This window comes from Hyla sarda, chromosome 4 (genome assembly GCF_029499605.1).
Source record: "Hyla sarda isolate aHylSar1 chromosome 4, aHylSar1.hap1, whole genome shotgun sequence".
Taxonomy (NCBI): Eukaryota; Metazoa; Chordata; class Amphibia; order Anura; family Hylidae; genus Hyla; species Hyla sarda.
The window spans coordinates 386,413,725-386,557,903 of NC_079192.1; the positions used below are offsets into that span (position 1 = coordinate 386,413,725).

Genomic DNA, 144,179 nt, shown 5'->3' on the forward strand with positions numbered 1-144,179 from the left:
ATAGCCCAGTAGATCCAAAACACAACTAATAAGTCCCCATAGCACCACTTCTCATTTAAATAAAGACTATTATTATTAGTAATATAATTATTATTTTTATTATTGTAATACTAGTGGTTTCTATTTTGTACATGGGGAAAGAAAGCCTATTTTTGCATACGATAATTATGCCTTTTGTTGAATTAATCAGACAGTAGTTTGTTGCTATAATTATTATGTACCCTCCGATGACAGCCGGTCAAGAACTCTTTTATGTTTTCTCTACATCTAATTAAAAATGTGAAAGAATTTCCATTTAACAAATATGTAAAATGTTTGAAATGTTCTCCTTTAAATAAGGACACATACATAGGCAGATATAGAGAGCTTTACTTTTCCGCTTTAGAAACGTCCCAGTAAGTTTGACCATATTAGTTCACGGACTGGGTAGAAAGTTTGATGGTTAAAGTATACTAAGAAAATAATACAATATAGATACTTTATTATACAAATAAAAGTTTGCAGCAGCACTTTTGGTTAAAAAAAACTGAGGCTCTGTGCATACCTTTTGATCAAAATGTGTCCACCATCCACCAGGTGGAGGTGGCCTCTCTTCTGATGGGATCCTAACATGTTCACTTTACTCACCTCTGCTGGGCATATAGCTTGAGTGAGCTTATAAGGGTACCATTCGAAATAAGTCCACCTCCGACTTGTAGACGGGGGACAAGTTTTGATAAAAAGTGCGCTAAGAGCCTACATTTTTTGACCAATAGTGCTACTGCAACCTTCTATTGGTAGACATTGTATTTGACACAGCGGCATTCACCCACGTATTAGATGCTTTATTAGATTTTTGTACATACAATCTATAAAAACAATCCCAAAAGGGGAAAATGATTCCACTCAGGAGAAGTGAAAAAAGGTGTATAAACGATGTAAGTGGCACTCACCCTGAAGAGTTCATCTTTATTGTTTATTGTTCATGACGGCAAAACAAAGCAGGAGATGGTACAGATGGCAGGGGTGTGGGACAGCCGTTTCCTGCATGATGACACACTTGCTATCTGTACCATTCCCTGCTTTGTCTTGTTGTTCTGCACCATTTATGAACAATAAAGATGAACTTGCTGTGACTGCAAGTTGAGCACCACCATAGCTGGCTTGTCGGTGCAGGTAAAATGCTGATCTCACCACCGGACCCAGTGTGAACTTGCTACTCTCACGCAGAGCCGGATTTCTTGCATGGTTTAGCATTAGTGAAAAAAAGAAGTGACATCCTGTGTCCTATTGTATAGAACCTAATACAATTATATACACCAAAGAGGAACAGTGCCAAAGAACATGCAGATTATTTACATATATATGGTACAAGAGTACAAATATTGAATAGAAACAATTAATGGCATATTTGTAATCACAACTATGGGACATGGAAGGGGCAGCAACATAAAGAGGTGTTTCAGCGCAGACCTTTGTTGATACCCCTGGTGACACCATGGCTACCTGGGCCTTTTAAATGATAAAAAAAGGGGGGTATGTACCCTGGGCAATACAACATACACTGTAACATACGTACATTTCCGGGTCCCAGCCCTACATCTGGTCCCTCCTTTGTGTGGTCGGCGGTATCTCTCATTGTCCTGACAATAGCATTGCATGTCACAGTGCTGATTGTCACTGTATGAGGGTTCGCTGCAGTCTATCAGGAGTTAGGAGTGATGGGCCAATCAGTCTGTGCTTACACCTCTTGGTGGTGGGAGGTACAATTGGGTGGCTCACTAGCTGAATTACCAGTGATTGTGAATACTTCTGTTCACTAATGTTCCTGTTCCCTGTGCTTACTGTGACTGACCTGACCTCTGCTTGTGATTTTACCTTGACTTTGGCTGCTGACTTTGTCTTATGCTGCAATCTAGGTTGGATTCTTGCTTGTCCTGCCACTGATTCTGATTTTGTACTAATCCCCCTCTAGGTTTTGACTCTCTGGCTTGTCCTTGGTCAACCTTTTGTCTGCTGATTTTGTGCTGCTGACCTGGCCTTTCTAACTTTCTTAGACTGCCTGTGAACTTAGTCCAGTGTAGGGACAGTCACCCAGTTGCCGGCCACCTTTAGGGCTGATCATCCATGTAGATAGAGACAGTGGTTTGGGATGAGATCTGCACTGCTCCCTACCCCAATGTGATATACATATAAACTATTAACATGACATAGGGGAAAAACCTGAGTTGCAAAATGTTTCTTCTCATTAAAAATAGTTGCACCCTACACCATGGACGCACCATAGAGGCAATCTCTGAGGTTGCTATGCTACTCTAGGGGAACCAGTGCTGCTTGGTTTTATCCCTATTTTGATAAGTAGTGAAAGCCTACACAGAGATATGTTTTCTTCAGTTGCTACAGTGTTGACAAAGAAGGAAAAGGAACTGAAAAATGAGTGTCAAGACCACCTATCATGGTGTCTGACATGATGGTGATGTCAAGCAATGGTCGGGAAGAAATATTTTTGCTCTTGTATGGGGCAATTGGTATCAGCCTCATAGGGGGGTTTTGCCTTCCTCTGGATCAACACAGTAGGATTTTAGGTAGAACTTTGACTCTTTTTTTTAACCTTATAAACTATGTAACTATGTAACCTAGACTGATATGTTGTTTCTTCGCATGCTACAGTATTTATAAAGGGAGTAAGAGAAAAAAAAGTCCTCAAAAATATGGGTCATGACCTCTTATCATAGTGTCTAATAGTATGGTAGGCTAAGCAACAGATAAAAGCGGCCTGAATTGTTTCTTTGCTATATGGTCCCTCCTCTGTGTACACCACTGTCCAAGACACTTGTGGTATAAACATCTTTATGTTTCATCATGTGTGTAGGTATATTATTTTATTGCAAATGTGGAAGCCTGGGGGTGTAGGGTATTTGGGGCGTAGCTGTGCGGTAACTAAAGGGTGCTTGTTTAACGCTTATCACTCATGATGCCAGGGTGGGGGCTCCTCTGTATATGCTTGTCCTATTGCCACTCGGCCCAAGAACGATAGGGCGGTATAATAAATGATTGTCCACAACCGGAGGTTTCAGAAAACTGTCGGAACTTTTACTGCAGGTTTTATGCAGAAACAAACAGGTACAGTCTTTGTACAAGCAGAGTCTATGAGGATCCTGACAGTTGGTTGGGACCTTGTGAGTTTTAAGCTAAGGAGAATTTTATGCGCTGTTCCGCTGGATTTAGGGGATTGAGTTTAGGTCCAGCAGTCACGCGGACTTTAGCGGGGAGTTGTATTATAACTCACGGCTTGGTATTATCAGGCTTTGGCCTGGTCTTGTCTTTGAAAGTTGCACGGATCTCTACTCTCTGCTAGTCTGGAACCCAAGAGAGCGAGGACTGGCTGGCAGCTCCCTTATATGGGCAGGGGCTGACCTTGAGCTCATTGGTCCATACCATCTGTCATTCACTTTACAAGGAATTATGTGACCACACACGTGACCTCGGAAGGTCCTTCAACATACTCTAATGGAATTAACTCAGGTCACATGACCTAAGGTCCTGCAACACTATATATACAATTAAATATGCAATTAAATATACATATAAACATCACAAAATTGAAGAATGAAGAGGTGACTAGGGGCTATCCCATCAGGGGATGCTACTGGAACGAAGTAACTCTGACTTTGGGGACCACCATACCAGGTACGGTATACCATACGGTAGCGGGACACCACACAAATATACACATTTCTTTCTCATATATTTTCCAGGGCCTTTTAGCATTGTCTAAGGAGTGAAAGCACTTCTGAATAATTGCATACTGTTTGTTTAAAGCTTTTCTGAGCAAGCACAGCAGGTTAAAAGCAAAATGCTTACAGACGTTGGGACATTTGCTATGTAGTCAATTTATCTGGGCCCCAAATATTAACTTTATTTACACCACACCCGGTACTGTGTTCAAACACATAGGAAAGCTTTAAACAAAACTAAGAAAAGGGTTAAGTTGAGTAGCTACTTAGCGCTAATAATTGTTTCCAAAGGGAGTTTGAAAAATGCAACTGGCAGCAGGAATCTTGTCCACAGAATATGGGAAAGCCATATTAAAGTGGGACTCTAGGGAGAGGACAATCAATAAAATGTCAGGATCTCACTTATTTTTGCTAGGAGCCTATGCATGAAACTGAAGTGATGGATGATGCCTTGACTTTAGTCTTGCACTATAACATATACTTGCACTATCCCCATATTATGGCATATCATAGTTCCGACCTTCAACTTTTACTCTACTGAGCTTTATTTCTAGTGATCTGCATTCAAGTAAATGGTGTGAACGCATTGCTGTGGAGGAAAACAGTGTGAACAAGTCATAGTACATAACTAGCACTGTAGCCTCTTCGTTCTAAGAATCACATGATAACATGTGATATGTTATCATTTACTATAGTGGAAAATCATCATAAAACAGAAACTGTCACATTGAAAATACATCCAAGTCTACCTGTTATAGAGCAGGAGGAGCTGAACAGACTGGTATATAGTTTTATAGGAAAATTCCATAGTAGCTTTTCATTTATTAATGTAAATCTCTGCTCATTCTGGACTAGGTAGTCATGTGGGTGGTCCTAATCAGTGATTGACAGCTATCTATGTACACACTCTAAGTGCCATTATCCAGGTGATGAACCATATGGTTTAAAGTGAGTAGTAGACAAATTCACCTTGTTGAGTTGTGCTGTGGGCATAATACTAAAATATACCATACACCAGCCAATGACAAGTCTACATCTAACCGCATCTCAAGAAACATGTTGTCAAAACCAATAAAGTTTTGTGATTTTGTCCCTGTCCATAACTTTGGATTTTGACATAGATTTTCCTTTACAGTCAGCGCCATCCCTGGACGTCCATCTATTCTTCAAGGCTCCTGAGCAGGGACATGCACATATGGGGTCAATAGGGGGGCTTCAGCCCCGGCCCATTTAATGCACCGGCCTTCTGATGCCCTCACAACTTGTCAAGCACCTGCCTGAGCTCAGCGATTCTCCTCCTCTTCCTCTACTGGGCTTTCTTCTCCTCCTGACACACAGGAGCTGAAGGCCACCACAGCAGGGAATGGGTTGTACCTTATTGCTGAGGCTGCAGGTGATGAGTACATACTACAGTACAGCACCTTAGTAAGTTTGCTGTTTAAAGGATCTGGAGGAAGGTAGGAGGGTGCACTTTAAAACCTCCATGTCCTTACCACTCCCAATAGCCTCTGTGTCCTCCCTTCTCAGCCTCCATGTCCTCCATGCCAGTGTTTCCTAACCAGGGAACCTTTACCCTCCTCAGCTTCCATGCCCTCACCCCATTGGCTTCCATATCCTATCCATATCCATATACTATTCATATAAGTAACAATTCTGCACATATTTTTAATGGCACATATCTGTTTAGTTTGCAAGGGCCCTTAGAATGAAGGGACTAAAGAACTGATTAACAGCTGTGCTCCTTTAAAGCGTTCCTGTCAAATCACAGAAAAGAATAATGCTTCTATATGTTACTCAGTAAGTCATGGAGATGCTTTACATTTTTTCATTTGTCTAACCCATGTATTCGGCTCTCAAATCCCTCTGTTCTGTTGCTCACTCATTCTGACATCCACAGCTCAGGAAGGGGCTTGTCCTAAAAAAGCACCAAGCTCACATCACTCACTATGCATTCACTTCCTCCCTGAGTTTGCTGTGCTGTGCTGGATCTCACACTCTCTCCTTCCTTTCTATTTTCATGCTATAGTCTGATGGGACATGAGTAAGCACAGACCCCCCCCCCCCCCCCCTCACTTCCTGAACTTTGACCCTGCCTGTGCTCTTCTGACAGTGCCCATTTAAGGTATTTCCTTTGTAACAAGCCAGGGATCCTGCAGGTAGTAATAGTTGTCTTCTCTAGATAACCACCTTCTATTTGGGTATATGAATGTTGCCATTGATTTCAATGGGCCAAGTGTAGTGCCTATAAGAGAAATGTGTAAAAGCATCCTATAGGCAGTGCAGTTCGTGTTGGGGGCCTTTGAAGTAGATAAGAGACAACTTATTTAAAGGGTTTGTCCAAGAGTATAAAACCAGACATCTTTTTTCCCAAAATAGTGCCACCCCTGTCCTCAGGTTGTGTGTGGTATTACAACTTTTCTCCGTTTACTTCAATGGAACTGAGCTGCGATACAACACAGAACCTGAGGACAGGGATGGCTCTGTTTTTGGAAGACATTAAAGAGTACCTCTCATGATCTTGTTAAATTGTATAATTCTCGCAGTTTACTGCCCCCATAATTTTAGTGTTTTACCTTGATATTGCTTTGTATTTTCTGTTCAGTCTCAGTCAGATTCACAGACTTTGAAGGAACTTCCTCCCTCACTCTGCTACACACAGCCCAAAGTAGTTCAGTGTGAGAGGAGCTATGATTGGCTAAGGCTGCACACACTCCCCTCAGCACTCCAGACTGTATTTCCTGATTTTGGACTTCTGCCAGGCCAACAGGAGACAAAGTCTGTGCAAGATTATTTTCTTTTTGAATTTCCTTTCTGTCTGACCACAGTGCTCTCTGCTGACACATCTGTCCCTGTCAGGAACTGTCTGGAGCAGGAGAGGTTTTCTATGAGGATTTGCTCCTACTCTGGACAGTTCCTGACATGAACAGAGGTGTCAGCAGAGAGCACTGTGGTCAGCCAGAAATTAAATTGAAAAAGAAAAGAACTTCCTGTGGAGCATACAGCAGCTGATAAATACTGGAAGGATTGGGATTTTGTAACGGAAGTAATTTACAAATCTGTATAACTTTATGGCACCAGTTGATGTAAAAGAAAACGTTTCCAGTGGAGTACCCCTTTAAACACAAAGAAAACATAGAAAACTATTTTCTTTTTTAAACAAAGCACATTAGAAAGATTTTTATTTACCATAAGGAGTGCAATAGCAAAAATTAATTTTAATGAGAGTGACCATTTAACTCTGTTCCTGGTAACCCCTTTAAGCTAATGCTTGCCAGGGTAGAGAGTCGCCATAGTGTTTTCTCCATACCATAGGCCCATTCCATAGAACTTTTATCTTGCTATATAAATCTTCAGCTGTCAGGCCATCAGAACTACAGATTGAGGCCAGTGGTCTTCAAAGTGTGGCCCTCCAGATGTTGCAGAACTGCAACTCCCAGCATGCCCGGACAGCCGCTGGCATGCTGAGAGTTGTAGTTTTGCAACATCTGGAGGGGCAGAGTTTGGAGATCACTACCTTAGGCAATCACTAAAAAAGGCTAATTCAGCAGTAGGGACCCCAACACAGAGTACCCCAGATGTCAGCATCATGGAGACAGTGGGATATTGCATTTACCCGCAGTCAAAGGCTTTAGCACAATCCGGCAACCAACACACAGACAGGATAATAAGGCTTGTGTTTTATTAGCGAGATGATTTAATAGAACTTGGTGCAGCTGCGAGACTCTGCCGTCCTATAAATTTTTCGGAGATGTGTTTTTTTCGTGTCATCTCACTTCTGCTTATAATGAAGGGGATTTAAATAGGCTGGTTAGAGCGAATGATTCTTGCAGTTTAGCAGTACGGCCGGCCTACGGAGCGCCCTCTATTAAAAGCCCCATCACAGGGCGATGCAAATGATTTGTCAAGTCGGAGATTTGCAACAAATCAGATTTAATTCAGTTTTTAAAGATTTGCACATCTCTAATTAGAATGGTCGTAAAAGGTGTCCCCGCCCCCTTGTAAATTTTCATGCTTTACGGGGTCGCAGCATCGAATCACCGGGGATGAATTATGTTTCATGTGACAGGGTCGGTTACAGGAGAAGGCTCGGATACACTACTGAGACGTGCATCCGTGTCAGCTTTAATTTTTAGCCTCTGGTCGGAAGTATGACTGTTTCCATTCACTGACTGCAAGCAGAGATTTTGAAAATGGTGAGGGAGGGAAAAATAAAGGAAAGTTGCAGAACATTTCATTACACAGTAAATATATTTATCTCAATATATTTTTGCAATCAAATGTCTATGCATCTATATATTCATTTATCAATTTTGCTGTCTAATATATATCTATCTATCTCATATCTATCTATAAAATATTTATTTATTCTTTCTATTGATTGACTATCTATGAATTCATTAAAGGGGTATCCGAAGGATAGGGGATAAGATGTCTGATCACAGGGGTCCCGCCGCTGGGGACCCCCACGATCTCCCTGCTGCACCCGGCGTTCCTTTAGAGCGCCGGGTGCATCGCCGGAGGCTTGTGACATCACGTCCGCGCCCCACTCGTGATGTCACGGCCACACCCCCATAATGCAAGTCTATGGGAGGGGGGCATGATGGCCGTCACGAACCCTCCCATAGATGTGCATTAAGGAGGCATGGCCGTGACATCACGAACCTCCACTCCGCATCGCCAGTCATCCGGCACAGAGCTAAGTTCGCTCGGTGGATGTCTGGGGTGCAACAGCCGAGATCGCAGGGGTCCCCAGAGGTGGGACCCCCGCGATCACACATCTTATCCCCTATCCTTTGGATAGGGGATAAGATTTCTACAAGTGGAGTGCCCCTTTAAACTCCTTTGCTATTCTATCATCTATCTCTCTATATATCATCTATCTCATATCTATCTATCTGTCTAACAATTATCCATCTACCCATCCATTTATTGAATATCTGTCTACTTATTTATTAAATATATATCTACAATATCTATCTATTTTTCTAATACTGTATATCTATCTAGCTAAAGCAAATATCTATTTTTGCAATCAAAATTCTATTCATTTTTTTCTCTCTATCTATCTATGTATCTCATATCTATCTATCTATCTATCTATCTATCTCATATCTATCTATCTATCTATCTCATATCTATCTATCTATCTCATATCTATCTTTCTCATATCTATCTATAGATCTATCTATCTCATACCTATCTATATCTATCGATCTATCTATCTCATATATATCTATATCTATCTATCTATCTATCTACAGTATCTCATATCTATCTATCTATCTCATATCTATCTCATATCTATCTATATATCTATCTACACATCCAGGAATTTATCTATCTATCTATCTATCTCATATCTATCTATCTTTCTCATATCTATCTATATCTATCTATAGATCTATCTATCTCATACCTATCTATATTTATCGATCTATCTATCTCATATCTATCTATATCTATCTATCTACAGTATCTCATATCTATCTATCTATCTATCTATCTCATATCTATCTATATATCTATCTCATATCTATCTATTTCATATCTATCTATCTATCTCATATCTATCTATCTATCTATCTCATATCTATCTATCTCATATCTATCTATCTCTATCATATCTATCTATCTCATATCTATATATCTCATATCTATCTATCTATCTCATATCTATCTATCTATCTATCTCATATCTATCTATCTATCTATCTATCTATCTCATATCTATCTATCTATCTCATATCTATCTATCTCATATTTATCTATCTGTCTATCTCATATCTATCTATCTATCTATCTCATATCTATCTATCTATCTATCTCATATCTATCTAGCTATCTATCTATCTCATATCTATCTATCTCATATCTTTCTATCTCTCTATCTCATATCTATCTATCTATCTCATATCTATCTATCTATATATCTATCTATCTCATATCTTTCTATCTCTCTATCTCATATCTATCTATCTATCTATATATCTCATATCTATCTATCTATCTATCTATCTATCTATCTATCTATCTCATATCTATCTTTCTATCTATCTATCTATCTCATATCTATCTATCTCATATCTATCTATCTATCTCATATCTATCTATCTATCTATCTCATATCTTTCTATCTCTCTATCTCATATCTATTTATCTATCTCATATCTATCTCATATCTATCTATCTATCTATCTCATATCTTTCTATCTCTCTATCTCATATCTATCTATCTCATATCTATCTATCTATCTCATATCTTTCTATCTCTCTATCTCATATCTATTTATCTATCTCATATCTATCTATCTATCTATCTATCTATCTATCTCATATCTTTCTATCTCTCTATCTCATATCTATCTATCTCATATCTATCTATCTATCTCATATCTTTATATCTCTCTATCTCATATCTATTTATCTATCTCATATCTATCTCATATCTATCTATCTATCTATCTATCTATCTCATATCTTTCTATCTCTCTATCTCATATCTATCTATCTCATATCTATCTATCTATCTCATATCTATCTTTCTATCTTTCTATCTATCATCTAATATTTTTTGGATGTCCTAAACTGTACAGATCCGCATAGTGATGGATGTCCTTACATGGTAAAATGATGTCTCTCCCCCGGGTGTAGCCTCATGTATCACTATGTGCTGTATTTCCCCATATTTGTGGTATTCGTGTTGCCGGCCCCAGTCTCTCTTTACAGCTGTGTGATGCTTCTGTACCTCTCAGTCTTGCTGAGCACAATAAATTGTCATTTTCTGGATTATGAGAGTAACAGTGTGACACTATGATGTCTTTTTCTCCAATTCTTCTCTTCCTGCCGACTTCATAAGTACTTCATAATACAGAACAACTCCGGCACATGCATATCATTTATCCCCATTTGCATATCATTTGTAATAATGGGTGCGACGACAAAAATTCTACGCTCTTAATGGGCGTACATCCTGGTTAACACCGCATTAATTGACGTAAGGAATACTCCATCATCATTAATGGAATATTGTTACCATCACGTTTATTAAGCAGATAGCTCAGCTAATGTTATGATGCACAAGATTTAAAGGGAGAGTACATGAAGTGCTAATTCTGCCCTAATCAGTCGTGTATATTAATGGCTTGTCATCTATTAACATGTTAATAATCTGCATAGGAACAAGGACTAAAATAGGAGAATCTATGCAGTTAGGCTGCAGGGAACATGGAGGATACTTGACATATGAACTTTATGTAAAGCTTCAATATAAAGAAGAAAATAATCTTGAAATATAAATTGCTGAAACTTCCAGCCATTTCTGGGTTACTTGGGTCTCCAAGTTGTATTACAATAGGGGGTGCAGAAGCTGCTTTAACACCTGGGCTCTCAGGGGGCACAAAAGACCTTAGGTCCCATATTAGAAGACCAATATTATAATAGCTATGTGATGGTTGGGAACAAGCAATAGCAGAAAACGGAATCTTGCAATAGATAAATTAGCTAGGTAGTTAAAGGGGTACTCCGCCCCTAGACATCTTATCCCCTATCCAAAGGATAGGGGATAAGATGTCAGATCGCCGCGGTCCCGCTGCTGGGTAGCCCTGGGATTGCCGCTGCGGCACCCCACTGTCATTACTGCACAGAGCGAGTTCGCTCTGCTCGTAATGACGGGCAATGCAGGGGCCGGAGCATCGATACGTCACGGCCCCGCCCCTCGTGACGGCCGCCCCCCTCAATACGAGTCTATGGGAGGGGGAGTGGCGGTCGTTACGCCCCTGCCATAGACTTGTATTAGGGGGCAGGCCGCGATGTCACTTGAGGCGGAGCCATGACGTCACATTGCTCCGTCCCCTGTATCGCCCGTCATTACGCACAGAGCGAACTCGCTCTGTGCAGTAATGACAGCGGGGTGCCGCAGCGGCAATCCCGGGGCTCCCCAGCAGCGGGACCGTGGCAATCTGACATCTTATCTAGGAGTGGAGTACCCCTTTAAGTAACAGGGTATGTAGGTAGATAGCTATGTAGTTAGGTAGCCAGGTATAAGGTAAGTTGTTAGGAATCCAGGTAGTTAGTTAGGTAGCTAGATGGATAGTTGTGTAAGCAGATAGGTAGGTAGTTTATTTTTATTTTTTTATTATTTAGAACAAATCTGATTATTTTCCCATCAATTCACTCATCACTATGAATGACCCTTAGAATGTGGTAGTGGGACAGGACATCTTCATGGCACCATAAAACTAGCATGGTGGCACCAGAATATCTATGGGTGTAATACAGACCTGTGGCCACTTTTTGTATCAAATAGGCACCATATTTTCTCTTACTAGCGTAAGACCTTTGATGGAACATGCTGCCTTTTTTTCAAAAAACTCTCTATCTATATATATATATATATATATATATACGGGATATGAGGTCGAGATAGGAGGTCGAGATAGGAGGACAGGATAGGAGGATGGGATAGGAGGACGGAATAGGAGGACGGGATAGGAGGTCGGGATAGGAGGTCGGGATAGGAGGACGGGATAGGGGGTTGGGATATGACAACAATATATGAGGACGGGATATGAAGTCAAAAGCTTCCTCCTTTGTTTATTTTCCTTCCCAACAAGGATTAGGAAGGAAAAACCGGGCAACGCTGGGTACTCAGCTAGTATTCTATATAGTTTTAGGAGTACTGCATGGGACCATAGCATTCTTTGGGCAACTTATCACAGATCCTTATAACATGGATTTCTAACATCGACATGTACCCTAAGGACTCATACACATGACACATTTTTTAATTAGTGTTACTTAAAGGGGTTGGTTATCCTGAAGAGAAAAACATAGCTGCATTCTTCCAGGAACAGTGCCGCTCTTGTCCTTAGTTTATGTATTTTATTACCGCTCAGATCCATTGAAGTGAATGGAACAGATGTAATACCAGACACAACCTGAGGACAGGTGTGGTAGTGTTGTTAAAAGAAAGCTGACATGTTTTTCTAATTATGGATACTCAATACCCCATCAAATGCTGCTTTGCACAGGTATTCTTCCAGCATACAGAGTGGCTATGAGCCTGTAATGTACACATAGGGACTCTCTATGCAGTGGCAGCGCACCCATACTCAATGCTAAGAAGTCGATACAATTGTATCCATTCTAGGCAACGCTTTGTGAGCTAAATACAGATCTCACTAGCAGTTTGCTGCAATATATCAGCCTGGAGTCCATACTGCTTAGCTGGCAGAGCATTGCCAGGATTGGTAACATAGTATTCATTTGTTAGCTAGGAACATGACTAGGTATATACAGGTTTGCTGCTTCTGAATGTAAACTATAGCATTCTCGTTCACTAACAGTAAATAAATATTATGAAAGCAGCGAGCAAGTGAACCCCCTCGATGATCAGAACAAGCAGAGGGAAGTGTGCACTTGAAGAGTACCTGTCATATCACAGAAACAAAAAAAAGGCTTCTATATGTTACTTTCTAGGTCATGCAGTTTCTTTACATGTCTTTTTTTATGTGTTTAGCTTCTGTATTTAGCTCACAAATCCCGATGTTCTGCTGCTCACTCATTCTGACATCTACTGCTCAGGAAGAAGCGTGTCCAATGCAGGCACTGAGCCCACCCTCACTCACCATACATTCACTTCCCTCCTTGAGTCTGCTGTGCTGAGTCTCTTTATTCAATCACTGCAGGCTGCTCTGTAAACCTCTTCCTTTCTGTCTTCACACAGTAGTCTGATAGACAGGACATGAGTGAGTGTTAAGGGCAGCACTCCGCCCATTCATTCTGGCCATGAGCGCTCTCTCTTCCTCGGCGTGTGCAACCCTTTGACTCGCGGTGCGGGATGCTCCTGAACATGTGTCCCAGACATTGCTATTGGTAACGCTCCGACCGTTCAGTCAGGCCAAGAGTGCAGCCCTTTGCCTACAAGCGGTGGCTCCGGGACTCGCTGTGTGGGACAGGCCCGCATATGAGTCCCGGGCATCTCCTTACCCCTTTCTTTCCCCGGTCCTCCTCCTTCGGCTCATTGTCATTGTGCGCATCCCCTCTCCTTAGGGCGTTCGCACAGCGACACTACTAGATTTAAAGCGACTGTACGCCCATAATTGTTCTACTGCTGGGCGGACCTTATATTATTCAGGCACCTCCCTATTATGGTGCTGGATCTTCATGTTTTGCGTTTCTTTGTGTGTGCCTTATTAGTATTCCTGACCTCCTGCTTGTGACCTGACCTTGCTGCTTGCCACCAGCCTCCTGACCTTGTGCCTGTGACATGACTACGCTTCTTGCTGCCTGCCTCCTGACCCTGTCCTGTGACCTGACTACACTTCTTTGCTGCCTGCCTCCTGACCCGTGCTTCGTCTGACTACGCCTTCATCTGTACCAAATTTCATCTGGGAAACTTGTGTGAATGGATTGTGCCAGGTTTAGCGACCTGGGTGCCGCCTGCCGCAGCAAGTCCATACTGCTTTCCGGCGGACTCTGGTCAAAACCAGCGGCACCTTAGACTCCGCTCCCTGGTACGGTTATTGTTCACACAGGACAGCGGATCCACTACTCAGTCATTACGGTAGGCTGTTACAGTGAGCACAGATGAGGGCTAGTCCCACCCTCACTTCTTGGACTTTGTCCCTGCCTGTATTTCAGCTGGGACAAAGATGATGCTGCAGCAAGGCAGGATTATGTTCTGGGTGGTATGGGGACCCCTACTGGTCTTTTTCCTAAGGCGTGATTTCTATAAAGAGGTATATTAGGATGGTTAATGTTTTGCCAAGATCTACAACATATAAAAAAAATCTCACAGTGCTCATTTAAGCACTTCACTCCCCAGCTTGTAGTGATCTCCATCGAGTTGCATTGAGGCTCCATTATAGTGGGGAATTTACTATTGGTCAGAGTTGAGCTCTCTGGTGAGGGCAGGAAGTGGGCGGCCCCAGCAGGCACAACGTCATCAGATCCCTGGCCAGGCTCGCTTCCGCTCGTCTCCTCTCTCTCCTGCAGCTCGCGCACTGCAATGAATGAGGAGAGGGAGATGTAGGGGGCGGGGATATTAAAATTTTGCGCGTCGCGTGCACGAACCCTGTATAGGAAACAGGCAAAGAGCGAGCACAGCGCTTGTGCGCGTGCGGCGCACAAAATTTTAATATCCCCGCCCGCCTGCATCTCCCTCTCCTCATTCATGTGAACGCGCATTCCAGACCACGCTGTGACATGCTGCCCAGCCAGCGTTGGTCCGAACGTGATCAACGTTAGGGGGGGAAAGTAATCCTGAGCCATATAGGGTGACACCTAGTGGCCAAGTTTTCAGGTGTAAAAAAAACACATGTAACTTGATTTTTTTAAATAAAATATATCAGAAACAATTCTGTTTTTACATAATCTATTTAATATATATATATATATATTTTTTTTTTTTATTTTTTTTTTAAATGAGAGTACCCATTTAAGGGGTTAAGTATATTAGGAGGTGTGCTGCCTTTTAAAAAATTTTTGCGAATTGCTCCAGTGATCCTCTGTTTTAGATTTTTGTACAACTTGCCATTCCTTATAATTATCCCCATAGTAAATTATAACTTTGTATATTTTTTTTTATTTATTTAGTTACTTATTTATGTTTATTTATTTACATAAAACTATAAAACTCCTCATAAACCAGAGAATAAAGCCATAACCTGTTGCCATGTGCCATATTATGGCGGTATTCTCACCGTGGTAACATAGTTCTTCTCGTTCCTTTCTGAAATAGAACAGCAATGTGCATGAGGCCTAAGCGTGCCGCGCTGAAAGTTGCATTCTTCTAAAAGTTCTTTGGCAAGTCAGGACACCGAAGCAGTAAAATCTGAAAATTAGGATTCAAAATGAAAAGACGGCACACTCGGCAGGAGACATGTATCAAGCCGACTCAATTAAAATCATAGGGAACGCTCCCACTGCGGTTTATCAAGTCTGCTGCGTTTGACATGAGTTTCTCATTCAGCCTGCGATTCCTGCAGCTCCGGCATGCTGGATTAATTGATGCATAAAACCTCCTGAAAAACTATGGCGGGTAATTTAGAAATCAATACAGGCTTTAATCGTCAATGTGTTAAACAACTTCTCACATGAAAAGGCACAGCAGTGCTAAAATAGCATCGAACAAACAGGTGCGCTCCGTCTGTGCATTGCAGCTATAGGCACTGCGCATTACTCAGGTCTATGTTTATTTTACACTAAATCTTCATTTAACAAAAAAAAAAGGGTTTAGTGCATTATGACTAATGGTGATGGGATTTGTACAGATTCATGAAAGGGCTATCGAAGTTTCAGCAAAAAGAACACATGTATGGCAGAATTCTTTTTTTACCAATTATGCTTTGCAATGTTCAAAATCCCTGCTTCCTGTCATGCATATTGGGGGAGATTTATTAAAGCCTGTGCAGAGGAAAAGTTGCCCAGTTGCCCATAGCAACCAATCAGATCGCTGCTTTCATTTTTAACAAGGCCTCTGCAAAACGAAAGAACGATCTGATTGGTTGCTATGGACAACTTGGCAACTTTTCCTTTGCACTGGTTTTAATAGATCTCCCCCATTATGTTAGTTTTTTTGGCAATATTTTATGTCTATAGTTTAGAACCAAAAAAAATATATTTTTTTTCCTGCTTTTGGAGGTTTTCTTTGCGCCATAGAGTACACCCATTTTTTGGAATGAAATTTAAGCCTTATTTTTTGGGCTGTAGCAAAAGTTAAAGCCCCCAAAAATCCAACAATCTTTAGTAAGGACATACAGGGGGAAATTTATCAAAACAAGTGCAAAGGAACAGTTGCCAAGTTGCCCATAGCAACCAATCAGATCACTACTTTCATTTTGTAGAGGCCTTGTTAAAAGTGAAAGAAGCAATCTGATTGGTTGCTATAGGCAACTGGGCAACTTCTTCTGGACAGGTTTTAATAAATCTCCCCCACTTTTTTTACATCCCAAAATACATCCATATTTTGTGTTAACAATAATGCTGAAACATGGCTGTGGGCAAAATAAAACACTCATTTACCATTGAGTGATTTTTTTTTCCATGACTAGAAAAACAGAGCCATTTTTTTTCCCAAAAAACCGCACCATCCCTGATCTCAGGTTGTGTGTGATATTGCAGCTCAGTTCTGTTTAAAGGGATTGTGCGCTGCCATGCCTTTCGGAGCTCTGCTCGCAGAGTCCGGAAGTTTATTACTCCAAACGCTGTGTGCGGGCTTCCGTGTTCACAGCCGCCCCCTCGTGACGTCACGCCCGGCCCCTTGTGACGTCACGCCCGCCCCCTCAACGAAAGTCTATGGGAAGGGGGCGCGACTTTGGTTGAGGGGGTGGGCATGACGTCACGAGGGGGCGGCCACGAACACGGAAGCCCGCTGCGAGCGGAGCTCCGAAAGGCAGGGCAGCGCACAAACCCTTTAAATGATTGAGGCCAAGTTGTAATACCACACACAACCTGAGGACATTTCTAGCGCTGTTTTTGAAAGAAATTTGCTCTGTTTTTCTATTCCTGAATAATCCCTTCTTGTAGGCCTTATTTACACTGTGGCGTTTCTGTGCAGAATTTCCAAGAGGAAAGTTCATGCAAAATCCGCTTGCAGATGCCTCGTGTAGATCTCAATAGGAATTCCGCTGCCTAGTTCACACATTGTAAGTTCTGTAGCGTAAATTCCGACCATGGCGCTTACGTCCATGGCAGATAAAGAAGCCTCAATTTTCCTGGATACAGGTGTCCAAAACTGCGGCCAGATCTGAAGTATTGCTAAAAATCTGTGCCAATAATCAAAGGCGTACCTGATGGATAAATCTGTCATGTGAATATACCCTTAAGCTACAGTGAGGCTCAGTAGTCCATGAAAAAAATGCAGTATTTCAAGCATTGGTTTTAATGCAGAATTTTTTTTTTTTTTTTATTTCTCAAATAAAATTAATTTGAACAATTAGGACTTTTCGGAAAGACTCCCTTAATAGCAAAGGCATTTTGTAGTTATTTTGGTTCTTTCAACTGATTTTTCATTCATTCTTTCTTTTTTTTTTTTTTTTTTTACAGCCCTACATGGATAAACGTTAAAGAGTTAAGCAGTCTGATGTTTTGCATTAAATTGGATTTTCTCTTGAAAGTCACAATTGTTGCTGTTATATTGGCCCGTGACCTCCCTATGGATGTCAGCCCTGAGCTACTGCCTCAATTGTATCCTTTCTAACCTCTCTCGGACATGGACAGCTCTACCTTATTGATGTCACTGCTTGCTGCGCCACTATGTGCGGCCGACTGTGACTCCGTAATAATCTTTATTCGAGACAGCTGTGTCATAAGCTATTCCTGGCAACCAGTAAAGCAGGAAATAGGGTAAGCCTGTCGCTCCTATCCTTGGTACATATGGTTCTAAACATCAAGACGTTTATCAATACTTCCAGCCCCTATGGGCAGATGCCGGCCTTGCCTTTCTGTATTCCGTTCTGGCGCGATATCCAAAGCTTATTAGGAAATATCATTGTAAATTCGTAGCATTCTTCTCATGCAAGTGTCAAGACTCTACATTCTACCTACGGAAAGAACGCCATAGCCATTAGATAGAACCATGAAACCACGGTTATAAAATCACAATGATGACCATTTTTATAAGCCCCTCAAAAAAAAAAAAAAAAGTTTCACATCAATATCTCTCCAAAATAAGAAAATAACTGGAGGATTTTACAATGTAGAATGTGCTCAGAATGAGGAGTTCAGGGTAGAGCTGCACTGAATAGAAGATTGGAAGCTTCTCAGAGGTTCAGACTGCACATTCCATCCCTCTATTGGATCTCAGTGTCTTAAAGGGGTAATGTGGTTTCAGAAATGTATTGAAATAATACTACTATCCCAAGATATATTGTTTACTAATATAGTTCTATCACAAATCATATTAGCTTCAGCAAAAATTTGTGAGTGATTCACCCCTGACCGGAAGTTGTGTAGTTCTTTCATTGTCAGTGTGGTGTTGGCTCCAGCTCCCCAGCACCGCTTCCTCTTAGGGTGTGGCTGGATCTTGTGTCTGAGCTCTAGCCCTGCCCTCTGAGTGATTTTGTCACCATGGACCAGACCAGTCCTGATAGCCTACAACACCATCTTCCTGTAACACATACACAGACGCATACAAACACACACACACATATATTTATTAATTTTTTTGGAGACCTTTAAAAAAAGAAGTGTGTTTTTAGCATGCTGCCTTGTGCTGAACAATGCCATAGGCAGAGGAGCAGATAGGCAATGAGTACAGCAGGTGCTGTAGCCTTACTGATTGTGTGATACTGTAGTCTGCTGTGAAATTAGATGTTCTGCAACAGCTATTGGTGGGAAAACTGGCAGTGCTGTAGGAGTAGCATAGGGAGGGAGGATTGTGATGGAAAGCTCAGGGAAAGCAATGCATTTTGAGAATTGTAGTTCTGAGCCACTGCTCAATCAGAAAGTACTGGTCTAAGATGTACAAAACAAATTGATTTTTGGTTCTTAGCTAGGGAAGACAGGTAAACACCGCTATATGCTTCTGCAGCATTTTTTTTTTTTTTTTTTACCTGATGTTTTAATACCCAATTTATATGCCCATACCCACAATAGACAAAAGGGTGATTTCAACCATAACAAACATTAGGCGGTGACGGTGAACAGGTTGAGCACAACAAGAAAAGGGAATTGCTGTATAAAGTGCACACCCAAAAGAGAATAATTAAACAGTATATCTTTAATTTAGAAAACACACACAATATATATAATAAAAAAAAAATATATATATATATATGTATATATATATATATATATATATATATATATATATATATTAACAAGGACATCTAAAAACAATTTAAAAAAAGGCTCAAAAATGAGCAAAGCACAACATGGGGAGGGGCCATGAACCTCCTGACCCCAAATCTTGTCCTACAATATAATAATAATAATGATATAGCTGCTACTCCAAAGTACACAGTGTAAGCAATACGTAGAAAGGCAATACAATAATACCCAAAGTGTATAGACGTTCCGTCACTCTTAGGTGACTTCCTCAGGGGTGTTGTCACCTCAGAGTGACGGAACGCATGGGGTCCTGGCTGTCCTGTCCTGCACACTTTATTCAGCTGCTCCTCCGTCTGTGGTTTGCCATCTTTATATTTTATTACTGTTTGATTATTATTCTCTATGCACTTTGGGTATTACTGTATTGCCTTTCTACGTATTGCTTACACTGTGCACTTTGGAGTAGCAGCCATATAATTATTATTATATTGTAGGACAGGATTTGGGGTCAGGGGTTCATGGCCCCTCCCCATGTTGTGCTTTGCTAATTTTTGAGCCTTTTTAATTGTTTTTAGATATCCTTGTTGTCTCATATTGATATATATATATATATATATATATATATATATATACACACACATATATATATATATATATATATATATATATATATATGTGTGTTTTCTAAATTAAAGATATACTGTTTAATTACTCTCTTTTGGGTGTGCACTTTATACAGTGATTCCCTTTTCTTGTTGTGCTATATTACGTATTTTTGTCAGTAGCACCCCTCGCACAATTATTAATAAGTCTAGCCCCCTCTTTTTCTGTGTAGTTGAACAGGTTGACTGATCCCAAAGTTTTAGTTGAGCGCATTTCCTAAAAAGAAGCCGATTGTGTAGTTGGATAAATGATATTTTGCTGTCAACAATCTTTCCATGGTGCCTACCAACTCCATTGATAGATGATATTAGTGAAGAGTCGGCCGTGTTGAATTTTTTTCTGCCCGACCCTATTGTTCAGAAAGCGATAAGTATGTGGCTTACCCTTCCCTTCCAATAGACAACACACGAGTGTTTGACGTGCCAAATGTCCATGTGCATAAGAAAGTCAGGAGTTATTAAAGATGTTATTGAAGATGTATGGTCCCTATTCAAAAAAAGATTCATTCATAGCCCAGTGCCTTTGATGAAGTAGAACAACTGTAACACCCATTATGGACTAAACTGTGTTATGGCTGCATTTGCGAAACGATCCTTCACCAAACCCTGATTTCATAAAAGATTGTTCAATCAAAACCTTCTTCTATCCTATGTGTTTGACCTTCTTCTAATGTGTATGGGTAGTATTTTAGGCAATGGAGATGTCATTACACTTTGGTGGCATATATGGGACATTGAACTGTGCTTATGTCTATGTGCACTTTATATATCCTGCTATAGGCTTAGGGACTGTGCAATATGTATAAGGTTGTTTGCCCTCTTTGGTAATAGACACCAAGAAGGAATTTATCAAATAGCTATGCTTGTTTCTAGGCTAGAAAAGTCCCAAATCTTTGTGTGGTGGTGACACGGGGTGGTGTTGGTGGAAATACCTGATCACTTTGTGACGCCAGGGCACCGTTATCCTATACACATTCTGAGGTTGGAGACAGCTTCTCCTGGGCCAGACACGGGGAGTAAGTGAACACACTGACGTCAGGTTGTGGATAACTGTCTTTACTGAGCTGGTGCAGATGGTAATAAACAAACAGCTGGCCTTGGTGTGAGAGTGTAGCGTAAACCCCTTGGGAGTCCTGTTGCCTTGCTAAGACTTGTGGTGCGTTCACTGGACATAATTATACTGACTTGAAACTGAAGATTAAATCCTGGTTACTAGGGTCCTGCCAAGATACTGAAGAAGGTTCCACAGAGGCAGGAATTTCCTCCTTGCAAGTTCTACTTGCAGGATGACCAGTTGAGAGATTAGATTTTAAATAGACCTCTCCCCAGAGCACACGACACACACCCCATCTGAACTAAGCTGTTGCTCAGGAGCCTCACTGGGGTGAACTAAACAATGGACTGACTAAATCCTCCCCTGCACCTCACTATGAAGAGGAGACTTTAGGGGTCTCTTTGGCCGGCAGGGTCACATGGGGTTCACCGCTCACAATTAAAGGCACAGTAATAGGAAAACATATGTACATTCAAGAATAATAAAATGAATTTAGAAAAATATATTATCTGTCATTCACATTCTCACATAATTAATACAACTGTAACATTCTAGTGGACCCAACACGTTGTGCTGCCAAGCTGCCCGAGACAGTCCAAAAACACAGGACAGCTACTGGTGCTGGGACACCACATTTGTGTAAGCCCTCAGTTTGGGCAAAGATGTGCAACATGTTGCCCTTTTGCCCCCGTTGTGGCTTTCTTTTGTCTCAAACTGACAAAGTTTATTGAGAGTGATAAAAATAACAGTGAAGGGAACCATGATGTGCCCTCCACATACAGATAGCATTCAAACAGTAAAGCCCAAAAGCAAATGAACAGGAAAACTGGTGCATATCTCACTGAAGCACAGAGGTTAAATCACAATAGTCGGGTACAAATGCAAGATAGGACTGTTACAAATTTTTATTTGAAGAGGCAACTCATGAGTGAAAGGACGAAAAAGTGACATACTTAAAAACAAATGAAAGAAAAAAGCACCTTTATTACAAATGAATTATAGTCCTATATAGGAGGTCATATCTGGAGCATAGACCAACTCCAGCCAGTGAGTCCAGATTGTGTTGCGTCTTTATGTTAAAGGGGGCCTAACCTCATGCCTAATTTATTACTCTACTAGCTGAATACCCGGCGTTGCCCGATTTTTCCTTCCTAATCCTTGTTGGGGAGGAAAATCAACAAAGGAGGAAGCTTTTGACTTCATATCCCGTCCTCATATATTGTTGTCATATCCCAACCCCATATCCCGTCCTCATACCCCGACCTCCTATCCCGACCTGCTATCCAGTCCTCCTATCCCCTCCTCCAATCCTGACCGCCTATCCCGACCTCCTATCCCGACCTCCTATCCCGACCTCCGATCCCGTCCTCCTATCCCCTCCTCCTATACCGTCCTCCTATCCCGTCCTCCTTTTTGGACCTCATATCCCATCCTCCTATCTCGACCTCCTATCGCTTCCTCCTATCCTGTCCTCCTATCTCGACCTCCTATCCTGATCTCCTATCCCGTCCTCCTATCTTGACCTCTTATCTCAATCTCCTATCCCGACCTCCCATCCCGTCCTCATATCCCGACCTGTAATATGTGTACCAGGTATTGAAATATCTCCAGCCGTACAGAAGTTATGTGGGGACATACATTTCCCATTGATTTGCATGGGACATTAAACAAAAACCCCAAGCCTCACAAATGGGGGTAGTTAAGGGTTAAATTAACTATCCTATATTTTAAGTGGACATATAAGTCACATACATGTGACCAAGTATTATTGATATATCTCCAGCTGTTTGGAAGTTATGCAGTAATATATATTTCCCATAGACTTGTATGGGACTTTAAAAAAAAAAAAAAAAAAAAAAAACGACCCTGGCAAAAGGGGGTGAGTAAGGGTTAAATCACCTATCCTATGTTTGTTGTTGACATATAAGTAACATGTGTGCCAAGTTTCATATTAATATCTTTAGCCGTTTGGAAGTTTTTGTGGAACATACATACATACTTACATACATACATACATATACACACACACACACACACGTTGAGTTTTATATATAGATATATGCCAGTATATTATAGCTGCAATCCATATTAGCTTTTGCACCATTTGTTTGTATATCGTTGGTACTGTTTTTTTTTGTGGGAGTGCTGTCCTGTATTTTGCAAGGGTAGTAAGAAAAAGGAAGTGCAGGTGTGAGTACTACTGGCAAAATGCCCAACTCTGGCCCCAATCCCTTAAATAGAGAGAATAGAAAAAAGCTGTGCAACATGGAGGGGATTCTCAGGGGCTTAAAAACATTTATGAGAGCACTATATCACCTTGTCCACACTTTAGAGGGTTAATATAACAAAATCATGAGGTTTTCTTTTAACAATGTTTAAAAGTATGTATATGCTTTAAGCATTGCACGGTGCCTACTGAATTCAATAGCCTTAATGCACAGATGTACAGGGTCCTTCACAGCTGGAGACTCTCTTTGTATCTTCTTTCCTTTTTCAGGGAGGTATGCTTTACTAGGGTACCAAGGTTGAAAAAAAGAGGTTCTAAAGCGTTCTAAAAAAGGAAAGGAAAATGTTATACTTGCGCCTAAAATGCCAGAAAACACAGTAGAATGAGAATTATTTTTAGGAGATAAGATTCTCTTTTCCTACTTTGTCTCATATAATGGTGTCCTCCACCGCAGAACAGGAGGTAAAGAAAAAAATACAAAAAAAATATAATAAAAAGAGGAGGAAGGACTGCACACTGCATGAGGACTGTAAAGATACAAAACATAACAGTTTGAAGCTCGGCGTCTATGACCCACAAGCTGTACGGCTGAGAAGAGAGACGGGCAGATAAAGGAAAGCAATCTGACAGATCCGGGCCTGGATGCATAGATCGAGGCACAACGGCAGCATCCGATGAGATGAAATGGCATCTTGAGATAAAAACAACAGGGGGGTCGGGAAATAATGATGGACGGATATGGGAGATAGGAGACATATATCGTGTAACCCTATATCCTACTTCTCATCAGTGTTTATTTGGCTGCTATTCATTTCCCTTTGTGTTAAGGAGCCATCTGTCTGCAGTTATATATGAAGGCTTCTCTTTACTTGATACATCTATTTTATTTATATTCTCTTTAACCTTTCTGTACATATCACCTTGTGTTTATAGTTGAATTCCACATGTATCAAGCTCAGCTTGTAACATTCCTATTTAGTTCTCCTGATATTGTACAAAAACTGTTCATATCTCTGTCAAAAATTAAGGTATCCCCTTTCCACAGAATTCCATCTTTGTATGTTCCTTCCATTAAAGGAGTACTCTGGCAAAAATTAACTTTTTTCCTAGGTCTGACCACTGGGGCCCCCCACGATCACCGGGAGGGGACCTGGCGCTCAGTGGGGAGCATGTGCTGCAGTTGGCATTAGTGTTGAGCGGCATAGGCCATATTCGAATTCGCGAATATTCGCGAATATATGGACGAATATTCGTCATATATTCGCGAATATTCGCATATTCGTTATATTCTCGTTTTATTTTCGCATATGCGAAACATTCGCATATGCGAAAATTAACATATGTGCATATTGGCATATTCAAAATTAGCATATGCGAAAATTCGCATATACGAAAATTAGCATATGCTTATTTTCGCATATGCGAATTTTCGCGCGCCAGTCTCACACAGTAGTATTACAGCCTTCTTTACACCACACAAGCTGGAAGCAAAGAGGGGTGATCACTGTGATGTGTACTGTGAAGAAAAAAAAAACAAAAAAAAAAAAAAACGAATATTCGTAATTACGAATATATAGCGCTATATTCGCGAAATTCGCGAATTCGCGAATATGCGATATTCGCGAATAATATTCGAATTGCGAATATTCGCGAGCAACACTAGTTGGCATGTGCTCCATTTATTTCTATGGGAGCACCAAAAAGACCTGTAGAGTTCTCGGGCATCATCGGTGCTTCCATAGAAATAAATTGAGCGTGCGCCGCCTAGCGAGAATGGAGGGGTCCCATCCTGGAGACCCCCGTGATCAGCTACTTACAATGCAATTTGAAGTGATTGCTTCATTCTTTGAGTTGCAAGAGGGCAGACATTTCGCACATTTAAATGTTCCGATGGGCGCTAGAGCCACTCAGAAATGTACAGTATCATTTCAAGGGCAATGCATTTCCAAGGTGAATTTGCAGAAGGAATATACAGTGGTCCCTCAACATATGATATTAATTGGTTCCAGGAGAACCATCACATGTTGAAACCATCATATGTCGAGTACATATGTCTATGTAAAAATGGTAATTGGTTCTGGGGCCTCGGAACCATTGTATGTTGAATACATATCTCTATGGGAAACTGCTAATTGGTTCTGGGATGACCATTGTATGTGGAGTGTATGGGGAGTGTTTAACAAACCAGGGTGCCTCCAGCTGTTGCACAACTACAACACCCAGCATGCATGTACAGCCATTGACTGTCTGGGCATGCTGGGAGTTATAGTTTTGCAACAGCTGGAGGCACACTGATAGGGAACATTGATGTATGGGGTGTATAGTGTGTATATGTATTGTATGTGATGTGTGACATTGTATACAGTACTGTACAGTTCTTTAAATACCTTCAGGGGGGACAGAATGTCCTCCATTACCATCCTGCCGACTACAGCTCTATAGGAAAGGAAGGGAAGGGCAGCCAGCAGCTCATTGGATGCCTGCAGCAAGATGCTGCAGGCTATTGGCTATGGCTGCACTGGGGGGCAGGGCTTACACGGAGCTCACAGTGGAAGCCTGTATGAGATAGCAGGACAGCATGTGAGTAACAGGAGGCAGAACGGGGCACACGGGGCACATTAAACAACTATCTGTCAGTTGCTGAAGTTGTCAGCGCTGTCAGATAGCTGTTTGTATGATGGCCCCGACACACAGCAGCATCATATGTCGATGCTGCCTTCAACATACGATGGGCTCTGAGAGGCCATCATATGTTGAAATGATCATATGTCGGGGCCATCATAAGTCGAGGGGTCACTGTACAAGTGTAATCATTCTACGGACCCGGGATCAGTATTTCCACGGCAGAAACATCTGCCTCAAAAATTCTGCCATGTCCACAGTGCAACAGAATCCTATTGAAATCAACGGGACTTTCCCCAAGCGGTTGGTAACAAACACTGAATTGATGCTTCAATAATTTGATATGGGATATCTATGTTTTAATGTATATTATACTCTTATGATGTACTGTAACTTTAGTTTAACGTTCTTTGTTGATAGCAGAGAAATATGCATATTTTGAATATGTCTGATGCTGTCTCTTCAAATGTATGTTTGTATGGTTTATTCTTAAAATGAAAATGAAGACTTGATAAAAAAAAAATATCAATGAGACTCTGCTGCAGTGAACTTTCCCAACTGAATATTTCTGCAGAATTTAGCTCTAAAATTACGCTGTTTGAACATAGCCTAAGGCTATTTTTGCACAGCAGAATGTCGGTGTTGAATTCTGCTTGAACATTTCGCACACACATTCTGCAGCAGCAGAGTTCCATTGATTTCAATAGGATTCTGCTGCACTGTTCACATGACAGAATTAATCCCACAGCAACATCTGTCGCGGAAATCCTGATTCTGGCATCTGCACAAACTGAAACCTGGATGGGCATGGCCTCTCTTCGGCAGCTTCATAGAGAATGAATTGAGCGACGGTGTTGATGCTATATTCAAAACAAAGTAGTTGGGGCCCTATTCTGGAAATCATAGTGGGTTCTAGTGGTTGGACCCTCAGCAATATGACACTTATCACTTATCCTGTGGAAGGCTATAAGTTAAATGGGCACTGTCATTAAAACTAGTTTTTGCTATTGCACTCTTTATGGAAAATAAATCTTTCTAACATACTTTGTTTAAAAAAAGTTTTCAATGTTTTATTTGTGTTTAATCCCTAAAGGACCCATGACGTACCGGTGAGTCCGCTCCCGTTCTATAACGCAGCCTCTAACAACGGCCGGGACCCGTGGCTAATAGCGAGCGGCACTGATGGCGGTGCCGCACGCTATTAACCCTGATCACACTGTGGAGTGTGCTCACTAGCTTTAGTATTGATGTCCATCCATGATTGGAGTGGGGTGTCCAGTGTGTCTCTTGTTTTGAGTCCATTGTGAACAGTGCTCTTGATTTCCTGACCCATTTTGTGTTCTGACATTCAGTTAACCTTGTTACGCCGAGCGCTCCGGGTCCCCGCTCCTCCCCGGAGCGCTCACGGTTTTTCTCTCCCTGCAGCGCCCCGGTCAGACCCGCTGACCGGGAGCGCTGCATTGACATTGCCGGCGGGGATGCGATTCGCATAGCGGGACGCGCCTGCTCGCGAATCGCATCCCAAGTCACTTACCCGTCCTGGTCCCCGGCTGTCATGTGCTGGCGCGCGCGGCTCCGCTCTCTAGGGCGCGCGCGCGCCAACTCTCTGAGATTTAAAGGGCCAGTGCACCAATGATTGGTGCCTGGCCCAATTAGCCTGATTAGCTTCCACCTGCTCCCTGGCTATATCACATCACTTCCCCTGCACTCCCTTGCCGGATCTTGTTGCCATTGTGCCAGTGAAAGCGTTTAGTGTTGTCCAAGCCTGTGTTACCTGATTGACTACGAACCTTGCCGCCTGCCCCGACCTTCTGCTACGTCTGACCTTGCATCTGCCTAGTCCTTCTGTCCCATGCCTTCTCAGCAGTCAGCTAGGTTGAGCCGTTGCTAGTGGATACGACCTGGTTGCTACCGCCGCAGCAAGACCATCCCGCTTTGCGGCGGGCTCTGGTGAACACCAGTAGCCACTTAGAACTGGTCCACCGGCACGGTCCACGCCAATCCCTCGCTGACACTGTGGATCCACAACCTGTAAGCCGAATCGTGACAAACCTGCTCATCCCCTGCATCTCATGTTTTTTTTTTTTTGCTGTAAACTTATCCTCATATCTAGTCTTGTTCATATTATCATATCTGCCGTTAATCTTTATCCTGGTCATTGAACTGTTTGTTAGTATGCTATATCCTGCCTGGTTTATTGTAGTATTCCCATTATGTTCCTGACTTGTTTTCCCAACATCTACAGTTTTTGTTTGAATCTTTCACCCATGCACTTTAGCGCAGTATAGGGTCCTTCCTTGTGGTTGTCGATCCATCGTTTAAGGAGATGTACAATAGGAAAGGACAGCAATTGTAGGGACAGTTAGGGCTCACTACTCACTCCTGCCCCCCCTTTCATGACAGTACCCTTCCCTTATGAGGAAGGAGTGTTAACCCCGAAACGTGTCATTGTTGAACTGAAAAAAAGCCTGTTCACCTTTACATCTTCATGGTTCCTGATTAATTTATTTGGAGACCCTAAACGCCTAAATATGAGGTAATTTTCTCAGCCATTATCCAACCACATACAGTGGCTCACTTGTACATATGACTGCACCTGGTATTCCAACTTAGCTCCATTTAACACCTCTTTAGTTTCTTATTTTGTAGAATTTTTTTTGCTTTTATGTAGAATTTTTATCATTCTCTCCAGCCTATAAAAACCACCAATAACAGTTTTTCAAAGCTCCCCTTTCACTATATAAAACCTATAACACTCTGTGAAGTTCCTTTGTGAGCCTTTTTATTTCCTCCGTTGGAGTTTTCTGAATAAAGTGTATTTTACCTCATGACCTAGTGTTCTCTCTCTAAAGAAAAAAAAAATCTTCTTGGTATACTTAAGTTCTACCGAGATCTTTGTTATAACATGATTTTGTAAAGAAACAGTGCCAACTGCACCTGTATGCTTTATATGCCCCCCTTCCCAGGTATGGCTTGGCACTTCACTCAGTTCCCATGTTACCATGCCATGGGTGTCTAGGGTGCTTCCAATTGTTAAGTATTTGCTCAGTGAGCTTGAAAACGGTTGTATGTGTCTGTGGCTCAGTAGGAGCTTCGTCCTGTCACATCCTTTCAGGATTGCTCTCCGGCTCACTTATACAGCGCTTTTGATGTGGTCTGGGCTGCGTTAATCCAAAACGACAAGAGATGGGGGTCAGATGTTATTTCTACTTTGAGAAACAAACTGGCAGAGGGCTTAGGACTTTCACTTCAGCCTTGTGGAGTCCAATGCCTAAATGGTAGTGACACTATTTGTTTATGGACATTATAGGGGTGAAAAGTATATACTGTGAAAAAATGATCTCCCATGTCGTCTTCTAACAAGGGCAGCACAGAAGGGCATACAGCAAAGATAGCCTGAAAACGAGGGCGTGAAAAGATTCAAAGTATCAAAATAGCAGTGAATCCCCTTGGAGGGGGGATTGGGTCTTAACTTTGCTACAGGACACAGTTTGGATCTTCTTAGATACTCCTTAATGGTATTGCTTGATAGACTAGAACAGTTGTCTCCCAACTGTGGACCTCCAGCTGTTGCAAAACTACAACTCCCAGCATAGTCATGCTGGGAGATGTAGTTTTGCAACAGCTGAAGGTCCACAGTTTGGGGACAACTGTACTGGAGGATGTGGATACATTTTAAAGGGGTTATCCGAAGAAGAAACATTATACTTAAAGTGTACCCGTCATTAGCAAAAACCTTTTATATAAGGGCTCTGTGCAGTGAGGACAAGCAGGACTCTGTGCACTGAGGACAAGCAGGACTCTGTACACTGAGGACAAGCAGGGCTCTGTACAGTGAGGACAAGCAGGACTCTGTACACTGAGGACAAGCAGGGCTCTGTAAACTGAGGACAAGCAGGGCTCTGTACACTGAGGACAAGCAGGGCTCTGTAAACTGAGGACAAGAAGGGCTTTGTAAACTGAGGACAAGCAAGGCTCTGTACACTGAGGACAAGCAGGACTCTATACACTGAGGACAAGCAAGGCTCTGTGCACTGTGGACAAGCAGGGCTCTGTACACTGAGGACAAGCAAGGCTCTGTACACTGAGGACAAGCAGGGCTCTGTACACTGAGGACAAGCAGGGCTCTGTAAACTGAGGACAAGCAGGGCTCTGTAATCTGAGGACAGGCAGGGCTCTGTACACTGAGGAAGTAGGGCTCTGTACACTGAGGACATGCAGGGCTCTGTACACTGAGGACTAGCAGGGCTCTGTACACTGAAGACAAGCAGGGCTCTGTGCACTGAGGACAAGCAGAGATCTTAACACTGAGAACAAGCAGGGCTCTGTACACTGAGGACAAGCAGGACTCTATACACTGAGGACAAGCAGGGCTCTGTGCACTGAGGACAAGAAGGGTTCTGTACACTGTGGACAAGCAGGGCTCTGTACACTGAGGACTAGCAGGGCTATGTACACTGAAGACAAGCAGGGCTCTGTACACTGAGGACAAGCAGGGCTCTATACACTGAGGACAAGCAGGGCTCTGTACACTGAGGACAAGCAGGGCTCTATACACTGAGGACAAGCAGGGCTCTGTACACTGAGGACAAGCAGGGCTCTGTACACTGAGGACAAGCAGGGCTCTGTACACTGAGGACTAGCAGGGCTCTGTGCAGTAAGGACAAGCAGGGCTCTGTGCACTGGGGACAAGCAGGGCTCTGTACACTGAGGACAAGAAGGGCTCTGTACACTGAAGACAAGCAGGGCTCTGTACACTGAGGACAAGCGGGGCTCTGTACACTGAGGACAAACAGGGCTCTGTACACTGAGGACACGCAGGGCTCTGTACACTGAGGACAAACAGGGCTCTGTACACTGAGGACAAACGGGGCTCTGTACACTGAGAACAATCTGTGCAGGACTGAGGACTAGGTGTGCTCTGTGCAGTAAGGACAAGCAGGGCTCTGTGCACTGGGGACAATCAGGGCTCTGTACACTGAGGACAAGCAGGGCTCTGTACACTGAAGACAAGAAAGGCTCTGTACACTGAAGACAAGCAGGGCTCTGTGCACTGAGGACAAGCAGGGCTCTGTACACTGAGGACAAGCAGGGCTTTATACACTGAGGACAAGCAGGGCTCTGTACACTGAGGACAAGCAGGGCTCTGTGTTCTGAGGCTCTAAGACACGTTAATGGCTTACACAGCATGATGAGCCAGGAGCCTCCACAGAGCCCTTCTTTTTCTACTCATCCTTCTGTGTATGGTCTCCACACAGACAATAGCTGCAGTGCAGGGACAAAATATATGCAAATTTTTTAACCATTGTATATTACAAAAATACATATAATGGTATTATCTAATAGTATGTTATCTAATAGTGTGCTTTAATCCATAGGATTGGGGATAACACGCTAGTTATTGGGAGTCTGATCATGAGAACAGAGTTCAAACATCCACAAGTTCTTGGCCACTGCTCCATTCACTCTCCATGGGAGTTCAACATTAAGAAGTTCTATAGAGAGTGAGTGGAGGAGTGGCCAAGCATGTGTTCTCGTGATCTGCTGAGGTCCCAGTTTAGTCAGACAACTTTTCATTTTGGGATAACCAATTAAAAACCCATAAGAATTACATTAACGCTTGTTCACATGGCATAAAATGTTCGAAATTCTACATTCACATGGTGTAAAATGTGCGGATTCTGCACATGTGAATAATCTGATGGGCGCTAGGACCGCTCGGAAATGCGCTGTTTCATAGACGGCAATGGATTTCTGCTGGCATGGAAATTCTGCTGTGTAAACAGTACAGCAGAATCTTATTGAAATCAATGGGACTCTGCTGCAATGGAATGTTCATTCAGCGGGATTCCGCACGTCCTAAAGGGGTCATCTTTAAAAAGTAAAAAAAAAAAAAACCTTGTCACTTCCTAGCCATAGAAAACCTATTCTAATATGTTGAGATAGTTGTCCTTCTATAGCAGTGTTTCCTAGATAATGTGCCTCCAGCTGCTGCAAAACTACAAATCCCAGCATGCCCAGACAGTCAAGAGAGTGTAGGGGAAAGGGGAGGATGGCTTTTTGTTCTGTCAAAGTATTCAAATACATCTGCATCATGTGGTAATAAATACAGATGAATGATGTGTGTGTATGTGTGTGTGTGTGTGTGTGCTTGTTGGGGGCAGTTTTCACCATGTAAAACCCCCTTGTGTACAGTGTGTGGCCAACGCCTTCTCTGTCCCGATTTTGCCTTTTCTTTACAATCTCAGTTCCTTATTGATATACCACCATTCTTACCTGTTTCCTTCCTGTCTCATCATTGTATCCAGTTATCATGAAGACCCAACCTGACCAAAAATAATATGATTTTGACTCATCATTTCAGAGCAATTGCTGCTTAGGCTAGGATTACATATGTCCGGTATCCAGCATGCGAGAACTCACCCTAAAACTTGACGCAACTGATGCGACAACTGATGACAACATGCATCAGTTGTCATCAGTTTTGTATCATCTGGCATCCATTTTTTCTGAATGCCAGACGGAGGAACGCAGCAAGATGCATTCCCCTGTCCGATGCCGGTCCACTATGTCCAACAATCCGGCGTCCAAACTGAGACATGCTGGACTGGCAACGGACAGGGAAACTGTCCCATTCAAACCAATAGGATCAGTCCTAGCATAAGTTTCCCTTCGGCTCTACAGCGCCGGAGGGAAGAGATACCGGAAGCCAGGCATATGTAAAGTAGTTTGTATCAAGAGACAGAAAGTTTGTTGGCATTGCTAACTCTATAATTAGTGACTCTCACTCTTGCTGTAACTGTGGCTTGTATCAGTGCAGATAGACGGAATTGGTGGTGTCGAAATGCAGATCCATGAACAATATCCAAAGTAGAAAAAGACACAGATAACTCACAAGCTCTTCTTAACTTCTTCTTTATTTCTTAGGCAAAGTGACTCCATGCCGCACCGGTGAGCTTGGCGCTAGTGTGTTCAGTGATTACAGCTGTTTCTTTCCGTTCAGCGTCAATCTCACCGGTGCGGCATGGAGCCGCTTTGCCTGCACTTGCCTAAGAAATAAAGACAAAGTTATCAAGAGCTGGTCAGTTGCCTGTGTATTTTTCTACTTTAGATATGTAAAGTAGGGCTTAGTTTCTTTACTTTTTTTTTTAGATAGGAGAAAGGATGCCTATTTGGTGGGCACTTATTTACTTGTGTTGAAGTGGTGTCTATAAGATCAGAACTGATAGGAATTTCATAAAGATTTTTATCGGAAAGATTTATTTCTCTCTTCGGAGCTCCATTTTCATTGCTGACCATTACATTGATACATTTGTTTGTGATCCTTCTCGGTAGTTTGGAAAGTACATCTAGAAACTGTTTTCTGGCACAAAACTTTCAGCTTGGGAGTGATAGTTCAGGATGACCACTTTGTTCTTCCCTATAAGCACAACATTTACATTTTTAGAGAAAAAGATCAAAAGCAATCACCAATTGTGCCATAGGCCCTCAGCACCCCAGGTTAGTTATCCCCAACAACGAATAAAGCCGCATTAAAAGCAATAGTTCTGAGAATTTGCTCTTCCCTTTTATTTGGCCTTTTTTTTTTTTTTTACTTAAGTAATTTTGAATATGTCTCTGGTTTCATTTTGTCCTTTACCAAATGTCAGCCTCAAACAGAAGAGAAAAGAAGAAAAGGACAGTTCATAGGCTATCAACATAAAGCCGTATTATGTATAAGGAATATATTTTACTTGCATGGAATTCCATAGATTGATGTCCAGTAAATCGTAACTCAAAGAATGCTGAAGGTGAACAATGTGCATTAAAATGTCATCACCAAAGGGCCGTGGAAAAATTATATCTACGGGCCAAACAGCTCTTTCATCACACAATTTATAATAATAGTATGATTCATAATAATAGTAATAACAGCCAAAGTATTATCAGAGGAAGGTGTAAAACATACAAAATAACTCAATAATCTAATGGAAAGTTATAGCGGGTGAAATAAGTATTAAACACGTCACCATTTTTCTCACTAAATATATTTCTAAGGGTGCTGTTGACATGAAATGTTCACAAGTAATCCATACATACAAATAAACTAGAACAAATAAGCTCAGAAATTAAGTTCTGTGTAATATTGTAAAATGGCACAGAGAAAAAGCATTGTACACAGAAAGAAAGGGAGGTGCAAGAAGGCATAAAAAGCCAAGACAACAGCTGAAATCTGGCAGGCAAAAAATAATATGAGCTGATTCAGTCACAGCCGATGGACTTCAAAAAGGTCTCATTGGCAAGGCGTCACACACAAGAACACTGTTTGGGCCATAATATGGAAGTGGAAAGACAATCATTTTAGCATAAATTTTCCCCGACCAGGTGCTTCTCACAAGATTTCGAACAGAGGAATGAGAGATTCCAAAAGACGTGGAATTCACAGGTAGTGTTGTATCAAAGAAAAAAGTATTCAGTGAGGAAAAATGGTGAAGTGTTCAATGCTTTTTACACCAGCTGTCATCTGCTAGACCTTATCCCCTTCTTGGAAAAATCCTTCCCGTCATATGAAGGCTCCCCTTCCTGTATCTCGACATACATGTGCGTAATGATGGGTGATCATGTGGGTCACTTGGGGGTTTTGCCACCATGTACATTGTCTTTGGGAATACAGAAGATAGCAAAGTACAGAGACAATTTACTATATTTGAACTGAAATTCTCCACAGTTCTTTGCTATATTTATACATTCTAGATTTTGCATCTGCATCACTGGACTAATATGGTTACTCCAAACTACTATATTTATCTGATAAAGATGGCTAGGAGAAAGAAATAGTTGAGAGAAGAACTTCACGACAGGTGAAAACAAACAACTTTTGCCAGAAAGTTAAACAGATTTGTAAATTACTTCTATTAAAAAATCTTAACCCTTGCAGTATTTATCAGCTGCTGTATACTTCACAGTAAGTTATTTTCTTTTTGAATTTCTTTTCTGTCTGACCACAGTGCTCTCTGATGACATCTATGTCCATGTCAGGAACTGTCCTGAGCAGGAACAAATCCCCATAGCAAACCTATCCTGCTTTTGACAGTTCCTGACATGGACAGAGGGGTCAGTAGAGAGCATTGTGGTCAGACATAAAAGAAATTCAAAAAGAAAAGAAATTCCTCTGCAGCACACAGCAGCTGATTAATACTGGAAGGAGTAAGATTTTTATATAGAAGTAATTTACAAATCCATTTAGCTTTCTGGCACCAGTTGATTTAAATTTATTTTTTCCACTGGAGTACCCCTTTAAGGAGGACCTGTGGCCAACCCCAATAAATTGACATTTTACTGTAATTTAATAGACTAGGGCAATGCTGGCTAAACCTTTTGAACCCAAGTGCCCATACCTTAACACTAAATCAACTTATTTGAATCAAAGTGCCAGGGTGGAGCCACAAATAGGGAGTTGCCAAAGGGGGAGGGACTAAAAGGTTCAGAACCATTCAAAGTCAAAAAAAAATGTTTCCCTCTATATAATGACTCTCTGATGCCTGTGATATGTCCCCTGCTGTACATAATGACCCCTCTGCTAATTTCCCCCTCTGTAAATAGGACTCCCTGTTGGTAGTTCTCCCCTGTATTAAAGGATAAGGTGTCCTGATAGCACACCCTTTTACAGTTTCTTGATATGCCCTTCCATTCTCAAGATACATGGGTCTATAATTCATCGAACAATTCAGGGAATCAGTCAGATGGGCGTAAACTTAATTTTAATAATGGGAGTGACGTGAGGTGATGGGCGGGATTCTGAAGTCAGTGTGTGTATGTACATTGAGGGGTGTGTTTATGTACACTGAGGGGCATGTCTGCCTAATACCCACTCCCGGGCAATAAAATCCTGCTGAAATTTTCTCCCATTATTAAAATTAAGTTCACACCTCCTGACTGTATGACCCCGCCCATTACTTGATATTCACTCTCATTATTAAAATTAAGTTCACGCCCATCTGACTGATTCACTGAATTTTCAGACAAGCTATGAACCCACTTATCTTGGACACAGAAGGCGGCATCATGAAACTGTAAAAAGGTTTGTGATCAGGATGTCCTAAGCTATTTCATGATAAGGGCTATGCGGTCTTTTTTAAAGTAAAGGTATGCCAGGGATTTGGATGATTTTAGCACCTTGTATGTACAACTAGGCATAGTAAAGTATATAAAACACAATAACACAACACAATAGAATGTCATGTTATAAATGTAACATGGAATATAGAAGAAATTGTGAAACTATAAGTAGTGATAATCCATAGGACCAATATTTTGGTGACTGAGCTGCCATTTTGGCAAAGTGTTGACCCATTACCATGCACATTTGGTTTGGATGTGTAAGGAGTTGAAATGCCTGCAAGATCTTATGTTGAGAAATATAACAAAATTAGGGCACAAGGCCCTATCCAACCATTTCCCCCTGAGAGTAGATTCAACAGTATATTCTGTACAAACATCAATCTCAATAATTGTCAGTTATCGCCACCGGCACAACTTTTCTAATCCACAACCATACACCTTCAGCGTCGTCTAGACAGATAAAATCATAGGTGGACTAGGAAAATAGTCTGATAAGCAATGGAGGAAATCTTCCTCTGGAAATAACAGCTGGTTGCCTAGATGTCTTTATTCTTATAATGGGGAGACAACCCTTTATTGGATGTAGAATAGTTGCTGCAGGTTTCAGTGTTGTTATTTCTTGATCCATTTAGTCCATACTGTTTCAGTGCTAAATTGCATTTCCAGAAACTTATGAGAGTGTCTCAAGGAGTAATCCAAAAAGAAATGGTGGTAACAATTCCTCCATTCATTTTCTCCATGCATTCTTTATGGGAGCATTGGAGTCCCCATCTGGAGATCTGGTCAATACATTTTAAAATAGTGACATACCCCTTAAATGCTACTTGAACCATTTTTTCTACTCAGCCTGAACCAAATTGTAATAAAGCTCCACATGCTAATTTTACTTACAAGGCCTCTTTGTGCCCCCACACAGTAGTTAGCCCCCTTTGTGCTCCCACACTATATGTAGCCCCCTTTGTGCTCCCACACAGTAGATAGCCCCCTTTGAGCTCCCTCACACGTTTGATCAACCTCTTTGTGCCCACTCACAGTAGATAGCATCCTTTACCAAAACAAAAATAAAAAACTAATACTTACCTTTGCCTTGCCGCTCACATACCGGGAGCTGGTTCCTTTTCCTTTCTACCTGTGTTAGGAGGGGGAAGTCCCAGTTGTCACAATTTTTTTAAGCCTACAGCCTGAAGCCTACAAACTAGAGTGACGTCGCACTTCTGTAGGCACTGGAATACTGCACTGAGCATGGCAGTGTGTATGTACTTGTTGTAGGCCCCTTTCACACTGCTTTTGCTCCCCGTCAAGATCGGGCATTAAAGTCTCTTTTTTTTGTGTGTGTGTGTGTGTGACTTTAACGGTCGTTCTTGTGAAGGGGAGCAACGGGCAAAAACGGATCCCGATGGTTCCCATTTACTATAATTGGGACTGTCGGGCGCTTTATCTTTTTGACGAGACAAGCGGGAGACAAAGTCGGCACATGCAGTAATTTTTCTCCTGCTATTTCCCCGGGCTCCTCCAATGTCCATCCCACTGCCTTGTGCTAACGGCAGTGTGATAGAAACCTTAGTTTGATGAGGGTGGTCTCTTACTCCCCCTGGCAAAGGGGTCCAGTCACAACTGCAACCTTTGCGACCCCTATTGCTACACCACTGCAAGGCATTGACTTTCTAATTTCCAATTTCTGCCCAATCCCCAAATCCTGATTCCGCTGCTTGATCTGCCAAGAAGTGTGTGCTCAAGAAGCCCTGTGTTCATTTTTTTAACTTATGTTTTGAGTCAATGTGTAGTAAAGCATAAAGAAATGCAGAAAGATGACAAGTCCATGTGAAGGAAGTAAATTGCTTCTGTAATCGGCTGTCAGTGAACGGAGGATCTGGCTATTTTATAAAAAGGAATTATGTAATGACAGCAAGAAGAAACTTTATATCTCATTAAATGCAAGTTGTTTACTATAACATATGGTTCATTACGCAGGGCCAGGATGTCTGGAATTATTACCGGCTAAATTAGCCCTATTGGATTTCATTTCCTTACTTAGTTAATATACCTGTTTCCTCTGAACCTCTGTATTTAAAGTCTTCCACATCTACTGCATTAATCCCTTTTAGTCAGGACTTTCATATTACACCTGTTTCTGACTTCCATACTTTGCTAGCAGACATGAGTAGCTGAAATCTACATTTATCAAGCACTGAGTGTGGTGCACAATGCTGGCTAATGACAAGAGCACTGCGCTCCATTAATCCAGGTCACAGCGCCCGTGTCTTCTTACTAGTTGCGTAAACTATTAAACAATAGTAAAATATGAGAAACAGATGGTATCTGCTCTATGGAGCATGATGCGGCTATGAACTGTGGTTATTCTCAGGATTCTTACAGCTGGAGATAGAGTAATACAAATTTGTACATACGCATATTATTAAATAATTAAAAGAGCAAAAAATTTATTAAAATATACCCATAAAATATCTGTCCCTAGTTGTCCTGTTTTGTTTGATTGTAAAGAAAGGTTTTGAAACATTTTGAATAACCCAAATATGAAACATATATGGCTAGATCTAATATATGCACGCAAAGATACAGTATATCCACCCTTACCTTTTTCTGAATTTTTTTAGGGGGAATTTTGGAGGAAACAAAAAAATTCTAATCCACTGGTGCAATAAAATTAGACAGATTTGTGAAGTATGTCTATTTGAAAATCTTAAGTCTTCCGATACTTATATGTTGTATGCTCCAGAGGAAGTTATGTAGTTCTTTCCAGTCTGACCATGGTGAGAAAACCATAGCAAACCAATCCTGCTCTGGACAGTTCCAGACAGAGATGGCAGTAGAGAACACTGTGGTCAGACTGGAAAGAATTATCCAACTTCCTGTGGAGCATACAGCAGTTGATAAGTTCTGGAAGGATTTAGATTTTCCAGTTTATGAAAAAAATAATTCCCCTCTGGAGTATCTTTGGAGATACAAATTGAATGCAATGTGACTACATGCTAGCAAAACTCTCAACAGGCTGAAATACACATCATAGCAAGGGATGAGCAAATCAAATCTGACAAATCCGAATTCATTACGAATTTCAATAAAAATTTGCTTCACAACTAATCCAAATATCGCTGTGATTAGATTGCTCAAATCACTTCATTAAACTCCATTTAGGGCAGTCCAGGCTCCAGGGCATCTAAGATGGTGGCTCCACATGTCAGGACATGGGGCAAGGAATGCTGGTAGGGTGGGAACACGGGTAGGCGGGATGACCCTAAATCACATGCAGCATGCAGCGTATCAGCAGCCAGCCACCCCTGTGATGTCACAGCCCTATATAATTGGCAGCCATCTTGCGGCCACTCACGTCAGTGTTTTATTGCAGAGAGAGGGACAGAGAGCAGTGGGTGTTGCACAGAAAATAATTTTTACAGCAACAATTCACCACAAGCCCAAATCTTACTGCAGAGTATTGCTTTAAACAGGACTTTAAAGAACTGTAATGACTCTTTGTATTTTGCACGACTGTGGGATCAGACTACACACAAGGTTTATTTGCAGTCTGTACCCCTGGAGACTCATAAGTTGGCATAGGAGATGTATACAGAAATGTTGGACTTCTTTAATTTCATTCTTTTATTTTTTTGTATAATTTTTATTGCTGTGAAGCAATGTAAAGGGGAAGATATCCTTTAGGTATGAGGTTAAACAACAGAAGTCATTATTTCTTTTGTCATCATTATTTTAGGGAAAATGTAATTTAGTTGTACTTTCCTTGAAATACGGTGGAACACAGAACTTTAATACGTGCATTGTATTGAAGATCATGCTATAAAGTCATAATGCAAGGCAGAGTCATTTGGCTATGGTTGTTATGTACTTCTGAGGTTTACACTGAAGGACAAACAAAACTATACACAACATATAAAAAGGCCACAATAAAAGGACATGTTTATTTCTATTCAGTTTTCATTAGAGATATTTACTTGTTGTTGGGTCCAATAAGTAAAGCGAGTCCATGCATTCCATGTCTACAATGTTTGTTGCAAGATGGCGAGGCAAGATAAAAGAAGGTTCAAGGTAAATCTACAGCTGTTAGTAAGGTAAAGGTAAAGGTATGACATCCTGAAAAACAATGCTGAATTATGTATGGTTACATGGTGTACAGATCTGTAACAAAGTACCGATGGCTATGAGTTTGTACTATATCCAGGGGCGTAGCTAGAAATCACAGGGTCCCCAATGCGAAAAATTATCCTGGGCCCCTCTACCCCTCGAAGACCTGCTTCCCCAATCCCTGACGAACCCCTTACCGGGCCTCGACCGCACAAAGATAATAATTACAGGCAGGGCTGGACTGGGGCCAGAAATAGGCTCAGCATTTTAAAATAAGCAGCCTGTTTTTATAGTGGAGGTCCGACTGCTTAGACCCCCACCAATCCCCTTGGTTCAAGTGGCTCTCCAGCTGTTATAAAGCTACAACTCCCATCGTGTCTGGAGATCCTCAGGGATTATGGAAGTTGTTGTTTTGCAACAGCTGGAGAGCCACAGATTGGGTCAGACAGAACACGCAGTGATATCAGTGACCTGAGTGACAACTTCTCTGTTGTCTTTTCTTTCTCATCTTGTCCGGGCACCAGGTCTTCTTCCAGCTCCATCTTCTCTGCAGAGTCTGATGCCCGGACATCGTTGATTGCTTAGCTTGTCAGCAGATCCTCATTCTCTATATAAAGACATTAATCATTATATGCTTTGAAAAAGGTACAAGTGCTGGCACTGGTGGATATCGTTAATAGTGAACAACAGGGTACTTGACTAGTGCAGCAGTGAGACAGCAACTCCTGCAGTGATAGACTTTGATGGAACTTTGCAAACAAGGTAAGGAAGTAAACTAGAAATATACACTCACTGCTGGGGTTGGACCCCCTTTTGCCCTCATTCTTCATGGCATACTTTCTACAAGATGCTGGAAACTTTCTTCAGAGATTGGTCCATCTAGACATGATGGACTCACACAGTTATTGCAGATTTGTCGGCTCCAAATCCATAATGTCACCAACCGTTCCACCACATCCCAAAGCTGTTATATTGGACTGAGATCTGGTGACTGTGGAGGCCATTGGAGTCCAGTGAACTAATTGTCATGTATGAGATGATGTGAGTTTGGTGACAGTAGCCATCAGAAGATGGGACCACTGTGGCCATAAAGAGATGGGCATTGTCAGCACAAATACTTGCTAGGCTGTGCATTTAAATGACATTCAATTGGTATTAATTGGTCAAAGTGTGCCAAGAAAATGTTCCCCATGTCATAACACCACCATCACTAGCCTAAACCAGCAATACAAGGCAGAATGGATCCATGATTTCATGTTGTTTATGCCATATTCTGACCCTGCCACCTAAATTTAGCGGCTGGAATCGAGACTCTTCAAGCCAGGCAACGTTTTTTCTGTCTTCCATTGTCCAATTTTGGTGAGCCTTTGCAAATGTTATAGATTGAACTTGATGGACTGTTTTTTTTTTTTCAATATTATAAAGTATGTAACTAGGAATTGTAGCCTCAGTTTTCTGTTCTTAGCTGACAGGAGTGGCACACGGTGTGGTATTCTGCTGCTGTAGCCCATCTGCTTCAAGGTTCGATGTGTATTCAGAGATAGTATTCTGCATAGCTTGTTTTTAATGAGTGGTTATTTGAGTTACTGTTGCCTTTCTCTCATCTCAAACCAGTCTGACCTTAAATGATCAAGATCACAATTTAGGGTAGTAGATACATTTTTATATTCTCTTTACCATAGAAAGAGATTTTCCTTGTGCTCTGAACACTTTATGGGAAAAGAATGTGGAACTATATGGTAAGGTTCAGAACACACCCATGAAGGTGTTACAATTGTTTCAATGTTTTTATATTTTTTGTGTGATCTACAGGTGAGCTAATGTGTGCAGGAGGTGTCAGACTGTATCAGGTATGCTCTCTTTGTGTAGAGGAGAATAACAAATTGTCCATGGTATATTGTTCACTGTACTCGGCCATAGAGTTTCAGTGGAGCAGTTATCTTCTGTCCTGATCAATAGTTTCCATTAAAGGGGTTGTCGAGCTTTTGAAAATGTATCCTTTATCAGCAGGATAGGGGGTAAGTGTCTTATCATTGAGGGTCCTCTTCAGGGGCGTTGCTAGGTCTTCAAAAGATCCGGGTCATGGGCCATGGGCCCCCTCTGTGCCCCTGTATATAGTTATAGGACTCTCCGTGCCCCCATATATAGTTATAGGCCCCTCTGTGCCCCATATATAATTATAGGCCCCTCTGGGCCCCCATAGACATATTGCCTCAAGCCATATACAGTATAAGGCTTTATGCAGTACTGCCCTCTGTTCTTACCAGTGCTCCTCCAGACTGGGGTCAGTGGTAAGAGCATTGAAGCTGGCGTGTTGGACAATTATGGTTCTGGCCACCCACATTTCCTGCCGAATTATAAGATAAGAATCTCTACTAAACAGTGTATGCATCAATGCTCATCAGGGACACACATGGTTTCTGACTGGTTGGGGTTTAGAAACATAAAATAATACCTCTGAACCAGGACAACATATAACTTTGCCAGTGACTAATACCATCACACTGCTATAAAATAAAAAAAAAACACTATACAGAGCCCACAACACAAGGACAAATTGTGCCACACCATGACCACTACCATAACTACCATATAGTGACTGGATACTACCATACCGACACTGAATAAAAACCCCTATACACAGACCGAAAGACCAAAAAACTAAACTGCTTTGCCCTGCCCACTTTTTTTTTTTTAAAGTCATTTTTGTAGAATATTTAATTTTATTACACATTTTACTACAAAAAAAAAAAAAAACAACAGATTTTGCTGGATAATTCTTAGGCTATATTTACACAGGAGTAAAATGTGTAGAATGTGCGCCAGAAAATATGGCGGACATTCTGCACATTGAAAAATTCCAAGCACTGCTCGGAAATGGGTTTCATAGACTGCATTTCATTTCCTTGTGGACATGTCTATTCCTCCTGCCAGAATCAGAATTTCCATGGCAAAAACAGCATTCTGCACAAGTTCCACCCATGTGAACTGACCCAAACTACAACTACAACTCCCAGCATGTTACACTATAACTTATACTATACTACTACTATGTGGTTTATTTGTTGGGAAACACTGCATTAGAGCAATGTACCCCAATCTGAGCCAATGTCTTTTTTTTTTTTTTAGCTGAGAAGTGGCTGGTGATTTCCTGCACACACCTTACATAATCAGCTCTGCTATGTCATCTGACAAACTCACAAACTCATTGCTGCTAAGTGAGCACCAGTAGCAGTACTCACCTCTTCAGATCTTGCCTGTGATAGATGCTCAGCACTAAGACCCATAGGAGAGAGAGCACATGACCTCTGTCATGCCCATCACATGACCTCTGTCATGCCCATCACATGACCTTTGACATGCCCATCACATGACCAGAGCAGGCCTGTGAATGCCGAGGAGACATCTGGTAAGCAAAGCGTCTCCCTGCAGCTCTGTGCACACCATGCTCCATCTGATTTTCAACTTCATCATGTGTCCAAGAGACGCAGATAAAGTTGAAAGACATGCCGCTGCCTCACTGGACGGATTTCTCCAGCCCTTATTGGAGGAATTTTCCCCCTACAATCAGCACCATAAGGGTATGTTCACACTGCAGAATTCCAACAAAATTCTGCCAGTGAAATTCCGCAAGTGGAATTCTGTGCAGTGTACAGTAACATCAGTGTGAATGGGTCTTCCGCGAGACCCGTTCACACAGCGGAATTTCAGCAGAGGACAATTCTGCCACTGAAATTGTTCCACGCAAAGAAAGAACATGTTCATTCTTTGCATGGAATTCCGCAATGGTGACGGCACATTCCCCTGTGGTCCTATCACCGAAGTATTTTCGGTGGCCGCCACCTGACACAATCTCTGCTTGCGGAATTCCGCGAGCGGAGATTCCGCAGTGTGAACATACCCTAAGGCAGGTCTTTGCTGTGTTATATTAGTGCCGATCCTGTGGATGACACGGGCCAAAACTGCTGCACCTGACATTCTAGACTTCTCCCTTATCCACAGGATTTTAAAAGCTGGACAACATCTTTTAAGGGGTACTCCGGTGAAAACCTTTTTTCTTTTAAATCAACTGGTGGCAGAAAGTTAAACATATTTGTAAATTACTTTTATAAAAAAAATCTTAATGCTTCCAGTACTTATTAGCTGCTGAATGCTACAGAGGAAATTCCTTTCTTTTTGGAACACTGATGACATCACGAACACAGTGCTCTCTGCTGACATCTCTGTCCATGTTAGCAACCGTGCATAGCAGATATATGCTAAGGGTAGCATGGTGGCTCAGTGGTTAGCACTGCTGGCTTGCAGGGCTGGGAACTTGAGTTCAAATCCCACTAAGGACAACAATAAATAATGTGTTATTATTATTATAATAACGTCAGCAGAGAGAACTGTGCTTGTGATGTCATCAGAGAGCATTCCAAAAAGAAAAGAATTTCCTCTGTAGTATTCAGCAGCTAATAAGTACAGGAGGGAATAAGATTTTTTAATAGAAGTAATTTATAAATATGTTTAACTTTCTGCCACCAGTTGATTTAAAAGAAAAAAGGTTTTCACCGGAGTACCCCTTTAAGCAGTAGGACAACTATATCTTACTCTGCAATTCTGTCAAAAGACCATCACGAAATACTGCCTAAGTGGCCAAGAAATTCTCCTCTTCTTGAATTCTGAGAAGTCAAAATGGCTCAAAGTGGCATAGAGGGCCTTGGTAGTAGTTATTCTCTCCAGTTACTAAAGAGGTCAACAGGAAGTTGTTTAAAGGGGTACTCCGGTGAAAAACTTTTTTTTTTTTTATCAACTGGTGCCAGAAAGTTAAACAAATTTGTAAATTACATCTGTTTAAAAATCTTAACCCTTCCAGTACTTATCAGCTGCTGTATGCTCCCCAAGAAGTTATTTTCTTTTTGAATTTATATTCTATATGCTCACAGTGTTCTCTGCTGACACCTCTGTCTGTCTCAGGAACTGTCAAGAGCAGGAGCATATCCCCATAGTAATCCTATCCTGCTCTTTCCAGCTCCTGAGACAGACAGAGGTGTCAGCAGAGAGCACTGTTGTCAGACAGAAAATAAATTTAAAAAGAACTTCATGCAGAGCATACAGCAGCTGATAAGTACTGGAAGGGTTAAGTCATTTACAAATCTGTTTAACTTTTTGGCAGTAGTTGATTTAAAAAAAAAATCACTGAAGTACCCCTTTAAACCTAGAAAGTAATAAATAATTTCTACTAAGTAAGTCTGTGAAGTCTATGAGGCCATACATCGATGGAACACAGTCCTTTACAGGCAATTCCTATATCCTACTGGCAGGGTGAGCTAGGATTTGTAACGCTCGCCTAATAAGAGCGCCCTGGAATATAGAATACCAAAACTTTGTGTATCTCATATATTAATATAAGCGTTAAAATAAAACAGGGAATTTAAATGTTACTTTCAAATGGTTAAGTTTTCCGCTCACCTCTGTTCCCCCTCCCTTAATCCCGGCTTCTTGCCAGCAGACAGACACCATAAGTACAAAAGGGGTAGAAGCAGCATGTTCTGTGTCGCTTCCAATTAGCAGATTCTTTCATCTCTCTGCAGGGTTTTTTTTCCAGTCTTTCCGGCAGAAATCAATGGAGGGTGAGATTTCTTAGGCCGATGATGCCGGCTGTCTCTGAACTGGTTGGAGAAAAGATGTATTTTCCCCATAAGAGGCAGGTAGGTATCAGTCAGTATAGGAGACACCTTTCGCAGATCTCAGGTCTGACCTGACGCTTGTGCTGCCACTGTGGAGCGCTTGCTCGAAATCCTTAAATAGCAGTAAAATGTGATTACCCACTGCGTATTGTTGAAGAAAGTGTCTAACAATCCTCACAGACATAGGCTAATTGTTTGAGCCATTGCATTTCAAAGACATTATTAGCTAAAGATAATTAACTTCTATGCTGCAAATTGAGATATTTGGAGCTAATCCTGACGTGCCTGCAGTAATGGATTAAAACTACCCATAGGCCCTGAACAATGTTCAAAGCAAAGCCCCCAGTCTACATATTTATTTGTGCCTCATCATCTACAACACGCTTTACTATTTAACACACTCTTAACCCAAATAGGAACATATTTACATTTTAGACAGTCATATCTATACAGTTAGGACCTGACCACCTGAAAAGTGATAATTGAGTCAGCAAACATATACAGCATGTAATTAAAACTAATAAAATAATCATATCTTTTACCCCAGCATGGTATACAGTCCCATTTCTCGTCCCCAGTATCGCTCCCCATCTCATTCCTAGTCCACACCAAGGCAACTATTTCATTTCTGGTATTCAGCCTGTCTTACTTTCAAATTCTAAGTCCACAGTATGGCTCTCTATTTCATTCCTGGTCCATAGTAGTGTTGCTCGCGAATATTCGCAATGCGAATTTTATTCGCGAATATTGCATATTCGCGAATTCGCGAATATTCGCGAATATAGCGCTATATATTCGTAATTACGAATATTCATTTTTTTTTGCTTTTTTTTCACAGTACACATCACAGTGATCATCCCTCTCTGCTTCCAGCTTGTGTGGTGTAAAGAAGGCTCTAATACTACTGTGTGAGACTGGTGTGCGAAGTTTCGCATATGCGAAAATTTGCATATGCTAATTTTTGCATATGCGAATTTTCGCTTATGTTAATTTTGTATATGCTTATTTTCGCATATGGTAATTTCCGCATACGCAAATCTTCGTATATGCGAAAATAAAACGGGAATATTACGATTATGTGAATATTCGCGAATATATGACGAATATTCGGCCATATATTCGCGAATATTCGTGAATTCGAATATGGCCTATGCCGCTCAACACTAGTCCATAGCATAGCTCCCCATCTCAATCTTTGTCCCGCCATTGCTCCCCTTCTTAATCCTAATTCAAAGCATAGCTTTTCAACTTGACCCTGGTTTGAGCATGCTTTCCCATCTCATTCCTAGTCCACAGCATGGCTCCTCTCTTATTCCTGGTCCCCAGCATGCTTTCCCATCTCATTCCTAGTCCACAGCGTGGCTCCTCTCTTATTCCTGGTCCCCAGCATGCTTTCCCATCTCATTCCTAGTCCACAGCGTGGCTCCTCTCTTATTCCTGGTCTCCAGCATGCTTTCCCATCTCATTCCTAGTCCACAGCGTGGCTCCTCTCTTATTCCTGGTCCCCAGCATGCTATCCCATCTCATTCCTAGTCCACAGCGTGGCTCCTCTCTTATTCCTGGTCCCCAGCATGCTTTCCCATCTCATTTCCAGAGCGTGGCTCCTCTCTTATTCCTGGTCCCCAGCATGCTTTCCCATCTCATTCCTAGTTCATAGCATGATTTCTCATCTCATCCCTGGTCCCCAGCTTTGCTCCCTTTCTGGTACTTTTCTGGTACCTAACCTGGCTCCCCATCTCAATCTTTGTCCCAGAATGGCTCTTACTCTGTCTGTGGTTTCAGCCCTAGTCAACCGTATAGCTTTGCATCTTAACCCTGCTTCCAACATGGCTCCCTTTTCCTCCTTGGTCCCCAGTATGGCTCCCAATCTAGTTCCTAGGAAGATAGTAACGGGAGAAATAGTGCATGCACTATTTCTCCCGTTACTATCTTCCGTCACAAAATAACGGTCGTTATTGATAACGGCTATAACGGGTTAAAACGGCTATTAGAAAAATTCCATAGACTATAATGGGATTTTCTAACGGCCATATAGGATTTTGCTGATTTTCAGACGGAACTTCGTTCGGATCTTTAAAACGGAGTCATTTTGTAGTGTGAAAGAATCCTTACTATGTAAAAAGTACTGTAGATGTTTCAGTAAGTATCGGGAAGAGAACAGCATAAATATATGAAGAATATGCAGATGGCGCCTCGGGCAGATGTGAACCAGAACCCAAGGCATTAATGCTAACAATAAAGTCTCCATTCCACTATTATACAATATGGCAGGTGCAACACTATCTAAAGACACATCTGCATGAAAAAACAACACCGACCGGACCCACCAGGCCTGAAGGGCTACATTTATCAATGGACTAAATGGCATATAGGAATATATTATTCAAAAATTACTAAAAACGTATATCCCACTGGCTGTACAATGAAATTGTAGACGTTCTCCCAAGGGAAGATAATACAGACTAGTGATTTCACGGGGGTAACCGGCTGCAGCTGCTTCGCCTTTGGTTCAGAGCTGACCTATGTCACCCCAGCGTCTAACACGCTACGACCGAATTCCGGAGGTTGGGAGGCTAAAATAGAATTGACTTTGGCTTTTCAGAAACCACTTTGGAGCTGTACCTAAAGACATAGCAATGTGTTCATGTGTAAATTATCTGCACAAAATACAATTTGCTTAGCTAATGGGTTTCTTTTTTCTTTTGGACATTTTGTACAAGGAAAGTTTGCAGAAATCATTCCAACCCAGGCGCTCCTATATTTCTCACTTCAGTAATTTGTCAGGAAAGATCGCCTACTAACTCCATTGGACCGTATCTAGAAGCACATTAACCCCCGGCTTACCCACTGCTTTAATTTTAATGCACTCCCAGATTTACTTAAGCTAGCTTGTGTTCAAGAGATGTGTAAAAGGAGGGTGGTAGGAGAAGGTAAAGTAGAGAGTAATGAGGCTCTATAAGGTTATTACTGCCTGGGGTTAAAGTCTGATGGGAGCCAAAATAATCTTGTGTGAAGGAAGCCCGTCTCTGATGTAGAATGTTATGAAGCTCTGTAGGGGTTAAATATTCACCAATGCCCAGAATATATTGAAAAATTAAAAGAGGGATTTCACTGCCGTGTTAAATGAAAATCTGATATGGCTTTCTGAGAATAACCCATTTTTTATTCCTTAAAGTGGTGACTGGAAGATTTACAGTGACTGATATGAGATGTCAACACAAGAAAAGACTGAGGGACATGCACAGGGGCGTATTAGAGCTCTGTGCAACCCCAAGTAATATGGCACTTGTAGTCTATTGGGACCTCCTATTCCTCCAATTGCATATAAAGGTTTTATTAGTGTAAATTCCACAGAAAAAAAAAAAACTTTTCAGACGTTAGATGCCTTATTGTAGAGGTGTTTTACAATATGGGGCCAGATAAGGTTTACAACTCAACAACAAAACTTTGTTGGATGCCATAAAGATAAAGACATTACAGATCTAATATGTTATTATGTATAACATGTACAATGCATTTGGAGTGTCTTCAGGCCCTTTAATAAATATATATATATATATATATATATATATATATATATATATATATATATGTATATATGTTTTCCCCCATCATTCGACATTCAGTACTTAAAGGGAACTTAAAGACCTCTTGCTGTTTGTTTGTCTCCAGTTTGGATGTCGTTCTGCAGCTCAGTTCCATTGAAGTGAATGGAGCAAAGTTGTAATACCACACCCAAAGTGGAGGCATGGAGGGTGCTGTCTTTAAAAGGAAAAAAAATGCCTGTTTTTTATTCCTGGATTACCCCTTTAACCATCACTGTAGCAATGCACCTATCTGGGCTTTTCTGCTATGGCAAAGTGAGAAATAAGAAATTCTTCAGTAAAAGACACATGAAGCCACATGGCGTTAACAAAAAATAAATAAAATAAAAAACTAAAGGACAATTACACTGTAAAAAAAAAAAAATTCTCTGGTGGGGTGAAACCAAAATAAAATTTTGAACTAAGTATCAAGTCTGGAAGAATCCAGGCACTGCCATTCACTTGCCCAATATCATATCTACAGTGAAGCATAGTGGGGGGCATCATCATGTTGTGGGGGCATTTTTTAGCAGCTGGGACAGAGAGACTGGTCTGAGTTGATGAATAGCTGAATGGAGCCAAGTACAGAGATATCCTTAATGTAAATGTGGTGTCCTGGTACCGTATCCTATCCGGTACCTGTGTATATAGGTCCCCTTAGCCAGAGTCCCTAGGACGTCGGGGTCCCTATTGTCTTATTCACCCCTAGTCACCTCTCATCCCTATAGTAGTTATCCTGTAGCCATTTAGAATTTGTATGTGTAGGATTGTATAAATGCAAATAGCTAGTTAATTACCTGTCCATAGCATAGCAGGACCTGCGTGTCATGTGATCAGGTCAACTCTATGGTATTGTGCTTCAGGACCTTTGGAGGTCCCTATGACGTTTATCTCCCATCACTCATTGTAACAGTGAGTGACAGTTTATTGGACCAGTAAAAACAGCCCCGCCCCTGCCCATATAAGGGAGCAGCAGCCATGTTCTCGCTCTCTTGTTCCTGCGCAACCAAGCAAGAAGCATCTGCGCTGCTGTGCTCCGTGAGTCTAGGCCTGAGCCTTGCGGCGACGGCCGATGCCTTCTAATTTCTGAGTGTATCAATTCCCCACACACTCTGCAAGATCACCGGACCTTATCTATCCCCTAAATCGGGATGGATCTGCACAAATAATCCCTGATTCAGAGACTATACCTAAAGTCAAGGTCCACAACAACTGTCAGTCATTGCACTATATAGAGACTGTATTCCTGAGACTGTTATTGTGCATTGGATGTACCGCAAGCCTTTCAGTAAAGTTTGTTCAAGGTCAATTTCAAGTACCTTGTGGACCTTCAGTCATTTATACATGCACCTATCGTTACTGGGAAGGGCGGCGATAGGCCGGAGAATCATCTCAGCATACTAGCCCTCAGCCTGGCGTCACGAGCTATCGGGTTAACATTAACCCCCTCATCTACCACAACACCCCAACTACCATACACCCCCCCCCCCCCCCCCAAGGCGTACCACAAAGCCTTTTTGGCGTTGCACGAACAGGATTCGGGTGTGTGCCTACTACAGTTGTCCACTGGTGAAAGTGTACTCCCCCCCCAGAAAACGATCTTTATTCATGTACTGTGACTTATACTCCATAGTAAGGGGTTGCGCACACGGTGCTGTGTGGAGGAAGTGCGCATGTAAAGTAAGGGGGAGGCGAACAGTACAGCAGAGCTACAAGCTAGCGCGGGACATCCCTGCGCACGTGATCCAGAAACCAACAAAGAGAAACAGTTCAGCGCGGGAAAAGGCGCAGAGTGCGACAACAGGCTGGAAGCCGTGAGGAGTCGTAACAGTACGGGACTCTGAGACATCAGATTGCCGAATTGAAGTCCTGCATAGAGTCGCTTCAGCTACCGATCAACGCACTCAAATTTCAATTAAAGGCAGTTGAGTTTCAGGTCACCGGTCTCAAATTTGAAATCTACGCTCTCAAGTTCCAGATTAGAGAACAACTGCGTATTTCTTTGGGACCTAGGAATTCAAGATCTGTTTAAAGGGCCAGCATACCAAATACAGAGATGTCAGAACCTGCAGCCCCCAGTGCCCATCTGAACAGCAAGGGGGCGATGCTCCAGTGGCCCCACCAGTGGGGTCTCCAACCCAAGCCAGAAGGGTGTTGCCGCCTTCACCAACACTTTCGACCTCACAAGGACGTTTTCTGCCTGTGATTCCAGCAAGACCTCCAGCACAGGCGAAACAGGACCCAGCAAGTCCACCTTCAGTCTCTCCCTATGTGTTGGGAGCCCCAGATGCTGCACCTGTCTTCTTGGGGAATCCTGTGCTTACCACGTACAATGGTGACCCTTTTACATTAACAGACTTTAAAGAAAAATTCTACAGCCTCTTTGGACTTTATGCACTTCCCCCTCATCAACAGGTACAGCTGCTTCTGGGACAACTCCAGGGACCCGCCTTGGAAGAACTTCGCACCTGGCCAGCGGCTGATAAAGCTACAGTGGGACAGATTTTTTAAGGACTTTCTCAAGTGTTTGAATCTCATTCTCCCTCGGAGCTACGCCTCCGAATCTATGAATGGCGCCAGAAGCCAGGTGAGACCCTCCGAGCATATGCAGTGGCTTTGCAGAGCGCATTAGAGGTGGTACAGAAGTTGGACAGCATCACGCCCGATCAGGGTAATCGAGTACTAATGGACCGTTTTATAGAAGGGGCGCTGAACAAATGGGACAACGCCCAACTTAGGATTCTGGCCGTGCAAAATCCCGACATGGGTTTCCCAGCTTTTAAGAGATTCGCCGTTAAAGTAATAGAGTCGGGACCTCAGACAGAAGAGACTAGTGTCCCCGCTACTGAATCTCCGGGGCCTGCTCCCCAGCCGCCTGTCCCTTCTCAATCTGCCCCGCCAACACCTTCTTCTAGTCCTTGGACAGCTGACTTACAAGACATTAACCCCTTAACGACGCAGGACGTATATTTACGTCCTGCGCCGGCTCCCGCAATATGAAGCGGGATCGCGCCGCGATCCCGCATCATATCGCGTCGGTCCCGGCGCTCATCAATGGCCGGGACCCGCGGCTAATACCACACATCGCCGATCGCGGCGATGTGCGGTATTAACCCTTTAGAAGCGGCGGGCAAAGCTGACCGCCGCTTCTAAAGTGAAAGTGAAAGTGACCCGGCTGCTCAGTCAGGCTGTTTGGGACCGCCGCTGAGAAATCCTTCTAGATCTGCAACACCACCACCAAAGAAAGCTGACCCTCGCCCTGTTGCTCCATCTGGTATCCCTCCTGTGAGACCAACTGGGAGTCAGAGACCCATCTGTAGCTATTGTAACAAGAATGGACACTGGAAGAGACAATGCTGGGCTTTAAACGGGCGTCCCCTGGGGTCGAGGACCGCACCCCAGGAGTAGAGGTTGAAGGTCCAGAATCAACCAGCGACAAGAAGGGACTGTCTATGTATGTAGCTTCTTGTCCTTATGTACAGGTGATGATTGAAGGTATCCGGTTACAAGCTCTGATAGATACGGGGTCTCAGGTATCCACTATTCCGCAGGGGGTTATCTATTAGTACTGGGGCCCAGAAAGGTTGTGTGACCCTCAGGAAGCGGAGTTCAGAGTAATTGCAGGGAACGGGAAACCAGTACCCAGGCATGGTTACTGGGAGCCCACGGTGCAGGTGAGAAAACATGTGTTAGGAAGACAGGGTGTGATTGTCACAAATGTTAGGGATGAGGGGGCAGCTGATTTCCTTTTAGGCATGAATATTATGAGGCACTGTTTTGATGATATTGTCTGTGCACTTTATGCATCTCTCCCTCACCTGTCACCCCCAGGCCGGCGAGCTGCCCAACACCACCTCAAAATCCTCCAAGCAAAACAGAAGTTCGTGAATCATCAAGGATTCAAGATATCTGAGCCGTTAGTCTACAGCCACAGACGGAGACAGTTATTTGGTGCCGTGCCCGACCCGGGGTGAAAAATCAAGATTACCAAGCGCTTTTGGAACCCCTTCTACTGGAAGATTGTCCCTTGGTGCGAGCTGCTAGAAACGTGGTAACCGTACGTAATGGGAAGGTTCCAATGAGACTTATTAATCTCTCTCAAGTTGCGGTCCAACTACCCAAGTATACCCCAGTGGCTACTCTACACCATCTAGACGTCCGAGATGTGGTCTCAAAGTCACAGATGGTCCAACAAGGACCTGACCAGAATCCTGCGGAACCTTGGTGGAGCCAACTACAGATAGGAGGCGAAGATACCCCCAAGGAACAGGTGGAAGGAGTCATCCAGGTGGCTAAGAAACATCAAGAAGCTTTCAGCAAGTTCTTCACAGACTTTGGCAGGACCACCATGATCAAACATAGGATTCTCACTGGAGACAATCCACCCATTAAAGAGAGAAATCGTCCTGTGGCTCCTGGGATGTATCAGACCATAAAGAAAATGCCTTTGGAGATGAAAGAGGCCGATGTCATCCAGGAAAGCCAGAGTCCGTGGGCTGCACCTTTGGTCCTGGTGAAGAAAAAAGATGGAACTATCCGCTTTTGCGTGGATTACCGGAAATTGAACAACATAACTCATAAGGATGCTTATCCTCTCCCTCGCATCGAAGAATCCGTGACTGCGTTGGGGTCTGCCGCCTACTTTTCCACACTGGATCTGACGAGCGGCTACTGGCAGGTGCCAATGGCAGAAGAGGATAGAGGATAGACCCTATGGGTCTCTTGGAGTTCAAAAGAATGCCCTTTGGACTGTGCAATGCTACAGCTACTTTCCAACACCTAATGGAGCGATGCTTGGGGCATCTTAACTTCCAGAGTGTTCTGTTGTATTTAGATGATGTCATCGTCTATTCTCGAACATATCAGGAACACCTGGATCACCTGATAGAAGTTTTCCAAGTCCTTATCTGACATGGACTCAAGGTTAAACCTTCAAATGTCACTTGCTAAAGTCACAAGTGCTCTACCTAGGACATGTCGTCAGTGCTCAAGGAGTCCAGCCTGATCCAGACAAAGTGAGTGCTGTGACAGAGTGGCCTACACCCAGGACGGTGCGAGACGTCCGAAGTTTCCTGGGGTTTGCTGGATATTACCGGCGCTTCATCCCCCATTTTGCTCAAATTGCTGGACCCTTGACCGGGATAATTATAATGGGAGGCTTCCCATACAGTGGGCCGAAGAACAAGAAGATGCCTTTCGAGCCCTGAAGTACCTCCTCACGGAACCCCCCATATTGGCGTATCCTGACTACAGCCTGCCGTTCCGTTTCTACACAGACGCTAGCTTTGAAGATCTGGGGGCGGTCTTATCTCAAGTGCAAGATGGCAAGTAGAGGGTGATTGCCTATGCCAGCCGGCATCTTCGAGGTGCTGAGAAGAATGATGCTAACTATAGCTCCTTCAAGCTGGAGCTCCTGGCCCTGGTCTGGGCCATTACTGAGAAGTTTAAGGACTATCTGGCTGCTACTCCCTTCACAGGCTACACTGATAACAACCCCTTGGCCCATTTGAACACTGCTAAGTTGTGAGCTCTTGAACAGCGTTTGGCCTCTCGATTGGCCAACTATGATTTCAACATTAAGTACCACAGCGGAAAAACCAATGTTAATGCGGATGTACTTTCTCGCATGGCCCCGGGAGAAGCACCTCCTGCTGAAGATGTGTGGGAAGATGTGGAAATGCCTCCCTTCTACCGAAGGTTCGTGAGCCAGAATGCTCTAACTGCCCAGGCGGGTGACGGACCTGAATCTCCCAAAGTCCCTGAAGATCTGTCCACCTGGAAGACACTTCAGGATGAAAGCCGGGTTATGGGGGACCTCCTAGACTATTGCCTCCACAAGAAAGTGCCCACTTGGGTGCGCAAGGCCCACGGAGACTTCGAATTGAAGCGGTTTGGGCGGCAGAGGAATCGCCTGTTCCTGCACAAGGGGCTGGTTTACCGAAATTCCCTGGACCCAGTTTCCAGAGACCGCATACACCAGATTGTGGTTCCCAGAAGAGATGCAGCCATGGTCCTGAATGCCTATCATGATCAATCTGGACACTTCGGGGTCCATAAGACAGAGATGACCGTCAGATTTTACTGTATTGGGATGCGGGGAGACATCGAGAAATGGTGTGCCGAGTGCTCCATGTGCAACGTGATAAAGAACCCCCGGAGGGACGCAAGAGCCCCTTTGCATCCCATCTGTACAGAAAGGCTGAATCAAATTGTTGCCTTGGACCATGTGAAGCTGGGCCCCACTCGATCTGGCTATTGTCATGCTCTAACTATGGTGGATTATTATTCCAAGTGGGTGGTCGTGGTCCCTGTCAAGGATCTTACCGCCAAGACTGCTGCTCAACTCTTCTATCGACATTGGATCCAACCTCTGGGGTGTCCCGAATCGGTCCTCACGGATCGGGAACCGCCTTTGAAGCCCAGTTGTTCCAGGAACTTTGCCGGTTGCATGATTGCAAGAAGCTCCGGACAACGGCCTACCATCCCCAAGGGAATGGGCTCTGCGAGAGGATCAATCAAGTGTTCATCCAGATGCTTAGAGCTGCCATTGTCTCAAAGCACGAAGAGTGGCCTCAGCTTTTGCCTGAACTCCTGTAAATTTACAACACTGCCCACTGCTCTACGGGGTATACGCCCTTTTTCCTGATGATGGGCCGACACGGCCAATTGCCAAAGGATCGAACCTTTGGGTTACAGGCACCTTTCAACAATTCTCAGGCTTCCCAAGGTTGGGTGTCAGAGCATCGACAAAGAATTGAGGAAGCCAAGGGCATTGTTGAGAAGAAAATGGGTGAAGTTCATGAATGCCAGCAGAAAGATTATAATCGACATGCTTCGGCTCAGAAAATTTCCTAGAACCCATAAATTGGACTCCCTGTGTGAAACGGAGCCATACACCATTACTGCGGTTCCTTATCCCGAAACGGACGTGTACGAGATACAAAAAGACGGGTTCGAGCCACAGGTGGTCCACCGGAATAGGATAAAAGTGTGCCTAAGAGAAGATATGCTTGGCCCATCTCCTCCTACTCCTCCTGATCCTCCTGCTACTTCTACTCCACCTCCACCAAGGCCAATGAGATAATATGTGCCAGGAGAAGGAATTCATCCCCCTATGGACGTTCCTTTGTTTCCATCTCAACAGCCTACCATGTATTGGGGTATTCCGTTCCCAGCTCCATCCAATCAGCCGCCACTGGTTGCACCACCCAGTCAGTTGCCAGTAGCTGTTGCTCCCTGTCAACCACCATTGGTTGCTACACCCAGTGTCCTGCTCCAGTGACTGCTCCAGATATTGATGCCACTACTCCGTCTGTCTTAAGAGAACCCCTTAGTTCAACCAAAGATGTTGCTTCCGTTTCCAGCCCTCCAGCTGGTCCCTCGGGGACTGAAGTTCTTGAAGAATCCTCAAGTGAAGGAACTCCTGATGACTCGGAGGTGGTGTTGCAGCGGTCTCAAAGGACTACACAGGGCAAACTACCCATCAGGTACCAGGACTCACATTTAGTACTTGCACACATAGTACCTTTGATAACCCACTTCAATGATCTGCCAATCACTTTTCAGTACCCTAGATTACTAACTTAAATGTACTACCTCAAGTTTCTTTAGTACATAATTCAAAATAAATATCTCACTTAAGAAAACACTTAGGAATTGTAGCATATTGATACCTAATTCCTGCCACTGTTAGGTACACTTCTTCTCTCTTTCATTGCATGTGTGAGATGCTCTGTCTGGCCATTAGGTGCTCTTGTGAATATAGAATTAAACAAGTAATTCTAAGAATAACCTAGATAGGTTGCTTTGAAAGTGCTCTAGGGGTAAGTAGTGTGCAGCCGATAGACCCTAGCAGCCACCCTTACTGTGATCTAGCTTCCGGCTAGCCAGTATAACCTTTTGTGTACTAACAGGTAACTTATTGTTGGCGAATAAAATGTGTGAGATAATATAAATGTCTAGTCAGCTTGAAGCTAAAGGTAAATAGAGCTGTATTAATATCTAGATAGTCTCATGTATAGAGAGTTATACTAATGTTCAGTTTAGCCTCATGAGAATGTGTAGAGAGCTAATAAAATGTCTTAGGAGCTAGCCACTACATGTCAGATAGCTGCCTAATTGTCTAGTAAGCTTTGTAATGTATAATAAGTTTAATAAAGTTGTCTAGGAAGCTAGAAACTAAAGGATAGATAGCTTCTTCAAATGTCTAGATAGCATTCTTGTCTAGATATCACTAATGCCTAGATAGATTTTTATTATCTAGTCCAGATACTGGTAAGGTATCAAGAGAATGTAAATGTATTCAATGTTTACATAGGATGTATAGCAAATTTATAGATCATCCTGTTCTAGTCCTAGTCCCTCTGTCTTAGGGGACAGGCGTCGAGGTCGACTTATCTTAAGTAAGGGAGTTTGTGGTGTCCCGGTACCGTATCCTATCCGGTACCTGTGTATATAGGTCCCCTTAGCCAGAGTCCCTAGGACGTCGGGGTCCCTATTGTCTTATTCACCCCTAGTCACCTCTCCTCCCTATGGTAGTTATCCTGTAGCCATTTAGGATTTGTATGTGTAGGATTGTATAAATGTAAATAGCTAGATAATTACCTGTCCATAGCAGAGCAGGACCTGCGGGTCATGTGATCAGGTCAACTCTATGGTATTGTGCTTCAGGACCTTTGGAGGTCCCTATGACGTTTATCTCCCATCACTCATTGTAACAGTGAGTGACAGTTTATTGGACCAGTAAAAACAGCCCCGCCCCTGCCCATATAAGGGAGCGGCAGCCATGTTCTCGCTCTCTTGTCCCTGTGCAACCAAGCAAGAAGCATCTGCGCTGCTGTGATCCGTGAGTCTAGGCCTGAGCCTTGCGTCGACGGCCGATGCCTTCTAATTTCTGAGTGTATCAATTCCCCACACACTCTGCAAGATCACCGGACCTTATCTATCCCCTAAATCCGGATGGATCTGCACAAATAATCCCTGATTCAGAGACTATATCTAAAGTCAAGGTCCGCAACAACTGTCAGTCATTGCACTATATAGAGACTGTACTCCTGAGACTGTTATTGTGCATTGGATGTACCGCAAGCCTTTCAGTAAAGTTTGTTCAAGTTCAGGTACCTTGTGGACCTTCAGTCATTTCTACAAGCACCTATCGTTACTGGGTAGGGCGGCGATAGGCCGGAGAATCATCTCAGCATACTAGCCCTCAGCCTGACGTCACAAGCTATTGGGTTAACATTAACCCCTCATCTACCACAACACCCCAACTACCATACACCCCCCCCCCCAAGGCGTACCACATAAACCTCAGACTGGACCGAAGGTTCACCTTCCAATAAGACAATGACACCTCTGTAAATGTCCTTGAGTGGCCCAGCCAGAACCCTGATGTGAACCCAATAGAACATCTCTGGGGAGATCTCAAAATGCCTACTACTGATGGTCCCCATGCAACCTGACAGAGCTTCAGAGGATCCGAAGAAAAGAACAGTAGAAAATACCCAAATCCAGCTGGGTGGGTGGAGTGGCACCAATCAAAATGTCATACCTTATCCCCTATGTGGCGAGGAGAACCTATGGATTTGGGGCCTGGTCTTGATTGTGACCACTGAGAACCCTATAGCTCCACCACAGGATCTACCAATCTGTTAGAATGTGAGCATCTCGGCCTTTATCAACCAAGACAGAACGTGAATAATGAGGATAAACATAATTCTTCTTTTGTAAATTACTGGAGCAGACAAGTCCAGTAAACAGTGAAGAAGCTTTAATTGGTGGTAACATCCAGGAGCTTACAAGTGTGTTACTACCAGATGACATTTAACAAAATGTGTTATTATAATAAGTTTGGGTGAAAACACATTAAAATGTAACTGCTGGCAATAGGACTGGTGAATAAATATATGAGAAAGGCTTGCTTGGGTCGGCTAGACTGCTGCTTTTTCCCTTAAAACTGTTATATTCTAATTGAACTCCATTGCGCGAGGTGGAAGCGAACACATGAGAATTGGCAAGTAATGAGTTATTTTCTTTCTTTGTAAATACTCCTGGAATCATTAGCTTTAATTATTTGAATGTATCCAGTCCAGGAAAGAAAACGTAAGACAAAAAAAAAAAAAGAATTAAGAGGGAAATCAAAATTGAACATTGGCCTAAGGAAAGCTATTGCTCCACGAGCTACATTCACGCTGGTCTCTGTTGCGTATCTAAAGAAGAAGTAGGTCCTCTTTCACCTACTCAACAACCCCATCAGTCAAGTTGAAGACCCTCTTTACTGTTCCCCTAAAGCTCCGCTCAAACAGTCCTCTTTTCACATCACTGAACAAGTAGGAGAGCCTCTTGCCTGTCCCAGTAAGTTTATGTGGCATGATCAAAATGAAGAAGTCATGTAACTGTCCGCTTTACTGCTAACTCCATGTGACATGTGATTTGGTAACCTACTAATAAAAAAATATATGCCAAATTAAAAATAATGAATTATATTAGATCATGTTCTTTAGGTTGGTTAAAGCTACATGTCCACTCTACGCAAAGGAGTGAAGAAGAACCAGAACAGCACTGTCAGTGAATAATGTCAACACAAAGAGTTGTTTTTTCCTGCACATGAGGCTCCTATAGATGGCCCAGATACTTTGGAAAATGGCTAAATAAAAAAAAAAAAATTAAAAATTGTTAATGACTCTCTGAGTTCTTTTATTTGACATTTGGATGGCAAGGTCAGAATTTGGTGTAAACAACATTAAAGCATGGCTCCATCCATGCCCTGTAATAACGGTTAAAAGGCTACTCAGGAGGGAAAAAAAATCAAATCTGGTGCCATAAAGTTAAACAGATTTGTAAATTATTTATATTTTAAAATCTTAATCCTTCCAGTACTTATCAGCTGCTGTATGCTCCAGAGGAAGTTGTATTATTCTTTTCCAGTCTACTACCACCTCTGTCCCCATCAGTAACTGTTGGGAGCAGGAAAGGTTCGTTATGGGGATTTGCTCATGGTCTGGTCAGTTTCTGACATGAAAACCAACAAAAAAAAACTGTCCTTCCTATATGTAGGCTCAAGAACCAAAAATTTTACAAAGAACCTAAAGGTGTGTGAAACATGTATGTGAAGCCCCAGGGAGTAAAACCAACTACAATGTATGGTTAAGAATATTTTATTAAATCATTTATAGGGTATGCATACAAAATCAATCGATAAAAATACATATAAATAAATGTTTATTTAAAAAAAAAATGGGAGTATATTGATTAAAAGAAGGGGGTACTGGAGTGAGAAGTACTGTATGAGTAGGAGAACAGGTAAGTAAATAGATATTACATAAACATATAGTATAGAGACCTGACTCTGCTGTATAAAGTGCTGGTGCTATAGAGGTGCAATTACAATGCAAATAAAATTAAGTGCAAAAAAATTGTGCTTAATCAATCTAAAAATAAGATACACTCATGTGATACATACATAAAATAGGAAAAACAAGTGATGGTGCAAATGACAGTAAGTACCATAAAAATAGCAGCAACAGGAGAATAAGTGACTGTGTAAATAGCAGCAATAACAGTGAAAATAGCAGCCAGTATACAGATAGTCAGCTCGTGGAAAGGAGACAGGAGTCACCCACTGGACTGGGATGACCATAGTATTTATATAATACTTACGCTAATAGGAGAACAGAGAACACACCTGATCCGGAACAGAGGCCGGACGGGACCTCAGAGGTCACTGATCGCATAGGCGCGTCACTCCTGATTCCACAAGCGGGATATCGCAAGAACTGCTAATAGTTTGCATGTTAAATATAGGCCTTCCTGCTCTGTGTTAAGGCTAAAGAAAAATGGCTGCCATATGTTCAATTGCGCATGCGCGCATCGCTGAACACAAGAGGCCACGATGATAGTGGCTACAGAAAAATGGCCGACGATCATATTATATGCACTGAAACGGATAAGAGGAAAAAGAGTGTTGTAATAAGAAAGTGAACTTGACATGGAAATATAAATACAAGAGAGGGGACAAGTAATGAGGGAAAGTGAAAGAAAAATAATAAATAGTAATAAATGATATAATGCTGACAACAATATGTCACTATGTCCAAACACGGGGGAAGGAGAGGCAAGGGAATGGGTGCAGATGTACAGAAGGTTGATGGTGATGATATAGGAAATGTGATTATAAGGTAGAACCATGCAGAATTTATAATATGAAGTGAAGCATGCTGTATAGCATAATTGGTGCAGTATAATGTACTATGACATAATAATACATAATAGATAACACAAAAATAATCAGAAAAGTTTCCAAAATGTGATGAAGATAGTAATATTAATAGAAAAAATTCACATGCACATAAGTGGTATGGTGACACATAAATCATATGGTGACAATATACATGATATTGGGGGGGCCCCATGTGATAGCAGTGATTGCGAATGTGCACATAATACATACAACAGAAGTATGCACTCACCAGCACTTTATACAGCAGAGTCAGGTATCTACACTATATATTTATGTAATATCTTTTTACTTACCTGTTCTCCTACTCATGGGACTTCTCACCCCAGGACTTCTCACCCCAGCACCCCCCTTCTTTTAATCAATATATTAAAACATTTTTAAATAAACATTTATTTATATGTATTTTTATTGATTGATTTTGTATGCATACCCTATAAATTATTTAATAAAATATTCTTAATCATACATTGTAGTTGATTTTACTCCTTGGGGCTTCACATACTGGTGTGTTTCACACACCTTTCGGTTCTTTGTTAAATTGTTTGTTCTTGTGAACCCCTAATTTATTTAACTTTTAACATTTTTTATTTCTCGAGCCTACATATAGGAAGGACAGTTTTTTGTCGGTATTTATATTCTTTTCTGTTTTTCAGATTGGTTTTATTTTAAGTCCTTACCTCTGGCCTTTATCTGGCGATGGACTATAAGAGCAAAGATGCCATGTGGTTGGAATGAGCCCAAAATATGTTTGATACAGGATCCATGCCAGGAACAGATTCATCACAGAAAGCAACTTTGAAAAAAACTACGTATTTGGTGGAATTGTGTCTTTTTACAAAAATATCTATCTGGAGGTCTTCTACCTAGGGGGCTATGCATCCAAGTTTTTTCCCTCTTATCCTATAGAGGGCAACAATTTGAAAAGTAAATGGGAAGATGCTAAATGGGAGTAAATGCTCCCAAAAATTCTTGGAACTTTTGATCTCACACAATAGCCATACTCTAGAAACACTAGAACGTGAACTAGGAGAGACTTAGACAACCCTGACTAGGGAATGTTTCAAAACAGAAGTAGAATCCTTTAAAGGGGTATTCCGCCCCTAGACATCTTATCCCCTATCCAAAGGATAGGGGATAAGATGTATGAGCGCCGTGGACCCGCTGCTGGGGACCCCTGGGATCCCCGCTGCGGCACCGTGCTATCATTACAGCACAGAGCGAGTTCGCTCTGTGTGTAATGACGGGCGATACGGTGGACGGAGCAGCGTGACGTCATGGCACCGCCCCTCGTGACATCACGGCCCGTCCCCTTAATGCAAGTTTATGGGAGGGGGCGTGACGACCGCCACGCCCCCTCCCATAGACTTGCATTGAAAGGGGCGGGCCGTGACATCACGAGGGGCGAAGCCGTGATGTAACGATGCTCCGGCCCCTGTACCGCCCATCATTACGTGCAGAGCGAACTCGCTCTGTGCTGTAATGATAGCACGGTGCCGCAGTGGGGATCCCAGGGGTCCCCAGCAGCGGGACCGTGGCGATCTGACATTTTATCCCCTATCCTTTGGATAGGGGATAAGATGTCTTGGGGGCGGAATACCCCTTTAATAGCACTAGATGACAACCTAAACACATGGGAAAAAGAGATTCAGGCCATGAAAAACAAAAAGTATCAACGTGATTCGATTGATGCCCAACAGAATTTATAGGTGGCGCCAGAACAAGATAGGAACCCTTAAAAGAACATCTTCTGTGTCTTCAATGGCATCAACAGGTGCGGACTCCACAGCATCATCTACCTATTGACAAGTTTTCTGGGAGAGTGAGAAAGTGAGAACACAGGAACACAGTATGTTCTCACTAGGGCACAAGGCAACAACAATTCGGCAGGGATACAAGGGAGGAGCAAGTATTTAAAAACAGGGTGCAGGTGTAGACACTTAATTAAATGAGTACTGGCCCTTTAAATGTAAGAGCCCTAGGAGCACAAACGCTGAGGCTGCGAGGACTGGAAGACCAGGGTGACGGGCGGGGATTCGCATGCAGGCTCATCCCGCAATGCGAATATCAGCCCCGCCGAAAGAGGGGACATGACAAGAGAGCGCTCATGGCCAGCATGTCTGGCCAGAGCGCAGATGTTACACTATGTGAACCTCTAAGTCAGTTGATTGATCACCATCTCTATTCCATCGTTTTTAAAGGATACTAATGACGTTTTAAGAAAGCTGGCTAACTTACAATTGGAATCGGATATGATTATAGCAACGTGTGATGTGGAAGCACTGTACACTTGCATTCGACACAGTGACAGGATACAGGTAGTAAGATTCTTTTTAACCTCAAGTTCTTTGAATCCGTATTTATGTGACTTTTTGATAATAGCCCGTGAGTTTATCCTTTCCCATGATTTTTTATGTTTATAGAAGCCCTCTACCTGCAGCTCCAAGGCTTGGCAATGGGGGCGGCAAGTGCACCCTCATATGCCAAACTGTTCTTGGGGTTGTGGGAAAGGGACATTTTTATTTCGGATCCCATCCCTGGCATAGAGAAGATACAATATTGGTGGAGATATATAGATGATAAACTCCTAGTCTGGCAGGGACCAGCTGAAGAACTTGAGAATTTGATTATGAGATTGAATCACAATGACTTAAATATAAAATTAACATCAAGCATAATGAACACTGAATTCTTGGATGTGAAAATCTCAAGGGATAACAATATTTTTTTATCTACAGATCTGTTTCGCAAAAGCACCTCTGCGAATACAATACTCCATGTAAGATTTGGACATCTGCGCCATCTAGTCAACAATATTCCAACAGGACAATACCTAAGAGCCCAGCATATATGCTCAAATAACTCAGATTTTGAAAAACAGGTATGATTTCAAGAAAGGGGCTACGGAGAGAGATGTCTCGGAAAGGCATATGAGAGAGCCAAACAAAGTAATCGTGTTCATCTCTCACAGGGGAAGAAAAAGAAGAATAAAAATTATACCGATACCGTCCGGTCCATCCCCACCTACCACTCTCGTACACAAAATATGACCGAAGCAATGGAGAAATACTGGCCACTCTTAACCACTGACCAGGTACTATTGAAATGCCTCCCCCAAAAATCTTCCATGACTTTTAGAAGGCCTAAGAATATCAAGGACACCTTGGTCCACAGTTACCACCAACGTCCTAAACAGGCCCAAATTTTGGGATCAAAAGGACCAAAGTGGGGGACCTTCACTTGTGGTCAATGTGTTGTATGCGCTAAAATAGAAATAAGTACCACCTTTGAGAATGCTAGCAAAACAAAAACGTACAAAATTACATACCATATCGATTGTGCAATCAAGGGTGTTGTATACTATGCTAAATGCCCATGCAATAAGATTTATGTGGGTCTCACCACCCGGGAGTTTCATAGGCGGGTGAGAGAACATGTTCTAGATATCAGAGCAGCAAAAAATGGTCCTGACCCCTTTTGTCAGAAAACTTTGGCTAGGCATTTCAAAGAGTACCGTAATAATAACCCTTCCTTGTTGCAGGTTCGGGGAAGATGGTTTGGCGTGAGCTGGACCGCAGAGTGAAGGCAAAAAGGGCCAACAAGTGCTAAGCATCTCTGGGAACTGCTTCAAGACTGTTGGAAGACCATTTCAGGTGACTACCTCTTGAAGCTCATCAAGAGAATGCCAAGAGTGTGCAAAGCAGTAATCAAAGCAAAAGGTGGCTAGAACCTAGAATATGACATATTGGCACACTTTTTTTGTTATGTATATAATTCCACATGTGTTAATTCATAGTTTTGATGCCTTCAGTGGGAATCTACAATTTTCATAGACATGAAAATAAAGAAAACTCTGAATGAGAAGATGTGTCCAAACTTTTGGTCTGTACTGTATGTATGTATATATTTATATATATATATATATATATATATATATATATATATATATATATATATATTTATATATATATATATATATATATATATATATATATATATATATATATATATATATATATATGCATTTTCTGTCTTGCTTTGGTTCCATTGTATATAAACTAGCAATTTTTCCTTTTTACACAGTAGGCGTTTCTTCCTCCTACACAATAGTTGGGTTTTCCCTTTTGTTCGTTCTCTAATCCCCGGGCACTTGTCATTAATATACATTATAGACATAGACATGGTACTATTATTTATAATTTTTCATTAATATTTTATATAATTTTTTCTCTCTACAAAACTTTCTATTTATACACATATTATTTCTCATTGTTGTGCCTTGGGGTTTATTATTTTCCAGTCCCACTCTCATATTGTATTTTACAAATTAATTCCACCTAATAACACTTTTGGTGTTATTTTCATCATCATCCATCCATTTTTTATTATTTTTATTTTCTATTTTTCTATATTTTTTTTATATTTTTTATTTTTCCATTGTGTTGCTTCAGTGATTGGGTTAGGCATTTTTCTTGTGCATGTACTCCTTTCATAACATGTCTTTGATGTGTTGTCCGTAGTATTGTCGTGTGTTGGTGTTATTAATTCGTATTTATGTTTTCTCTCTTCTCCTTTTCCTTTTCACATACAGTATGTTTTTTAGATCTTTGAACATCTGGACTGACTTCTACGAAAATCTTAATTCTCCATCCTATTTTCCTGTTTCTCCCCTCCCAATTTCCTTTCCTTTTCCTTCTCCCCCTTCACCTATTCTAATTTCTATATATCCCCCCCCCCTTTTTTTTAATACCCCTTGGTCTGCATGTGTATGTATATTAAATATACATATGCGAGCATACTTCTGTTGTATGAGTTATGTACACATTCACAATCACTACTATCAAATGGGGGGCCCCCAATATCATGTATATTGTACCACTCCTTTTGTGTGTTTCATCACTTGTCACCACATGATTTATTTGTCACCATACCACTTATGTACATGTACATTTTTTCTATTATTATTAGTATCTTCATCACATTTTGGAAACTTTTCTGATTATTTTTGTGTTATCTATTATACCTTCTTATGTTATTTTCTATGTCATTCTATGTATTATGTCATAGTACATTATACTGCACCAATTATGCTATACAGCATGCTTCACTTAATGTTATAAATTCTGCATGGTTCTACCTTATAATCACATTTCCTATATCTTCACCATCAACCTTCTGTATATCTGCACCCATTCCCTTGCCTCTCCTTCCCCCTTGTTTGGACACAGTGACATATTGTTTTCAGCATGATATCCTTTATTACTCTTTATTATTTTTCTTTCATTTTCCCTCATTACTTGTCCCCTTTCTTGTATCTACGTGTATATTACCATGTGTAGTCCACTTTCTTAAACTCGCTTTCATATGATATGATTGTCGGCCATTTTTCTGTAGCCACTAGCATTGTGGGCTCTTGTGTTCAGCGATGCGTGCATGCGCAATTGAACATATGGTGGGCATTTTTCTTTAGCCCTAATACAGAGCAGGACAGCCTATATTTAACACTCTGACTAGCAGCAGTTCTTGCGATATCCCGCTTGTGGAATGGGAAGTGACGCGCCTATGCGATCAGTGGCCTCTGAGGTCACGTTCAGCCTCTTTTCCGGATCAGGTGTGTTCTCTGTTCTCCGATTGGCGCACATATTTTAGAAATACTATGGTCATCCCAGTCCACACCACTTCTGGATAAAGCTGCTCCTGGCGAAACGCGTCATAGTTGTGGTGTGGGGCTGGGGTGACTCCTGTCTCCTTTGCACGAGCTGACTATCTATGTACTGGCTGCTATTTTTTTGCTGCTATTTGCACAGTCACTTATTCTCCTGTTGCTGCTATTTTATGGTACTTGCACCATCTCTTGTTTTTCCTATTTTATGTATGTATCACATGAGTGTATCTTATTTTTAGATTGATTTAGCACAATTTTTTTTGCACTAAGTTTTATTTGCATAGTAATCGCACCTCTATAGCACCAGCACTTTATACAGCAGAGTCAGGTCTCTACACTATATTTTTATATAATATCTATTTACTTACCTGTTCTCCTTACCGACTTCTCACCCCAGTAGCCTCCTTATTTCAATATATTCAATTTTTTTAAATAAACATTTATTTATATTGATTGATTTTGTATGCATACCCTATAAATGATTTAATAAAATATTCTTAACCATACATTGTAGTTGGTTTTACTCCTTGGGGCTTCACATACTGGTGTGTTTCACACACCTTTAGGTTCTTTGTTAAATAGTTTGTTCTTGTAAACCCCTAATTTGTTTAACTTTTAACATTTTTTATTTCTCAAGCCTACATATAGGAAGGACAGTTTTTTGTCGGTATTTATATTCCTTTCTGTTTTTCAGATTGGTTTTATTTTAAGTCCTTACCTGGCCTTTATCTGGCGATGGAGGAGAGATGCCATGTGGTTGGAATGAGCCCAAAATATGTTTGATACAGGATCCATGCCAGGAACAGATTCATCACAGAAAGCAACTTTGAAAAAAACTACGTATTTGGTGGAATTGTGACTTTTTACAAAAATATCTATCTGGAGGTCTTCTACCTAGGGGGCTATGCATCCAAGTTTTTTCCCTCTTATCCTATAGAGGACAACAATTTGACATTTCACACACCTTTTAGGTTCTGTTTTTCAGTTTCTGACATGGACAGAGGTGTCAGCAAAGAGCACTGTGGTCAGACTAAAGAACTACACAACTTCTTCTGGAGCATACAACAACTAATAAGCACTGGAAGGATTAAGATTTTTTTTTCCCCTCCGGGGTACCCCTTTAAGGCTAGTGGTGGTGGTGAAATGGTGTGGGTAACATTTTATTGTTACACTTTGGGACACTTAGTACCAATTGAGCTTCATTTAAAATGAACAGTCTACCTGAGTATTGTTACCGACCATGTCCATCCCTATATGACCACAGCAGACCCATCTTCTGATGATACTTCCAGCGGGACAATGCACCATGTCACATCATCTCATACAGGACAATAAGGCCACTGGACTCCAATGGCATCCACAGTCACCAGATTTCAGTCCAATAGATAACCTTTGGGATGTGTTGGAACCAGAGATTCACATAATAAATTTGCACCCAACAAATCTGCACCAACCTTGTGAAAATTATTGTCTGAAGAGTTCAAGCCAAGTCAGTAGCCTCAAGCCAAAGTCTAAAAGTAGAAGAAGGTTGTTTGAGACGGCTCACCTCAGTGATGCTTCCCACACCTGCGCACGGATTAACCGGCAGTGCCTCCGGTCCAATACGTAGTAGCAGCAAAAGGAATATCCAGCGCGGTGGAGTGCAAACAGCAAACTTTATTGAAGATGCATGGACAGCACAGATAAAACCAACGCGTTTCGGGTCAAGCAGGACCCGAAGCTTGACCCGAAACGCATTGGTTTTACCTGTGCTGTCCATGAATCTTCAATAAAATTTCCTGTTTGCACTCCACCGCGCTGGATATTCCTTTTGCTGCTAAAATCTAAAAGTAAGTATTAACCCCTTAACAACGAAGGACGTAAATGTACATACTGGTGAGGTGGTACTTAACGCACCACGACGTACATTTACGTCCAATGTATAACCGCGAGCATCGGAGCGATGCTCGCGTCATGCGCGGCAGGTCCCGGCTGCTGACAGCAGCCAGGGACCCGCCCGTAATGGCAGACATCCGCGATCGCGCTGACGTCCGCCATCAACCCCTCAGATGCTGTGATCAATACAGATCACGACATCTGCAGAATCGCGGTACTTTGAATGGATGATCGGATCGCCCGCAGCACTGCCGGGGCGATCCGATCATCCAGCATGGCGGCCGGAGGTCCCCTCACCTTGCTCCGGCTGTCTCCCGGGGTCTTCTGCTCTGGTCTGTGATCGAGCAGACCAGAGTAGAAGATGACCGATAATGCTGATCAGTGCTGTGTCCTATACATAGCACTGAACAGTATTAGCAATCAAATGATTGCTACAAATAGTCCCCTATGGGACAAAAACAAAAGTAAAAAATAAAAGTAAAAAAAAATTTGAAAAACCCCCTCCCCCAATAAAAACGTAAATTATATTGTCCCATTTTCCCTATTTCAAACCCAAAAAGTGTAAAAAAAAGTATTTTATATACCTATTTGGTATCGCCACGTGCGTAAATATCCCAACTATTAAAATAAAATGTTAATGATACCGTAGGGTGAACGGCGTGAATGTAAAAAAAAAAAAAAAAAACTCCAAAATAGCTGCTTTTTTTATAACATTTTATTCCAAAAAAAAATTATAAAAAAAGTATTAAAAGTTTTATATAAGCAAATATGGTATCAATAATGCACGCCCCCTGAGGAAGTGAGTTCTACCGCGAAACGGTCGTTGGGGTTTGGTATAGGTAGGGTTTGGCACCCACAGGCTATTGCTGCTTTCATGCTATGTTTCTTTGATATTTGGTCTATTGTTTGTACCATATCCTTGTACTTCATATGTGAATTTCCAGTGCTATTTCTATCTTGCTTACTGTGCTCTCTCCCTACTTATACCTTGTATCTGACTGGTGCTGTGCTATTTTGCTCTATGTATGTTTTTATCTAACTTTTTTTTAAATTGGTTTTTGCTTAAAAAAATATTGTCTATATTTTGTGTATATTCTAGTCTTTGGTGCATTCTTTGTACGTGTAGTAGTGCGACTTTTATGCACCTCAGTTTCTACTCATCGGGTAGAAATATTTTTTCGGTGATATAATTTACAAATCTGTTTAACTTTCTGGAGCCAGTTGATATATATAAAAAAGTTTTTTCCTGGAATACCCTTTTAAGGACCGAGCCCTTTTTCGCAATTCTGACCACCGTCGCTTTAAGAATTAATAACTCAAAAATGCTTTTACGGAATATTCTGATATTGTTTTTTCGTGACATATTCTGCTTTACTTTGGTGGTAAATTTTCGGCGTTACTTGCATCCTTTTTTGGTGAAAAATCCCAAAATTTTGTAAATTTAGAAAATTTTGCATTTTTCCAGCTTTGAAGCTCTCTGCTTGTAAGGGCTTCAAAGTAGATCAGCAATTTTCAAAAATTTCATGAAAATTGCTAAATCTGAAGGGACAGAGGTTACAGAACTACAACTCCCAGCATGCCTGGGCAGTCTAGGCATGCTGAGAGTTGTAGTTTGGCAACATCTGGAGGGCTACCGTTTGGGCACCACTGTAACAGTGGTCTCCAAACTGTGACCCTCCAGATGTTGCAAAACTACAACTCCCAGCATGCCCAGACAGCCTTTGGATGTCTGGGCATGCTGTGAGTTGCAGTTTGGCCTTCCTAGTGGTTGCCACAGTAAAGATCACTTTACTTTCACTTTCATTTAACCCCGCCACCCACCGTCATTTCCCTACCTGAGCCAGGATCTTTGCAGTCTCCAGCGACGATCAGCGGTTCCCAGGCATCTTCTCCTCCAGGTACCGGCCTCCATCTTCTCCCCATGTTCCCCTCGACATCCAGGGGTGGGCAGAACGGGGGTTGCCATGGCAACCCACTGTCCTGCTCTGCCATTGGTCAGAATCAGTTCTGACCAATGGCAGGGGATAGGAGGAGATCGCAGCACTGAAACCTCACTCCTAGCCCTCAGGATGATCGGGGCTGTCACTGACAGCTCCGATCATCCCTATTTTCCGGGTGATCGGGTCACCAGAGACCCAATAAGCCCGAAATAGCTGAAAATCGCATGTCTGAATTGACATGCGTTTTTCTTCAATCGCCGACATGGGGGGGGGGGGCCTCAGGACCCCCCTGGGCGATGTGAATGATTTCAGAAGGCATCCCGGTCCGGTCCCCTACCGGCTAGCGTCGGGGACCGGAATTCCCACGGGCGTATGCATACGCCCCACGTCCTTAAGGACTCGGGATGCAGGGCGTATGCAGGTTAAGGACCAAAGGCGTACCTGTATGACCTAGTCCTGCTCCCGCAGTTTAAAGCATGCTCATGAGTGGGTTCCGGTTGACAACTCCGATCGGGCTAATCCTGCATTCAGTGGCATTGCGAGCCGGGTGCGGGGGGTGCGGCCCGCACCGGGTGACACCAACCTAATGGGGTGACACCAAGACGCTCCGCAGCACCCCCCCCCCCCAGCTACACCGACACCCCACGCCTGTACCCGACCGGCAGCACCCCCCGCCCCCCCCCCTTCACCTGCGCTGTGCGCCCGTCCGACAGCACCCCCCACCCCCCACCCCCGGCATTCACCTGCGCTGTGCGCCCGTCAGCACCCCCCCGCCCTTCATCGCCGCTGTGCGCCCATGCGTCAGCTGCCCCCCCGGCCTTCATCGCCGCTGTGCGCCCGTCCGTCAGCACCACCGCATGGGACGTCAGTGACGTCACTCGCAGGGCGCCAGGAGAGAAGGAGCGCTGCGCTGGATAGGTGAGTGTGTGTGTCTGTCTGTCGCTATCTCTGTCTGTGTGTGACTCTGTGTGTGTGTATGTGACTCTGTGTGTATGTGACTGTGTGTGTGTGTGTATGTGACTGTGTGTGTGTTTTGCAGGGGGACCCAGGAGCTTTAAGCTACACCCCTGCCCACAATCATTTCTTGTATTGGAATTATGTAGGAGGCCTTCTGGTGTGCCAAGTATGCCTTATTTTCTGTGTGTGTGTGACTCTGTGTGTGTGACTGTGTGACTCTGTGTGTGTGTCTGTGTGACTCTGTGTGTGTGTGACTCTGTGTGTGTGACTGTGACTCTGTGTGTGTGTCTGTGAGTGTGTGTCTCTCTGACTGTGTGTGTGTGTGTGTGTGTGTGACTCTGTGTGTGTGTGTGTGTGTGTGTGTGTGACTGTGACTCTGTTTGTGTGTCTGTCTGTGAGTGTGTCTCCCTGACTGTGTGTGTGTTTGTGTGTCTCTCTATGTTGTATGTGTTTTTTTTTTTGTGTGTGTTTGTGTGTGGGGAGGGGGGGGGGTTAAACAGCTATCTAATGTGGGGAGACTTTGACCCATTGTGGGGAACCTGCAAGGGAACCTGCGGCCTAATGTGGGGTAACTACTACCAAATGTGCGGAGTCTATGCTACCTAATGTGGGGATTCTATGCTACCTAATGTGGGGAGTCTATGCTACCTAATGTGGGGAAACTGCTACCTAATGTGGGGAAGCTGTGCTACCAAATGTGGGGAGTCTATGCTACCTAATGTGGGGAATCTGTGCTACCGAATGTGGGGAATCTATGCTACCTAATGTGGGGAAACTGCTACCTAATGTGGGGAATCTGTGCTACCTAATGTGGGGAAATTGCTACCTAATGTGGGGGAACACGTACCAAATGTGGGGAATCTATGCTACCTAATGTGGGGAAAATATGCTACCTAATGTGGGGGAACTGCTGCCTACCTAAAGTGGGGGAACTGCTGCCTACCTAATGCTCCCCCCTGGCAGTAGCACCCTCATCATCCACCAGCACCACCCCCCCCCAGCAGTAGCACCTCCATCAGCAGATCCTGATGGTGGATGATGGCGGTGCTCCTGCCAGGAGGATGATCCTGCGGATGGATGATGGGGGTGATACTGCCAGGGGGGATGGCCAGTTGCACCCACATCATCCTCCAGCAACACCCCCCCAGTAGTAGCACCCCCATCATCCACTAGCAACACCACCAAAAAAAACCTCCCGTGGTAATAGCATCAGCTAACGGATGTTGAGGGGTGTTACTGCATTTGTGCTATTACATTCAGAGGGTGCACTGTATGGTAACATTAAATTCAGAGGACGCAGTTTGTGGTAGTATTATATTCAGAGGGTACAGTGGGTGGTAGTATTATATTCAGGGGTACAGTGTGTGGCGGTATTATATTCAGGGGTACAGTATGTGGTAGATTTATATTCAGAGGGTACAGTATGTGATGGTATTATATTCAGAATGTGCAGTGTGTGGTAGTATTATATTCAGAGGGTACAGTGTGTGGCGGTTTTATATTCAGGGGTACAGTATGTGGTAGATTTATATTCAGAGTGTACAGTATGTGTTGGTATTATATTCAGAATGTACAGTGTGTGGTAGTATTATATTCAGTGGGTATGGTGTATGGAAAGTTTATAATCAAAGAGTATAGTGTATAGTAGTATTATATTTAGAGGATACAGTGTCTGGCATGTTTATAATAATACTTGTTTTCATATAGAGGATGAGAATGCGCTGACATAGTGAGGAGACGTCTGGACGTCACATTCTACAGACAGAAGTTTTAGCTGGACCAGGCGGTATGTACCATCTGAATTAGATAAGGGAAGACTATAGAGAAGATGTCACCTGTAGTCACTGATATCATTGTACATTCTCCTCTCTATGTCCTATCAAAGCTGTAGTCACTTGTAAGTTCTACAGTTATGGTGAGTGAAACTACAACTCCCAGCATAACCTCACCACTGCTCAAAGGGGTACTCTAATGGAAAACATTTTTTTTATCAATTGGTGCTATAAAGTTAAACAGATTTGTAAATTACTTCTATTTAAAAATCTTAATCCTTCCAGTACTTATTAGCTGTTGTATAAGTGATTCACAGGAAGTTCTTTTCTTTTTTTAATTTATTTTCTGTCTGACCACAGTGCTCTGTGCTGACACCTTTGTCCATGTCAAAAACTGTCCATAGTAGGAGCAAATCCCCACAGCAAACCTATCCTGCTCTGGACAGTTCCTGACATGGACAGAGGTGTCAGCAAATAGCACTGTGGTCAGACTGCAAAGAACTACACAACTTCCTGTGGAGCATACAGCAGCTAAGTACTGTAAGGATTAAGATTTTAAATAGAAGTAATTTTAAAATCTGTTTAACTTTCTGGCACCAGTTGATATAAAAGTAAATGTTTTCCAGTGGAGTACCCCTTTTAAGTAATTCTGGGAGCTGCATATTTCAATGGTGAAAACTTCTTTAACACTTTCCTATTCTGTGGCAACTGGTATATCTGATTATTATACTGGAATTTCTCACATTGCGCTACTACTGTGGTGTCTGTCACAACAGGCTAAAAACTTACTGAGGGGGGGGAGGTGTGGGGTGACACAATTTTCTACTGCACTGGGTGACACCAACCCTAGCAACGCCACTGCCTGCATTAACCCTTTAGATGCCGGATCAAAGTTGATTGCAGCATCCAAATGCTGGATCTAACATTGCCAGTAGCTCAGTGGAGCTGATCGAGACATCCACTGCGAAATTGCAGGTTCCGATCAGCTGAATGGAGGGCGGGAGGCCCCTTACCTGCATTTTCACCATCCCATTGGTGCTCTGAGGTCCCTAGCCAGCTATGGCAGGCTAGAACAGCAGAGTACCGATTACAGTAATCAATGCTGATTGATTATAATAAAATTTTAATCACCCCCTAAAAAAGTTTAAATCACCCCCCCTTTTCCCACTTTTGAAATTAAATTTGTAATAAAAAATAAACAAATGTGGTACCCTGCGTGTGCAACTGTCAAAACTATTAAAATATAATGTTAAATAAATTGCACGGTCGATGGCGTACACATAAAAAAATAAAAATACCAAAGTCCAAAATTGTGCATTTTTGGCCACTTCACATACCATAAAATTTTTTATAAAAAGTGATAAAAAAAAAGTCACATCAAAACAAAAATGGTACTGATGAAAACTACTGATCATGGCACAAAAAATTTGCCCTCTTATAGCCGAAAAAATAAAAAAGTTTTAGGAGTCAGAAGATGGCAATTTTTTAGCATACAAATTTTGGTGCATGTAGTTTAAATTTAAAATAAAACCTGTATAAATTGTAACTGTATGGATCTACAGAATAAAGATGAGGTGTAATTTTTACCGAAAGGTACACTGCATAGAAATGGAAACCCCCAAAAGTTACAAAATGTTGGATGTTTTTTTATTTATTTCACAAATATTATTTTTTGTTTTACCGCAGATATTGTTATAAAATAAGTAATGTAATTACAAAGAACAGTTGTTGACGTAAAAAAAAACAAGCACTTATATGCAGGGGCGTACCAAGGGGGGGTGCCAGGGGGGTGCCAGGGGCGGACTGACCCGTCGCATGCCTATGGGAAAGGGAGGGAGAGAGGGGGGGTGCTCTGTATAATTCTATGGGAAAGGGAGGGAGAGGGGGGTGCTCTGTATATACCTATGGGAAAGGGAGGGAGAGAGGGGGGGTGCTCTGTATATACCTATGGGAAAGGGAGGGAGAGGGGGGGTGCTCTGCATTTACCTATGGGAAAGGGAGGGAGAGAGGGGGGTGCTCTGTATATACCTATGGTAAAGGAAGGGAGAGAGGGGTGGTCTGTATATACCTATGGGAAAGGGAGGGGGAGGGTGGTGCTCTGTATATAACTATTGTAAAGGGTGGGAGAGGGGGGTGCTCTGCATTTACCTATGGGAAAGGGAGGGAGAGAGGGGGTGCTCTGTATATACCTATGGGAAAGGGTGGTCTGTATATACCTATGGGAAAGGGAGGGAGAGGTGCTCTGTATATAACTATTGTAAAGGGTGGGCGAGGGGGGTGCTCTGCATTTACCTATGGGGAAGGGAGGGAGAGGGGGGTGTAGCTCTGCATATACCTATGGAAAAGGGAGGGAAAGGGGGGCTCTGCATATACCTATGGGAAAGGGAGGGAGAGGGGGGTGCTCTGCATATACCTATGGGAAAGGGAGGGAGAGGGGTGGTAACCCTGCATTTACCTATGGGGAAGAGGGGGGGCGTGTAGCTCTGCATATACCTATGGGGAAGGGGGGGTGTAGCTCTGAATATACCTATGGGAAAGAGGGGGGTGTAACTCTGCATATTCGGGTAGAAGAGCTGTCATGGTGCACATCTACAATCTTGTATAATGATCTGATTGCTTCTCAGCATAATATCAAAAACTAACAGGTTGTTAGTATACATTTTGATCAAAAAGTACAAGCCCACTCGCCACGTCAAGGCCACCTATCCAGAGTGGGTCCCTAACGTCCCTAGCATAAAATGGCGCAGCACCGGGCGGCGACCACCACCGCATTGTAACTCTGCATATACCTATGGGAAAAAGGGGGGGTTGTAGCGTAGCTCTGCATATACCTATGGGAAAAAGAGGGGGGTGTAACTCTGCATATACCTATAGGAAAGAGGGGGGGTGTAACTCTGCATATACCTATGAGAAAGAGGGGGTTACCTGGCTACCTACCTACCTGCCCTTTTACTGTACAGGACACCAAGGATTGCATTATTACAGTTTGTGGGCCTATAGATGCGTAGATTGTGTATAGGAGAGGAGGACACAAAAAAATGCAGAGTCTGACATGTTTTTCCTGCAGATGTTAAGAGATCCACATTGCGGTCTTATTCGGACGGAGAAGAAAAGAAAAGAGGACGCCACTGATCAGAAAATACGTAATTCTGAGTCCCAAAATGTAACTGTAATCGCTTATATGGTGTACACATCCTGTGTATAGCTGATATCTACCGCCATATGGTCCTGTATATAATCACTTATATTGTATACACATCCTGTGTACAGCTGATATCTACCGCCATATGGTCCTGTATATAATCACTTATATGGTATACACATCCTGTGTATAGCTGATATCTACCGCCATATGGTCCTGTATATAAACATTTTTATGGTGTACACATCCTGTGTATAGCTGATATCTACCGCCATATGGTCCTGTATATAATCACTTATATTGTATACAGATTCTTTATAGTATACTGGCCAGTGTATAGTGGTTTTATTCAGTACAGTATGGCGGTATTATTCGTTATTGTGTGGTGGTATATATTTACTCCTTGTTTACCAGTACTATTGGTCATGGAAATTTACCTACTTTAAAGTGTTTCTTACATACTGTATTTATCGGCATATAACAGTCTTCTGGTCACTGATTTAAAGCGGCCGCAGCAGCGTCTGCTTGTTAAGTATTAACAGCACGGGCGCGGCCACTTTAAATCAGTGACCAGCGGCGTCTCCTCCCTGCTCTGTCACTTGTTTTCTCCCGCACTATCCACAGGTACTGGTGTGGTGGATAGTGCGGGAGGCGCTGATTGAAATGAGCCCTACCTTGTCCGGCTCTGCCCTACCTTTTAATTAGTGTCTCCCGCACTATCCACCAGTACCTGTGTATAGTGTGGGAGAACCTCCCCCTCCCTCATCATTCCCCCTTTTCCTGCTTTTTATAGATTTGTTTATTTTCCTTACCTGTCTGCGCTTCGGCAGGTCAGGCGGAGGGTCTTGCAGGGTCAGTGAAGCAGATGAGTTACGTCCTCTGCCGGCTTCTCTGTGCGGCATCACTGACGTCACTTTTCATTTCCTGCAAGACAGCCGAAGCGCAGACAAGTAAGGAAAGGGGAAGAGTGGTCTTCAACCTGCAGACCTCCAGATGTTGCAAAAGTACAACTCCCAGCATGCCCGGACAGCAGTTGGCTGTCCGGGCATGCTGGGAATTGTAGTTTTGCAACATCTGGAGGTCCACAGGTTGATGACCACTGGATGCCATAGGAGGAACATGATGGGGGGGGGTGATGAGACGGGGAAATGATGAGGGGGGGGGAATGATGGGGGGATGATGAGACGGGGAAATGATGAGGGGGGGGAATGATGGGGGGATGATGGGGGGGAATGATGAGGGACATAATGAGACAGGGTGGGGGGATGATGAGGGGGAATGATGGGGGACATGATGAGACAGGGTGGGGGGATGATGAGGGGGGAATGATGAGGACATGATGAGACAGGGTGGGGGGATGATGAGGGGGGAATGATGAGGGACATGATGAGACAGGGTGGGGGGATGATGAGACAGGGTGGAGGGGAGGATGAGGGGGGAATGATGAGGGACATCATGAGACAGGGGGAAATGATGGTTGGGGAGGCACTAAATGCTTAATGTCTGTATGGCTAGTGGTGGTCTATGACAGGGGGAAATGATGAGTCATGGGGGGATGATGAGACATGGGGGGTGGCGATGAGAGGGGTAAATGTGACACAGGGACTGATAAAAGGGAAGGAATGATGTGGCACTGGAGGGGACGGGACCAAATAGGTGCAGAAGAAAACGAAGTTGGGGGGATGATGTGGCATTTAGTCCAAGTAATTTATTTTACATTTTATTTTTTTTACTTAAATTTCCCTGTTAAAATGGGGGTGCGTGTTATACGCCAGTGCGTGTTATACGCCAATAAATATCATATATAAATTTAAATTTATTGTGTGTGGAATTTGGGTGGAATAGGAGCGTGGCAGAAGACTGACAAGCTGAAGAGCCTAGCAGGGGCCCTTGCCTTTTTTTTGGTCCGGGGGCCCCGAATGTTGTCAGTCCACCCCTGGGGGGAGGGGAGGGGGTGTAATTAAGGGGGGGGGCGTGTGTGTGTGTGTGGGGGGGGGGGGTGCCAAACAAAGGGTCCGCCCTGGGTGCCAAATGCTCTAAGTACGCCCCTGCTTATATGGGATCAAATGGTGCCAGAAAGTTAAACAGATTGGTAAATTATTTCTATATAAAAATCTTAATCCTTCCAGTACTTGTTAGCTGCTGTATTCTCCAGAGGAAGTTCTTTTATTTTTGAATTTCTTTTGTCTGACCACAGTGCTCTCTGCTCATACCTATGTTCATGTCAGGAACTGTCCAGAGCAGCATATGTTTGCTATGGGAATTTTTTCCTGCTCTGGACAGTTCCTATAATGGACAGAGGTGTCAGCAGAGAGCACTGTGGTCAGACAGAAAAGAAGTTCAAAAAGAAAAGAAATTCCTCTGGAGCATATAGCAGATGATAAGTACTGGAAGGACTAATATTTTCTAATATAAGTAATTTACAAATCTGTTTAACTTTCTGAAGCCAATTCATATGAAAAAAAAAAAAAAAAATAAGTTTTTCACCAGAGTACCCCTTTAAGAATCTGCAGCACAGTGAGCAAACCTGTGTAGACCCTTCACAGCAGTTTAAGCTGAGCGGACTATGGGGGAGATTTATCAAAACCTGTGCAGAGGAAAAGTTGTCCAGTTGCCCATAGCAACCAATCAGATCGCTTCTTTCATTTTTCACAGGCCTTCATGAAAAGCAAGCTGATTGGTTGCTATGGGCAACTGGGCAGATTTTCCTTTGCACAGGTTTTGATAATTCTCCCCATATGTCTTTATTAGTTACTGCATCACCACTACCACTTTCACTCCTCTACTACTCTACTCCACCAGGAAAGGCTATATACTGTATATATATATATATATATATATATATATATATATATATATATATATATATTAGAGATGAGCGAACTTACAGTAAATTCGATTTGTCACGAACTTCTCGGCTTGGCAGTTGATGACTTTTCCTGCATAAATTAGTTCAGCTTTCCGGTGCTCAGGTGGGCTGGAAAAGGTGGACACAGTCCTAGGAGACTCTTTCCTAGGAATGTATCCACCTTTTCCAGCCCACCGGAGCACCTGAAGGCTGAACTAATTTACGCAGGAAAAGTCATCAACAGCTGAGCCGAGAAGTTCGTGATGAATCGAATTTACTGTAAATTCGCTCATCTCTAATATATATATATATATATATATATATATATATATATATATATATATAACCCCCTAAGCCCTTTTTATATAGAACAAGAAAACAAAATGTCAAAACTCAAACAAAAAAATATATTTATATATATTTTGGGATTCCTAAGCCAGTTGCTTACATTCTAAGGCTGGGTTCACACTACGATTTGTAATTACGCTTCCCGTATACGGCTGGGAGGAGGGGGGGCGGGGCTTAATCGCGGCGCCCGCACTCAGCCGTATAGGGGAACCGTATTTAATGCATGTCTATGAGCCGACCAGAGTGAACCGCAGCCTCCGGTCGGCTGCTTTTTTCGGCCGTGTGCGGTTTCCCGACCGTAGGCAAAAACGCAGTCGAATACGTTTTTGCCTGCGGTCGGGAAACCGCATACAGCCGAAAAAGCAGCCGACCGGAGGCTGCGGTTCACTCTGGTCGGCTCATAGACCGTAGTTACAAATCGTAGTGTGAACCCAGCCTAATATATGTACGTCCATTGTATATTTCTTTTCTAAAACTGAGAGAATCATAAATAGATTAAATTAACATAGTGGCAGAGTTCTTTTTTTCAACAGTCCATAAGTGTCCTTTATTTAAGCCTCTTCAATTCTCCAGATGTTCTTAGATAGATCGGCTCTTCATTTACTTAACATGAGTTCATGTGAAAATGCTTAATGCGGCAGGAAGATCCGTATAAAGCTGGATGGCAAAGTTAGCACTGAGTTAATTGTATGCTGATGCCCAGCATGGGGCGGCAGAGATACCAGGAAATACACGTGTTTAAGCACCAAATTTATTTTTAACTGTAAGGAAGTTTAGAAAGTAATCTGTATTTTACTCTAATAAATTGAATGATTTCATTAAATAGGTGTAACAAAATTACAGTGTTCCCTGCCAATGGAACTTTAAATCTCCCCATTATAGTCTCCAGCACAGATGTAATGTAACCAACTAATTTGCATAACTCCCACCACGGCGGCTGTATTTCTGAATGTCAGAAAATTACGACATTTTTACAACTTGTTAAATTGCTGAAAATTACATTGTCATAAATAACGCTGCCATCTTGCTCTTGTGCGCGGATCGGCCGTGGTCAAATTTAATCTTATAAAAACCTTGATTAAACTGTAAGATGACTTGGAGAGCGATCGCAAATGGCAACGCAACAATTGCCTGCCGTATATTACGGGGAGGAGGAGGCTTCATTTTCATATCGTTTAGGATAAATCTATTGTACTTTCTTTTATTTGCCTGCTGTACGGATACAATAGATGGTTCAAAGAACTTCCCTTACTATTCACTATCGATTACACGGAAACCGTCAAAGATATGCTTACCCGGGTACTGGCAGAACAATAGGCTTTATTGTACCGGAGAACTGAGCAGCAAGATATAAAGGGGTACTCCCCTGCCTCAGTGTTCAGAACATGCAAGCACTGGGGCTTTTGACATCAAGGCCACACCCCCTTGTGATGTCACATCACGCCCCCTCAATGCAAGTCTATGGGAGGGGGCGTGACGGGCCCTGGCGCCCGCACTCAGCGTTCGGAACAAAATGTTCCAAACGCTGAGGCATTGGAGTGCCCCTTTAAAGCCTTACTGTTAAGCGTTTGGTATGTCACCATAAGTTATAAGCCGTTAAAGTGCAAGGCAGAGCTCTTCACTCCCTGGTAGTGATGAGCGGCAGGGGCCATATTCGAATTTGCAATATTTTGCGAATATTTGGACGAATATTCATCCTATGTTCGCGAAATTCGCATATTCGCCATGTTGGTTATCTTTTTTTTTTTCATGCTGAAATTCGCATAGTGCTCATCCGCAATTATATCTTTTACCTAAAAGAAGGGAGGGATCAGTGTCCAGTCTGGAAGTGCCGATATTCACATAAATATTCGCATAAATCCGCATTAAAAAAACTAATATCCGTCATTACGAATATATATCACTATATTCTTAATATTAGAAAAAATCGCTAAGTGCCGATATTCACGGTAAAAATCGCATTTTGAATAGTCGCGCTCAACACTACTCCTTGGTCAGCCGCAAGATCCACCTCATTCACTGCTTAGACCAATGCAGTGAATAAGTCGGATTTGAGAGACAAATGGGGAGGGAAGTGGATGCTGCCCTGCACTTCACCTACTTATAACTCTCAATCACAGCAGGTCTAAGGACTGAGACCAGGTGCAACTTTTGATGACAAACATTTTTTCCAATGATAGTAAGACGTTAACTTTCCTATCAGTGTCAACAAAGGGAAATTTTTTCAAAGTGTTAATTTTTCTTTTTTTTTTTTTTACACTCTTCAGGCACACTCATACTAGTCAAGCAGACCAATTTTCAGTCCAGCTCAGTTGTCTCAATGTAAATTGGTCCTGTGATAACCAGTCTGACTTCACTGGAAAAATATTTTTTTTTTAAATCAACTGTTAGCAGAAAGTTAAATAGATTTGTAAATTACTTCTATTTAAAAATCTTAATCCTTCCAGTACTTATCAGCTGCTGTATGTTCCAGAGGAATTTCCTTTCAGTCTGACAGCAGTGCTCTCTGCTGACACCTCCTGTCCATTTTAGTAACTGTCCAGAGTAGGAGAAAATCCCCATAGCAGACCTATCCTGCTCTGGACAGTTCCTAAAATTTTAGCAGAGAGCACTGTGGTCAGACAAAAAGGAAATTCAAAAAGAAAGGAACTTCCTGTGGAACATTTAGCAGCTGATAAGTACTGGAAGGAGTAAGATTTTTAAATAGAAGTAATTTACAAATCTGTTTAACTTTCTGGCGAATATCCGCAATGCAAATTTTATTTGTGAATATCGCATATTTGCGAATTTGCGAATATTCGCAAATATAGCACTATATATTTGTAATTACGAATATTTTTTTTTTCTCACAGTACACATCACAGTGATCACCCCTCTCTGCTTCCAGCTTGTGTGGTGTAAAGAAGGCTCTAATACTACTGTGTGACACTGGATTGCGAATTTTCGCATATGCGAAAATTAGCATATGCTAATTTTCGCATATGCGAATTTCCGCTTATGCTATTTTTGGTATATGCTAATTTTAGCATACGCTAATTTTCGCATATGTGAATTTTTCGCATGTGCGAAAATAAAACGCGAATATTACAAATATGCGAATTTAGCGAATATTCATCCATATATTTGCGAAATATCGCGAATTCGAATATGGCCTATGCCTCTCAACACTAGTCAGTTCTTGGTCAGCTGACTTCTGGTAGACTACAGGATGACATCATCACCTAACAGATCCCCTCCTACAAGCTCCCAGACCCCTCCCCTTCCAGCTCCATCTGCCTTTTATGAATATATAGCAGCAATATAATATCTCTGAAGCTGTGTTCACACGTTGCATATTTTGCTGCATTTTTTTATGTTACAATAAAACAAGAGATTGGAGGAATATGAAGATACGACTGGACAAGTTCCTTAAAGGAACAGATGGTGGCCATAAGCAGTATCTACTGTGGGGTTGTTTTGGAGTACTATTTGTAACCTATTTTCTATGAGTGATAAAGTTGAGTGAAAATATACAATTTGGGTCAGAATCAGTTGATTTGCATATTTGAGAATGGTCTAGATGAGAAAAGTTTACAATTCTTTGAGGGGTTGGCCGATTATTTAAGAAAAAAAATCATTGAAGAAAAGCCTCTGGATCCATAGGATGCAAGATGGAGGCAGCCATGTGATTATTCCACATGACTGCTTCTTCTGCTATCTTCTGGAAGATGGGTCCATAACGGGGTAAGCCGGTGGGAACCAACTGGTGGCAGAAAGTTAAACATATTTGTAAATTACTTCTATTTAAAAATGTTAGTTCTTCCAGTACTTATCAGCTACTGTATGCTCTCCAGAGGAATTTGTAAAGTTATTTTTTTGTCTGACCACAGTGGTCTCTGCTGTCTGTGTCAGGAACTGTCCAGAGCAGGAGATGTTTGCTATTGGGATTTGCTTCTACTCTGGACGACAGTCCCTGACACAGACAGAGCTGTCAGCAGAGAGCTCTGTGGTCAGACTGGAAAGAACTATACAACTTCCTCTGGAGTATACAGCAGCTGATAAGTAATGGAAGGATTAAGATTTATAAATTGAAGTAATATTATTATTATTATTTTTATTTATTTTTATTTTTGTCAATATCTCTATCTCAGTATTATACACTCTATCTGTACATCTTACTGTATGCTATATGTACCATTCCAATGTTTACAATATATATAATACTATATTTAAATAAGAACGCATACATACTGATTCTAAATGTGAACACTGCTTTATCAAGATGAAACAACCCCATGTTTCACGTTCCATTCCGCTATTTGCGGAAGATCTAAACAGAAACACACCTGTAACAATTAGACAGGCAACATGTATAAAAGGACTTTGAGCTTCACTGTTAAAGATATCTCTACTGAGGAAAGGGTCATATATAAAGTACCCTGAAACGCGTCTAGAGAAAGAAATATTTACCGCATGACCACCGCAATCCACAAACCGCCATCACTTACCTCCGACACAACTCCATCATCTGCTGATTTTACACCTGGCTGTAATTCATCCGACATTCCACCAGACGCCGAGAGATCTTCCACGAGGCTTTCCTTTCCTTGTTTCCGGAGCAAGATCCATCTATCTCCGAGTACATCTCCACCTCCGGAGCCACTCTGTGACCGGTGACTTCTCTTCGGCCTGCGGCAACCGGGCCCGTCACCGCAAGCGCATGCCAGCGCTGGACACAGCCTCCACTACATCTGCCATCGAGCCTGCAATTACTCCGTGACCGGTGACCTTTTTGGCCTGTGGCATCCGGGCCCGTCACCGTATGCGCACGCTAGCGCTGGACACAGCCCTCACATATCCATCTCTCGGACGTCCAGCCAAAACTACCCTTAGGAGTTGGTAACTATATCACTTTGTGAACTGTTCTAAATCACATGAGAACGGAGTGTACCGCACAAAAGTACACTATGTCGGTTTGCAATATATTGGGATAGCGGTAGAACGTAATTCACATGCTATATTTTAAAAATTTTTAATATATGCTTTGCATTCAAATATCATACCTCCCCACAAGGGCCCTGTGGTAGGAGGCATTTATGTATTAGATTTGCATTATTTATTTTATGTCTTATTTGTAATATTTTTTATATTAAATTTGTACATCATTTAAAGTGAAGCACAGTCCGATTTATTTATTTTTTCTGTAATTCCATCATCATGTACCATTTTATGGTATTAGTCTAGAGGCATTTGGTACCCCCCCTTTTTTTCCTTATAATTTACAAGTCTGTTTAACTTTCTGGCACCAGTTATTTAAAAAAAAATAGTTTTTCACCGGAGTACCCCTTTAACTGATAACGATAGATGACAATCTAGAATTTGACAGTACTGCCTAAAGCTATAGGAAAAATTGTTAATAAGTATGCTTCTATGAACAGATGGAGACAGTGGAATATTATACATATTGGAAGAATGGCTTGAAATGTTGCTCCTGAATGTACAGCTTTGGTGATACAACATGAGACTCAGGAGAAGCAGTAATTGAACAGGTGGGCACTGGTCTGACCAAAGGCAAAACGAGATTTAGTGTAAATACGACAAGGTTCTTGTACAAATTAACTTTGGAAACTCGTTGAAGAATGTGCTGATAAGCTGAACAATCCTTGCAGCCGGACTGCACTAGGCATAAGCTTGACTCGATTGAAGACTAGTGACAAGCTTCCCTATTTGTATGAGGTATGTCCAACATTAGCTATACCTAGGCTCACAGACTTTTGGTCTCCTCAGGATACAGAAACCTGACAGGAGTAAACCGAATCGAGACAGGGAAAATGTACAATTTGGCTCAGAATTGGTTGATTTGCATATTTTAAAATGGTCTAAAAGAGAAAAGTTTACACTTCTTAAAGGGATTGGGAAATTATAAAAAAAAAAAAAAAACAGAAATCCACATGTTTTTGCTGTCTTCTGCATCTGCCCATACATACAGATGCCAACCTTCAATGTTTACTTCTCCTATACCTGGGCAGCAGGCAGCTTTAAATTTAAAATATGTGGTAAGATATAAAGTCAGATACTGTATATGTTTTATGTGTCAAACATTACAGTTTATGGCTTTTTATTTTTTTAAAGGCCTGTACTCAAAAACTTACGGTAGGTACAAAGAATTTATAAGGGCAGGCTTGGTAAATAGGAACATAATATAATTGACAGGCTTTTTTCTATAGAGATAAGGATTCCTGCTGAAAATTGTGTTCAAAGTATACTCTTGGCAGCGTAGCGGTTTTCTTTCTGACACCTGCTTAGAATTTTATATTGTTTTTATTTTTATGGAATGTTCACTTGTATAGTTCTCTTTATTGTTGAGTGAAGTGGTGGATTGCACAGGCTTCAGTATAACAAAGTAACATGTGTTTATCTGTCTATTTAAGTGCTTTCTATTCCACAAATAATGACCAGGTTTATCACATTGTCTTTATTGTCATTGAAATATTTCAGTCCATTGTTTATGTTATTCTGAAAACTTTGTTCGAAAATGTCTATTATCAACATTACATTTTTTCCCTATTGTTGCCATTCTTGTGGGGCACATAAAGGCAATGGAAACTGTTCAAACATTTTTTTTTTTTTACTGTTTACTTGCTTCCTAAATGCAAAAATAAGCAACTTTTTAAATAGTTTTTCTATGCTGCTTCTGACATAGTTTGAAAAGTACACTGTCATTGGCTGTGCCCGCTCTCTGTTCTCTATGTTATAATTTTATTATTGTTAGGGATAGGGGAAATGGGTGTACACAGAAAAATGAAGAGCCATAGGAAATCACCCAATTCTTCAGGGAAGGCAGATCACACGAGCTGTAATGAATCAAAATATACAGATATTAAGATAAACACATGCGTTGCAGTCTACAGAGTGAAGGAAAGAGATGACATATGCTGTATATTAGAATACAGAAAAAGAAGAGCACAGCAGACTCTATATGAAGGGAGGGGCTAGACTTTATATCCAATGTGCAATACTGGGAGGGATACTCTTCCTTGACACAAGTCTGAAACTAGGAGCAGGTTGTAAACTGCATATCCAAGGGTATATTTATATAACAGTCAATAAAACAATGTTAAAAAATAAAGCAATGGAGATTGCATTTTTTTTTTACTTAATGAAAACCACCAACATAAAAATTTACTAAAATTTATTTCAACAGTGTCCATATCTTTTAGCACAACATATTACTCAGTAGTAGGGTCATTGAAAGGCAAACTCTATAAAAAAAATGTTTTAAAAATCTTCTTAAAATTTTATGAATCACATATCACATAAAAATACATTAAGGTAATGATGGGTAAAACAATTTAGACCCATACCCTTTATTGTTAATACTTAGAAATGCCAAACTGTGCATCCCTCAAAAGAACGTTGCTTCTCATATTTCAAAATCCCATCTAGTACATTTAGCAATTTTGCAAATATATATATATATATATATATTTATCCATGTGAACTAGAATTTAAAATGTTGAAGCCAACCTGAACAAAAATAAAACTTTTTAAGAGCTGCATAATTTGTCTATCATTTCTGCCAATTAGATAACAGTTGTCAAATTTTAGAGGAATTTCAAAAACACTGAATGTGTCACTGTGCCATTCTGGAAGACGGGCCCTTAACTTTTATTGATAGATGACAATCTTGAATTTGACAGTACAGCCTAAAGCTTTAGGGAAACTTGTTAATGAGGATGTTTCTATGAACAGATGCAGACATTCGAATAATTTTATGTATTGGATGGATTAGGTGCATCAGAAAGTTGCCAAAATTTTATGTATTTGACACGTAAGACATTAATAAAAATGCTGCAAAAGCATATACCATAGGGAAGTGTCTTCTGAAAGCCAGGGTTTTGGTGAACCATTATATTTTTACTGATTTACTGATGCAGTCCAGTACAATATCAAACACTTGAAATAATGCATGTGAAAATATAGTTTGGTGATGCAACATGAGAATCAGGAGCAGTAGTAAATTGGGCACAGATGGGCACAGGTCCGACCAGAGGAAAAATGAGATTCAGGGTGAAGACGACAAAGTCCTTGTACAACTTATTCTTGAAAACAAAATTTGCTGAAGAGATGAACTATCCTTGCAGCGGGGCTGGGCTAGGCACAAGTTTGTCTTGAATAAAGAAAGGACTAGTGACAATGTGGGCTATTTAAGGAGATATGCCTGATATAAGCTATACCTAGGCTCACAGACTTTTGGTCTTCTCAGAATACAGAAACCTGACAGGAATGAGGAGCCAGACGTGCTTCTGACCAAATCAGGACAGAACTTCCGACTGACTAGAGAAAAAAATTCACCTCTGTTTCCAGGTTAGAAGGTGGAGTTGGGACAAGTCCTGCACTGATTGATTAGGAGTCCTACATGTGATTAGATTCTGCTTTCAGTTGTACAGAAATGCAGCGCAATGTGAGACAAGTTTTAGCAAGAATTGACCCTCTGCACAATGAAGAACTTAGTATATGTATGTACGTACCTGCCAGAGAGTAATGGACAGGCTTAAATGGGCACTGTCAGATGCAAAAACTTTTGATATTTTGTAAAGCATGCAAAACCAATAGGTTTTGCATTTGCTTTCATTAGAACATGTTCAGTTTTTCATACTAAAAAAGCCAGTCAAACAACTGACCCCCTGCCTGCTTGGACACATACTAGTCCTGCTGTGTCCATGCATCATCACCTATGTCATGGACACGCTTCCTTGATTGACAGCCATGAGCGCAGGGCTCACAGCTGGAGGAAAAATTCTCCCACTGTCAGCTTGTATCCCACTACTGTCAGTGAGGACAAGCTGGGAGTTGTAGTTTTGCTAATGCTAGGGGAGATGGGAGCAGACTGCATACTGAGGGAGGGGGGCGGAGACCTTCACAGTGAGGCCACGCCCCTCCCTTTGAAAGGAATTCAGACTAGTGAGCTAAATTTAAAGTGTAATAAAAAAATTAATAAGGGTGCTAGACACATAAAAATTAGATGTACATGGTCAGGATTGGGTCCTGAGTGATATATTAAAAAAACATGTTTTTTTTTGTTGGATCTGACGTGTACGCTTTAAGAAAGATCTATGCTTGTCTTGGAGCTGAATGTCTATTTTGTGAGATTACCATAATGCTGTGGCTATATTTTTGTGAACTGGGTATTTCCTGTTGGAGTTCCTTCTCTCAAACCACATATCCCATAGTTCCTTGTTTGTAAGTGTGAGGTCACTTTTCTCCTTCCCACACATCAGCCACCCTACCCAATATAACACAAATTAGCTGCATTCCAGTCAAAAGACCAGTGTTTTCCAACCAGGGTGCCTACAGCTGTTGCAAAAATACAAATAGTTGCAGAATGATCTCTCTCCCACACAGCGTTCGCTTCACACATTGAAACAGAACAGGCTCCCTCTGATCACCTGACTAGGGATGTCATGTCTCGGTCGCACTGCAACCTGGGAAAATCTGAGACCTTAGTAATTTTGTACGCTGTTAAAAATAAATATTGGTGTAAAAATCACAGAAGAATTGCAAGACCTCTGTCACATGTAGGTACAGACACTACATTATGAACTACGCTAACTTTACAGTCCCTGTAGCATAATCAAATAAAACAAAAAAAAAAACTGGAATACCCCTTTAATACCTCAGCCACCCAGTATATCAGGTGATAACCACTGGGCCACCACAGCTACTTTACTCCAATAGCACTGCCATATATGTGTCATATATTCCCTAAATTTGCATATTCGTATCCACGTTATATTTTCGCATGTGCAAAAATTTGCATATGCGAAAATGTGCATATGCAAAAATTAGCATTAACGAAAATTCGCATGTGCGAAAATTACCAGATGCGAAAATTTGCATAAGTGAAAATTTGCATATGTGAAAATTAGCATATGCACATTTTGCCATATGCGAAAATTCGTACGCCAGTCTCACACAGTAGTATTAGAGCCTTCTTTAGACCACACAAGCTGGAAGCAGAGAGGGATGATCACTGTGATGTGTACTGTGAAAAAAAAAAAAAACGTAATTACGAATATATAGTGCTATATTCGCGAATATTCGCGAATTTGCGAATATGCAATATTCACGAATAAAATTTGCATTGCGAATATTCGCGAGCAACACTAATAACCAGTGGCAGCTCATACGTGATACCTGACGTTTTCTCAGGCCCTTTGAGTAAGCCACATTATTAGTAAATCGCCAGGATTACGGGATGAACAACGTCATTCCACTGCTTCATTTACTACAACACGTGTTGGAAACGAATACTGGTTAGGGTACTGGAGACACGGTGCCTACATTTCGCGGCCACATGAGCCCTGTGGAGGCTTAACTGGAGGAGGAGGAGGAGGAGGGGCACAGTGGAGCACAGTTTAGATTTCGCGAGATTGGCGGTTTTTCTAGTCATCTGACAGGAGAGGAGGAGCAGGAGCAGCTAGGGGAGCTATAAGGTTATGAGGAAGGCGAGACAGAGGACCCATACACACCATGGAAGTATGCAGTGGAGATGGAGGCAGGGAGTTCCTCTGAGTCACTTGTACAAATGGCACGATGCATGCTCACTTGCTTGCGTTGTGACCGACAAATTGTCCCCATTTGGCAGCGGGATGACTTCTTGCTCTCCACCTTATTGGACCCTCACTACCGGCACAAAATGGGGGCCTTTTTTTATACTTACTGAGAGGGAGGACAAACTGACCTACTACAGAGACATCCTATGTAGTCAGTTGGCCGATGCCTTTCTGCGCGGTCATCCATCCTCTCGCAGGTCTGGCACGTGGAGCCCTCTGCGCTCACCTTCCACTGCCATGGCAGCTGGGGAGGGGTGGGGTTGCAGGAGCAGTACCAGCTCTATCAGCAGCATCATGAGTCTACAGTCGCTGATGAGTAGCTTTCTTCACCCGCATAGTGAAGCAACTCATCAGCAGCAGGTAGACCTGGAGCAGGACCTGAACCAGCAGGTGGTGGCATACCTTGACATGACCATGCCAACACACCTTGAAGATCCGCTGGACTTCTGGGCAGCCAAGCTTGATTTGTGGCCGCAACTAGCAGAGTTTGCCATGGAAAAGCTGTCCTGCCTGGCCAGTAGAAGGGGTGTTTAGTGTGGCAGGGGCCATAGGAACCCCAAGATCAACTCGTCTGACCACGAAAAATGTAGAGAGACTGACCTTTGTGAAGAGGATTCAGGCATGGATCAGCCAGGATTTCCAACCACCAATACCTGATGCATCAGAGTAGATTGACCATGGTGCCACACCAACACTTCACAAATATGCCTGCAATTTCTGGACATGTCGTATATGTGTGTAGAGGCATTTCTATGGAAAATGGTGCCCAAAGCAAGCACTAAAAGTGCGTCCCCAAGTCAGTAAGGCTTGCAGAGTGGACTCCACTTAAGATCTCCTCTTCACTTTCTGCTCTATGTTCCCTTGTGTGCTTAGAGGATGTTCAGGAGCTGGAACATGACGCCATAGGAGCAGAACAGAAAGTGAAGAGCTCCTGCTTCCCTCCCGGCCTCTACATTTTTAAACTTTCAATAGCTCAGTATCTTGGAAATAATGATGAGAAGCTATTGATGCCAATAGTTATGAGGTACATTTCTTTAATACCATTAGTTCACACCTGCTGGTGTCCTACCTCTTGCTTGTGCCTTCAACATGCCCCATACTCTCTCTTACCCTGAGCTTCCAGGTCTGGCCTATGGGAGCCATGCATGCTCATTCTCTTGGATTTAAAGGGCCAGCACACACATCTCTCGAACTGCCCCTTTCTAATCCCAGCTTAACAACCCCTTTTTGAACCTGCTACACAAACTCCCTAGCACCTGAGCTTTTTTGTGGTTTCAAAATGAAGGTATGCTACTGTTAATATCTGTATACTGTATTCCATCTCTGTGTTTGTCCAGCCTCTTTTTTACTTTGTCTCTGCGTGACTCCTGTGTAACATATGTACTCTTGAGTGCCTGACCCAGGCTGCTGACCATGCCTTTTTTGCCTAACCACCTGGTGCTATGCACCAGTGCCACCTGATCTGCTGGGTTAGTTGCTATTCACACCAGAACAAAACTTGACCTGGTACCCTCTAGCAGCAAAATCTCAGCTTTAACATCCTGGAGTGTGATTAAGAATGAAAACCTAGAGGGTACTTAGGCTTTTTTCCTGAGCATGGCCAAAAGCCAAAAGAGGTCCACATCCTTTTTCCATTACAATTTCCTAAACTCTAAGGGTACATTCCCACACGGCGTATTTGCTGCGTATTTGCTGCTGCATATTTTATTTTCTCTGTTGAAGTCAATGGGTAGGAAAATACGCAGCACCAAATACGCAGCAAATACGCAGCAAAATACGCCGTGTGGGAACGTACCCTAACACTGTAAATTGTATAATTGTTACAATTCACTCTGATGATTCAAGTACAGAAGCAGGGATCCCTGTCAAAGACAGAAGCTCCTGTACATTTATTGAAGTGTTTGGCTGCCTTAAGGTGGTGTATGCATCATTGCTTTCTCATGTTCCCTGGGCCTGGTGCTATACTTTTACCTCAGTAAATTTTAACTGAGCGGTAAAATATACAGTGTATGCCTTTCTGACCAGTGAGTGTATGGGAGCATTGACTCCTATAATATTACTGAAGTCCCAGCTTTTGTATTTACTTCCCATAGTGCCCAACCCTATTGGTGTAAGGGGCCACAGAAAGAGCATACAGGTGGTAGCGCCTCCTGTAACATGGCTCCTTTACTTACTGAGAGGTGAGGAATACTGTGCATGTCCTACCAATCAGTGAAAGTTGTCTAATAATGTCTGCAGATGACAAAAATGCTGTACGCATCATTTGATAGCAAATAGACTTGTAATTAATGACACAGGGCTGGCTACTTGTTGAGCCCCATTAAATAAGCCCATAAAACTACAACACAAATTACCAAATCAAAACTTTTATATAAAAAAAAAATAAAAGAAAGCAGACAAAATAGGAGGAGGAGGGGGGGGTCTGCTGTATTATTTTTCAAACAGTTCATGTTACATGTTGAGGTCATCGCAAAACAAATGGTTGGGAAACCAATAGGTAGGTTGGCTGGCAGCTGTAGATTCCTAATAGGAAGGTGTTCCAGAATATGAAGGTGCTTCATTCCAGATTTCCAAACAGTTTTAACTATAGGGGTATAGGTGTACATCATTCCCACGGAATTCAGTGATCGGAATTGCGCGCTGTGAACATAAACATTAGTGTGAATGGGTTTCCGCGAAACCCGTTCACACTGAGCAATTTCAGCGGTGGATAATTCCCCTGCTGAAATTGTTCCGGGCAAAGAAAGAACATGTTCATTCTTTGCGTGGAAGTCCGCGAGCACTACATAGCCATCACTGGTGACAGCGCTGCGCGGTCCTACTGCCAAAGTATTTCCGCGGCAACTGCCAGAATGGTATTCCGCGCTGGCCACCAAAATGGATTCCGTTCAAACTCCATAGTGTGAACATACCCTAGAACTGACCTGTTGAACATGTTTCCCATGGTTGTCCATATATTGAGGAGCCATGTTTGTTTCTCATAGTCTCTAATGTTCTTGTAAATGCTATATACCAATTTCCAAGTATGACATTAAAATTTTTGTTTGTAGCCTAAAACATATAGACCCTTTCCCTTTATATAGATGTTTTTATATGCTCTTTTCTTAATATGGCTTAAAGGGGTACTCCGGCGCTTAGACATCTTATCCCCTATCCAAAGGATAGGGGATAAGATGCCTTATCGCGGGGTCCCGCCGCTGGGGACCCCCGTGATCTTGCACACCGCACCCCGTTTAAAAATCAGTCCCCGGAGCGTGTTCGCTCCGGGTCTGATTACTGTCGATCAAGGGGCAGGAGCGTGGTGACATCAAGGCTCCGCCCTGTGTGATGTCACGCTCCGCCCCCTCAATGCAAGCCTATGGGAGGGGGCGTGTCATCTGTCACGCCCCCTCCCATAGGCTTGCATTGAGAGGGCGGGGCGTGACATCACACAGGGCGGAGCCTTGACGTCACAATGCTCCGGCCCAGTGATTGACAGTAATCAGACCCGGAGCGAACACGCTCAGGGAATGATTTTAAACGGGGTGCGGCGTGTAAGATCACGGCGGTCCCCAGCGGCGGGACCCCCGCGATCAGGCATCTTATCCCCTATCCTTTGGATAGGGGATAAGATGTTTAAGCGCCAGAGTACCCCTTTAAATAAAGAAGACGTTTTAAGACATTATAGAGTGCTGGATAGACCTTTTCCTATGTAACTCAGTGAATGTTAACTGAACAGAGAGGCATACAATGTATGTCTCAACGCTCAGTATGTACAGAAAGGGGGTTCCTATACTCTAGCTCAAAGGTACATAGTGATGCATCACTAGTACAGTCCCTGGGTCGGATATTCTGCACTGCGTGTATAGCAAAATCTGAATCCAAGTCGAACCAATGGCCAATTTACAGAGAATCCTCCCAAAACAAAGTCTGGAATGTTCTTTCATTTTAAGCAATAAGATGTGTTTAGCATGCCAATATAAACTCAGAGACAGGCAGAGATAAGATATAAGCACATAGACCCAGGGAGTCCCAAATAAGGTAACGAGGCCTAAAATACATATTTTATGAACCCTCCTGATATTAGTGATTTTTTTATTCTCTTCTATAAAATGTTTCATATGATTGGCAAATAACAACTATATTTATGCTGCTTAACATTTTATGCCTATGCACTTATTTAATTTATTATACATAAAGTGAAGTGTGTGTGTGGGGGGGGGGGGGGGGGGTGGGAGTGGGGGTTGAACCTTCAATTAACATCCAGAAACATTTCTTCCTACAATTTCAGAGAACAAGTCTTGGACGTGATTTTTCAGTTCTAAGATTACTTATCCCACACAGACAAATAATGTTCCTCCTCATTTTCCATGTAGCAAAGACTTCAGTGTTCTAGGCACAGCTGGTATTCATTGAAAGTAAATGTTTATTGCAGCGTGCACCCTGTCTTGTATGACCATGCAAGCAAGTGCTTGAAAATCACTAGAAATCACTAGAACAAAATGAAGAAGGCAAAAATACAAACATAAAGCACCAGAGGGCAGTGGCATTGCTAGGGTTGGTGGTGTCACCAATGCGATAGAAAATGGTGTCACCCCATACCTAACCCTCCCCCCCCCCCAACTGGTGTAGCATAATAATCAAATATACCGATTGCCAGGTAAGTGGAAAGCGCTAAAGATGTTTTAACCATGTGAAACTACAACTCCCAGTATGATATAAGCAGTGGTGAGGGAATGCTGGGAGTAGTAGTTTCACTAAACATAACTGCAGAATGTACAAGTGACACAATCAGGGGACAATACAGCATGATATTATAGACTCACACGGGCGTCTTCTCTGACCGGAGCCTTTTCTTCTCTATCCGGTCAAGACCATCATAATAACTTCTCCACTTCTCCGACCATGACTCGTCTCCACAGAACCTGCCAGACAAACATTTTAGGCTCTTTTCTCTAGGACAATTCTCACCTCTATATAATCCCCACCCCCCTTGTATTGCCCCACAGTAATAGTGCCCACATATATAGTTATAGGCCCCTGTGTTATAGGCCCCATATATAGTTATAGGCCCTCACCATAATACATGATATAACTCAGGGTCAGTACAGGATAAGCAATGTAATGTATGTACATAGTGACCTCACCAGCAGAATAGTGAGTACAGCTCTGGAGTATAATACAGGATATAATCAGGATCAGTACTGGATAAGTAATGTAATGTATGTACACAGTGACCTCACCAGCAGAATAGTGAGTACACCTCTGGAGTATAATACATTATATAACTCAGGATCAGTACAGGATAAGTAATGTAATGTATGTACACAGTGACCTCACCAGCAGAATAGTGAGTACACCTCTGGAGTATAATACAGGATATAACTCAGGATCAGTACAGGATAAGTAATGTAACGTATGTAAACAGTGACCTCACCAGCAGAATAGTGAGTACACCTCTGGAGTATAATACATGATATAACTCAGGATCAGTACAGGATAAGTAATGTAATGTATGTACACAGTGACTTCACCAGCAGAGTAGTGAGTACAGCTCTGGAGTGCTGACCAATTAGTTGCGGGTGTGGTCGTGCTTCAGCTGTGCTGTGTGTGTCTGCTGTGTCTCCTGAGCTCCAGGGATTTCCATCTGTTCCACCTGGGGCCTGCTTCCTCCTCCCCAGGGAGGGAGTGGGTTTCCAGGCATGAGTGAGGGAGGTGAGGCCCAGGCTTCTGCTCCTCGGAATAGGCCGCAGGGGAGCAGTAGAAGCCAGTAAGCTGCCGGAACATGGGAGGATTTGGGGGTGAGGCGTTCCACCAGGAGTCGCAGCAATGCTGCTCCAACTCCCCCCACAGAGGTGAGAAGCTCCAAGGCTGGATCCACCTTGGGAAAGCTGGGTGCTTCCAGCGGAAAGCTGGGTTCATCAGGAAGAAGGCAGAGTGCTCAAGGAGGTGAAGCCGACCTCAGTGAGGAAGACTGGGGAGTGCTGAGGACCCGGGAGTCTATTTCCACCTATACCTCCCAGGTAAAAAGTCACCTCCGTGAGTATGAAGACGCCTGTAAGGCCATCAGGAGGCTCCGCTGCGCTGTGCCCGTGCCAGGGCTAAGGTTACTCCAAAAAAGAAAAAGACAGAGATCCAGGGGCAGATAAAGAGACTTATGGCTGAAATACAAGCTTTGGAGGAGAAGAGAGGAGAATTACTGGCAAAGAGTGGTCCATTTAAAGAAAAATTGGAAAATGGAGAACGATTCAAGGTAATGGAGGAAAAGGAAAATAAAAGGTTGATGGGGCTGCAACCTGAGAGCCAGGTGGATGATGCGGAGGAGATGGAGGAAGAACAACAGCCAGATCCACCTGGTGGCCTGCAGCAACAGCAGCAGGTCCCGTACAGTGGGCCCCCTGCACAGCAACCAGCATTATCACTTGCCGACTCGGGGGAGGACAGTGACAGCAGCTACCAGGGAGGGGCGCTAATGGCCCAGATCCGCATGCTGGAATCCCCAGTGTGTCCTCAGAATCTGGTGTTTGGAGATGAGCTCCCAAATGAGGCACCTAGGGGTAAGAAGAAAAAGAAGACCAAGCCAAAACAGCAAGAAGTGGTGAGTTACATCTACACCCCCCTCCCTGTAAACCCTGAGTCGGCCGCAGGGTCAGCTCATTGTGCAAGCCCCGTTACCCAGCCCAGCCCGTGTTCTGTGGTGGACTCGGTGCAAAGGTGCGGGGAGAGTACAGATACTAAAAGGGCGCAGAGCTCCATGCCTGTTTGCAGTAGCAGGGATGGAGCAGAGAAGGCATCGGCCGCAAAGCTGGACAGTGAGGGCGGCCCAGCGGTGGGCAGAGAGGCAGACTCCGGTGCTGTAGTTCGCTCCCCTGTGGGAGAGGGGGGTGACTCAGTGCCGGAGGTAGTCGTGGTGGCTAAGGGAAAAATAGATTCTCCCAAAAGTGGAAAAAACTTTTGTTTTGTATTGGCGCCACTGATCCAGATCAGCGGCGCCCAGGAGCTGGACATTCTAGTACGGATGAGGCGGAGGGTACCGGTAAAAACAGGGCTGGGGCCGCTAATAAACAGGCTAGGCAGGCTTCCCGGTCCTTGTATAAGGGATCGGTGACCTGTCCTGTGGTGATGGCTCCAGCCCTGGTACCCAGTGATGCTGACAGTACAAAATCGGCGCCAGAACGCATCGGTCCAGCCAGTATGAATGTGGAGGTTAATGTTGGAGTGACTGAGGGTGTGAATGAGGTGAATAATTCATATGTTACTAAAAATCTGTCTGGAGCTTTGAATGGTGGTTTGGGCTGTAGCACGGGTGGAGGTATGGGGGCACATCAGCTAAAATAGGGGTCAATGGTTTGGGTATGGATTATGTGGAGGAGGGTGGTGAGGGGGCACAGATTAGTGGTGGGAATGTAGGGCCTGGTCCAGTTGCACCCCCAGCGGTGGCAGCACCCGTCCGCAGCTACGCGAATGTCACCGCTGGGGGAAGGGGGGCAGCTTCCTCGTCCTCTGGCTCTGGGGAGAGCAGTTTGCAGCAGCGTCTCCTGGGGGCCTTAAGGAGAGGGGAGAGATCAATCAATGTAGAGGGTAGGGAGGTTGATCTATCCTTTTGGATAGAAAGACATGGTCTTTCAGCCTTCCAAGAGGAAAGAGGGGGGGATAATGTGTGGTCCCTCCCTACAGCCGGACCAGGTGGTCTCCGTAGGAATGTGGTCCGGCTGAGGTGGAGAGGCAGTGATACATGTCCTCCAAGATCTAAAGTTGTTGAGCTTCTGCTGAAGTTGGGCTTTAAGGCAGCTGACATCTATGCCTTAATACATCCTTATGGTACCCCTGAGTTCGATATCAGCTTTGTTCGGCCGGAGGGGCTTGAGCTCTTCTGGTCGAATTATGAGTTGGTAAAGAATGAGCCCGGCTGGCGAGACTTTGCCATTCAGGCAGTGTCTCGCCAAAATAATGTCAAGAAGGTGACCGTTTTAACCCGTAACGAATCGCTTTCTTGTATTGACATCATGACGTGGCTAGGTCGGTATGGTGAGGTGGTGGAGGTCCCAAAAAAGAACAGGGATGAATATGGCATCTGGTCAGGGGCCTGGACATTTATGGTCAAGCTTAGGCGTTCAGGAAACACCGTTACCCATATACCATCTGCGACCTTCCTCGGAAGGGATCGTATCCAGATCTTCTACCAGGGTCAGCCGAAGCTCTGTCACAGATGTGGTGACCCCACACATTTTAGTGCCAATTGCACTGTGCAGAAGTGCACTCTGTGTGGGGAAATAGGCCATCTCGCTGCATCTTGTGCAGAGATTAGGTGTCACCTGTGTGGTGACTTAGGTCACCCATTCAGTCGCTGCCCTCATTCCTTTGTCAATGCGGTTGTTGCCCCGGTGGGAGTAAGCCGTGAGGTGGATTCTGCTGGGGGGATGGCTGTCGGGGATGAAGGGGTGCAGGGGCCAGGGAAGAAAAGTAAGCAGAAGACGCCTGCCCAACTGAGGCGTCTCGAGAAGCGTCAAAGGGACAGGGAGATTCAGGACTCACAGGAGCATCAACCAACTGGGGTGACTCCTGATCCTGTCCCTGCGGCCAGTCTTACTGCTGAGGCCCTGGGGGATAGGGAACTGGATGAGGAGATTGGGAAGATCCACAAAGAGGGGGATGCCGTCTCCTCACTGTCCTCCCATGGTGGGAGCGCGGATGAGGACAGTGGGGGATGGGCAGAAACAAAGCGGGGTACTCGGAAGAATAAGAAAAGGAGAGATATAAGATCTTCTCCCATCCGCCAGATGCCAAAGGAAGGTACAACTGATCTCCCTCTGATTGGTCTCTCCAACCGGTTCCGAGCCCTCCGCGACATTTCCTCTTCGGAGGAGGGGGGGGGGCTGGGGGTGAGGTTCCGGATGTTGCGGTGGGGCTCACAGGAGACGCTGAGTCCTCTCTCCCTGGGGAATTTATGTCTTCAGGGGGGGAGACTGGCCCAGAGTCAGGGGACGAGGAAAATGTATATAAAGGGAAAATGGACACATCTATTTCACTTAAAAGGGGTAAACCATCATCTGATGAGGAGGGTGGTGGGGTGGATGGGAAGGATGGTGGGAAAAAGAAAGCTGTCTAACTCAATCACCCTTGATGGCGGCACCCTCTCCATTGACTCTGGCATCCATTAATGTTGCCAGCATAAAGTCAGATACGGCTCGATTTGCGGCCTATGATTTTTTTGCCCATATTAATGCTGATATTTTATTTTTGCAGGAGACCAGGCTAACAGATATGTCATCTATCTACAAGGCTAAAAGAGAGTGGAGGAATGGGCCCTCCTACTGGTCTCTTGGGGCCGAGCCGTATAGCAGAGTGGCGGTCCTTTTTACCGCAGCGTTAGAATGCCAACGGGTTATCGAGTTAGAAATGGGGAGGTGCCTGATCTTAGATGTCCTCATGAAGGGACAAGAACTTCGCCTTATTAACATCTACGGCCCACAGTCTAAGTGGGACCGGAAGTGTCTCTTTATGAGGATCAAGCCCTATCTTTTTACAAGTCGGCAGGTGGTCTTTGGAGGGGACTTCAATGCTGTCACGAGGCCCGAAGACAGGGGAGGTGCCAGAGACAAGCTGACTTATGATAGCGTCGCCCTTAATAGCATAGCGAGTGAGGCTCGCCTGGTGGATGTCCACATCCGGCACACCCCAGGCCACGCGGTATTCACCTATCATAGGGGTAGTTGTAGGTCTAGGATAGATAGGTTTTATTTAAAGGAGGAGGCCGTCTCTTCAGCAGTGTCTGTTGTTTAGGTGGAGTTCTCAGATCACTGTTTAATTTTGTTTTCTCTGAATGTTACAGAGACCCCCCGGATGGGCAGAGGCTATTGGAAGCTGAATTTGTCTCTCTTGGAAGAAGCGGAGATAAGACAGTCCTTTGAGGATTTTCTTCAGAGCCAGGTACCATTTCTGGGCCTTTGTAGCAGTAAGTCAGAGTAGTGGGAGATCTTCAAGGAAAGGGTTGCGAGATTCTTCCGCCAGCTCTCGGGCCTCAGAAGCCTAAACAGGTACCGTTTGTACCAGGGCCCGAGGAAGAAACTTGAGAACCTTGTCTCGACTGGAGGTAGTCGTGACGATATCTCCAGAGTGAAGTCCTTGTTGATGAAGTGCCAGTACGACAGACACGCATCTTTGGTTTTTGAGAGGGATTACGGGAAGTACCGCTCGCCCGACCCTTACAGAAACTGCAAGATGTCAGTGAATAGTAAAATAGTCTCAGGACTGATTGATAGTACGGGATCCTTGAAAAGGTCCAGATCAGGGATCCTGGAGGTCGTCAGATCCTTCTACTCGCACCTCTTGGGAAGGAAGGATCTAGATCGAGATAAGATATCAGCTTTCTTGGCTGAAACCGTCCCTGAACCAGGAGTAGACCCCTCTCTTGACGTTTTGACAGAGATGATCCGGGAAGAGGAAGTCAGGATGGCTATTGATGGGCTTGCCCTCAAGAAGTCACCCGGTCCGGATGGCTTAACATCTGAGTTCTATAAGACCTTTAAGGACACTTTGGTTCCCCTCTTGAATGCGGTTTTTAATGAGTGTCTATACTCGGGCACTCTGCCAAAGTCAATGAGGAGGTCAGCGCTGATCATCCTGTCAAAGGGTAAAGACCCGTCCCACATTGAGAATTGGCGTCCCATAGCACTTCTCAATGCGGACAGAAAGATTCTGGCAAAAGTGCTGTTTAACCGGGTGGTGGAGTTTGTACCCCGGCTCCTTTCGAGGGCTCAGCATTGCTCTGTTCCGGGCCGCAGTACATTTAGTGCTGTGCTCAGTGTCCGGGAGGCTGTGGAGCAGGGTAGGGCTGGCCACTGGAAGGGGTACTTGCTGTCCTTGGATCAGGCAAAAGCGTTTGATCGGGTTAACCATGAATACCTCTGGTCTGTTCTTCTGAGATATGGCCTGCCGGGGGGGGGGGGGGGGGGGTTTATTGATTGGCTTAAGACCTTGTATGTAGGGGCAGAGAGTTTCCTGCTTGTGAATGGTTGGATTGGTCGCTCTTTTGAGGTTGGGTCTGGTGTCCGTCAGGGTTGTCCTTTAAGCTCTTTTGCTGTACGTGTTTGCAATTGATCCTTTCCCTGGGAGGATTGATTGTGGACCGTTGGCGGGGGTGAGAATGGACCTGGCAGTGCCGGATTCGGCTATGAGGGCGGTAGCGTATGCTGATGATGTCACTGTGTTTGTCTCCTCACAAGAGGAGGTCAGATGGGTGATGTCAGAGGTGGACCACTACTCGGAGGCATCCGGGTCCAAGATCAACCAGGATAAGTGTGAGTGTCTCTGGCTGGGAGAGGGAGATCCTAGTTTTGATCTCCCGGACGCCCTTCCAGAGCCCCAGGAATCTGCAAAAGTTCTCGGCATTGAATTTGGCCAAGGGGATTACCCCAAACAAAACTGGGACAGCAGGCTTAAGATCGACGCTCAGAAGGTGGATCAGTGGAAGGGTTGGTCTTTGACCCTCTGGGAAAGAGTTAACCTGATCAAAACATTCCTGCTCCCTTTGCTGATATATCTGGGCAGTGTATGCATGTTGCCAGAACCTCTCTGGACCCGGGTCTACAGTGTGTTCTTCCAAATGTTATGGGGGAATAGACTGAACCTAGTGAAGAGGGAGGTTACTTACCGTACAAGGAGACTAGGGGGGTTGTGTATGGTCAACCCTGTGGTATTCCTAGTGAATACCTTTGACAAGAGGGTCCTGTCTTCTCATTTCCAGAGGCCATTGGCGCTCAAGGATTGCCCAAGTCGGGATCTGGAGGTGGCTTTAGAGCTTTTGAATTCTATCAGGATCCCCTTGAAGTTTTGGGACCTGACTTGGCGCTGCTTCCATGGGAAACTGTGTGTGAGGGACAATCTGAAGTGTAGGAGCTCTGATGACCAGGGATGTCCCCGCGAAGAGTGTGGAGGCATGCTGGAAAGCATGGAGCATTTTCTGCTTCATTGTCCCTTTAACACAGAGGTTTACACCAGGGTGGGCGCTTCCATTGGTTGGCCTCGGCTGGCCAGTCTCTCCTATGCGGAATGGGCTTATGGGGCATTCAGAAACCTTGGAGGCTGGGACCGGTGCACTTTATTCCTAGTCAGCTCAGTGGTGAGGTACTACACGTGGAACGTACGGTGTTTAGTGTCGACGCAGCGTAAAATCCTCCCTGTGGATATGGTGGTTAGGAACATTCTCGGTGACCTGGTGAAGGTGCGTTCTCTGGAGTACGAGAGGCTGAGTGCTGGCAGGGCCTCTCGTCTGTGGATGGGCTCTGCCTTTAAAGTGCCTTAGCCTGTTGTCTCCCCCTGCTGGTGGGCTGATGCTGGCACATTAGTCTTTTTGTTTTGAGCAGTTGGTTTATGGTAATATAGGGCTTGCAGGCACTGAACTTGAGCTTTAGGGGTTTGTTGTTTGGCTTATAGTGTTATATGTATTTGTTATTGTATTTATTGTTGTAGTTGTAGTTGTAGTCCAAAAAAAAAGGGGGTGTTATTCTGTTTGTGTTGGTTTTTATTATTTTGTATATATTATTATTGTTGTTGTTGTTTTTCTTTTTGGTATATTATCAGTATTGGGTTTTTGGTATTGCAACTGCACCAGGAAATTCACATTTAGTATTAGTGTATATAAGTGTATATAGTTAATTAGTATGGTATGGGTATTATAGGAATATGTCTTTTGTAAATATTGTATATATTTGTTTGTGTGCAGGAATGAGTGTGGGGTGGACCGGTGTTGTATTTTATGCTATGGTGTTGGTTTTATGATTCATTATATTGATATGTTCTGTCAGATATGGTATGTTTATGTTTGTAATTATTTATTGTTATGTTTGAAATTTTAATAAAACATCTACAGGATATAACTCAGGATCAGTAAAGGATAAGTAATGTAATGTATGTACACAGTGACCTCACCAGCAGAATAGTGAGTACAGTTCTGGAGTATAATACAGGATATAACTCAGGATCAGTACAGGATAAGTAATGTAATGTATATACACAGTGACCTCACCAGCAGAATAGTGAGTACAGTTCTGGAGTATAATACAGGATATAACTCAGGATCAGTACAGGATAAGTAATGTAATGTATATACACAGTGACCTCACAGCAGAATAGTGAGTGCAGCTCTGGAGTATAATACAGGATATAACTCAGGATCAGTACAGGATAAGTAATGTAATGTATGTACACAGTGACCTCACCAGCAGTATAGTGAGTACAGCTCTGGAGTATAATACAGGATATAAATCTAGATTTTCCTAGCTTGTGACGGAAAATATTAGTTATATGAAGACAGGAGGCGAGTATCTTATGCATTAATCTTTCTTTATTAATGCCCATAGCAGAATTTTTATAACTTCTTTTTAATAAAATTCAAACAAAAAACTACAACTCCCAGCCGTCCTAGCAATGCTGTAAGCCACACCTAGGCTGGTGGCCCCTATATAATGGACTGCCTCAGGATGATCCTCCTCTTTCTTGATGCGATGAACTCAGCAACACTGGAACACGATAGCCATCCGGAACACCGTACCGCCACTGGAGCTTTCGGCCAGCCGGCCGGCACTTCCCGACTCCAAGTCTGGAACCTCACCAACAATTCTATCCCAACGGGGATTGTAACGGAGGGACGTCATCCCAACAGGGGATGAAGAAAACTGAAGAGCTGCACGAACAGGTCAATCACCAACGTGGACACGTCGTCAATTTTCAGTAACCTGAGGAGAGACAAAGACATCCGTCACAGGGTTGGGTTGGGAGGGAAGATACTCGCCTCCTGTCTTCATATAACTAATATTTTCCGTCACAAGCTAGGAAAATCTAGATTTATATATCAGACAGGAGGCTCATATCTTATGCAGGTTCAAAGCCAGCAACCAGATAAAATACATACGAACATAAGCAAAACATCACAAAACCGACATGGAGACATGTTCCTCCGGTCTGAAGTAGAAATGACGAAAGGTAGATTCAGAAGACCAGTCAGCCGCCATTAAGAGATCAGCAAGGGAGCCACCCGTCGTGACCACTTTAGTGGCCATAGCGCCCCTGGATGAGTGTGCTCCAAAAAGGGACACGTCTATGCCCGCCATTTCCATGGCGGATCGGACCCACCGCGCCAGGGTTGCGGAGGTGACCGGATGGTGAGGCTTGACATAAGAGACAAGGAGTTGAGAAAAGTCAGGAGAGCGCAGCTCAGCAGTGAGCGACTCGTAAGTTTGAAGGCAACGAACAACACAGAGGCGAGGATGTGCTGGAAAATAAGGGTAGAAAACTGAATGCAAACTCGTTTTGGTCCTGCGTACCACCGAGAAGTTTACACCTCGAGGCGAGAATTGACGCCTAGAGATGTCCAGGGCTCTAACATCCGAGACTCTCTTAATGGAGACCAGGCATAATAGGACCGTTAGTTTGTAGGACAACAGGCGCAAAGAAAGCGCCTCATTGTCCTCCCAGCCGGAGAACATGTCCAGCAATCGGGAAACATCTCAAGTGGATTGATATTTTGGACGAGGAGGACGCTTAAATCTTATACCGCGCAACAACCTACACACCAATGGGTGTTTGCCAACCGGCAATGAGTCCACCGGGTAGTGATAAGCGGAAATTGCCGACCGGTACACGTTGATGGAGCTGAATGATTTACCGGATTCAAAAGAATCCGCCAGGTAATTTACTATTATGGATATAGGCGCTTGTATGGGATCAACCTGTCGTTGATCACACCAACGCACCCAAAGTCTCCAGGCTGATCGATATGCCGATCGAGTCCCGGGGGCCCAGGCCAGGTCGAGTAGGTCCCTAGCTGATTGAGAAAGGTCGCCGTCTGTGTCCGGCACCCTGAAACCAACCACGCTAGGAGAGTCAGGTTGCCCTCCGCTACTAGAGGGTGGATACACCCGGTTGGGTTGGAGAGAATTTGCGGGAAACTCGGCAGTAACCTGGGATAATCCAAGGTCATCCCCAGAAGGAGGGGAAAACCAGGGTTGTGTCGGCCACCATGGGGTGATCAACACAATGTTCGCCCTCTGGTTCGTTAGATGTAGAAGAACTTTGGGGATCATGGAGAACGGGGGAAACGCATAGTGCGTTCCCTCCGGCCATATTTGGCGAAAGGCGTCGACCGCGACTGCCTCCGGGTCTGGTCGCCAGCTGAAGAATCGAGGAAGATGATGATTGAGTCGTGAGGCAAAGAGATCTATGCTCAACGGACCCCAAAGGAGATTCAGCTGAAGGAAGATGGAACGATCCAGACGCCAATCGCTGGAGTCCAGGAGATAGCGAGAATTCCAATCGGCTACCACATTGGAAACCCCTGGAATATATTCCGCCAACGGTACGATGTTGCGGGAGAGACAGAAGTTCCAAAAACCCTTCGCGATGTCGGCAAGGATCTTGGATCTGGTGCCCCCCAGGCGGTTGACATATTGCACCGCCGCAACATTGTCCATGCGTAATAATACGCAGCAATTGGAGACCTCCGATAGGAAGCTCTTGACGGCAAATGATGCCGCCAGAAGTTCTAATGCATTGATGTGGAGGAGGGTTTCCTCTGAGGACCAGGTCCCTCCTGTAGTGGCGTCTCCAAAACGAGCGCCCCAGCCTAGGCGGCTCGCATCCGACTCTAGAATGAAGTCCGGACTGGAATTGAAGATCGTCTTGCCATTCCATTCGACGGCATGACGTAGCCACCACCGCAATTCTGCCGTGGCCTCCGCATCGAGGGGTATCTCGTCTGCGTACTTGAGGCCTTGCCGAAGATGAAGGATTTTGAGTCTCTGGAGGGCCCTGTAGTGAAGAGGGGCCGGAAATATGGCCTGAATGGAGGCCGCCAAGAGACCCACCAAGCGAGCTAGGGTTCGCAACGACAAAAAGCCTTTGCGCAAAACTGCCCTGATCTCTTTGCGAATGAGAGCCAACTTCGCTTTGGGCAAGCGCAATACAGCTTGATTGGTGTCCACCAAGAAACCCAAGAACTCCAGCTCCTGTACAGGGGCGAGGACTGATTTCTCGTGGTTGATTAGAAATCCTAGGCCTTGTAGGAGAGAAAGCGTCCACCCCAAGTGGAGAGAGGCTTGGTGCTTTGAGCGAGCCATGATGAGGATGTCGTCCAGATAAATGATCAGACGAACCCCTCTGCTCCTCAGGGAAGCCACCACCGGTTTCAATAGTTTGGTGAAACACCAGGGGGCAGACGAGAGACCGAAAGGAAGGCAAGAAAATTGCCACATCCGATCTCTCCAGATGAAACGGAGTAGTTGTTGGGAAGCCGTGTCCATGGGGACGGTGAGATAGGCGTCTTTTAAGTCCACCTTCACCAGCCAGTCTCCCGTTTGAAGAAGGTCCCGAAGGCAATGTATGCCTTCCATTTTGAAATGTCGATAGGCGACATGTTGGTTGAGATCCCGAAGGTTTATCACGGGGCGGAATCCGCCTCCTTTTTTCTTGACGAGGAAAAGGTTGCTGACAAACCCCGGGGATGACGGGTTGACCTCTACAACCGCTCGCTTGGACAGAAGGTCTTGCAATTCTTTGTCTATGAGGGTAGTGTTTTGAAGTGAAAACCGGATGGGAAGGGGTAGTATGCCCAATTCCGGAGGGGTGAGAAGATCTATATGGCAACCCGTTATAGTCGTGAGAATCCACGGGTCTGCCGTAATCGCAGACCAGGCGTGGATAAAATACTGAAGACGGCCCCCAACAGGAATGTGTGATAGTGGAATGGGTGGAACACTTACCGGTAGGAGGGCGAGATCGGGGATATCCTCTGCCTCCACGGCCGCGCCACGGTCTGCCCCTGGGCGGGAAGAATGGCGCCGGTTGAGCCACTGGCATGGTATAGGAGGGTGGAGCCTGGGGATACAGCGGTGGAGCCGTTGCCCTGGAATACGGCCTGTATGAAGGGGTCCGGCCGGCAGAACGGCCCCTATTTCTGCCGGCCCGGGGGAAAACCTTGTTGGCCCCTGATTTCTTTAGAGAAGTTTGGGCCTTGTCCAGACTATTGAAAAGCCCAACAAATTTGTTAATGTCTTTTACCAGGTTATCCCCAAAAAGCATACCCTCTGCCGAGGGTCCTGGTTCAGTTTCGGCTAGGTGGGTCAATTGCGGGTCAAGCCGCATCAGGATAGAGCGCCTGCGCTCAGTAGAGCACGCTGTATTGGCGCTGCCGACCAGACATATGGCCCTTTGGGCCCACCCCCGGAGTTGGGTCAGATCCACGGGTTGATCTGCTGCAGCGGCCTGTTCTGAAAGGTTCAGGATCTTTGTGAGTGGGCCTAATAGGTCTAAGATACGATCCTGGATGGTCTTTAAAGACCGTTCTACTCCTTTTTTCGGGAATTTTCCCGACTTACCCAGATATTTGGCTAGGATAGGGTCTACTTCGGGGGTAGCGACCACTTTCTTAGGTATAAAAGGTCTGGGACATTCCGCCCGTAATTTGTTACGGTTAGTCCTTTCAATGGCCCTACGAGCCCAGAACTCCACATACTGGGATACATGAGGCAACGGGGTCCAGTCACCAGAGCGAGGATGGGATATCGCGTCTGGGTGGAAAAATGGTTCACCTAGGGCATCTAGGAGTACCTCACCCTGTGGTTCAGGGTCGGCGTTGGTGGTGAACGCCGAGGGCCCAGCATCCTCATCTTGGGAATCAGACTCGGAGACCGAAGTCTCGCCCGATCCATCATCTGATTCCTCGTCAGAGGGTTCTACATATGAATCGGGCTTGGCCCGCCTGGCGGACCTCTGCCTCTTTGGTAACTCCCTGAGGCCCAGGGGTCGTTTAGAGTCTGTGGGATGCATGGGTCGGCAGACCGTGGGGGGAACTGCCTGTGGCATATTATTTACTTCCCCTGCCGGGGAGTCAGAAGCCGCAACTGTATGCTTCCTTTTCTGAGAGGCTTTACCTTTCTTTGAAGGCGGCTCATCGCTGTGAGACAGCGGAATAGGGGTCAAAGACATCACCTGATGTGGGCCTGTTGGAGCAATAGCTGAGGCCAGGGCAGCTTGAACGGACCTATTTATGAGTTCCTGTATTTGGGCTGCACTCATGAACTGTGCTGTATCTAAATTTAAGTCATCCCCCCCAGTGGGAGCAGATGTGGAAGCATCAGACATGGTAGGTATTAGTAAGTAATAGCTAGGGGAAGAGAACTGACCGGCTAACAAGTATCCTGACAGTTCAAAAGTAGTTTATAAACTTATTATATATATAGGGCTTACTGGGGAGAAACAAGTCCAGGCTCCGACCTCCACACCGTCAGCACTGCACTGGCGTTACGGTGGGAGGAGAGCCGAAGGTCTAGAAGGACGCCAGGGACGAAGTCTCGCGAGACTACGTCTCCTGGAATCACTATTGGCTGTGCCCGGGACCGCCCACTAAAACGTCAGTGGGGAACCGCCCATAGAACCAGCAAGGGCCGCGCCGAACGACGCGGCCTGACGAGAGGACCCGCCCCCCGCCCGCACGCGCGAAAAGGCGAAGGAGAAGGAGGACGGGAAAAGCGCAAGGTAAGATGGCGGAAAAGGGATAGATAGGACAGAGAAAAGTAATAGAAAGGAAAGGAAAGCCGCGAAACGCCGCTACAGGCAGCGATACACAGAATAATGAAAGTAAAACAAAATAGTCAATTAATTATAAATAATTAACAATAAAATAAATATGAGTAAAGAATATGAATAAAGAAATATGAATAAAGACAGAAATATGAATAAAGAAAAAACACTATATATTGAGGGAGAAAAGACAGCTCCCTCAGCTATAAAACGCGAAATATAAGTGAAAGTATATATGTGGAAATGGAATCACTTATCTGAAATCTGCTATGAGCAGAAAGAAAGAGGAGGATTATCCTGAGGCAGTCCATTATATAGGGGCCACCAGCCTAGGTGTGGCTTACAGCATTGCTAGGACGGCTGGGAGTTGTAGTTTTTTGTTTGAATTTTATTAAAAAGAAGTTATAAAAATTCTGCTATGGGCATTAATAAAGAAAGATTAATGCATAAGATATGAGCCTCCTGTCTGATATATAACTCAGGATCAGTACAGGATAAGTAATGTAATGTATATACACAGTGACCTCACCAGCAGAATAGTGAGTACAGTTCTGGAGTATAATACAGGATATAACTCAGGATCAGTACAGGATAAGTAATGTAATGTATATACACAGTGACCTCACCAGCAGAATAGTGAGTGCAGCTCTGGAGTATAATACAGGATATAACTCAGGATCAGTACAGGATAAGTAATGTAATGTATGTACACAGTGACCCCACCAGCAGAATAGTGAGTACAGCTCTGGAGTATAATACAGGATATAACTCAGGATCAGTACAGGATAAGTAATGTAATGTATGTACACAGTGACCCCACCAGCAGTATAGTGAGTACAACTCTGGAGTATGCCAAATGTTACTTCTGATCTTGCGTTACATCCTATAATGAATATTTATTAACATTAGATATACTCCAAAGTTGCCCTCATTGTTCTGCTGGTGGGGTCACTGTATACAATTACATTACTTACCCTTTACTGGATTCACATTATAGTGTACATACTGTATAACAGTATTTCCAAACTAGGGTGCCTCCAACTGTTGCAAAACTACAACCCCCAGCAAAAAGGATGTCCAGGCATGCTTTAAGTTGTAGTTTTGCAACAGCTGAAGGCACCCTAGTTGGGAAACACTACTGTACTAGCAGTGACTGCAGCCCTTGGAATAAACAACAACCTTTAAGGGTCACCCCCCAAGGGGTTAGCCCTAAACTAGAAATCCCCCCTTAAATGTTATTGTGATCTCTTATGTGGTTACTGTGAGTTTCACTTTAGGCTCTGTGCAGTTTATATTATGGTCCATCCCTCTATGTAACTACCGTAGTAGTCTGCTGGATGCACTATATTCTATAACTGCAGGGGGGGGATGTGTGGTGTATGTGATTATACTGACTGTAAGGACTGCTGGTTATAGCACATCTCTAACAGCCCTAGGAACTCACCAGACTCTCTCTCTTATTTTCCCACGCTCAGGATGTTCTTCAGCACCGCCCCAAGTCCTTGGTCACATGATTGTGACATCACCAAAGGTCCTTCATCTTTTGCATTTTGCATCACAGGGCAGGTCCTTGACGGCAGTCACTACTATTGTGCTTTGTGACTGACCAACCAGGACCTGCATGATGCAGGGAGGTGAGGAGATTACAGCTTCGGGGCTCCTGGCTTTTGGCCGGTGTCGGGCATCGTGGTGTCACCCCATCAGGCTGGTGTCACCCGGTGCGAGCCACACCCCCCGCACCCCGGTTGCTACGCTACTGGCAGAGGGGTATAAGTACCAACTGCAACGTAAATTTGCTGTGTGTAGTATAAGTCATTAATAATATGTTAAAGGGGTACTCCAGTGAAAAACAATATATATATATATATATATATATATATATATATATATATATATATATATTATTTTTAATCAACTGGTGCCAGAAAGTTAAACAGATGTGTAAGCTACTTCTATTAAAAAATCTTAATCCTCCCAGTACTTATCAGCTGCTGTATGCTCCAGAGGAAGTTATTTTTTAATTTCTTTTCTGTCTGACCACAGTGCTCTCTGCTGACACCTCTGTCTGTCTCAGGAACTGTCAAGCGCAGGAGAAAATCTCCATAGCAAACCTATCCTACTCCGGACAGTTCCTGACACAGACAGAGGTGTCATTAGAGAACACTGTGGTCAGACAGAAAATAAATGTAAAAAGAAAAGAACTTCCTTTTGAGCATACAGCAGCTGATAAGTACTTCAAGGGTTAAGATTTTTTTTTTTATAGAAATAATTTACAAATCAGTTTAACTTTCTGGCACCAGTTGATTTAAAAAAAAAAAATGGTTTTTCACCAGAATACCCCTTTAATTTGATCCTGCTTTATTGTAGATTGTATGATATGGTTTAGGGTGTGTTCACACGGCCATCTGTCCCTGTTTTTTTTTTTGTCCTTTTTAGATGGATGTTATTGAGCAGATAACCCAGCTGAATGTTTTGATACATGTGGCCTATTTGGGAACATTGGTTACAAATTCCACAACTGCTAAACTGGTTTCGTCTTTATTTTCAGTTATTTACACAAGCAACGATCTCTGTCTTTTAGTCAGAGTGAAAAGACTCTATATTGTATGTATGCAAAAAAAAATAGAAAAAAAAGCAGCAAAAAAAAAAGCAGCAAACAGCTCTAAAAGTTTCCACACAACAATTATTCCATAAGCGTCTATTGATTGAACCGAGCGGAGAGTCTGCCGCTTTGCAGCTGAAAAGGAACAATGAAATAGCAACTAGCTGTTTGATAGAGCAATAGGCAAACTAAATTTCAGGCCAAGATAGGGAATATGATATCCTCGGCTTCCCTTAAAAGCTATTCACCGCAAGTGGCATGAAAATGGAGACGGCAATCATGGCACTTCACAAAGCAACAAAAATATATTGAGCCATTAAAATAATAACAAATGAAAAAACTAAGAAAACAAATCATAACCATAAAGACAGGCCAAGATAACTGTGACCACGAAGCAGATCGGATTGATTGTAGTGTGGACAATACGTTGTTTCATTTCATCCAGTTCATCCAAGTTTTACAAACAAAGAGCAGTGAATTGAATAGTAGAATAGTAGTGAAAGTAAAGTAATGAAAGAAGTGCTAGCTAGAATATTTCATATATTTTTTATTACTGTACTAAGGCGGGGTTTTGTATCCTAGTTTTATAAAAATAAAATAAAACATTAACATATTGCCTACCTGCAGCCACCACTAGAGGGAGTGTAGGAGCTAACTGCATACTGTTTATACAGAATACGATTTATACAGTATACTGTACAGTAGGCCATAATCTCTTAAGCCCTCAATAGTTGTACCTGCACGTAGTTAGCATACTCTGTTGTGAATCCATGTTTGTGCAGAGGGTCTAAATATTTACTGGCCACTTTATTCGGTACACCTGTTCAACAGCTTGTTAACACAAATAGATACTAATCGACCAATCACATAGCAGCAACGCATACATTTAGGCATGTAGACGTGGTCAAGGAGGGCTGGTCTGAGTATTTCAGAAACTGCTGATCTAATGGGTTTTCATGCACAACCATCTGTAGGGTTAACAGAGGATGATCCCAAAAAAAAAAAAAAAATCCAGTGAGCGGCAGTTATGTGGATAAAAATGCCTTGCTAATGTCAGAAGAGAATAGGCAGACTAGTTTGAAATGACAGAAAGGCAACAATAACTCAAATAACTACTCATTACAACCAATGTATAAAGAATACCATGTTTTAATGTACAAAGCGTCCTAAAGCAGATGGGCTACAGCAGCAGATAACCACTCTGGTCAGCTAAGAACAGGAAACTGAGATTACAATTCATATAGACTCTCCAAAATTGGATACTGGAATAATGAAAGAATGTTGTCTGGTCTGAGGAGTCTTGATTCAGAGGGAAAGAAGACATCCGCAAATAAGTACTATTGTTCAGAGACATCCGCAAACAAGTACTATTGTTCAGATACATCTTGAAACAAGTACTATTGTTGCAGATTTTTCAACAGGTTACTTATAGATCTGCTGTGCTGCAAAATGTGCAAGCCACTTTTATACATACTCACCTTTTCAAATTCCGGGTGCCCCCATGGCCCTAGGTCCGCTAACTAACCAGTTGTAGGCTGCAGTGGTCACATGAGCATACATGTCCTCACTGGAGGCCATGTGCATGTGCAGGGAACCATAAAATCATTGCTATGAGAATGTCAGGGGAGGGGGGTATAGTTTTTTAAAGACACCTGGCAAAGATGGTGTAAATTTTTTGTGAGCTTCTCTCTGCAGAGAAACTGGCAGAAGATACATTACATTTGTATTCACATTATTGCTAGATTTACATATGTCTGATAATCCAGAGCCATCCTGGATGGCAACACTGTTTGCAAAAATATATATTTTGTATCCGACATCCCATCTGTTGCCTCATGGGATGAATTGGGCATGGTGCTGGACCTATGCACTATTGCTGCCTGCTGGTGTCATTTTACCACATCAAAAACACTGCATGCAATGCTTTTTAAAATGGTGACTGCACACTGGATGCCAGCTGTGCTGGATCACCAGATACAGTATATGTAAACCTGGACAAAGTCATAGGAGTATTATCCCACGACATGTTCTTAGCATAGCATATCCTATATTATCCATAAGATTGCTATCATTTAAACTTATCTGTTATTTCAAAATACAAAGAAAAACTGCTATGGATTTGTCACTACTGAATGGTAAATCTTACAATGTGACTTAGATACAGAAATACAGAAGCCACACTGCATGCAACCAGCAGCACAGCAAGGAAGTGGTTACGCTAAGCACTGAAATAGCTGTTTTTGCTAAGATTAGTTGGAAGTCTTGATCTTACCTTTAGGGACAGTACAGATCCTATAGAGAATGGACACATTTTGCAGGTATGCAGTCCTTCTCTATCTTCCTTTCTCCAGGACAAAGCAGGGGTTAAATCTTGTCCTCACTTTCTATCTTTTGTCTTGCAGTGTCTCTTGCTAGATAGAGACAGACGTCCCCTCACAACAAGCAGTGGACAGCAGATTATAGGAAAGTGAGACGCCTATTGGCCAAAGCTTTAGAGCAGTTTTTCTGGGGTAAGGAGTCATTTTTTCTGAAAACAGTGCCATACCTGATCACAGGTTGTGTTGAGTATAACAGCTCTGTCGCAGTCAATTCAATGGGAAAAGCATTACTGTAATTTTAATACTGTATTGTGTAACTTCTTTGCTACAAGACTTTAATTTAGATCCTTCTAAGACTTCTAAATAATGACTACGATAGCTTTAAACCCCAGCAAGCTTGTTCAGCAAAACTCCAACCTGCTAATGAAAAATGTACTAATCCTTTTAAGATGTTTATTTTTAATTTATACATTTGTTAATATTTAACTGTGGTAAGAAGCAGGCGCTGTGGATTCAAGTTAACGGAATGAATGATAAACTACATTTTGACCGAGATGAGCTCTTTCAGTTTATGCCATGGCCTTAAATTCCCTTACATAGGAAATACTCAACAACAGTCAGAAAACTCAAAAAAAGTGAATAATTCAGAGAGATCAGAATGACTTTAACCCCTTTCTCTACCATCAACCCTTCCCACCTGGAACCCATGTTGATAAAGGTGTTAATCCATTCCGAAGAGAAGATGTGTCCCCTTTAACACAAGATGAAAGGCCTAAAGGATGTAGGAATGGGACGAGAATTAGTAGAGCAGAAAACTCCAAATGATGCAGAGATAATTCCTTAAGTGTGAGAATGTTACTCTCTCATCTGAGCTTCACAGGCCAGTGCTCTGCTTAAACTGACAGGATGGAATAATAAAATAATAATATATTTTTTTATTCAAAGCAAGCATTAAAATGGTCGCAAAGCACACTCGTAATCTGCTTCGACACCATGGAGATTATTCTCCATTATTTTACATGACCGTTAAGCAAAAGCATAATAACATTATATTGCTAAAGTAAATAGATAATATACAGGATGCCCTATTGGAGACAATAGAAAACACATATCTAAGGAAAGCTGAAGCGCCACCATGAAATTTAATCTACGAAGACACTTTAAAGCTCTATCGCTTTTCTTACTTGCCTTACGGTACCAAGCCACATAGTGTGCTGTCAATGAAAACGTGTTATGATTTAGTCCTCGAAATTGGCATAGGCAATAGTATCCCATGGATTCAAGTAACATTTCTATGCACTCAAATTTACCTCTCTGGTCCAGATGCTACCTCCCTTCTATCCAAGATCCCAAAGTATGTTGGCTGCATCTTCCTACTTCTCCCACCACTTTCTAAAACTTGATATGGAGAAAATGGAATTCATCATCTTTCTCCTATCCTGACCCTCCCCCCCTTACCCAATCTATCAATCACAATCAATAGCTCCAATCTCTCACTAGTCCCACAAGTCCGCTGCCTTGTGGTTACCTTCAGTTCTGCACTGTCTTTCAAACACTTCCTCCTGCCGCCTTCACCTTAAAAACATTTCATGAATCTGCTCATTGTTTAACTACATCTCAATTAAGCTATTGGTACATGTCCTCATCCTCTTTTGCTTGGAGTACTGCAGCATTCTCCTCTGTGGCCTTCCATCAGACACTAATGCTCCCACCCAACAAATTGAGTTAAAAATGTTCACCATGACATACAAAGCTGTCCACAACCTGTCCCCTCCCTATATCTCTGACATGATCTACCAAAACTTCTCTTCATGTATTCTCCGATCGTCTGAAGACATCCACCTGTGCTGTCCCCTTGTCTGCATCTCCAAAAAGTCTTCCGTGATTCCCCCATACACTAGACCTCACTACCTCGACACATCCAGCTCTCGCCCAACATCAAGACTTTCAAAAGCAACATGAAGACCCATTTCTTCAAAAAAGACTAAGGCCTGCAATAACCCTGCTGCCACTGCACTGGGAATGACTACTTCCCAAACTTCTCATAGATGACCAACTGTCTCCCTCACCTTCTGCTTCCCTTAATTTGTAGATTGTAAACCATTACATTTTGGGCAGGGCCCTCTCTCCCTTTGTATCAGTCTACATTTTACTCTGCATCACATTCATTGTACTTGCATTTGTGTTGTGTATTTAAACCCTTTTCATATGTACAGCACTCTAGAATCAAGAGTGCTATAAAAATAAATAATAGTAATAATAATCATAATTATAGTAAATTCTGGTAAGGACCACTGCACTACACTTGTCAAACATAAAAGTTTTTCCCCAAAAAATACTTTCTTTTGCTATCTTGTCACTGCATAGAAATTTCCAGGAGGACCTCACCAGACACTGGATCATCATATTGTCACCGAACAGCATTGACGAACGTTCAGAAAGACAAACAGCTATTATATTTTGGCTCAGTGGTTAGCAGTGTTGCCTTATAGCGCTGGGATCCTGGGTTCAAGTCCCACCAAGGACAACATCTGCAAAGTGTTTGTCTGTTCTCGTCGTGTTTGCGTGGGGTTTCCTCTGGGTACTCCGGTTTCTTTTCACACTTCAAAACATACTGATAAGTTTAGATTATGAGCCCCAATGGTTACAAGGACAAATTTGAGTGTACAGCTTTGCAGAATAAAGAGTTATCAGGAGGAATTTCCTCATTTTTTTTCTCTGTTCAGTTTTCTACTTTTGTTTTTGTGATTTTTCCACATGATTTGGTCATTCTTTGCTGCAGACAAGTATGGAATTATTAGAATTTCAAGAGATAGGCTACTAACAGAAAGTTTGCCACCGGTTGCTTGTAGGAGGTAGTGCTGTAGTAAAAATGTCCCCCTCCAAGAACAAAATTTGATAATTTCTAGTATATTATTCTAGAAAACCAATATAGTATCCCATGGGAACACAGAGGACCTATTGATTTCCATCTGAAGGGGTCAGATTGAATCTATATTTCATAATGTGGATGTTGGTTGACCTATGCCCACCATATTGGAAGCCAGAGTTTGCTAGTAGCCAGAGTATTGCTTTTGTATAATACTACAATTTACTCCCAAAATACTCCTCTTGTGATAAGCTAAATAAGATATTTTGCTCATCTTTATTAAGGTAAAGTGTCTGTGATCCATGAGTGCAAATAAGGCTATCTAGGGAAGGTAGGTAAGAAGAAAAAGGATTACGTCAAGATAGAATTAATATCTTTCTGCCTTACTTTTTAATATCTTTTTTATTGGTCTGTAAACTTTTCTTCAGTGCCCTGTAGCTGAAATCAATAACTTGTAACTTTCACCCATTCTCTGATTAACAGTATTACCGCTACTCCTATATACTAGGGATGGGTTTACAGAAATTAAACACTACAGCATATGGGATTGCCAAGTTGCCAAAGGCCATTACTTTATTAGTGTTTTTTATTTTATTTTAATCACTCTTAGTTTTAATTATTTTTTTTTTCTTGCAAACCATAGTCACCTTCCTTGTAGAACACACCAGGGGTGAGAGAAATCAGTTATTTTGTTTCCAGAATTTAAGGACTATATTGTAGCCCCCAGCCCCCACCACAACCTATTGACCTTGAGTTCCCTAAATTCAATTCTGCCAAGAGATGTGGCCACATGGAATGCTATACATGCTATAAACTTCTCATTTGGAAGAACCCCTCTAAATTCAAACCATAAGCAAATTTTCTCTATCTGGATATTCCAGAGGAGCAATGTTTTTGGTCTGGAGCAATCAACATGTCCATGAATTATATCAAAGTCTCAAGGACACAGCTTGAGATGACCAAAAATTTGATTCGGACGATTCGATTCGGACGATAATTAGCGGCAAATTTATATTAAAAATGGCTATTTCTGGCCTGCAGAGAGCCTCAATAGGGGTGTAGAACACTTTGCTTTATTCTAACACACATATTGAGTGTGCTAAGGGAAGTGAAATAATACTGTTATTCAGTATGACATGCAGATTACAGGCATCGCTATTAGAATCACTGCCGCAGCGCGACACAATGACAGAGCCTGGAGGTGCCATCAGTATGAGGAGACCATGTAGTGGCTGAATGACACAGCGTGGAGGTGTTGGCAGCACGAGGAGACCATGAAGTGGCTGCATGACCCAGTGTGGAGGTGTTAGCAGCATGAGGAGACCATATAGTGGCTGAATGACACAGCATGGACGTGATGGCAGCATGAGGAGACTATATAGCGACTGAATGACACAGCTTGGATGTGGTTGAAGCATGAGGAGACCATATAGTGACAAAATGACACAGCGTAGAGGTGTTGGCAGCACGAGGAGACCATGAAGTGGTTGCATGACCCAGCGTGGAGGTGTTGGCAGCATGAGGAGACCATATAGTGACTGAATGACACAGTGTGGAGGTGTTGACAGCATGAGGAGACCATATAGTGGCTGAATAACAGCTTGGATGTGGCAGAAGCATGAGGACGACCATATTGTGGCTAAATGACACAGCGTGGAAGTGTTGGCAGCACGAGGAGACCATGAAGTGGCTGAATGACCCAGCATGGAGGTATTGGCAGCATGAGGAGACCATATAGTGGCTGAATGACACAGCGTGGGGGTGTTGGCAGCATGAGGAGACAACATAGTGGCTAAATGACACAGTGTGGAGGTGTTGACAGCATAAGGAGACCATATAGTGACTGAATGACACAGTGTGGAGGTGTTGGCAGCATGAGGAGACCATATAGATGAAACAGTGTGGAGGTGTTGGCAGCATGAGGAGACCATATAGTGGTTGAATGACACAGCCTGGAGGTGACTGAAGCATGAGGAGACCATATAATTGCTGCATGGCACAGCCTAGAAGTGGTTGAAGAATAAGGAGACTACATAGTGGCAGAATGGCACAGTCTGGAGGTGGCTGAAGCATGAGGATACTATATAGTGGCTGAATGGCACAGCCTGGAGTTGGAAGGAGCATAACCATTGAAATTTAGATTTTGAAATTGAAATGTAAGATTTTGAAATTGAAATCGAGGATTTTGAAATTGAAATTTTAACTCTCAAGCTTTAGTGCCCCAGGCCCCGGCGTGTGGGTACAAATGTCACATGGCGGCACAATAACAGAACCTGGAGGTGGCTTCAGTATGAGGAGACCATATAGTAGATGAATGACTGCCTGGAGTTTGTGGCAGCTTGAGGAGACCATATAGTGGCTGAATGACACAGCCTGGAGGTGGCTGAATCAGGGGACCATATAGTGGCTGAATTGCAGAGCCTCGAGGTGGCCTGAAGAGACCACATAGTGGCTGAATGGCACAGGCTGGAGTTGGCTGAATCATGAGGAGACCCTATAGTGGCTGAATGGCACAGCCTAGAGGTGGCTGAAGCATGAGGAGATTATATAGTGGCAGAATGGCACAGCCTGGAAGTGGCTGAAGCATGAGGATACACTATAGCGGCTGAATGGCACAGCCTGGAGTTGGCTGAAGCATGAGTAGACCATTGAAATTTCATTTTTTTTTTATTTAAATTTAAGATTAAAAGATGAATTTTGAAATTTAAATTGAAGATTTATGGTAGCTAGTGCTACCATAAACAATTTTTAGGCCCAGGCCCAGCAGCACCAGTAAACCATATATTGGCTTAATGACATAGCCTAGAGGTGGCTAAAATTTTTAGGCCCAGGACCAGGCCCAGCAGCATCAGTAAACCATATATTGGCTGAATGACACAGCCTGGAGTTGGCTGAATCATGAGGAGACCCTATTGTGGCTGAATGGCATAGCCTAGAGGTGGTTGAAGCATGAGGAGGCTATATAGTGGCAGAATGGCACAGCCTGGAAGTGGCTGAAGCATGAGGAGACCATATAGTGGCTTAATGGCACAGCCTGGAGGTGGCTGAAGCCACTGTATAGAGAGACTTTTGAAATTTAAGATTATTAAATTTAAATTTAAGATTAAAAGATGAATAAAGAAATTTAAATTGAAGATTTATGGTAGCTAGTCCTACCATAAAAAGGCTTAGGTCCAGGCTCAGGCCCAGCAGCATCAGTAAACCCTATATTGGCTGAATGACATAGCCTGGAGGTGGCTAAACTTTTTTAGGCCCAGGAGAAGACCCAGCAGCATCAGTAAACTATATATTGGCTGAATGACACAGCCTGCAGTTGGCTGAATCAGGAGGAGACCCTATAGTGTCTGAATAGCACAGCCTAGAGGTGGCTAAAGCATGAGGAGACTATATAGTGGCAGAATGGCACAGCCTGGAGGTGGCTGAAGTATGAGATGAGGAGACCATATACAGTTGGGATCAAAAGTTTGGGCACCCCAGGTAAAAAAAAAAATATTAATGTGCATAAAGAATCCAAGGAAAGATGGAAAAATCTCCAATAGGCATCAAATTGCAGAGTAGACATCAGCAACAATCAGCACCATGGGTTCTTCTAAGCAGTTGTCTAGAAATCTGAAACTGAAAATAGTTGATGCTCACAAAGCTGGAGAAGGCTATAAGACGATAGCAAAACATTTTCAGATGTCAATATCCTCTATTTGGAATGTAATTAAGAAATTGGAGTCATCAGGAACAGTGGAAGTTAAAGCAAGATCTGGAAGACCAAGAAAAATATCAGACAGAGCAGCTCGCAGGATTGTGAGAAAAACAATTCAAAACTCACGTTTGACTGCACAATCCCTCCAGAAAGATCTGGCAGACACTGGAGTTGTGGTACACTATTCCACCATAAAAAAAGATACTTGTAAAAATATGGTCTTCATGGAAGAGTCATCAGAAGAAAACCTCTTCTACGTCTTCACCACAAAAATCCGCGTTTCAACTTTGCAAATAGACATATAGACCAGCCTGATGCATTTTGGAAACAAGTTCTGTGGACCTATGAGGTTAAAATTGAACTTTTTTTCCGGACTCATCAAAGGTACGTTTGGAGAAGAAGGGGAACAGAATTTAATGAAAAGAACCTCTGTCCAACTGTTAAGCATGGGGGTGGATCAATCATGCTTTGGGGTTGTATTGCAGCCAGTGGCACAGGGAACATCTCACGGGTAGAAGGAAAAATTGATTCAATAAAATTTCAGCAAATTTTGGATGCTAACTTGATGCCATCTGTGAAAAAGCTGAAGTTAAAGAGAGGATGGTTTCTACAAATGGATAATGATCCTAAATACACCTCGAAATCCATGGGGGATTACATCAAGAGGAGTAAACTGAAGGTTTTGCCATGGCCTTCACAATCTCCTGACCTCAACATAATTGAAAATCTATGGATAGACCTTAAAAGAGCAGTGCGTGACAGACGGCCCAGAAATCTCAAAGAACTGAAAGACTTTTGTAAGGAAGAATGGGCAAAGATACCTCAAACAAGAATTGAAAGACTCTTGGCTGGCTACAAAAAGCGTTTACAAGCTGTGATACTTGCCAAAGGGGGCAGTACAAGATATTAACTCTTCAGGGTTCCCAAACTTTTGCAGACGCCATTTTTTTGTTTTCTGTTATTTTGAAAGTGTAAATGATGGAAATAAAATCTAAATTTTGTTGACATATTATAAGAATGTCTAATCTGTAATTTGATGTCTTTTGGAGATTTTTTTCCATCTTTCCTTGGCTTCTTTATGCACATTAATACAAATTTTTACCTGGGGTGTCCAAACTTTTGATCCCCACTGTAGTGTTTGCATGGCACAGCCTGGAGTTGGCTGAAGCATAAAAGGAGACCATATAGTCGCTGAATGGCACAGTCTGGGGTTAGCAAAAGCCTGAGGAGACCATTGAAATTTAAGATTTTAAAATTTAAGATTTTGAAATAGAAATTGAGGATTTTGAAATTGAAATTTTAACTCCCAAGTTTTAGTGTCGCGGGCCCCGGCGTGTGGGTAAAAAAGACCAAATTTAACAAGGAGTCACATGTCACATGGCAGCACAATGAGAGAGCCTTGAGGTGGCAGCAGCAGCATGAGGACCATGGCAACTGAGGGTTGAGTCTGAGGAACCCACCGACTGTTGACTGGGGGTGTCGGATGTCACTTGGGATGAAGTGGATGACCAAGTGAACCGATCAATCACGGCTGCTGGGTTGCCGGTCGAGACACGACTGCTAGCTGACACTGGGGGATCAGACCTCTGGCTGCGACTCCGGCTGCCACACGCCCTTACTCTGCTGCGACCTCTGCCTGCACCAGATGAATTTAGGCCTCTGCCACTCCACTGTGCACCTCCTGGCAATACTCTGCCTGACATACTTATTCTGTATATGAGGGAAGTAAAATACGCTTCACCATGCTTAAAACACTATTTGTCTGGAACAGCTGCAGGGGTGTACTATTGGCCCGTGACAGATTAACAGGTACAAAATAGTACGATACTTAGATGTAGGTAGATGGTATGCACTTATGAGGGCAGATAAATGTGCTACAGTACACTTAAAAATACATATCTTTACCTGTGTCCCAGATTCCAAAATTCCTTTAGAATCAGAAAATGTCAGAAAACCACCTGACATTCAAAATAAGAAAATGATACATACGCTTTCTGAAAAAAAGAATCCTTCTTTAGATGACAATATGAGTATTGTGTGTTCCAGTGACATCAGCTCATCAGAGGAACAGGAAAATATGATACAACTTAATTCTGCAACTGAAGAACCACAACAAAGAATGAACGTCTTAAAGCCTACTGTAACTGAGGAACTTCAAAATGGTAAATCTACCACCAGTGATAGTCAGTCAATTCCAACAGCTGGTGGTCAGTATCCACAGTTCCCTGTTTCTTCTAGTCCTTGGCAATATGCCTTTTATTACTGGTATCAACATGACAATAATGCTGTGAGAGTAACTCAAGGATACCCACATGTTTCCTACTATACACAGTCAACCAATCCTTATAATCAGTCATCTGCATTGCCAAATTCCTATAATACAAATCAGCCTTACTCTGATTTCAATGGACAGATTCAAGCACAGATGTATTCAGTTTCTGACCCCTTTGGTGCCAATTTGCCATACACTTATGCAGATCCGTCCTCTTCTTCAAATCAGAATCCAGTGCCAAATCCATACTCTTATAGTTCTACTGGAAGTACAGGCTGGCCATGGAGTTCTTGGCAATAATGAAGGAAACACGATGAAAGATGAAACAAGATGAAAAGATAAACAAAAGCAAAATGCCCAGCGCGAATATCAAGGAACAGGATGTTTTATTCCAATAAAAGCCAAAAAGACCAGGAGAACATGACAAGGTGACACGTTTCGGTCCTAAAACTGGACCTTAGTCATGTATGACTAAGGTCCAGTTTTAGGACCGAAACGCGTCACCTTGTCATGTTCTCCTGGTCTTTTTGGCTTTTATTGGAATAAAACATCCTGTTCCTTGAAATTCGCGCTGGACATTTTGCTTTTGTTTGTCGGTTCCAGTCGGTGTTGCCCACGCCGGTCCTGGCGCGACGGGCTGAGGGAGTGAGCTGGACTATATACTTCTTTGCTTGAAGATGAAAAGATGAAACAAGACAATGATCTCCGGATTCAATATCAGAATTTTTTATTGAAAAAAAATTGCCGTTGTCTACTTGCAGTAGTACTGCCAATGCCAATGACATTTGTAGTTTTTGGCTCGTTTCTTAACTGTGCTAACTTTTTTGCATGTTTTTGCATTATATTATCTAAAGTTAGATGTCTCGCCAGTATTTCATTTTCATAAGCAAAATACTTATTCTTATATATTTTTCAATTTTTTTTATACAAGAGTTTTCCTCAGGGCACTTGCTTAACCCCTTAAGGACGCAACTCATTTTCACGTTAAGGACGCAGCCCTTTTTTGCAATTCTGACCACTGTCACTTTATGCATTAATAACTCTTCGATGCTTTTATTGATTATTCTGAGATAATTTTTTCGTGACATATTCTACTTTATTTTAATTGTAAATTTGCATCGTTACTTGCATCGTTTCTTGGTGAAAAATCCCAAAATTTCATGAAAATTTTGAAAATTTAGCATTTTTATAACTTTGAAACTCTCTGCTTGTAAGGAAAATCAATATTCCAAATACATTTTATATTGATTCACAAATACAATATGTCTACTTTATGTTGGCATCATAAAATGGACATATTTTTCCTTTTAAAAAATTAGAGGGCTTCAAAGTATAGCAGCAATTTTAAAAATTTTCATGAAAATTGCAAAATCTGAAGGGACAGATGCTACAGAACTATAACTCCCAGCATGCCTGGGCAGTCTAGGCAGGCTGAGAGTTGTAGTTTTGCAACATCTGGAGGGCTAGTAATAGTGGTCTTCAAACTGTGACCCTCCAGACGTTGCAAAACCAAAACTCCCAGCATGCTGGGAGTTGCAGTTTGGCAACCACTAGAAGGGCAGCAGTAAATATCACTTTACTGCCACCTTCCTCCCTCCCCCCCCCCCCAACGTCGCTTCCCTACCTGCACCGCTGTTCTCCGCTGCTGTCACCGATGATCGGCGGTCCCCACGGCATCTTCTCTTCAGGTACCGGCCACTATCTTCTTCCCCTGTTCTGCCAGACATCCAGGGGTGGGCAGAGTGGGGGATCTCAATGGCAACCCTCGTCTTCCACTGCCATTGGTCAGCATTCATTGCAGACTAATGGCAGGGGTAGGAGGAGATCACAGCACTGCAACCTCGCTCCTTTCCCTCAGGATGATCGGGGCTGTCACTGACAGCTCCGATCATCCCTATTTTGCGGGCGATCGGGTCACCAGAGACCCGATCAGCCCAGAAATAGCAGAAAATCGCATGTCTGAATTGACATGCGATTTAGTGCGATCGTCGACATGGGGGGGGCGAGGTCTCAGGACCCCTCTCGGCGATGTGTCGGGATGCCTGCTGAATGATTTCAGCAGGCATCCCGGTGCGGTCCCCAACCGGCTAGTGGCGGGGACCGGAAATCCCATGGGCGTTTCCATATGTCCTACGTCCTTAAGGACTCAGGATGCAGGGCGTATGCATGCGTCATGAACAGGTTAAAGTGTCTATAACTATTTTATATATTTGTTAGGAATCACAATATATTATTGTGTTGTTTTGTAATTGTTATTTATATTTGAAAGATTTTGTGCTTTAAATAATTTTTATGTGTTTGCTGTCTTGTATTAGAAAACTGAATTGACGCTTTTCAGCTCTTAAGTGAAAATTGAAGTCAGCACCCTTATTATCTGTTGAGCAGCGATTAAAAAAAATTGCACTCTCTCACAGACTTCTAGGAATTGACTGCTGGGTATGTATTACACTGTCTACAGACTAGTATAACCAGCAGACCATTTGTTGTGGAACAAAGGGGCAGAAAAATGTGCTACAGTACGCTTAAAAAACGTATATTGGAGTAAAACACCAGCTGGTGATTACTTTTGTCTGGACTTTCACAGTATCTAGGCCCTTGACAGATTAACAAACTGGTACCAAATAGTACACTACTTAGATGTACGTATGTGGTATGCACTTATGAGGGCAGAAAAATGTGGTTCAGTACGCTTAAAAAATGTATTCAATAAAACACCAACCGGTGATTACTTTTGCCTCGAGTTCCACAGTATCTAGGCCCTTGAAAGCTTAACAGGTACAAAATAGTACACTACTTAGATGTAGGTATATGGTATGCACTTATGAGAGCAGAAAAAAGCACTACAGTACGCTTAATAAGCGTATTGGAGTAACACACCAGCCGGTGATTACTTTTGGCTGTCCTTTCACAGTATGTAGGCCCTTGACAGATTAACAGGTACAAAATAGTACACTACTTAGATGTAGGTATGTGGTATGCACTTATGAGGGCAGAAAAATGTGCTAGAGTACGCTTAAAAAACTTATTTTTGCACAACACCAGCAGTACACTACAGTGCTGCAGCACACATCCACTGTGTACTAAACACAAAATTGTATTCTTTCACAGACTATTAGGAATGGACTGCTGGGTATGTATTTTACAGTCTACAGACTAGTATAGCCAGCAGATCATTTGTGGTGAAACAAACAGGGCAGAAAATTGCACTACAGTACGCTTAAAATAAAGTATTGGAGTAAAACCCCAGCCGTTGATTACTTTTGGCTGACCTTTCACAGTATGTAGGCCCTTGACAGATTAACAGGTACAAATTAGTACACCACTTAGATGTAGGTATGGTGGTATGCAATTATAAGGGCAGAAAAATGTGCTACAGTATGCAAAAAGAAATAATTGCCCACAGCACCAGCAGTGCACAACAATGCTGGAGCACACAGTCACTGTGTACTAAATGCAAAATAGCAAAAAGACTCTCTCTCAAATACTATTAGTAATGGACTGATGGGTATGGATTATACCATATAGTTACATAGTTACATAGTTAGTACGGTCGAAAAAAGACATATGTCCATCAAGTTCAACCAGGGAATTAAGGGGTAGGGGTGTGGCGCGATATTGGGGAAGGGATGGGATTTTATATTTCTTCATAAGCATTAATGTTATTTTGTTCCAGGAATGTATCTAATCCTGTTTTAAAGCTGTTAATTGTTCCTGCTGTGACCAGTTCCTGAGGTAGACCGTTCCATAAATTCACAGTCCTCATGGTAAAGAAGGCGTGTCGCCCCTTGAGACTAAACTTTTTCTTCTCCAGACGGAGGGAGTGCCCCCTCGTCCTTTGGGGGGGTTTAACCTGGAACAGTTTTTCTCCATATTTTTTGTATGGGCCATTAATATACTTATATACGTTTATCATATCCCCCCTTAAACGTCTCTTCTCAAGACTAAACAATTGTAACTCCTTTAATCGCTCCTCATAGCTAAGATGATCCATGCCCCATATTAGTTTAGTCGCGCGTCTCTGCACCCTTTCCAACTCCGCAGTGTCCCTTTTATGGACAGGTGCCCAAAACTGAACAGCATATTCCAGGTGAGGCCGTACCAATGCTTTATAAAGGGGGAGTATTATGTCCCTGTCTCTTGAGTCCATGCCTCTTTTGATACATGACAATATCCTGCCGGCTTTGGAAGCAGCAGCCTGACATTGCATGCTATTCTGTAGTCTGTGATCTACAAGTACACCCAGATCCTTCTCTACCAGTGACTCTGACAGTTTAATCCCCCCTAAGGCATACGATGCATGCAGGTTATTAGTACCCAGATGCATATCCACATTGAACCTCATTTGCCAAGTGGATGCCCAGACACTTAGTCTATCCAAGTCATCTTGTAACTTATGCACATCCTCTATAGACTGTACTGTGCTACAAAGCTTGGTGTCATCTGCAAAGATAGAAACAGAGCTGTTAATACCATCCTCTATATCATTGATAAATAAATTAAACAACAGCGGGCCCAGTACTGAACCTTGGGGTACACCACTAATAACCGGGGACCAATCAGAGTACGAATCATTGACCACCACTCTCTGGGTACGATCCATGAGCCAGTGTTCAATCCAGTTACAAACTAAAATTTCCAAACCCAAAGACCTTAACTTACCTGTCAGACGTCTATGAGGGACAGTATCAAACGCTTTAGCAAAATCCAGAAACACTATATCCACAGCCATTCCTCTGTCAAGGCTTCTACTCACCTCTTCATAAAAGCAAATTAGATTGGTTTGACAACTTCTATCCTTAGTAAACCCATGCTGGCTATCACTTATAATACAATTATCCCCTATGTATTCCTGTATGTAATCCCTTATAAGTCCTTCAAACAATTTACCCACAATGCACGTTAAACTTACCGGTCTATAGTTTCCTGGGGAAGACCTAGAGCCCTTTTTGAAGATCCAGCAGACCAGTTGTTGTGGAACAAAGACACAGATTTGCCCTAAAAAATTATTTCTCCCTCCTGTGAAAATGTTTCTGCAGCTGAGGCAACACATAGTTTTCTGCCCCTCTCTGTAATACAATGCTGTTCACAGTGACTGAGGGGTTAATCGCTGCAGTAAGAATTCATTTCTGTGCAAAAACGCTGTACTATGTGTCCTACAGAAGGCTGGGGTGACTAAGAGGTGAAATGCTGCTGAAACAAGATTTTCTGTGTAACACAAACACAGTGGTGTCCGTCCTATCTCTCTGCAGTATAATCAATGAAATGACGAGCCGGAAATGGCTGCCGAATATATAGGGCTGTGACATCACAGGGGTGACTGGCTGCTGATAAGGCTGCATCCTGCATGTTATTCAGGGTCATTCCGCCTACTTCCCTTCCCACCTTGCTTTCCCGCCTTCCCAGCGTTCCTTGCCCCATGTACTGACATGTGAATCTATGTGGATATATATATATATATATATATATATATATATATATATATATATATATATATATTTTATTTACGATTTTTTGGTACCCATAGAGGACTTTTAGAAGTAATTATCAGATTGCTAATACTAAATAATGCTATGCCAGTTGCGTTCGATGATCTTCTGATAAAGTCAGCAAAGCAGACTCTATCAGCAGATCACCTTAAGACCTGCACTGAGCAGATGAGGGAACCTCCAGGGGGGCATTCAAACCAATTGGACTCCTCCATACATGTTGTGGGGGTGCTGTTCGGTTAGGAGGATAGTGATTGTAGCTCCTGAGAGCCGTGATCGCTGTTGTACATTTACATTCATTGTCCATAAGGGGTTAAACCAGCTGGAAACTGTTCACACAAAATACATATTGATATGAACTGATGAGAGAATGCACACATACTGTAGAGGTGAAAGATGGTTATCTGCTTTACATACTAGTCACCAATACTGACCCTAAATGTTCTTAGAACATCTTTAAAGGGGTACTCCGCCCCTAGACATCTTATCCCCTATCCCGCTGCGGCACCGCGCTCTCATTACAGCACAGAGCGAGTTCGCTCTGCACGTAATGATGGGCGGTACAGGTGCCGGAGCATCGTTACGTCACGGCTCCGCCCCTCGTGATGTCACGGCCCGCCCCTTTCAATACAAGTCTATGGGAGGGGGCGTGGCGGTCATCACGCCCCCTCCCTTAGACTTGCATTAAGGGGACGGGCCGTGATGTCAGGAGGGGCGGCGCCATGACGTCACGCTGCTCCGTCCCTGTATCGCCCGTCATTACGCACAGAGCGAACGGGACCGCGGCGATCTTACATCTTATCCCCTATCCTTTGGATAGGGGATAAGATGTCTAGGGGCGGAATACCCCTTTAGAGGGGGTACTCCAGTGGAAAACAATTTTTCAATCAACTGGTGCAAGAAAGTTAAACAGATTTGTAAATTAAATATATAGGAGAAATACGGAACCGGCACCAGCTGCCTACTGCTGTACGGATCTTACGGATATTACCGGTGTAGGTACGCTCATCTAGGAAGTCACACCTGTATAGCTGTGTGGTGCTGGACACGCTATAGGTATAGTACAAACAGTTCCAATGCAAAGAGATGAAGCGGAGCAACTCACCAGTGTTGTAGTACAGGGACTTTGTTTATTTCATATCAAACATGAGGAGCAGGATACAGGCAGGGGAGCAGGATGGAGTATGCGGGGGTATTCAAGCTGTGCGACAGGCCGGTATCGCGCCGAAGCGCTTCGTCAGGCAGGTGCTTGATGACGTGAAGGAAGAGGTGTGTTTATAACAGGAAAGGGTCACCATGGTTACTCCCAAACAAAACATACACCTACTTAAATGTAGAACAAAACACACTAAAAACATCAAAATCATCTTGCGATTACTATATATAATATATATATATATATATATATATATATATATATATATATAGATGTTCGAATTTCTGCACTCGTTAGTTTCTGTTTAGATTTCCAATACAGAAGTCTAAATGAGTGCAGTATTCTCGTATTTATCATTCAGGCCGAGCGGGCCCGTGGCATTTGTTCTCAGGATCCACAAAGCTTCTCTATTGAGAAGATTTTGGTCCTTTGTAAAACCTGATCTGGATTTCTCTATTCTTTCAATAGCAAAGAATTTCAATGCATTAGGATCACTATTGTGGGTTTCTATCATATGGGCGATCAGGCGTGGAGCTCCTACCCCTGTTTTTAGGGATCTATGATGCTCTCTTACCCTACGATATAGGTGCCTAATTGTCTTACCGATGTAGAAATACCCGCAGGTACATGCGAGGCAATATACAACAAATGGTGTCCTGCATGTAAAAAAATTGTTTGATGGTTATATCAAAACCTCCTAAGGTAATACATTTCTGCTTCCCATTAAATGTACAAAATGAACAAGATCCACATGGAAAAGTACCTATGGGTCGGCTATCTGCTAGCCAATTAGTGTATATGTTGTTTCTTTTGGTACTTTTTTATATAACCTTGAACCATAATATTCTTTCTATATGTAATAATGGGTTTGTTCTGTACTAAAGGGGTTAAATTTGTGTCTCTTTGCAACATGTACCAGTATTTGTTAATAGCTGTTTTAATTCTGTCATTCAACCGGTGTGTTTTTGAAGGCAAATGTAAATCTATTAGGGTTTTCCTTACACTTTTTGCGTGTTAGTTCTGTTCTTGGTGTATTTTCTATTTTTCTACGGGCTGTTTTGACAACTCCGGGTGGATAATCCCGTTGTATGAATCTCTTTTCCATTTCAGAAGCTTGTTTCTCATATAGATCAGGATTATTGTTTATCCGTTTTAAACGGGTGAACTGTCCAATTTGGATGGCATTGTTGCTGTGTGTGGGATGGGACGATTTATAATGTAACAATGCATTTTTCAAAGATGATTTTCTAAATCCTGATGTGATAATATTGTTATTGACAATATCAATCTTCACTTCAAGAAATTCTAAGGTTAAATTACCGTAGACACTAGTGAAGAACATATTCATAGTGTTAACTTCGTTTAGAAAAGTGACAAATTCTGTAAATTCAATATCAGTCCCATCCCATACTACCAAAATATCATCCAGGAAACGGAGAAAGAGCTTAATATGTTTTGCATAAACATTTTGGGATGAAAAAAATATATTGGCGTTCGAAGATCGACAGAAAAATATTAGCAAAAGCACATGATATAGGAGTGCCCATGGCAGTGCCTTGGCACTGCCTATACCCCTGTGCATCATATTTAAAGCAATTATTTTGCTAAATAAATGCCACAGATTCTGTCACAAACTGTATAAATTCGGTAGATTTTTGTGCGCGCTCCAAGAACCTGCCGATCGCCTGTACACCCACATCCTGAGGGATGCAGGTGTACAGGCTCTAGACGTCTATGGAGGCTAAGGAAAAACCCTCCTGCCATTGGAAATGTTCGAGAATCTGGATCAGTTCACCTGTGTCATGTATGAAAGATGTAATGTGTTTAAATCCTTAAGGACACATGACGTACTGGAACGTCATGTGTCCGCTCCCGACCTATAACGCGGGGCCACAGCCGTGACCTGTGGCCGGGACCCGTGGCTAATAGCGCGCGGCATTGATCGCAGTGCCGCGCACTATTAACCCTTTAGACGCAGCGTTCAAAGTTGAACGCCGCGTCTAAAGTGAAAGTATGCCTGTTAGCTCAGTAGGCTGTTCGAAGATAGCCGCGGCGAAATCCCAGCATCCCGAACAGCTTACAGGACAGCAGGAGAGTCCCTACCTGCCTCCTCGCTGTCCGATCGCCGTATGACTGCTCAGTGCCTGAGATCCAGGCATGAGCAGTCAAGCGGCAGAATCATCGATCACTGGTTTCCTATGAGAAACCAGTGATCAATGTAATAGATCAATGTGTGCAGTGTTATAGGTTCCTATGGGAGCTATAAAACTGCAAAAAAAAGGGGAAAAAAAAGTGAATAAAGATCATTTAACCCCTTCCCCAATAAAAGTTTGAATCACCCCCTTTTTTCCATAAAAAAAAAATATGCAGTGTAAATAAAAATAAACATATATGGTATGGCCGTGTGCGGAAATGTCCTAATTATAAAAATATATTGTTAATTAAACTGCAAGGTCAATGGCGTTCGCGTAAAAAAATTCCAAAGTCCAAAATAGTGCATTTTTGGTGACTTTTTATATCATGAAAAAATGAATAAAAAGCGATCAATAAGTCCTATCAATGCAAAAATGTTACCGCTGAAAACTTCAGATCACGGCACAAAAAATTAGCCCTCATACCGCCCCATATGCGGAAAAATAAAAAAAGTTATAGGGGTTAGAAGATGACAATTTTAAACGTATTAATTTTCCTGCATGTAGTTATGATTTTTTCCAGAAGTACGACAAAATCAAACCTATATAAGTAGGGTATCATTTTAATCGTATGGACCTACATAATAAACATAAGGTGTCATTTTTACCGAAAAATGTACTACGTATAAACGGAAGCCCCCAAAAATTACAAAACAGTGTTTGTTTTTTTAAATTTTGTCTCACAATGATTTTTTTTCCGTTTCGCCGTAGATGTATGAGCAAAATGACTGACGTCATTACAAAGTAGAATTGGTGGTGCAAAAAATAAGCCATCATATGGATTTTTAGGTGCAAAATTGAAAGAGTTATGGTTTTTTAAAGGCAAGGAGGAAAAAACGAAAATGCAAAAACGGAAAAACCCTTGGTCCTTAAGGGGTTAAGCATTGGCGAGATCAACCAATCGATGTAGCTGGAGAGGAACACAGTGGGTGAACCTACTCCAGCTAAAATCGGTCATCCTGGTGGTGGGCTAATTTGTTTGTGTGTTTTGGGTAGAACGTACCAGTTTGGGGGAATAGGATTTGTTGGAATGAGTTTTTCTGCTGTTTTTTCATTAATTATGTTTTTTTCTACACTTTTCCTATGGAGAGTTCTTAAATTATTCATAATTATTTTTGTTGGGTCTGTTGTAAGTTTTTCATATACATTAGGATTATTACGTTGTTTTAAGGCTTCATTCTCATAATCTTTCTTATACCAGACGACGATGGATCCCCCCTTATCAGATCTAGAAACTACCAAATCATCGAGTACCATTCGAGTGCTTTTCTTTCGTTCATTGTTATATTATCCTTCCCCTTCGGATAAAGGAATGCTTTAATTTCTGTATTTACTGTTTTATGAAAGAGATCTATAGCACTACCTGGGGGGACTGGGGGTAGAATTTAGAAGGACTACCTCCTCTGAAGGGGGTTTCATCGTCGTCTAGCGAGATCTCTTCTGAGTGTTCCTTTTCTGTGAGTGTGAACAGAGTTCTAACGTTCTCTTCATCTACATCACTAAAATCCTCGACTATTCTGAAACCTAAAGAGTTAATTTTACATCTAATATCTCCTTTTTTAAGTGTGGTGTTGTTGGCAGTCATATTAGTTGCTGAAAAAAAATTTTGAATGCAAGTTTGCAAATCGCTCTTTGCATGTCTACTTCAAAACCAACATAATTAAATGGTTCACACAATCCGTAATTAAGTCCCTTATTAAGGACCCTGCGACAGTCTTTGTTCAATATTACATCGGTGAGATTGACCACTAAGTCCACTGTGTCTATTTCCTCCATGTTACAGTTTTCCTCTTCACTGCTCTTTATTCGCCGTTTTGATCTCCGTCACCCTCCACGAGGGCTCTGGGATCTTGGATCTCATCGGATAAACTGGATTCAGTTCAGTTGTTGGGAATGCAGACCAGGGCGCGGTGACTACTTCGTCGGACCTCCCCAGGGACAGGGCTCCCTTTGCAAACAGCACGGGGCGTTTTAAAGTCTTCTGATGTTGACATCATTACCAGACATAGAGGCATTGAAGGAATGCTTATTCAGGAATGCTTATTCAGTGCTCTAGAGCCTGTTGATAAAGGTTATATTGGGTATTTTTATGTCAAGTTTCCTTTTTAAGCTGCATTCACACCACATTTGGGGCATACGGCAGCCATGTCTGACAGGGAAATTTCAAAGCCACCTCCCACCATATCACAGTCATTTCAATGAGCCGACCAGTGTCACTAGGTTCATTTTCTGACCGTATCTGGTTTTTAATGTGGACTGAAAAGCACAGAAGACCATGGCCCAGTTCAAAAAACAGATAAGATCGGAAAATAAGCTGACTCCAATTGGCTTATTGAAATGAATGGGGTAAGGTATGACAGGGATATGGCAGGAGACTTTTTTAATAATTCCCCTACTGTATAAGGGTACCGTATGCCCCATATGTGGTGTGAATGGGCCCTAATTTCATTAAACAGACTCCATAAGCTTGCCATCTCTTACCATTCTGCATCATAGGGCCATTTGTCCCCAGGCAAATGACACATTCAATGAACTCTGTATTTGACACCCTTCTATCATAGCCACCATATTAGACACCACTTGATATCAAGTCCATAGTCATTAGACTGTCCCCAGATCTGGAATTCCCCCCCCCCCCCAAAAAAAAAAAAATCCTAAAAAACAAAAATAGCCAGCACAACTACCTAAACATGGGTGCACGCTGCTGTGGCAAATACAAAGTATACAAAAAAGAAGGTTGCAGCACTCTTGGTCATAAAATGGAGGCTCTTAGCGCACTTTTTGATCAAAAAGTGTCCCCCATCCACCATGTGGAGGTGGCCTCACTTCGGATGGGACCCTAACATGCTTAATCCACTCACCTCTGCTGGGGATATGGCCTCTGACTGGGTGATATGCAAGATCCACCATCAGTTTAAAAACCTCCTGTGAACAGGGAGGGGTGCATGGCTAGAGAGGGTGCCAAAAAATCCTATGTCTATGACCAGCTTTAGTGTATGGACAGGTGCTAAATTGGTAGATTTCTATTTGTAATTTATACTGAGAATATAAACATTTTACATTCCAAGAATGATATTTACTGTATTATCATGCCATGGTACAGCACAGTAGGGGGCTCTATTGGTTTTTGACATCCCCACAGGAACTTTACATACTTCACAAACAATCTGCAATGATTACACTTTAACTGAAGGAAGAATGAAGGATCATTACAATCCTGTGTAAAGCTGGATACATATGGAATTTAAATCCTGATACATTCCTGCAAAGAAACCATGACACTTTAAAGGAAAGCTGTCAGAAACACAAATACAGAAAGACTTCCAGTTCCAAAATGTATAAAATATTTGAACATCTTGTAAGAACATATCACTGGTAGAGCTGCTGGGTTTTGGACAGTGCACTCTCCTTAATCATGACTGGGTATCCCAAAAGGGATACTTGCCACATACAAGAGCATCCTTATGCTGGATTCGGGTTGCCGTAATCATGACATCATGCCACACCCCCTCTATTTACTGTATGTTTATGGAAGAGAGACACGCCCCTCCCAAAGACATGAATAAAGGGGGCGTGGTGTGACATCACATCCACGGCTGCCCAAACTCAGCGTTCTGAACAAAAATGTTCAGAACCTTGGGGTGCTGGACTCCCGTGGCCGAACCCCTTGTTATCTTAAGCTGCCTAGAGGCTGAGTACCCCTTTAAAGCAGAAAGAAATGCCAAAATATGGGTGTAAATAGGCATGTGGCTTATATGGGCAAGGGGGTGAGGTGGGCAGGAATATTGGTGAAGAGGGGATGGAGACAGGGAAGCTGATATGTTGGGTCACCACTCCATTGCGCAAAGTCAGCCATTTCCAGATAAGCAACTCCAGATAATACAGAGGGTATCTCCGGAACCAAACCTTACTGTAATGAGGTTCACCCACATTATAACCCTGTGTATTGGATTTTGCATGGGTGAACCCGCTGTCAATTTCCATTTTTTTTGTGTATTAATTTTTTGTATGAGAGTTAGACTTAGAGTTACATTTTTCTCCTTAATATTTTTTATGTGATGTTTGGAGTCGCAAAGTCTTGTCAGGGGCTCTGCAAAAAAAAAGAAAAAAAAAAAAGATATATATATATATATATATATATATATATATATATATATATATATAAATAAATAAATTAAAAAAAAACAACAAAAAAAAAGACTGGGCTAAAGGGGTTTCAATAGAAATGTCAACATCTTTCTCAAGTGACAGCGCTTAATTTAATACCAACTCAAAAAGAAAGGTTTAGTACCTGTTTATGCCAACAAACATGCCCATTGTTTACTTCATCCAGAAACAGCAGTTTATTTGGTGTTTACCATAGTATTGGTCCTCAGGACATATTCTGTGGCAGGAGTAAGAGAGTTGATAGTTGAGAGAGTTGAACTTTACAAAACTATTTGGTTTGTGGCGAACAAGTTTATTCGGATCAAATCTGGGTTCAGGGGGCTCGACTCTATTAGACACCAAGAATGGTTAAATAACAATATTTAGCAAAATGGGAGAAATGTCTCCCTTCTAGATATTTGTGCTTTTTTGTCTTTTCATGTCTAGTTCTCAACATCCGATACAGTGGATTTTGGGTTAAGTCCGGTGTTTTTTTGCCAGTCTGGCAGCCTAAAATTTTATACATTTAGCAAAACAAAGATAAAGGGGTGCTCTGGTGGAAAACAATGTATCTTAATCTGTCCAGTACTTATCAGCTGCTGTATACTGCAGAGAAAGTTCTTCTCTTTTTTAATTTATTTTCTGTCTGTCCACAGTGCTCTCTGCTGGCACCTCTGTCCATGTCAGGAACTGTCCGGAGCAGGAGAGGCTTGCTATGGTGATTTGCTCCTGCTCTGGACAATTCCTGACATGGACAGAGGTATCAGCAGAGAGCACTGTGGACAAGAAAAAAAATAAATTAAAAAAGAAAAGAACTTTCTCTAAAGTAAACAGCAGCTGAGAAGTACTGGAAGAATTAAGATACAATGTTTTCCACTGGAGTACCCCTTTATATACTTAAATTATTTCTTAATCAGCTGTATTAAAAGATGAAATCAGATCTTATATCTGAGTCTTCTTCGGAGCTGAACATCCCCTCCTGTGAATAAGGTCCTGCTCCGATGCTTCAAGTCACGCTGCATAAAGCCATGAGTTTGCCCAATCCGGAATGCAAAAGCATTAGCTTGCGATCTCTCACATGCTGTTTGATGGTGTGTTGTGCAATGTCAGGAAGAAAGTCTAATTGTAATAAAGTTTATTCCCTTCAAGTCTGACAGATCCATATGCAACAACTGGCACCATCTTCTCTCCTTGAGTAATCAATTTGTGGACTGGATGACTATTGAACGTGTTGAAAAATCCCTAACATTTCCCAAAAAATCAACAAGAGCCGCCACTGCAGAAATTACTTTGCAGCTCCAAACAAAAGTTTAGATATGGTTTTGTGAATTCTCTTAACAAAAGTTTCGTAATACAGACTTGTGAATTCTGCAAGAGCTCTACATACAACATTCATGTAAGTCTCAAAGTCTTCAGAAACCATGGCCACAAGTCCTCCGGCTTCTCACCACTATGTGCCAATAAAGATCAAACCTGCTGTTAGTACTGTTGCCTTGAAGCGCTAGAGTCCTGGATTCCTGTTCTCCACTTGTTCAACTCTAGGTTCACTTTTTCCCAAACTCCAAAAAAACACTGATAAGTGAAAGGGGTTACCAGCTATTCGCTATCATGCCCCTGATGCCAAGTTATGTCTTTAAGGGGTACTCCGCCCCTAGACATCTTATCCCCTATCCAAGGGGGAGAAGATGTCTGATCTCGGGGGTCCTGCTGCTGGGGACCCCCGTGATCTCGCCAGCAGCACCCCAGACATTGGATGTACAGAGAGAACTTTGCTCCGTGCCGGATGACTGACGAAGCAAGGCGGAGGCTCATAACGTCACGGTCATGCCCCGCTCGTGACATCGCGGCCATGCCCCCTCAATGCAAGTCTATGGGAGGGGGTGTGAAGGCCGTCACACCCCCTCCCATAGACTTGCTTTGAGGGGGCATGGCCGCGATGTCATGAGCGGGGGGTGACTGTGATGTCACGAGCTTCGTAGACTTGTATTAAGGGGCAGTGGCTGTGTCGTCATGAGCAGGGTGTGTCCGTGACGTCACGAGCCTCCAGCGCTGCAACCGATGCTCTAAACAAACACCGGGTGCCGTAGGGAGATTTCGGGGGTCCCCAGTGGTAGGACCCCTGCGATCAGACATCTTATCCTCTATTCTTTGGATAGGGGATAAGATGTCTAGGGGCGGAGTATCCCTTTACATTATATGCCTTACATGTGTGGGGTGGATCAACACCCTTTTTGTGATTTCATGGTCCCCAAAATTCAGAATTCCTCCAGACTGTGTATGACTGCAGTCTCGAGCTAAAAAGGATCCTGTGAAAGGCTCGAGACAACAGCTGATCACAGGGGGCTTATCTTCTTGTCTGACTCAGTCAGCCTCTGATGACATGAGTGGTCCAGCTGCACCTGCCACCACCCCTGTTATCAGTTGATGTTTCAGGCCGAACAGGATCCTGGAAAAGGCTTGAGACAACAATGATCCAGACACCGGAGAAATGTTGAACCTGGGGGAACCATGACATCACAAAAAAGGGGCCGATCCATCCCACACACGATAATGAAAAGTTGATAAAACTTGAATAACCCCTTTTATTTGGAATTTAGATTGTGAGCCTTAATGGGGACGGGGGACAATGTGATTGGAGACAATATAACATAATAAAATAAATAATAAATAAATCTCATAGTATAGTTGGTTTAAAGGGGTTATCCAGGAAAAAAAAAAAAAAACTTTTTTATATATATCAACTGGCTCCAGAAAGTTAAACAGATTTGTAAATCACTTCTATTAAAAAATGTTAATCCTTTCAGTACTTATGAGCTGCTGAAGTTGAATTGTTCTTTTCTGTCTAAGTGCTCTCTGATGACATGTGTGTCGGGAGCTTTCCAGAGTAGAAGCAAATTCCCATAGGAACTGCACAGAGCAGAATAGGTTTGCTATGGGAATTTGCTACTACGCTGGACAGCTCCCGAGACACGTGTCATCAGAGAGCACTAAGACAGAAAAGAACAACTCAACTTCAGCAGCTGATAATTATTGGAAGGATTAAGATTTTTTAATAGAAGTAATTTACAAATCTGTTTAACTTTCTGGAGCCAGTTGATCTAAAAAAAAAAATATTAAAAAAAAAATTTCCTGGAATAGAACAAACCCTTCACTGTGACAAATAACAACAGAGGATGCCTTCAAATAGCAATAACTGGTTCACGGCTGTTTTTTTATAACATACAGAGACCAATACTAGGTACATTACAAAACATGTACAAAGTATAATAATAATAAGAAAAAAATCCAGTTCTGGTCAGAAGCATAATTTGTGTTCTTTTTATTTCCATGTATTGCATAAAAACATAGAAAGGCATAGACTCAGAGGGGGAGAGTTATCAAAACCTGTGATAAGGAAAAGTTGCCCAGTTGCCCATAGCAACCAATCAGATCGCTTCTTTCACTTTGCAGAGGCCTTGGTAAAAATGAAAGAAGCGAGCTGATTGGTTGCTATGGGCAACTGGGTAACTTTTCCTTTGCACAGGTTTTGATAAATCTCCCCCAGACTGCTTTTCTCCCAACACTTTTTCAGCACATAGCAACACTCTCTTAGTCAACAAAGTTAAATACAGCCAGCTATCCAAGCTTTTTAAACATAATACATTAACAAGGTCCACAAGGTGTATGCCCAGCATACAAAGAAATAGAAGATGTGCCAGCAAGTATGAAAATGAGAAAAGTAATTAAAAGATGCTAAAGTATGTTCCATCAAATAGTTATAGTTTACAGAACTATTCACCTCCAATAGGGTCCATACCATGGGTTGTTTCCAGCATCTGTCTACAATATTTTTGGTTCCAGTTAAGACACGAAAAGCTTTTCATTTACTTGATGGGAGAAAAGCCTCTAGGCCTCTATGTAGAATCACAAGCTCCGATTTGCTAGCAACGGGAAACATAAGGACTTCAGTGAGAAGATCAAATATTTCTTACATAAAGGCTGAAGCGGTAACCAGTCCCAAAATGTATGTTTGATATCTCCAGGAGACCAATGAGAACAATGCCAACACAGTTAAGGTCACCTAGGAAATATCATGGCTAGATGTAATACCACCTATATAAGACTTTAATATTTTTTTCCAAAATGGCTAGTGCATTGAGTGGACAGTCCAAAGGAGACTTCTCATTCAGTAAAAAAAAAAAAAAAAACCTTAATATCCAGGTCATATTTTCATTTACTCCGGAATAGGAATTTGCCTGATGATGTTATGACAGATATTAACAACATTATTTTACATATCCTCTTGGTTAGTTTAAGGGGGTATGATAATATAATTTAAAGATACCAAAGATATTGTAGTTCAAGCTATTGCAATAAAAAGTAATGTATCCACAAATATTTATAAAATTCCTAGGGGCCATATGGTAGACAGCTCAAAAAAAATTAAGGGAACACTAAGATAACACATCGTAGATCTGAATGAATGAACTAATCGTATGAAATACTTTCGTCTTTACATAGTTCAATGTGCTGACAACAAAATCACACAAAAATTATCAATGGAAATCAAATTTATCAACCCATGGAGGTCTGGATATGGAGTCACACTCAAAATCAAAGTGGAAAACCCCACTACAGGCTGATCCAACTTTATGTAATGTCCTTAAAACAAGTCAAAATGAGGCTCAGTAGTGTGTGTGGCCTCCACCTGCCCGTATGACCTCCCTATAATGCCTGGGCATGCTCCAGATGAGGTGGCATATGGTCTCCTGAGGGATGTCCTCCCAGAACTGCACTAAAGCATCGGCCAGCTCCTGGACAGTCTGTGGTGCGGTTGGTGGATGGAGCGAGACATGATGTCCCAGATGTGCTCAATCGGATTCATGTCTGGGGAACAGGCGGGCCATTCTATAGCATCAATGCCTTCCTCTTGCAGGAACTGCTGACACACTCCAGCCACATGAGGTCTAGCATTGTCTTGCATTAGGGGGAACCCAGGGCCAACCGCACCAGAATATGGTCTGAGGATCTCATCTCGGTACCTAATGGCAGTCAGGCTACCTCTGGCAAGCACATGGAGGGCTCTTGCCCCCAAAGAAATGCCACCCCACACCATTACTGACCCACCGCCAAACCGGTCATGCTGGAGGATGTTGTAGACAGCAGAACATTGTCCACTGCGTCTCCAAACTCTGTCACGTCTGTCACATGTGCTCAGTGTGAACATGCTTTAATCTGTGAAGAGCACAGGGCTCCAGTGGCGAATTTGCCAATCTTGGTGTTCTCTGGCAAATACCAAACGTCCTGCACGGTGTTGGGCTGTAAGCACAACCCCCGCCTGTAGAAATCGGGCCCTCATACCACCCTCATGGAGTCTGTTTCTGACCATTTGAGTGGACACATGCACATTTGTGGCCTGCTGGAGGTCATTTTGCAGGCCTCTGGCAGCGCTCCTCCTGCTCCTCCTTGCACAAAGGCGGAGGTAGCGGTCCTGCTGCTGGGTAGTTGCCCTTCTGCGGCCTCCTCCACGTCTCCTGATATACTGGCCTGTCTCCTGGTAGGGCCTCCATGCTGTGGACACTACTCTGACGGACACAGTAAACCTTCTTTCCACAGCTTGCATTAATGTGCCATCCTGGATGAGCTGCTCTACTTGAGCCACTTTTGTGAGTTGTAGACTCCGTCTCATGCTACCACTCGAGTGAAAGCACTGCCAGCATTCAAAAGTGACCAAAACATTAGCCAGGAAGCATACGAACTGAGAAGTGGTCCGTGGTCACCACCTGCAGAACCACTCCTTTATTGGGGGTGTCTCGCTAATTGCCTATAATTTCCGCCTGTTGTCTGTTCCATTTCAATAACAGCATGTGAAATTGATTGTCAATCAGTGTTGCTTCCTGACTGGACAGTGTGATTTCACAGAAGTGTGCTTGACTTCGAATTACATTGTGTTGTTTTAAGGGGTACTCCAGTGAAAACCTTTTTTCTTTTAAATCAACTGGTGGCAGAAAGTTAAAAATATTTGTAAATTACTTCTATTAAAAAATCTTAATCTTTCCAGTACTTCTTAGCTGCTGAATGCTACAGAGGAAATTCCTTTCTTTTTGGAACTCTGATGACATCACGAGCACAGTGCTCTCTGCTGACATCTCTGTCCATTTTAGCAACCATGCATAGCAGATGTATGCTAAGGGCAGCATGGTGGCTCAGTGGTTAGCACTGCTGCCTTGCAGTGCTGGGGACTTGGGTTCAAATCCCACTAAGGACAACAATAAATAAAGCATTGTTATTATTATTATAATAACGTCAGCAGAGAGAACTGTGCTCGTGATGTCATCAGAGAGCATTCAAAAAAGAAAATAATTTCCTCTGTAGTATTCAGCAGCTAATAAGTACAGGAAGGATTAAGATTTTTTAATAGAAGTAATTTACAAATATGTTTAACTTTCTGCCACCAGTTGATTTAAAAGAAAAAAAGGTGTTCACCGGAGTACCCCTTTAAGTGTTCCCTTTATTTTTTGAGCAGTGTAATTGCCAAATATACCTGAGAAGACCAGACCAGAGGTCTTTGTCAGGAATACATGACATTAAGGGTCAGTTACAAATATGAGTAGAAATAGGCAAGTGTTGTGGACATCAGGCCAGGTTTTGAGTGTGGGTTAGAAGTGTTACACTCCTGTCCACAACCTTGCATTGCTATAGTTACCAATGCTCACCTCCCAGTTCCGTGTGGCAATCCCTGCTGCCTGACAGGTCGCTTCCGGAGCATCCTCCATCCTGGTCCTCGGGTGGTATCTTACAGCACGTGCTCTGGTTCTATTGGCATTACTTCCTAGTTAGAGGGGGGTTCTTTAGATCTACCCTATTACCCCGCAGATAAAACTGCAGCATGCACTATGCCATTGTCCAGCGAAAAAACTGACAAATGTACAAATGTATGGTAAAAATTATCATTAATGTCTATAGTGCCAGAAGTGGATCTGTTATGCAACAGTTTTTTTTTATTTTTTATACTATATGTTTTTTTTACCATTTTTTTCCATTTTCATCCAGTTTTTAAAACTAGATAACTAAACTTCCTCTGTATTATACAGCAGCTGATAAGTACTGGAAGGACTAAGATTTTTTTTCGTAGAACTAATTTACAAATCTGTTCAACTTTCTGGAGCCAGTTGATGTGAAAAATTGTTTTCCACCGGAGTACCCCTTTAAGTAGATGAGTTGATCTCCTTATTACCATCTGCCATTACCTAGTAAAACAAAGGAAGAGCAATTGAACAACTTTACAGTGCAGTAACCTCTGATGATTCTTCGTCAAACCATACAAAAATACAATGGTCCCTCAAGTTACAATATTAATTGGTTCTGGGACAACCATTGTATGTTGAAACCATTGTATGTTGAGACCATAACTCTATGGAAACCTGGTAATTGGTTCTGAAGCCACCAAAATGTCATCCAAAAATAGGAAAAAGTGAGAATTAAAGATAAATAAGTAGATAACTAATACAGATAAAGCAAATCCTTATATATAAAAGTAAGAAAGATCTTCTGGGAGTTGTAAATCACTGTTTATTTCAGTGTTTCCCAACCAGGGTGCCTCCAGCTGTTGCAAAACTACAACTCCCAACATGCCCGGACAGCCTTTGGCTGTCCGGGCATGCTGGGAGTTGTGGTTTTGCAACAGCTGGAGGCAACCTCTTTGGGAAACACTGGTCTATGTAGAGGAAAGAAGTTTCTTCTGTACAGTACACGCAATGTCCTAAAAAAAGGAAAATGGAGTCGCCCTCACCTGATGCCCAAAGGAGCAGCTACCTGTAAGGGGGCGCTACCAGACACCAGTCAGTGCATGCACTTTAGGAATACACGGTTTTACCAGTGAAATATCCATTCTGATTGGTCGGTTCTTCCAGCCATTGACACGTTTCGCAGATTCCATAGCATTGCATGTTGAGTCTGGTTTCAAGTTACAATGGTCCAGAAAAGACCATTGTATGTTGAAACTATTGTAAGTTGAGGCCATTGT

The 144,179-nt window shown here is 42.8% G+C and overlaps 1 long non-coding RNA gene across 1 annotated transcript; it reads right to left on the reverse strand.

Annotated features, from left to right (window-relative positions):
- Positions 1-33,305: 33,305 nt before the first annotated feature.
- On the reverse strand, positions 33,306-79,696 carry LOC130367099 (uncharacterized). Its single transcript, XR_008892076.1, has 3 exons — positions 79,621-79,696; positions 77,906-78,017; positions 33,306-33,472 (listed from the first exon to the last, which is right to left on the reverse strand). It is a non-coding gene; the product is annotated as an uncharacterized LOC130367099 (long non-coding RNA).
- Positions 79,697-144,179: the final 64,483 nt, after the last annotated feature.